The sequence below is a fragment of the Dipteris shenzhenensis genome, chromosome 12 (genome assembly GCF_047967505.1).
Source record: "Dipteris shenzhenensis isolate YYH24624 ecotype China chromosome 12, Dip_SZ_1.0, whole genome shotgun sequence".
Classification (NCBI taxonomy): domain Eukaryota; kingdom Viridiplantae; phylum Streptophyta; class Polypodiopsida; order Gleicheniales; family Dipteridaceae; genus Dipteris; species Dipteris shenzhenensis.
The window spans coordinates 15612163-15756341 of record NC_141607.1 but is presented as its reverse complement, the minus strand read 5'-3'; the positions used below and the strand labels follow the sequence as shown (position 1 = coordinate 15756341).

Sequence of the window (144179 nt, the reverse complement as noted above, 5' to 3'; positions counted from 1 at the left end):
GCTGCAAAATAAAGTAAAGGAACAATTAGAGTGACTTGAACACATATGGTAAATGTATTAGTGGTTTTTACCATCTATGTTTACTAGCTTTTGCAATAGTAAAATGCAAAATATATTGGTTACTATTGTGACATCCTCAAAATCAGTAACTTTTAGGTAATGTGTTTAGCATATTGTCCTTCAACATAGCTTGTGTGTATGGTGAATTGAATGGCTCTTGATGCAAATCTTTCTTTCTCTGTATGCAAAAGCTTGCGATGTCTACCACAGAAAACATTTGCAATTGAACTTTGAAATTTGGAATCGATATCACGCATGTGCTGCTAGTTCACCTTTTTCATACATGTTTCCTTTTCTTTTTACGACTTGAAAATTTTCAAATTGAAACACATATATCGGGTTTAATTAATTTCTCAATAAATTTGATTAAGTTACCATTAAGCTGCAATGTGATTGTTATTATTCCAAGTCTATCTGGCAAATCTGCACAAATATTTGAATATTTGGAGTCCCTCTTCCTATCATATGTACCATATCTATTTAGATCAAACCTTCAAATGCAACACCTTGTACATTCATCTCAAAATCTTTTATGTGTTTAACTTCAAGTTTTGAGTTCATTTTTGCAGAAGCAATGTGACAGAGACAGTGTTGAGTTTCTCTATGTTGGGTACATTGTTCTCCATAATAGTACTTTTTTAAGGAGCAAGTAAAATATTGTCTGTAAGTGGATGTCGAGATAACACCAGGAATATAAACGCCGAGGATAAGTCTCGCGAATGGATAAGAAGGTGGCATATTACTTGAATGTCCATAGTCATAATCATACTCGAACACCAAGAGACAATATCCGAAAAAGTTGCCAATGTGACCCTGAGAGGATCTGTGTGTGTCCTTGAGCGGGATGATTCCAACATTCTCAGATCGTTCAATAGACTCTTGACAGCACAAAAATACAACTATCATTTCCGAAGTAGAGCACGTAACATTCTCACTCTCCACTTAGCCAGCATTACATGCCTCTCCAATCTCGAGAAAATGGGATTTCGATCACTATAGTAAGTCGAGCTTTTAGGCTTGTGAGAGTAGAGCATAAGATTATTGTGAGGCTCTCCAAAACTTTACATGCCAATAAGCCCAAACTGGCAAATCAAAGTAGACCATCTCTTCAAATCAAATAGGTGTGAAACGTTTATATAGTCTTTTAATTGTGAAAAGCACCTACATGCTTTTAGCGCTTTAGTCAAAAGCCTATCTTTTACATCAAACGAAACCAAGGGCATAAAATGAAGGGCTTAGATTCATGACAAGTGGCTTGAGGGGGTATGAGAAAACCCAAACATCTCCCTAGGCTGCCTGCCGTAAAGATATTGAAACGCCCTTCAGAAGAGACGATAATTGTAGAATCGAGATGGCCTGCATGGAGAGGTAGCACATAGATTCCTATAGGTGGTACACTAGAACGCTTGCAAAACACTCATCAAGGGCGTTACCCTGCAATCGATGAGTCAAGCCAAAGATGAGAATCCCTTTGCTGGCTCCTTCTAAGGCTCATTAATATGAGTCAAGTGACAACGTCAATAGCTTGAGAAATTTAGCCTACTATACTACGCTAGAACCTCGCCCTCTCCAATGTTGATTTCAATGGACTTGACTTCAACACCATCTAGTTCCTTTTCCTCAATGCCCCTCCACCCCTTGCTCCCTCGAAAGCCTGACGTCCTTCAAAGTCGACAATAATTTTTTTACACAATCTCATCCCTCTAGCCTATAGCTTTGCTGAGGAGAGCTTTCGCTATAGACATAGATGTTTCAAAGTTTCTGAAAGACAGGTGTCATCATTCCAAAAACTGTAACCCTATAGAAGCATGCTGCAAAATCTTTCTACCTTATGTAGCTATTTTACAATGAATTTTCTTAGCTCCTTTACAATCACAAGAACATACATCACACACAATGATAGATCGGATAACAGACCTGGGATTGGATCAAGATGAACTTTCAACGATGGGATTAGACTTCGTATAAGCACTAGCAAATTGAAAACCGCTTGCTCCCAAACTTTGTGAATGAAATCTATTTGCGATTGCAAAGGAGGATGGCAATAATAAGAAACACGAATTCACACAGTAGATGAAGATAGCATCAAAAGAACACAAAGGAATTAGAATAGCAGCAACATGGGTAGGAGGAAGCATGAGTGAGTTGACAGATGGCGACAAGGTGAGGCAACAACGTGTCATAAAAATACTAAAGGGACACTTTTATGAAAAAGTGTCCAGAGAGCACTACTTGCAGAGTCATGCTAACAAAGTGGGAATTCCACTAGGGCCCTGCTAGTTTGCTATGTGGGATTGCCAAGTGTATAAGTTCTCCATGAGATGTTTGGTGGGTGTAAGTGCCTCACACAGCAAAGCCGGCTCTCAAAGCAAAACAAAATGTATAAGTATGTAATGGAATGATCGAGTATGTGAAGGAGGTCCTTGCATGTTTTTCGGTTTTTTTGAAGTTGCTCCTTCTGTTATCTAATTAAGAACCTTAATTTGTTGGCTCTTCAAATTCTAATTTGACATTAAAGTACTCCATCATAGTTTGTAGAATTGTTGATTATGGTGTTTTCAGCCATACTAAGGGTCTGAGGAGAGGATGGGTTTTTGGGCTCTTGGGTTGCAAAAATGGCCGTTTCATGTGTTTCGAGTTTGTTTGACCGAGTTAGTGGACTTCAATTGAGTTGGAGGTTAAGTTTATGCCACGTGCAATAGGGATACTTTGACTCCTTAGGGTTGAGTGTGTAGATGACTCCTTAGGTTCGACATTCCTTCTCTTCTACAACCCATATTCTTTGCTTCTGCTTCTCTGAAACCAAAAGGTATTTCTTTCACACACAAATTCACCACTTAATCAATTGGAGAAGAAGAACACAATCACACCACAAAAGCGACAGCAGACTGGGTACAATTCCCCCCCCAGATGACTAGCTCACGCTTCCTCATCTAGAGAATTTATGATATTTCATAAAAGCACCAAGGAGCCAAAATTCTCTCTCTCTTCCAAAATGGGGAATTTGCTTTACATATCCATCTTAGGGCCCAAAAATGAATTATGTCCATTACAAAATATATTGCTCAAAATTGCAACAATAAAGCAAATACAAAATTGGCCCATGGCCATATATAATGCGATGTGCGACACCTCGATCGGTACCTTCGCACTAACTCCAATCCTCACTATGAGTTCCATCACCTATACTCAAGCCGCCAATTACATTAGTTAACAATCGATTGAACGAATCACTGAATGAACCAATCCTAACATAACCGCGCTCAAAGCACAATAATCAAGCACAACACCAATAACACTAGCGACATCAGTATTAACATGGAATCACCCACAATACCGATCATCTAGCATGGCAAAACACAAGCTAGTCAGGCATCCCAAACTAACCACACAGAGTATCCACTAGGACCCCCACCGCGTCCGGCGCGCTCCTATGGAGTACTTTGCCATAGTCACACTTGAACTAAAATAATAATGTCCAAAGCAAGATATATCAGAAATATAATTTTCGTAACATCCCTCTTGCTTGGATTGCAACTGACCTCAGTTGCGTGTTTGATTATAGGAACTAATGAGGTCTAGAAAAGTTCAAAAGAACCACTTAGGCATCCACTGAGCATCATCTCTCGGACGATTCTTAAATTTGAGCAAGTATTTAATATAGACATTTCCTTTTCGGGTCGAGGTCTGTTGATGATCAACAATAATGCATTCAAGTTCTAGAATTTCTTCTTCATCAACAATCAATGGAGCCTCTTCATAGAGACAGGATGAATAGGTAAAGGTCCTTTGAAGGGCTTTAAGAGGCTGATATGGAAAGCATTATGTATTTTCCAATCATTAGGTAATTCAAGCCTATAAGCTAGATCATTGATTTTTTGAATTACCTTGAATGGTCCATAAAAATGTGGGGACGTCTTGATTACTGGCCATTTCTCAACACTCTTCAATCTTATTTTCTCAATCCGAAGAAGTACATAATCACCTTCTTTAAAAAGCATGTGTTTTCGTTTCTTATTAGCTTGTTTTGTGTGCTTCTCTTGAGCGATTGCAATGGCTTCTCGAACCTCTTTGAGAATATTTTGATAGTCATGGGTAAATGCATCTGCTGCCTCCACTCTATGGGTCAATTGTGTGATAGGAATAGGTAAAACCTTCCCATAGATAATCTCAAAGGGTGCTCTTCCAGTTGCAGAATGAGGAGTATTATTATAAGCAAACTGTAAGAGGTGAAAATATTTGTCCCAAGTCTTTGGTTGACTTCCCGCATAACCTCTTATCATATCCAGAATAGTACTATTTGTAACTTCAGTTTTGTCCATTTGATTCTGGATGAAAAGCTGATGAGAAATCTAACTTAGTGCCTAGATTTTGAAATAATGCAGTCTAGAAATTACTGCTGTAAAACTTTGAATCTTGATCAAACACTATAATCTTTGGCAAGCCATGATGAACAAAGATATGCTTGATGAATAATTAAAGTCTTCTTGCATGCGATGAAATAAGCTTGCTTACTAAAGCGATCTACTATCATCCAAATCATATCATTTTGATTCGCTATAGTAGGAAAACCTGTTATGAAATCCATAGATATTTGTTCCCAAGGTTGCGAAGGAATAGGCAAAGGCCTTAGCAATCCTAGGGTCTTTCCTTTGTAACTCTTGATCTTCTAACAAGTGATGCATTCGGCTACAAACTTAGCCACATCTTTTCTTATAGTAGGCCAATGAAATTCCTTCGCTATCACTTGTAAAGTGGCAGTCACTCCCCTATGTCCCATATATGGTGGTTGATGCATTTCTTCCATTACAATTTTTCTAAAGTGTCGAGTGATGCATAATTTCTTTTGGTAAAAGAGGTATCCATCATTGCATGAATAGTCCAACATAGGATTCCAATTCTTATTCTCTAATTTGTTCCATATATCGAAAAAGTCTAGTTCCCCTTGATAAGAATTCTTCATACCTTCGAAAGGTTGGGTCTCTACAGCAGTGATGTGATTAATGCTTGGCTTTCTGCTAAGAGCATCAGCAACTACATTTTCTTTTCCAGGTTGATACTAAATCATGGGCTGACCATTACTTGTAAATGTACTTGATTAATTATTCGCCACAGAATTTCAAAGTAGAGGAGCCAACATGAACATGGCATCATGTGGATACAAAATGCACCAATGTATGGTGTCCATGAAACTACCGATATTACATCTTTTGTTGACAAGCACATAACATGTGACAAAAATCTATTAACAATAAATATTAACAAACACACAAACACACATCTACATGCAATTTACAAAAAAGCAACCTCTGCAGATTTTACTACCCTAAACCTCCACTACATGAAACCATGATTCTAACACCCCTACAATGTAATAACGTGCACATTTACAAAGAATATTGACAACCATTACTACACATATAGACTATATAGAAGTCAAAACAAGTATGACATTCACTAAAAGGATCGACAATATTGGAATAGACATAACGAGATACATACTACCATTACAATCACAAATACCAAAACCAACCTTGTTCTTGAAAAGAGAACCAAAAGACATTTTCATGAATGCTTTTAATCAAAAGATGAGTTTCTTATGGCAATCAAATATGGATATACAGTACATTATGGACCCATACGGACCCATACTCAACCGCAATGTATTGCACCTCATACATTTCAAAAATGGATAAGACGATAACAAGCAATCTCCATGTATACAAGATAACAATAGTGCACACAATAGACAATGAAGAATGGGAGATCCGATTTTACATGCACAACAAATGAGTGCACAATCACCATCTTTAATGACTTTATCTTTGCCATTACATAGAACAATAAGGAACTTCTACTTTATAAACACAAATAAACAAGGAAACAAAGCCCTCATCCTTAAACAAAAACAATAACTACAACACCTTTCCACTGAATCCACAAACATAACATGCGAAACTATAAATAAATACACAAAAAGAAAAGATACAGACAACATTTGCCTTGCAATATTTGTAGCAGAATATAACTACGATGATGGCAGAATTAAGAAGAGATAAAGACCAAGAATTCTAAGAGTTGTGAAGTTGAACATGGCAAAAGACCCATAGATTACTATTGCAAACAATTGCTAATGTATTACCCCTTTAAAAATGATGAGAATCGTGAACTATCAATACATGGACCTTGGCAAGAAGCTTACAATTCTTGACATGAAATTATTCTACAAAATAGAGGTTTGTATACACACAATGACAACAATAAATGAACAACACAAGAAAATGACATCCAACACACGAATAATAATGACACTGAGACAAATGAAAACCATGACTTAAAACAAAATGACTTCCCTACATACGACATTGCATTCAACATGAAAAGCATAAATCGAAAACTAGTAAACAATAAATTCATCGTTCTTGTTAAAAAACAAATCCTCATGCATAACGACATATTTTAAGATGGTTTGATCTATGAACATTAAAGAAAGACAATTGTTTGATGATGTCATGATACAAAAAATAATTCATCCATTAAAAAAAATATACTCATTCCTCACGGGTGGAGATGGCACAGGCAAAACATACCTTCTTCTGCTTATAGTGCAAGACTTGCTATGGTTTTACAATCAAAATCTTTCATGTATAGGTTATGAATTACTATGTGTTAATGTTAGCTTACATATGAAAAGCATCTTACAACATAAACGGACTCATTATACAGGTTGCAAATCTTCCACGCTTATGTTATTTGATACTCTCTCAAAGTGTGGCCCTCCTATGTCCTTCATGCAATAACCAAGCATACCGTGATAGCTATGTAGGTTCTTCTGCCTAAGCGCCCTGCACGTAATCATCCCCCCTACCAGCCTCTTCTTGTCCCAGCCAATGAACTTGGCAATCCCTTTGTTCAAAGCTTGAACACTCTCAGTGGTCGGCGATTCAGCAAACCATTTGGAGGTGTAAGTGAAACAATGACCCTCCCCTCTCAACTGAACACAAGCTTGAAATACAAAACTCACACAAGAATTTCTCCATAGCTGTGAGCAAAGAAACATCAACGTCTGCCCCTCCTACACTAATCGTCACACTCACTTCCAAGATTTTTGGACTGTTGCAACTTTCTTTCGGATCACTGGCTTGCCTCTACCCTTGCTTACGACCTGTGACTCACACCTGCATCAACCATGCCACAAAACTCAGTTTAAGTGCGTCAAAACAAGCAACATCAAAGATATTGTGGTAAACACAAACTGGTCTACGTCTTCAGTGTCTCCCCTCTTCTCCCCTACACCAGCTTCATTGACACCCTACATATCTGCTTCGACACCTCTTGTGAGGCGTTTGAGCTTCATAACGACATCCCATCTTGCCTTCTGCCACCCATCTTGCCTCTCGCCACCCTGCCTGGCTATAAAACCTCATCGCGATGCTCTCATGCAATTGCTCCACTATGGACACCACTCCACCACTTAAAACACCACTTCTTACATCGACTATCCGACACGTGGTGCACATGTAGGCAATTCTAGACTTTTCTAGTCCACCCTCCTCATGCGCCGCTAAACCTTAGGGCGGTTACACATAGGCGCCCACCCATCATAGGGGAAGGGCGAATGCCACAAAAAACGGGCCGACCATCAAGATGGGGAAGCACAAAATCAAGATTAGAACCTTCGAGCACCCAGTAGGATCTCATGAAGCCTTGACCACCATGCTAATTTCAGCTATGTTGAAAGAAATGTGCACACTTTTTCTTATGAGTTGTCCAGCTGGCGTGTAAACACACCCTCCCCATCGCCCATCCTCACTTGGGTGGACGTGGGCGGTGTGTAACCAGCGTTAGTCTAATTGAAAATAATCTCTAATTAAAGGCACGCACACCTCATACTATCCCAAGCACCCTCACCCTCCACTAATACTAATGCACCAATTAAACTCATGGGGGGTCCGAGTGGGGTTTACCCGCCCATGGGCAAGTTCAAAAAAGACCCGCTTTTAATCTTCCTTGTCACATTCTCATTCCTTGAGCTAATGAAGTTTTGCACTTTGCAGCTTCCCGAAATTTTTTGGATTGGAATGCATCAGTACAGACATTGGATCGACAGCTTTCCATGACAAAATCAGTCACAACCATGCTTTCCAGTCCAATTCCGCATTTTCAAGGAGACAGCAATCCCGATCCTTCTGCCTTCTCCAGTGTTTCCTTCCTTCTTGCTGGCTTCGATCCAGAATCTGAATGCCAGGTTCCCTCCTTGCTTGATGCTTCTCCATTTGCGAAATTTCAAAAAGCTCACGTCTTCTTATGCTGTAGTACGCGCTGCTGATTCCGTCCAGGGACAAGGTATTGGCTCGAGATGCAACTCACCACCTGCTGTTCTTTTTGTTCAGGTGGAAGAGTTATTAGAACAAAATGGCGGAGTTAATGTCGGGAAATATGATGCGGCCTGCACGCACGTAATTGTTTCTCGATCGCTGCTATATGTAAGTGTCCGTTTAGGCCTTGGTCTTGTCCTGTTTGTCTGTACATGCACGGCACTCATCAATGGTTTATGAAGCGCATAATTTGTTGAAACCGTGACAAATATCTTCACTTGGAACTTTTATTCTGGCTTCCGATTCAAGAAATGTATCAATTTGGTTTATTTTACACTCTGCATGTGACGGAGCCCAAGGAAAGGAACAATTTTCAATCGTTGGAACTTTACACACTAGTTTCTCCATAATATGACTTTTAACCATGCATTTTGGCGCAGGATGATCCGGTGTGTGCTGCTGCAAGAAAAGACGGGAAGTCACTTGTCACAGAGCTTTGGGTTTCAGATTCCTTGGCTATAGGTATCGCCACAGATACAAACAATGTAAGCTCTTTGGTTGCCTTTGGAGCATGTATTGCGGCTGCCCATGCAGTCATAGATTTGTGTGTATACTCCTTGATTATGGTAGTAGGTGTAGTGTCTGTGCGTTGCGTATCCCTTGAATTGGACAAGATAGAACCTAGTTTAGTGTGGAGTTTTACAACGATACCTCTATGGAAACATGCTACAGTCGTGATAGCTTCATTACGCATTGAGATCAATCACATTTTAAACAAGAGAGCTTCTGGTTGGAGACCGCATAAGGTTCTCTAATGGTGTCGTCTTGTATTTGGGGTCGGTTGAAGCTGAAAGGATGCAACACAAGATCCAAGTTATTCTTGCTCATGGTATCTTCTACTGTAGGCTTGCCTACACATGCCTGCACATGTAATCTGTCTTGGAATAACTGCAATCCACCATGCAAAAAAACTTCAATGCCACAGCAAAAAGAGAGTTTGCATGCAGAAAAGAAAAGAATTACAGCAAGCTATCTTCGTAATGAAAAGAAGCATGCAAATGCTGTTATTTCTAGACTTAGGCAGGGGAGTTTCTCTGAGGCAGGTCCCTGAACAAATTGTTTCCGCATTCGGCAGCCATTTTTTCATCTTCAATCCCTATTCAATAGAGTTTCAGCTAGATTAATCATGCGCGCATCAAAATAAAGCTTGCGTCTGAAGTTGTGGCTTCCTCAGTGACTCATGATCAGCTGCAAAGGAAGATTTTGAAGTAGTCACATTTTCCCTTTTGTTTTTTTCTGTGGGGATGGGGGGGAGGAGGCAGTGTGCGTGGGATGCATATGAAGATCACTGCATGTACCTTGTATGGAATGATACGAAATGTTTACTATGTTGCCATGTTCTCACAATATATCACAGATTTTTTGTATTAATACTATAGATTTGATGAAGCGCTGGTCCTTGTTTTACATTTGCTGCCACAGATGTTGATAGTGAGAATGTTGCCAAAGTAATAAATGGAATATTGCAGCAAAATGAGTGAAGCACCCTACCGAGTTACTTCCTTGACAGTTGCATAGACATTAGAGAAATTAGGATTTGATGGTCAGCAGTCACCAGGCTTGCTAGAGGTAATGCTTAGCGAGTGGCACCAGCTGGCAGGTCCATGGAACTATGTACAAAGGCTCTGTAGGGTCTGGTAAAGGTTGCTAGAAATCTAACCAGGCTGGCTACTTTTTCCTGCTACTCTCCTTTCTACAAACTCATTCCACTTGTAGTTTTCCACAAACTCAAGCCCTAGGTATTTGTGTGATGCAACCTTCTAGAGGTCCCCCTGTGAATGTGAAGGACATATGCTTGTTTTGTGGCCCAATCACCATGACTTTTGTCTCGGCAATGTTTACTTACCTGTCCAAGTGTTTTGAAGAATTTACCCTATGCATTTATGTGCCCCTGCAAGTCCTTTTTGTCTTTTGCAAAGAGAACCACTTCATTTGCGTGGATGAGCAAGAGAAAGGCATAACCCGCAATTTTGACTCCCTCTCCACTATGTGCACTAATCCATTCTTCTAATTCATCAATGAATAAACTGAAGAGAGTTGGTGAGGGGAACAACCTCGTTTCTCCCCTATGTTGCTGCTTATGATTATCTACTCCTTAGAGCTTGACGTACAAGTGGCTTACTAGTTCGGCTAGTACTTTCTCGTACAATTTGCAGCTTTTCTAATCTTTCCCACGTTTTTGAATGGGGTGCTATATCAAAGGATTTCTTGGGGTCCATAAAACAACAGTAGATGGCTTTCCTTCTATTCTTGGCCAGATGGTGTACTATTGGGTATTTGGACCGGAATCCTTATTGGAATGGTGCGCTTATTTCTTGTTCCTCTGCAATTGCTGATTTTCTGCCCAAGGATGTTTCCATATAGTTTAGCCAACAAAATGCTTACCATGATTGACTGTAGCTTTTTGCTACCTTATCGTCTTCTTTGTGGATCGACACTATCTTGTTGAGTTACCAGTTTATGGGGAATCCCATTTTATTAGTATAGTGATACATCATTTGACATCCTCTTCCAGCCCCTACTTTTCTCTTTATCCTCATCCATCGACAATGGGTCTTTCCCTTCCACTATTATGATGGTTGGCCTTGAGCCTATTTGTAATCCCTTGCCCGTATGATTGCATGGGCTTTAGTTTAGAGTACATGGCTATATCCTCACCCAAATGCATGAAGGGGTCTCCTCGTGATATGCTCCTATTGTGTTTGTAGATGGGGAATTGGGGGGGGGGGGAGCAAAATAACACGTTTCCAAGCAGATATTTCTTTGATCTGCTGCTACCTCTAGCCACATGTATTGCTTATGTGGGTCTTCTTTTATGACCCTGATTGTGTTCTACCAAGCTTTGCTAATGTAGCATGCTATCCCCATTCTCCTATGGAGTTTTTGTGTGTTCCATATCGATTTTCTTAAAAATCCTTGTACAAAGTGTTTGAGGAGGGGTATGTCTCTTTTGGAGGTATTACTAGAGGCCAAAGGCCATTGGTGTGGCATGTAAGAGGCGTGTGGAACCACGATTATGGTGCAACCGGTCAAATAGAATGAAATAGAGTACGGCGCAAGTATGGTGCAATTAGAGATATTGAACAGTAAGAAGAGATGAATGGGAGCACAAAGAAGAATCCTTTTCTAATGCTTGCAAAAGCAAAGACAAACAAGAGCTAAACTTGTTATAGGACCGTTGCTTAGATGGTGTAAACATCGCCTCTCCAAGAATCTCAATACATTGGCAAGCTCTTAGCTCAATCCTTTCTCCTCTCCCACTTTCCTCTTTGTTCTCGTACAACGATTTTCTCCCCTCACCACTCTCCTTCCCTTATCCCGATCAAACTGGAAGTCTTTCTTTTGAAGCCATGATTCTCCTTCCCCTCCATTGGTAGATGTCCCTCACAGTTGAACTCTTATCTTAGAGCTGTTATCCACTGCCTGACTCCTTGATGCTGACTATGCCATTGCGTCAGGAGTCTTGACCATCTTTAGGTGATGTTTTGGTTTCTACACTTGCACTAGCTCTTGGCAGCGTCATAACTCCTCCATATTGAGGATAGCATCTATGTGCAGACTCTGTTTCATCATGGTGGGCGAGAGACTACCTATTTCTCTGTTTCTCCAGTGTTCTGCACAACCAAGATCTGTCGCCAAAGATCTGGGACTGAGACTACGCTGATCATCGGTTTGTACCACATATAAGACTGATCATCAGCTTAGGCCAAGTTTGGTCATCGGCTTGCACCAAGTCTGGTCATCAGTCTGGCCAGAGATTGGTCAACAGTTTCCCCACCTCTATCAATTCACTATCTCGGTGAATAGGGTGCAAGGATGGGTGTGGAATTTGTGTTGGTTTTTTGTAAAGTTTGTGTAGTAATACTCTAACATAAAATTTAAAAGAAAATAAAAACAATATGGCAGCAATGGCGAGTGGCATGATAAAGCTGAATATGCAAATAGAAGTGCCTAATCAGGCAGAATAACACAATTTGTTGGAAGCAACATATCTGAAACCAAAAGCTTGCCGGATGCAATTACAAATATCAAAATCTGAAAATCAGCCCATAGGAGGAATGGATGGATCATCTCCTAGATAACCCATAGAGGGAGGAGCTCTGTCATGGTAGTTAACACAAGTGGGGGTGATTGGTTCTCTGTATCCGTCTTGGCTTTGCTTTCTAGTGTGTGGAAACAATGCATGCGGAACCAAAAAGCTTGCCGAATGCAATTACAAATATCAAAATCTAAAATCAGCCCATAGGAGGAATGTATGGACCATCTCCTGGCAAACCCATAGACGGAGGAGCTTTGGTCACGGTAATGGACACCGGTGGGGGTGATCGGTCCTTTGTATCCATCTCGGCTACACTTGCCAGTGTCTTGAGGATGTGTTGAAGCTCCTTTTCTTCATATTTTGCACATCCTCGCTTATATGTGGTTGCCTTCTTCTTGTTTCTGTTACTAGTGACCTCAATGGTAGTGAAAGCTGGTGTTTGGTTATCCACAGTAACGTGTAAAGTGGTGCACTTTGCACGAAGATTGGTCATGTCGTGGAAGTATGCCTTATAGAGAGAGAGTCGTATTAATGTCTGGGGGAGGCCTCACGGGCCTATGGGACAAAGAAGCAAAATGACAAGATGACTTACATCATCTGGATAAATCAGAGAGTCGAGGAGTGCACGTGGCATCTCAGCTTGATTATTATAACACACATTTCCATACTAAATCTATAATAGTAAAAGTGCCTTCACAACATACTAAATCTCCATACTAAATCTAGAATAGTAAAAGTGGCCTTCACAACATCAGTTTAAGACTGAGAGTCTTGGGGTTGAGATTTGAATTCTCTAATTAAAGGGATTCCATCTCAGTACACAGCCCATTTTCCAGCTTCAGGTGCATCTTTAACTTTGGTAAGCTCAATATTTCCTTTGATATCCAAATCCTTGTGCCTTTTAACTTCTTTGTTCTTCCTGCCTTCTCATTAAAAAACACCTGTACCTGCATTCCATTTTGAGAGACATAGCTGATATCATTTTCATCGCACTCCACTTGTGGTATTTCATTCTTGAGGCATGCAATCTTATCGTCTTTTGTGTTCCCCTCTTTGTCACGAAGGCAGTCATTGGGCAGCCCTCTGATGTGTAGTATTTTCTTATTATGCATTCTGGCCTGTTGCTCTTTTACCTCTCTATAGAGGTGTGCTTTGTTGAGTTTGCTGTTGGCAACAATGATCATCTCTTCCTTGACTGAGCTAACCTTATTGTTGATCATGTCCTTGACCTTGGAAACGAGCATTGGTGCTGGTGGAGATGTGTTGCATTTCTCCATTACTTCTGCAATAATTTCCTGCTTGCCTTTGCTCTCCATCTCATTCACCTTTTTGCTAAGAGCTGCAACAAGCAGCCTGAGCTCTGTAACTTCATGTTCCAGATTATAAATGTGTTCCTGAGGGTTTGATCCGATCCTTCGCTTGTAGGTCAGAGCATAGGGGCTGGGTTTTGCTGCAATAGTGGAATACGAGGGCTTGTTGGCTGGGGTGGGGAATTTCATATTGGCCTTCCTAAACTTGGAGGTTCTGTGCTGGACCTAACCCTCAGAGCTGGGCAAGGGATCAGCCCAGCCCAGCCCGGGGTGGCCTAAAAAGCTACTTGTGCCTGCAAACCCTTCTTGCGAACTTGTTTGCTGCTGATGGCCCGTGATACGCTGCGTTGCTGCTGGCGCTTACACGTGTGCCCATTGTACGGGCGCACCTACTGTACGGGTGAACCCCCTCGTGGGGTGTTGCTTGTTGGGCTTGCCAAGGGGGTTTGCTTGCTGGGCTTGCATGTGATGTGCAATGGAGAGAGAGAGAGAGAGAGAGAGAGAGAGAGAGAGAGAGAGAGAGAGAGAGAGAGAGAGAGAGAGTTTATTAAAGTCTTCGGAAGACCGATGGGTCTATGAGACTGTGAGAATCCTGATACATACAAACTGTGAGGGTGGAGCTACTAAACGCGCATCCACACCAATGCAGAATGCAAAAAGCTAGTGCTAAGTACTACATAGTCATGTCAGAGTGATTGACTACACATATGTATCATCATAATCATCATCATAGGTCATCCAGGTGGATGAGACAACGGAAGCATGAAGTCGGCGATAGAGTGTTGTCGGCTGCTCGTGGGTATGGCCTTGTGTCGTCTCTTGGTCATAGCTCTGCGCCTAACAAGGGCTAGAGTGACCCTTGTCGGACGAGCCCCGACTCTAAACAGTGAGGGGATATCCCCTAGTGTAATCTGTGCGTCAACCCTTTGTCTAAGCTGTCGTGTCACTCGCTTTGGATCCTGATCATGTCGAGGCCTCGTGGTATAGGGGTTCACATGCTCTGGCTGGAAGAACTTCGTGATCGAGCTCTGAGAAGAGTCTACCAAGGAGGAGATCTGCTCTTGTCTCTGTGGCCAAAGTAGACGCTCGCCGTGCCTGACTGCCTAATGGATGAAAGACGCCAAGCATCTTTGGTCTAGATAGGAGAGAAATTGACACAACACCCCATAATTGTTTCTGAAGAGGCAGTAGAAGCGTCCTTGGATCTCATAGTATACTGGGTACCTGAAATGCTAGTGCGCCTTCATGACGTCAAGAAAATTTTCGATGAGAGCACGGGTCCGCACAAAATTCAAATATTCACCCAGAAGAAGCGCATCGCGTTGCGACCCCAAAATGGCTCCAAAAATAGTTTCGCGATTGTCTATACTCAAGCAAACGTTGACTCATTGGCTCTTGATTGATCACAAAACGCAAAGCGTAACAAATTCATTAGGTTAACTGTAAGCTAATTACGGCAGGCAGCCCTAGGGGGAAGTTTGAGTTTTTTGAGCTCTCCTTGAGCCACTTCTCACAATCGTGGGCATTGATTTCAAGCAAATCTAATAGTGTGAAAAGCAAGGTGCAAAAGCATAGTTAAGCTTTTTATCAAAAGGATGGGAGAAAAGAATAGAAGTGCTTTTGTCATAAATCTATATAATTCATAACAAGCACATGGTTGTTAGCATTTTTTGTGTCTTCAAGCAACAATGGAGAGGTCTAGTTGCTTGCACTGTCTTCAACTAAGATTCTGAGGTAAGATTCTCTCCCAGTCGATATGCATTTGGTATTTTTTGTTTATAGATTTGGGTTGTGAGACAATTGAATGATTAGAGCTCTATGGGAATGATGTTGATCAATCTATCTATTTGTCTATCACTCCGTTCTTCACGTTAGCTACAATGGAGACACCAGGATGAGGTTGTTGGAAGCCGGCCAACCTCTAGCATTTCATGTTAAGCATATACAAGCAACCAAGATGGATTTGTGTTTAAGCAAGTGCTAGCACATAAGCGCAGCAAGGGCCTTGAAGAGATAAAGCCTAGCGTGGCATAGCCTTGGCATGTGAAGCTTTGGAGAGCCTCGCGATGACCTTGTGCTCTACTCTCACAAGTCTAAAAGCTTGACCTACTACAGTGATGAAACTCCCATTTTCCCGAGGTTGGAGAGGCACGTAATGATGGCTAACTGGAGAGTGAGAATATTACGTGCTCTACTTCGGACTTCCTCGAATGATAGTTGTCTTTTTGTGCTGTCTAGAGTCTTCTGAACGATCTAAGAATGTTGGAATCATCTGGCTCAAGGACACACGTAGATCCTCTCAGGGTCACATTGGCAAGTTTTCAGGATATCGTCTCTTAGCGTTCGACTACGATTACGATTATTGACATTCAGGTAATATGCAAGTTTCTTATCCATTCGCGAGGCTTATCCTCGGCGCTAATATTCTCGACGTTTATATTCTCGGCGTTATCTCTACACCCAAGGAAGGGCCCGTTCTCTCGGATTATAACTCTTTGGGGAAGGAAGTGCGCTGCCTCCCCGCCCACACACTGTGTGGTTATAATAAGTATATATTATATATTATAATATAAATATTTTCAATTACTCGCCATTTAGAATTTCTAATTTTCAATCTGAATTCTTACAAGATTGCTCTCATTTATTGCATGTTATCGATGCGAGGCAACAAGAAAATCCAAGGTGGATGCAAGATTGAAGGATGACTACACCTTTATTCATATGGTTGTAGTCCATTTGACTATATTGTAAAAACTGCAACGAGGATCAATTATTGTATCGCCTTATTCATGTATTTGTTGAACTTTAGCTTCCAAAATATGGAAATCACAAAATAAAAAATAAATCACCACCCCTGACATTTGCAGGTAGGATCGGGTCCTAACGGACCTTGTGTCGTGTCTCAAGTCAACTATTTTACTCATTCTCTTTTTGCCTTAAACAATTGATAAAATAGTAGGATTCAGCTTCAATTTCGAGCTAGTAGTTACTTGCTCCACGATTAAAAGACTACTTACCGCAAATCTAGTTATAGTTTCTATAGGTGAAAATTCTCCAATTAGGGAGTAAGGAGAAAAACGCTTTCAATCTTCCCTATTTGGAGCTGGGTACGGAATATTTACCCTTGCTACTGAGGTGGTGGTTTTTAATCATAGAAATGCAAGCACGCATATTTTGGGTTTCATCCAACCCCCCTAAAGTCGGAGATGGGATACTATATATTTGACTCCCTCTATTTTGCCAAACCCTAATCTCCCTTGCTTTCCTCCTCGCTTTCTTGAGTTTTTTTGGCAGCTTTAAACAATACGACCTTAAGAGTGCCTTACCTGTTGCCTTTGCTTGATTCGAGTCATAGCTCTGCTGTAGCGGACGCCCAAGGGCGACTTGAAGGCTTCCTCTTCTCCTCTCTTCCTTGTGTGTGGCAATCAATTCTGCCAGTAAGGTCGAATCTTGTCAGTTTTCTATGCGTGTCTATTTATTCTCGTCACATTGCATCTTCTATCTGTGTAAGCCATTCATCCGACTTAGATCGAGTTTCAGAGATTTCTCTGATGCGTTTTTCGTAACTCGTGCTTTGTACGCCTTTTCCAATATCTATTGATTTTGCTTGACGTCTAGATACATCCATGGGTTTGTATTTTTTGGATAGTGGGTAGGTTACCATCGTCATGGATTCAAAGCTATTTACCAATAGTTTATTGGCGTATTTTGTATGTCATCTACCTAGCATCACGGATTTGAAGCTGTTACTTAGGTTGGTGTGAAATTTGTAGCTATTTGAGGCGTTGCCCTAGGCCGAGCGTTGGCTTCATGAGTATGAAGTGACGTGGTATTCCGCGAGAAAGGTTTTGCGCGGCACACTCTTGTGTGATGGGCATATATCAAGTGGGCAGCTTAGGCCGCTGTCTTGCAGAGCATTGCATATGACAGTGAAAGCGGTCCTACAGTTCCATAATATGTTTCTTTCAATATGAGGGTGAACCACATCTGTTCTTTTCATACAGTGTCAAAGAATTGTTTTGATTGAACATGATTATTTTATATCATTGGAGTTCTGATTTTATCTACTGAAACCCTATAGGACTTTGACAGTATTAGATAGTTTGAATTAAAAAATCTAGCTTTGGCACGCAAGACCCTTGATTGCAAATTTAAATTAGCACGGTCCATTTTGAAGGCCTGAATATGTTTTTGTTTTTTTGTTCCATTTTGATGGCCTGAATATGTTTTTGTTTTTTTGGCAAAGGGGTTGTGTTTTATTTTACGCAGAGTCTTGGAGGTCGAAAGATAACCTAGGGGAACCTGTTGGCAAGAGGCCTCTCTCACACCCCCCCCCCCCCCCCCCCCCCCCCCCCCACACACACACACACACACACATTGTATGAGTCTATGACCTCCAGGAGCTGTGAAATGTCTTGTTTGAGGGGCCTGCAGGCAAGAGCTGTCGGCGGATGGAGGGAGTTGTAGGCGGGAGCAGAGGTAGCACGGCGGCGGGGGTGCTGCACAGCAGCGTGAGTGGAGGGAGGTGCTAGAGAGGCCGAGGGAGCAGCAGATGGGCGGAGGGAGCTTCAGGCGGATGGGACGGGTGCAAAGGCGGAGCAGCAGGGAGGGGTGGGGCAGAGCAACAGGGAGGGGAGGCGGAGCAGTAGGGAGGGGAGGCGGAGCAGCAGAGAAGGCTGATACCAAGAAATACATGGAGAAGAGAGAGAGAGAGAGAGAGAGAGAGAGAGAGAGAGGTTTCAACTTATTTTTAATGTTGATTAGGTGATCTACAGACCAGTTAGTGACCATAAGGGTATTCCTGGTTGTGGAATGCTTGTTGTGTGCTTAACAGGATATCAGGGTCAAGCTCGGCGGGACATTATGGTAATTGTTTTATTGTCTTTATGATTTCATGTTGATTGTTCTCATGTCAATCCATGTATTGGCTTGGATATGGTACTTTGCGTCTCCCTTAAATGTGAAATTATGGCTAGTTCTATCTTTGGTTTCTTGGTCATAGCTACAACTAAAAATGTGATAGATCCAAACATTTGAGATGACAGAAAATTTGGTCTTGTCCTTGTCTGCATCCAAATGTCTGCCTAAAACCATTGGCCTCCACATGAAAACACCCTACTCGCCTTGTGGCGCTTTTTATATAGTGTGCTGCTAATTTGAGGTCCATGATATTCTAAAAATTTGCTGCAACAAAATGCAACAATGTTTAGTAGCGTCAATGAGAATTACAAAAAGTTATGATGTAATATAGAAAGTAGCTTGCTTTTTACTCGCCTATTGATAGTGGGCTTGAAAAATATTGTGATGTTATAATTGTGACAATTCTGGTTCTACTTTTCTTGCCTAGGCACTATGATTTTTGATGGGGAATCTGGCAATATGCTGTTCTTGCAATGTTCAGAAACCAAGCTCCCATAAACACTTATTTCTTTCTGTATTCTCTTTGATAATTCATTCTTATGGCTGTTGTGAAAGTAAGATGGTCCTTGTTAGGTTGGGATGTGTCATCTATTCTGATTTTCTGCTCTTTCTTGAGTGTTTGAGAGTGGTAGATCTCATTGCTCTTTATGTGAACTTTTTCTTGTTATGGGTCCTTGTTTGAACTTGGCGGTGCTATAAACTTCGTTTGCAAAAAGGTTGTTTGCAAGTGTCACAAAGTACTTAACAACTAGGTGGTTCCTTTGAAATATGCAAACTCGGTGATACCTTTTCAAAGGTGGAGAGAATGTTGGACATTGCCTACAGGGTGTAGTAGCATCTTGAATCTTTTCGGTACAAGGTGTTGCGTATAGGGTGTAGTAGCGTCTTGAATCTTTTGGCTAGAGGGCGTTGCCTACAGGGTGTAATAGCATCTTGACTCTTTGGGCTCATAATGGTCTCCTAGTCCACCAAGTAGGTGGGAGAGATGATCTCTATAGAGAAGGCATGTTGCCTAACTTTTGCTGACGTGGGTGCCTCTCTCAAAGATGACCCTACATAGCCAAAGCCTCCATCGGGTATACTCTTCCTTGAATGGTACGGGGACATTTGTCCAACAATTCCCTAGTCTCTCCATCAGTTTGATCAGTTTCTTTGCTCTATGGGTGAGTAATATCTGCTTCTACCATCTCAATGGATCTAGCCCTTGGTTGCTTGAAGGGTCAAGATGAAGAATCTTGCTCAACTTGGATTATAGAAGGTGAGTGAACGCATGTTGTGTAGGCTCCAATCCTCACACCATTAGTAGTGATAAGCCATAAAACAAAATTAGAGAGGGGATCCATTTTTGTAGAACTCCTCCATCCAAATACAGTTGTCCATCCACCCATCACAAGCTCTTTTGCTTGGCCTTTGGGATGGTTGCCTCTATCTCCCCATTTGACATTTTGCCCTTCTCATGTATGCCAAGCTCCAACATTGACATGTTCCATTGGTTGATGTGGATGGTAATTGCATGCCACATGGACCTGGCTGGGCCACCATCCCACTTGTTCAATGGATTCGTGTCAATGAAATATTTTTCCTATTCCAAAGATTAGAAAGCATTTCGAGATTGTTCCTTCCCTAGGTAGAAAAGATTCTTGAGATCCTTATCACCAAGAAAATTGGGAAGAATGGCTACCTTTATCTATCTGTAACCTTACTTATAGGTACATTGGGGAAAAAGAGATCGCTCTATGATTAAGTTTGGCATGCAATGTTTTGGCTTGATTTTCCAGGTACCAATGTTCGAAATATTGTTCATGAAAAAAATTAAGCAAACATCATTAATAATGCACAAGGAGAGGTTTTCATGCTAAACTAGGTGGCAATTTATAAAATGATGTGGCAATATGAGATTTGTAAATACCACATGAGTTGAAACTGCTAGTGTGCTGTGCCGACCTGGAAAGCATCCAAAGCTTCTACACATCTGGATCTCTGAATATGCCAGGCTCTATGCTCGCCAGAATCTGCCACAAAGTATCCACAGATGCATGGCAGGTTTGTACAGAGAGAACATGACTCAACCAAATGTCGTCGAATCGAAAGAGCCCAAGAAGAGTCTCTCATAAAACATTTGAAGCCCTCAAAGAGAAAGCCATGCTACCGAGCCCTAGGTCATGAAGAAAGGAAAACGTATATAGGTGTTCAAAGGTCTAGCGATCCCCTTCCAAATGATCCTTGCCTATCTGTAGTCTCAACGACAGTGTTGAATAGACTCTCAGCAGAGAGGCAATGAGGACAACTTGAATTTGCTCAAACCTCGACCTCCACTAGAATGCAATCCCTTCATGAATAGAGAGCCAAAAGAAAAGAGTGATTTTTGATTCTTGAGGGATTTCTAGAGCCTCTTCCAAAAGGATTTTTGCATATCAGCAGAAATCTGAATTCTTTTCCAATGAGGGGCTCCGGTGGGCTTCTAGCCTCTAAGGCTGAGCTAGAATCTCCTGGCATTACTAATTGTGTACCAAACGAAGGAGGCTCTTCTCTCGGTGCCTTGCATCAATCCATTCCCACTCCCCAGGGTCCCACTGCAAATATTTTATGGGCACACTTTAGTGACCTGGGTAAGGGTTTAAGCATCATTTTGACTCCAAAAAACAATGCTCCACATGACCTAGAACCCTGACAAGCTGAAATGCAATATGCATAAGGATATCATCCGTAGATCTAGATAGCTTGTCCCTCGAATGAACATCAAAGAGCAAGGCATCCCCATTTGATTCACGTAGTCCCACAACCTGACGAGGGATCTCTATTCTCGAAAAGGCTCCTAGCCATGTGTTCCTAGAGTGAAATTCGTCACCCAATAGAACCCAATCCAAGGGTATGAATACATCAATCTGTTGTATTCTCCTTGCATTCCTTCTGAGGTGGCTTACTAATTGGAATCCATGATCATCTGGAAGGAATCTAAAGATCCTCCAAGAACCTACAGAGAAAGCATGACCTCTCTCCCATAAGGACCATTGCATATAGTGATAGGTACCTAGTGTTCAGCCATGCTCGTCAAGTATACAATGATTTCACATGATGGGTTGCCGATCAATCTCTTCGCGAAAGGAAGGGGGGACTCTTTGAAGAATACTCTTGAAGTTGGCCCAAGCTTTTAGGATAGCAGCCATAAGAGGAGAGGAAAGTACTTTGAGATGGGCTGATGTAAAGATTGATCTGATACCCTCATTCCAATGTCCACCTGAAAAACGAGTGCAGGACTATATGCATTTAGTAAAGAAATCCTTCCAAGGTTCCTACCCTAGCAAGCTTCTTTTGACCACCGCCTTGCATAATAAATCTCTGCTTTGCAAGTCAGGATCTATTATATTGAGTCCACCTTCCCATTTGGGTAGGATCAGAGTGTCGCAAGCCACCCTAGCTTTGCCACCATATGGACCATTCCTATCGGTCTCTTGAGCTGGTGATGCAGTCCCTAGAATGGCACCAACAAGAACAAAAATACCAAGCTATGGCTAGCAATAACCACACCTTGGAAGTGTGGTCGAATTTGGCTGAGCTCCAAAAAAAGCGCTTTCTCTTGATACTCTCCAAAACAAGAGCAAATTGCTGCGATGGAGACATGCCCACGCCTACTTGTTAGCCCAAGCCCCCACAAGGTTCAGGTGCCACTATCAGCCTTAACCTTTGTTATTTTCTAGCTCTTTTACTACAGGAGCTTGACTTTATTGTTTTTTCATGCGTCGCATGATGTACTTCTCCCTTGAGTTTTGCTCTTGGAGTTTCATTCATACTTAATAGAAGTCTCTTTTTTGGAAAAAAGAGAAACTATCAGTGTGAAACGATAAGACCTCTAATCTCAACCTTTCTTCGAAATCAAGGGTGACGGGCACTGAGATGAACCACCGAGCTGTCATAATCCTCACACATATTCAAGCTCCTGCATGCTAATCCAAAAAGCCCACAAATCTTTAGATGGATCTAGTCTGCCACATGTCATCATTCTAGGGTACCTCTTAAACCCCTCTCTTGGGATCACATTTAATTCATTTGCCCCTAGGCACATTTACACATTTAATGCATTTAAGACCCATAGCCTTAGACCCATCTAGTTCGCGCCATGTCACCCTCATCAAGGACCTTGACATTGATTCCTTTGACCATTTACATGAAACACAATAAAATATAATACAAAGGTTGATCCTCTAAAGGAAGATGTCCACTGATCCTTCCAAGGTCATATTATCTCTACTTGAGTGTAACATTCCTTCCCTTTTCAGGTATCAGCGTCCTTGATGATAAAATCTAGAAATGCTCTCTACATCTGCTATACGGATTCCCAAGTAGCCTCAGATAGAGGTAGACCATGCCATGCAACAACACCGTGGGTATCTTCTGATTGCATACTTACATTGTTCCTCGGTCCAGGATTCTTGTTGGTTTGCACCTTGCATTATCCTCTATCTTCAGAAACAAAACAATACCCTCGATTAGTGAGTCACCTGGGTGGTGCAAAAACTACTTTAAACAAGAAACATGAAACACTGGGTGCACCTTACAACCCTGTGCTTAAGTTTTTCAAACTTTCATAACCAAAACTAATGTTCCATGAGGCAAATTCTTTTAGCTTGTAAAACATACATCACATCATTCATCTTGAACTGATAAATGTGCTTTTTCCAATCTATGGTTGGATTCTTCTTTGAATGCCGAGCCTTACCCAGAGCTATATCTGCGTGAGCAAGTCTTGTCATTTCGAAATCAAGCTTCTCTGCATAGTTCTGAATTCTAATTCTTTGGTCCCATACTTCCGTTGAACTTCCATCTGCCATCCTGACTGTATACACATAGTTAGATGGGCTAGTCTTTAATTTCAGCTCCAATGGTGATACTTGATTTAGAAGGAGTCTCACCTGGCTTCGCCTGCTTAGCTTGGCCGCTAGGCTGGGAGACACTCCCTTTGCTAACCCATTTCTTCTTAAACCTAGTTTTCTTCGGGTACTCATACCGAGTCCCAACCTGCACAAATCCACTTGGTCTGTTTCCTTTGGCATTCTCATAGTTCGAGGCTATGGCAATTGCTTCATCTAGCGTGTTCACATACTTAGCCTGAACTTCCATCTTAATCCAATCGTTCAGTCCAAATATAAAATCTTTTACCTGCACCGATTGAGGTAGAGGTTCATAAACCTTCATTACACTTTCTTTGAGTTTATCAGTGTATTCAGCCACTGATAAATTTATGTGATGAAGGTTCCTATACTGATTCCAAGCTCGTGATGCTTCATTAGGAGGCAAGAAGTGTTTTCTAAATTCTTTCTTGAACCCCTCCCAAGTAGTGGATGCCACTCCATACTTCTGTTGTTTTATCCACCATCTATCCGTTGCCTCATTAAACATGTGGGTGGCCTCGCGGATTTTCTTCATATCATTCCTGATTTCACAAATGGCGAAAACCTCATCCCATTTGTGTAACTAGGTCTCTATGATATCAGAACTACAGTTAGATATCCGACCAAAATACTTTTTTGGCCTATAATTGACAATATTAGGCACCTTAGCCCTCCTAGGCTCGACCGTATGAACATTGGTTTCAAGCTTTATTGGAGCTTTACCTTTCTCCTCATGAGATGGTCTAGTAGACATATTGTGAAGCAGTTTTCTAAGCTCGGATTGCCCTACATTTGCTTGCAGTTGTTGAGCCAGAATCTGTTACAAGGCATCCTCTAATAATGCAATTGTACCAGACAGTTTATGGCCCGTTGTGTGCGACACTTGCGGGGTCGGCCGGACTTTCAATTCTACGGGATCCATCCTAGAAGCTTCTTCTTTAACTTCCATTGCAATAGCTTTGTCTCTATCCATAAGTAGGTTTTTATTTTTTATATTTTTTTAAAATAAATGTTGTCTCAAACTGAAATCTTAAAATGCATGTTTCAATTCCAAAACCCCTTTCTATACATGCATAATCCCAAATATTTGCAACCAACCAAACTACCAGAACAACTTCTCAATTCATAGCTATACGAGCATATATCCCAGTCCTTGCAACTATTAAAACTTTTAGTTGTAAATCTGCAGAATAACTAGAACGCAATCATTCAACATAAAAGACATAAGATGCCCCTTGGTCTTTTGCTGCGTCAAGAAATCACATTGCTCTTGCAAACCACATCCAATATGTACTTGTGACTAGCCTCATGACCAGACCACTTCATTGGCACCCTTCTTGACATGTAACCTTTTGCAATTGAAAGAAGTTGTTGGCGACGTAAAACTCTACCAATTCTTCTGCGCTCAGCCCGAGCACCGCTACCGCCTGATCTTAATAGCACTCTACCACCGCAGCTCCACAAGCGAAAAGATTAGCCCCAACAAGATCAATACGTAACGACCCCAAGCCCTCGGCAGCATCTTGAACGATTGGACCGTTAGTGTGAGCCACTAGTGTCGTTTCTAAAATCCCACTGTCCAGGACTTCATTTCCTTTTGAGCTTTAACGATAAAACCTCTAATCTCAACCTTTCTTCCAAATCAGGGCGGGCTATGAGCATTGAGATGAACCACCCAGCCTATCTCTGTGTCAGCAAGCTCTCATCATCCTCACACACATTCAGGCTCGTGCATGCTAATCCACAAAGCCCACAAATCCCTAGATGGATCTAGTCTGCCACATGTCATCATTCTAGGGTACCTCTTAAATGCATCATTTACCCCTCCCTTGTGATCACATTTAATTCATTTGCCGCTAGGTACATTTACACATTTAATGCATTAAAGACCCATAGCTTTAGACCCATCTAGTCTGTGCCATGTCACCCTCATCAAGGACCTTGACATTGATTCCTCTGACCATTTACATGAAACACAATAGAATATAAGACAAAAGAAGGAAAATGTTCATTGATCCTTCCAAGGTCATATTATCTTGACTTGAGCGTAACAGTGTGCTGTACGATGTACAATATGTAGGCTCTTGTAACCCAAAAATTCAGGAACAGAGGGACTTTGCAACCAATCCAGAATGGTCTAGGATAGGATTAACTCTGCTGAAAATGGCCTACGTCAGAAAGAGGAAATGATATAGGACAGTTTCAACTATGCTAAATTTGAGAGTTCTTGGGGCTGCAGAACTTAGTTAGGACCTCACATGCCAAAGAATTGAGAGTTCATAATAAAACGAAAATTTTGGGTTAAAATGTGACATCTACATGTGAATTTGGTGTTACTGATAATGATCTGTAAACTAGAAACTTTTTTTTTTTTTTTTGCAAAAAGAGACTTCTATTAAGTATTAAAGAAAACCGTTAGAGCAAGCTCCATACGGGATACACCATGCAATGCATGAAAAGCTCAAGAGCCAAAAAGAAAGGATTGGGGCTGATAGTGCCATCTCAATCCGGTAGAAACCTCTGAGAAAAAGGGAGAACCCCTCCAAACTCAAAGAAATACAGTCCTCCTAGAAGAGGCTGCCCGTGAAGGGCCCTGCATGCTAGCCCATATGGTTATCAAAGTGTGAACCGTGTCAATCCAAATACCTGTGAACACCTGTGATGGGTGTATCTGGGTGTCATCCAAGGCCTCTGTACATTTGGCTCTCCAAATGTGCCAAGAGGAAATGCTAGCCAAAATCTCCCAAGAGGTGTCCACTGAAGCATGAAAAGCTCTGAAGGGAGTAAGTGGTAAATCTTGAAGAGAGCAGGGGTCTATCACCTGCCGACGGACCGAGAGTGCCCAAGAAGAAGGCTCACCCTCATAAAAGACCTGGGGCCCAGTAAGGGATAATCATGCGACCAAGCCCCAAGTCATGAAGAAAGGGGAAGTATGAAAAATGCTGAGTATCCGAGCAACCCCTTTCCAAACAGTCCTCGCTTGACTACAGTCCCAAAGGCAATGTCGCATTGACTCCTCTGCAGAATGATAGCGAGGGCAAGTGGGATCAGCCCCAAATCGTGATCTCCACAAGTTCACTGCAATCCCTCCATGAATAGAAAGCCAAATGAAAAGAGTGATCTTTCTATTTCTGAGGGATTTCCAGAGCCTCCAGAAATTCCTGTGCAAATCTGTGGTGATGAAGAAGCTGTCCCAGTGGGGGGCTCTGGAGGGAATCCAACCTCTACTGCTCAGCTGAAATCTCCTGGCATTACCAACCGTAAAACGAAAGAAGGGAATCCCTCTCTCGCGGTGCCCATGATCTATCCACTGCCACTCTCCTGGGTCCCACTGCAAGCACCGGATAGGTGCACCTCCATATAACCACAATCTCCAGGATCCCAGGGCCAAGAGCAGAGGATCGGGGTCTAAGTATCACTGCAAGCCCGCTCCATGGTCCACAAAACTAGCAATCTTGACAGGCTGAAAGGCAATCTCTAGAAGAATATCATCCGTGGATCTAAAGAGTATACCTCCATCCCCAACATCAAAGACCAGTACATCTTCCCCGAGACCTCGAAGAGCGATCACCTGTAGAGGAATTGTTGTCCTCGAAAAAGCTCCCATCCAAGTGGTGGATGTAATAGGCATCTCAACTGTCCATTCCATCGGGATGGCTGCATCTATTTGCTGAATCTTGCGTGCTACCCCTCTGAGGTGATTCACAGACCGTATTCTCTGATTCTCATGTAGCTTGATAAATGCTTGCCAAGTGCCTACTGTGTAGGTAGGGCCTCTCTCCCATCTAGACCACTGCATGTAATGGGAAGTGCCCAGTGGTCTGCCATGCTCATCAAGTATACTATCGTTCCAAATGATCAGCTGCCTATCAATCTCTTCAAGGGTAGAGAGCGGAACCCTTCGAAGAGTGTTTCTGAAGCTCCCCCAAGCTTTCAGGATGGCAGTCATGAGAGGAGAGGCAGGAGATCTGAGAGGGGCGGAAGTAAAAATCCAGCGAGGGCTATCGACCCAATCATCTCCTAAGGTAGGTGTGCAAGTTTGAATGCATCCAAAAAAGAAATCCTTCCAAGGTTCTTGCCCAGGCATGAGTCCCCTCACCACCACCTTACAAAGCAATGCCCTACACGGCAAGTCCGGGTCAATGATATTAAGGCTCCCTTCACATGTAGGGAGAATAATGGTCTCCCAGGCCACCCTCAATGCAACATCTGTCGTGCCATCAAGTCCACTCCATAAAAAGTTCCTAACTATCTAATGAGCTGAGTGATGCAATCCCTAGACCTGCACCAGCAAGAACACAAAAACCAGGCGGTGGCCAAAAGAACCTGGTTCACTACGACAACTCTAGATGCAAGGTCGAGTTTGGCTGAGCTCCAACAAATGAGCTTTTTCCTTATACTCTTCAGTACTGGGGCCAACTGCCGTGCTAGAGAGATGCCCAATCCTACCTGGCATCCCAAATATCTGACAAGAACTCCCCTCTAAATCCAGGAAAAGCCAATGTCAACTCCTCAGTCTGGAGTGTCCTCATCATTGATCCAAAAGCCAAAGGATTTATGCTAGTTAATGTGTGCCCTTGCAGCTGAGCCAAAGATATCCAAGGCTGTCCAGAAAGAATCAAGTGACTGCGAAGAGACCTCAATAAAAATAGCAGTGTCATTAGCCAACTCATAGTCAAGAAGCTCGTGCTCCTGTCTCAAGGGCGATCTCAGCCCATAAAGATCAGCCTGAGATCTAAGGAAGATACTCATAGCTTCTGCCACAAAGAGAAAGAGGAAGGGGGCTAAAGGGCATCCTTGACGAACTTGCCCCTCCAATTAAAACCTAGCTGTGGGCTGATCTGTAAAGGGAGGCCATCCCTCTAATCCATGCATCTGTAAATCCAAATTGTAGAAGAGTGCCCTGAAGAAAACCACAATCTACTCTGTCATAGGCTTTCTCAAAGTCCAAGAGTAGAACTACCAGCCTCTGCCTGCTCTCTGCATAGCCCACTCTGTGGCTTTCCAAAAGGAAAAGATATTATAAAATATGCTCTTGCCATGCACAAAGCCTGTCTGAGTATCATGGATGAGGTCTGGAAGAAGGGGCTGCAATCGGATGTTGATCGCCTTGGCAAGGATTTTGTATAGAGTGCCTAAAAGAGTGATGGGTCTCCAATGGGATACAAAATTCCTATTGCCACCTTTCGAGATAAGGTGTATGAGTCCCTTGGTCGATGAGTCAGGCATCTCACCCGAGTCCCAAATGCCCTGCAGGGTTGAAGTAATATGATCACCTATCATATTTCAAAAGGCTGTAAAAAAAGATGGAGTAAGACCATCGGAACCAGGGCACTTGCCCTTATGAAGGGCGGAGAGAGCAGTCCTGAACTCTGTGTTGGTAAAGCGTCCATCAAGTGAGCATATCATCTTTGGTGTGACCAACACAGGTAAACTTTGCCAAACTACATCTCTAGCCACATCTCTGGCCTGTGTGTCAGGATCTGCAGAAAGAAGGGAGGTATAAAAATCTGTCGCTAAGTGTATGACGATATCCGGATGAGACTGCAAAACGCCGTCAGAGTCAATAAGCTGTCTGACACTCTCTCTACTATGTCTAGGACCAAGTGCAGAGACAAAGTGTTTATTGACTCTCCCTCCCATCTATATCCAAAAGGACTCTTGTGCTTGAAAGGCATACTCTGCTCTCTGATCAAGTAATGTCTGTAAGTGAGCCCTTGTTGCAGCAAGGCACTCCTGTATCCAAGCATCTGATGGTCGTCTTTGCTCCTGCCTCTGCAAGGCTGCCAACTACCAGCGGATACCAATCTCCCGCTTGAGTACCTCACCTTGCCGAGCACTAGCGATAGAGTGATAAAAGTTGCTGATATTGGCAAGTGCAGTGGCCACATGTGAAGGATGGGCCACTCCCCGTGCAAGTGAGAAACCCAGATCTTCAAGTCTGCTTCTGTGAGAGTCTCATCTGTGTATAAGGCATCGGGGATCCTGATATTGTGAGACCGTCCTCTCAGATGGGGCTCTGAGATAGACAAAACTACCGGAAAATGGTCGGAGGTGGAAACACCAGGTGCAATGCAAACTGCCCCCCCTCTATTAAGAGCCCAATCATCCGTATAGAATCTTTCAATGCGAGCGTGGATAGGCATTTGCACCCTATGGTCCAAGTGGTGATCAGCTGTTCAACTACATCGTTTTATCTTACGCGGGTGCAGAAGCCCCAACAGCTAATCTTAGATTTTTGATCTTTAAAACAACAAAATTTCTAAATTTGTATGATTGGACTTATTCTAGTCTTACAAAGGTATATTTTTCTATCACCTTAGCGGACATGCAAATTCTTTGAATTTTCGTCCAAGTGGTGATCAGCTGTTCAACTACATCGTTTTATCTTACGCGGGTGCAGAAGCCCCAACAGCTAATCTTAGATTTTTGATCTTTAAAACAACAAAATTTCTAAATTTGTATGATTGGACTTATTCTAGTCTTACAAAGGTATATTTGCACCCTATGGTTCGACCACAAAAACAAAAGTGATTGAGCTGAATATGAAATGCATCATCTGACCAAACATCTCTGCCATTGAACCTGAACAAGAAGGCATCCCAAGCTGCTCTCTCGAGGGAATGAATACCATTTTCTCAGCCCCCTTGCTTATCGATGGTGCCAAGTCCTTTTGCAACTACTGCAGCTCGTCTTTTGAAAATGTGACGGTTCTCGCGGCCGGTGTGTGCAGTAATGGGTTGATTGAATGGGTGCCCATTCGTCAATCGAGGTGGGGAAGGCCGACTCAAAAACACAAAAAAAAAACTCCATCCACTTTCTTGATGCCCAGGAGACTCGCAAAAAAACGGGGGTACACCTGAAGGGAGAGGGTGAAGGAAGGAGGGAGAGAGGAGAGAGAGCAAGTCAGAAGAAGGGGGTAGGTTGAAGGAGGAGGGAGGTTGAAGAAGGAGGGAGCTGGAAGGGGGGAGAGGGAGGGCAGCAAGGGGGAGGGAGAGAATGGAAGGGGACAGCAGGAGGAGAGGGGGAGGTGTGAAGAGGAGAGAGGGAGGGGAGGAGAGAAGGAGGGGGGAAGAGGAGGAGAGGGAAGGGGGGAGCAGACAAGCAGGGGGGGGAGGTGTAAGCAGCAGCGGGGGGGGCAGCACAGGCAGCAGCGCGGGGAGGAGAGAGAGCAGCAGCAGCAGTGGGGGGGAGGGGCTACAACAGCAGCGCGGGGGGGAAGGGGAGGGGAGGAGAGGGGAAGGGAAGGGGCAGCAGGTAGGGAGGGAGGGGAGGGAGGAGGCAGCAAGGAGGGGAGTTGAAGGGAGGGCAGCAGGAGGAGCGGGGAGCAGCAGCGTCACCTAGAAACTGATTATGGAACATTGAAATGTCCAAATACTGCTGAATCTTTTAGAATTTCTGTTTGTCAGAAGGGAAAATACTATTTTAGCCTTGTCGTGCTAATGATTTATTTCAAAAGAGCTTCATTCTAACACGAATATTGTGGTTACAGAAAATGGTACAAATGATGGGTGCAGTTTTTTCAAAGCCTTTGATTGCCAACAGAGTTACTCATCTCATTTGCTACAAATTTGAAGGTATCCTGCTCAACATCATGATACTTTTATCTCTGTTTATTGTGATGCAGGCCTGCCCCCTTGCCCCTCCCCTTAACACAAAAAAGGGAAAAAAGAAAAAAAGAAAGAGGTAAGAAAATGTTGAAACAACTTCATACACTGCACACACATTAATATGATTGAGATATACACTGGGATCAAGAGATAAGAAACCTAACTAAAATTTATTATTGCATCTAATGAAACTGATGATAACAACCATCACGGATCCTCCTCATCCTTTCGAGGCTTGCTGGAGGATCATACAACTAGTGTTAGAAATTACCCAACAGAGGGTACGCACAGCGGAAGACTGATAGTAATGCCCAGGAGCTCACACAGTGTGGTGTGGGTGTGGAATCACAAACTTTTTTACTTATGTGCATTCAATAGATGTGTAGACTCATCAATAGACAATGAACGGGCCAGATAGAGAAACCACCAAAATATATATTTCTGTCCAAAACTATGGACACAATACAAGAGAGATAGATCCAGAGTCCCACCAATGGTGTGGTGCTTTGATCTTACCACAAGGTTTTTCTCCTATCTGCCAATTATCTCTAGACTTGAGCCTGCGTGCTCCACCTCGAGCTTATGTGGATTCTCCGTCCTTTGACCTCAGCTCCTTGCTGCCCTAGAAGACAGCCAAAGTCTCAGCCTCACACTTGAGCTAAGTCTGCAGCAACACTGGTACTCCTTCAGCTTCTGGATGTAGGCCCCAAGGGTTGTGCTCTGCTGCTCCTTTCTGCTCTGCTGGAAGCTGCACTGCTGGATGTGAAATGAGGCCTGTGGCTTCTGCTTTTATAGGCCCCCAAGGGCCCCTTGAAGTAACCGACCAGACAGCCCTAAATGGGCCGACTGGCTGGTCTGTTTGGGCCGACCAGTCTGCCCCAAAACCAGCCCTTTAAGGGCTCCAAAATCAGGGCCCTTTGGCCCACACTTTTAGGGCTTTTGGCCCTCCAATCTAGGCAAGGGCCCAGCCTATATAAGGCATGCCACTGCCCACTGTCAGCCCCATTTGCTGCTCCACCAGGCCTGCTGGTTCGGCCCTCTGCCAGGTTCTCTCCAGCCACGTGTGCAGCGCCGTACACTGCTGATGTCATCGCGCCCTGCCAGGTCAGATCTAGGGCTTGCTGTCCCCACCATCTGCACTGTAATTCACGCCATCTGTTGCAGCCTTGTTCTCTTGTGAGGTGCTCCATGTGGCAGCCCCCCCTCTCTCTCTTCTCTGGGCATCTTCTGCCCTAGGTCTCCCTCCCCCACGCTCTCCTCATTTGGGGGCTTACAGATGGGGAGGTGACCTTTCCAACAACTAGAACATGTTTTCTAAGTGCTTACAAGGAAGGTTTGAGTATAAGCAACACTCACTATCTGCACCTCGGCAACGATACATGTAATATAGCCATGATAGAGAAGAGACAGCCGAGCATCATGATAGATAGCCGAACATCACGATTCTGAGGTCACGGCAAGATGCTAGGAGTAAATTCGTCGACAAAACTAGGGGCAAATCTCCTTCAAACTCAGTGTCGTCGAAGCATAGTGGCCTCCCTGACATAAAGAGCTAGGCAATGCTGATCCTCGTAGTCCATCACTCGTGAGAGAGGTCCAAAGCCATCCGTGAAGAGACAGTGGAATCTACCTCTGAGCTCATAATATAGCGGGCATCTGCAAATGAAGTGCTCCTCTGACTCCACCTCTCCCATGGTGCAACAATGGCAGATCCTGGTCTCTCGGCCTGGTCGCCGTCCATCCTCCATGCGTCGCATCCTACCAGCCTCTATCTCGAGCTGATGCGAAGAGACTCTAAGCTGGCCAAGGGCAATCCTCAGTGAGTGGGACATGTGGATACCTGTATAGCCTGGTGGAATGACAAATCCATCCTCTGAGATCCGAAGGAAGTGGTCACGATATGTGGCCATCTTCGTCGGAAGCTGCGTGGGATAAATCCAAGTGCGATACGTATGAAGCTGCAGCAAGTTTGCTCTCGTGACCTGGCTAAGCTCGTGGCGAGTCAACTCGAGATGAGGGGCTTCTATGCTGTATCGGAAGGGAGGTAGTCTATCCATGTCTAGTCCAAGAGATGTGAGCCACCTAGTGAGTCTGAAGTACCAGCAGTATCGGGCCCCAGATCGTGCCAACTCCATAGAAGATGCAAGTGCTAACCATGGCAACCGAGCTCTGCCTGCTGCTGAGTCTCCAAACTCCCTAACCCTATGCAAATACATGACCGACTGAAACGCTGCATCCAATGCAAGGGGAGTAGCTCCAAACTCTGCTAGCATGATCTCGTGCGGAACTGTAGCCTTGGCCCTAATGAGCCGAGAGAACATGATGATCTGTAACCTCTCTACTCGTCTCCAATCTGCAGCGCTGAGGTCTCCTGCCCAGAAAGGAGCTGCATACATCGCAGCTGGTCTCACCAATGTATCAAAAAGCAAGGATTTCGTATCGGGATGCTGAAAGTGGGACTGAAAACACTGACGCTCAAGATGAGCCAACGAAGCATACCCTTTACTAATCCTATCTCGTGCTGCATATGTCATGGTGAAAACCGGTCCCCTGAAAACTGCCCCCAAATAAGTGTACTCTCTAACAAGCTCAATGGGCTGTCCGTCATATGTGAAGCAAAACTCATCCGTGCTATAAATATGATCAGAGGTGTTGAAAACCATAACCTTGGTCTTGCCAAGGTTTACGGTCAACCCCCTGTCCTGGCAAAATCTGTGGAGTGCCTCAATATGTGCCTGGAGGCCCTGAGCAGTAGAGGAAATGAGAACCACATCGTCCGCATACAGGAGGATAGGAATGGAGGATCCTGAGAGAGTAGAGCCCACACCGCCTGTCATCTGTATAAACATCTCTAGCTCATCAATATATAATCCAAAGAGAGTAGGAGAGAGCGGGCAACCCTGCTTCACCCCAATCGTGCTGCATACCTCCTCTGAGAGCCCCTCATGTGTCCGAACCCGACCAGTGACCCTCTCATACAAAGCCATGATAGCCCATTGTATCTCTCCACTGAAGCCCATCTGGCGAATCCTCTGAAACAATCTGAATCGCGGAACTGTGTCAAATGCCTTCCTGAAGTCCACGAAGCAACAATAAAGCCGTTGCCTTCGTGACTTCGCCTCCTCTACCAGTGCCCTGAGTGTGAGGATGTGGTCAAGTGTCGAATGATGCCCTGAGTGTGAGGATGGGGGGATGAGAGAGAGAGAGAGAGAGAGAGAGAGAGAGAGAGAGAGAGAGAGAGAGAGAGAGAGAGGGAGGGAGGGAGAGTTTATTAAAGTCTTCAGAAGACCGATGGGTTTATGAGACTATGAAAAAGACCTGATACAAATCTAGCCAGAGGGGTCAAGCTACTAATCGAGCATCCACAACCATGCAAAAGTAGAAAAACTATATCTTGCATAGTCATATCAAAATAGTAGTCATCACCATCCTCAATTGCCGTCATAATACTAAGTCAAGTGTGCTCCCAGGTCAATGTGGTCCCTTCCCTCGTCATTGCGAGGGAGCGATAGCATGAAATTAGATATCGAGTGCAGCCAGCTCCCTATGGATGCAATCCTATGTTGTCTCTTGGTCATGGCTTTATGCCTAACGAGGGCGACAGTCACACTTGTTGGTCTCGCTTCCACTTTGAACATGGAGGAAATGTTCCCGAGTGTAATTTGTGCATCAACCCTCTGCTTGAGCTGCCGTGTCATTGGCTCAGGGTCTGATCATGTCTAGGACCTATAGGGGGGGGTCTATGTGATCATCATGCTTTGAGAAGAGTCCACTAGGGTACACTCCTCCTGTCTCTGAGATCGGAGTAGGCGCTTACGATGCCTAACTGTAACTGTCTGAATGCAGACATTCATCTGTGATCTGGAAAAGAGAGAGATCGGGATAACAACCCAGAGCTATCTCTGAATAGACAATAGAATCGTCCTCTGATCTCATAGTAAACAGGGCATTTGAAGATGAAATGTTTCTGCGGCTCAACCTCTTGTAGGCTGCACAAAGCACATATGTGCCTCTCCTTGGGCAAACCCTCTGCCTGACCACTCATAATGTGGAGTCTATGTGAAGAGACCCGAAACTGCCCAATGGAGATCCTCAATGAATGGGGTAAATGAATCCGTGTATACCTTGGTGGGTCAATAAACCCCTCGTCCGAGATATGTAGACAGTGATCTCTGTAGAAGCTGGGCTTCAATGGGAGCCTGTTCGGTTCCAACCAGGTCCAAAATGTGTGTAGCTGTACAAGATCCTCACATATGACTTGGTTGATCTCATGATACTGGAGTGGGGAAAATGGCGCATCAATGCTGTATTGGAAGGGAGGAAGTCTATCCATATGTAACCCCAGTCACTCAAACCATCTCACTGTGTGCACAAACCAACATCTTTGGTCACTTGCTGCTGATAGCACCATTGCAATGTCTCTTAATCTTGACAAATCATCATCCTTTGTCTCTGATCATGGAGAATGTGAATATGTTCCTCCTCAAAAGGGGCTGATATAATAGGGGCACATTGTAATTCGTGGTTCCCGTCATAAACTCACTCTTGCAATGGTCTCCACCTACCTTTGTCTTCGCACACATCACAAACAGTCTCCCGAGCTAACTTTATTTCTCAAATTTGCATCTACAAGAGAAGAGGCCATAATTGCTATGAAATTATCCATAGTTTTGATAATGGAGTCTTTTTAGTTCTATATCGCTTTGTTGTATCTACCTTGCTCCCAACCTTGATATCGGCTTGCCTTGAACGCTTTGTTAACTCCTACCCCCTATGACTTCGCCCAGCTTTTCAATGATAATTTTTAGAGCACACTTGAAAGATGGCTATTCACATATATCACGGTGGCCCCCAGCTCACATACATGTTGGAACTTTGTATAGTGGAAAGCTTCACTTCATTCATTAAGTTGTTGCTGCCACTTCACAGCCTCTTCTCTCATGTCCCTTCCCATCCCCTCAATAGTCTCTTTTGCACCACTTGTGGCCCTTTCTTCCTTCACATCACTTTTTTTTCCTCCCTCTAGTGTTTCATCCATTCAGCCCTCCCTGTCTCTACTTCCTCCAAGTCCCTCCACCCCCTCTCAAATTTAGCATGTTGATCAATTTGGCTTTTACAATTTCAATGGACATCTGAGGGCACATGAAGGGCATAGCGTAGATGCCTCAAATGGGCTCATCTTGGCTCATCTCAATCTAGATAAATGCTTGACCAGTCAAGCCATTTAGCGTAATACCTCTTGGTGCCCTTCACTGCCTAAGTGCAATCTCACATTGGCCATTTGCCTGAGGGCGATATGCTGTATAGGCGATGTATTTGGTCTCGGAAATTGCATATAGGCCCCTCTTTGGTTCTCACATCCGAACATACATGATTTTGTAACCACCTCCACACATAAACCAGTCTTTTGGGAAAAATTGCTCGTCCTTCCAACAAAGTCTTGCATCTCTTTTGAGAGTGCATCACCAACGCTGCATAATCTGTTGCTACTGAAGTAGGCAGTGTAGGAAAAGGACAGACCTCTATGACCACTTCAAAAGTAGCTCCAATGGTGGGAAGAAGTTAGTGATAGATTTGAGGAAGTCCAAGAAAACAAATGAAAAGAGAGGTAACCTTCTTGTGTTCTTTTGCTGGGTCAAATCCCAAGGGGAAAGGATGGAGAAAATCTTTTAAGGACGGCTACCCTCTGCCAAAAAATTGGATGTCTGATAGGTGCATCGAGAGGTCTTTTTTTTTCGCAAGAAAAGTGTATCGAGAGGCTAGGATGAAGGGATGCAAACATCTGATCCTTGGGAGATGACACTCTCTACTTCGACATCCTTTCTGAGCTGCTGCAAGTCGTAAATGTATTTTCTCATGGCTGATGAAGTAGGTGGGACAAGATAGGCTGAAGATGAGGCCATTGCCAATCAAACCATGAAGAAGAACTTGTAGCCTTGTTGCATTGCATTTGTGATACATTATTGCTTGCACGTGAGCGACAAGAGCTATGTGTGGTATCTAGTAGCAATTTTGGGTACCAACCATCATCTCCAAAAGGAAACGATAGAGCATAATGGAGGGCCATGTGTGAAGGGTGTAAGTTTAACACAGGATGCAAATCATTTTCATGTGTACGAAGAAGAGCAAACATCTTCAACACTTACTACCTTTGTGTCTCTTTTCTTTTTAGAACCCATCATTGTTCCCAATCATAAAAACAGCTATTCAGTGCTTGTTGGAAGGTTATTGATGATTACCTCTTTTTGCAACCAGTACGAGCTGCAAGGATTCATTTGTCTCTCAAAACGTACTGAAGGACCTTAGGAGAAGGGCAAAGGCTACAGAAAGGGGAAGGCGAGGCAGGGATGAGGCGGGAAGGGAACAGAGAGTTAGGGATGCGGCAGGAATAGAAAGGAGAGAAATAGGCGAGGGCTAGGCAGGCGGAGGACTTGAAAGAGATGGTGGAGGACCTGGTTTGCTTTACAGGGTTGTTGTATGGCCTGCTGTACAGGTTCACACAGCAGGTATGAGGCGGAAGGGATGGGTAGGGCAGGAATTGGAGGCAAAATGAAGGCAAGAGGAAAAGAATGAGGCGATGGGAGGTGTGTAAAGCAGTAGGAGGGCAGAGTGGAGCCTGGTGTATGGGCTTCCGTACAGGTCCTTACAGCATCTTAGGAGTGAAGTGAAGGGTGAGGAAGGTGGGTGGAGGCAGAAGGAAGGCAAGGGGGGAGGCTACGGGTAATCAGGGAAGCAGCTCTCATCTTCCACGAAGATAGAGAGACATTCCTTGAGAGCAGCTCTTATTTTTCTGTACTTTCAGCCTGGCTAAGTGGAATATAATGCATTTGATAAGTTCGTCCTTGAACATTGTGCTTTACAAAACAAGAGGCTTTCTCTATTTTGCAATGAACCTGTTCTCTTGATGAATTCATGGGTGTGTGTGTTTACATGTGTTTATGTGTGTGTTTTCAATTTCAATCTTTCGTAAGTTTGCGAGTCATGTCGAATTCTCACTATGAGGTTGACTGCAGGGGAGAAATACCGCCTGGCTAAACAACTTGGGCTTAAATTGGTGAATCATCGTTGGCTTGAAGATTGGTAAGAGAAGCTTTAGAAATAATAAGAAAAGTGTTTTTGGAACAAGCTCGATTCTAAATCGTTCCTTGCTTTATTGTCTTGTGTGTTATATGTGCAGCTTGAAGGAATGGGCTTTACTACCAGAAGATAATTACTTGAAGAGGTCAACTTCATCGGTCCCATCTACCATGTTCTTTAACTGTCAATAAGGGAAGTAATGCTGCCCAATTTAAAAAATATCAACAATGGGGGAGAACCCAGTTATTTTGATAAACCAGAAATGCAACATTTTATAAGGACAGTTCATTTTCCTCTGCCATTGAGCTTACTTTGTTTGAAGATATTTTTGTGAGTAATTTTATGTCTTTATATTTAGTTTTTGCATTGAATTTGGTTTTAACCTTTTTCAGTAGCTTTGAACTGGAGCTGTTAGAAGCTGAGGCAGAGGATTCAGAAGAGGATGGTGGAAGTACTAAAGTCAGTTCCAGTTTTCCTGAAGGGCTGGGTGCTGCATGCCATGAAGCTGCTAGGCAGAAGGCAGCTGTCGTAGGTTCACCTGCTTGTAATGAAGCTCCTGGGAAAAAGGTAGTCGTCACAGATATACCTTCTTTTTCCAATTTCTATGAGGAAAGGTTGCCCTGTATGACTGGGGCAGTCAATGAATCTGGAAAGATATGTGGATTTGATAACATGCGTTCAGATCCAAGGGCTTTGAAAGCAAAATCTGACATTATCGCAGGGGAAGTTGAGCAAACCTCAATAATGGAGAAAGAAACCTTGATGAAACCTCAGATTTCTGTTTCTGAAACTTTGCCTTGTATGACTGGGGCAGCCAATACATCTGGGAAGATAAGTGGATTTAACAACATGCCTTCAGATCCTAAGGCTTTGAAAGAAAAATCTGACATTATCTCAGGCGAAGTTCAGCAAACCTCAATAATGGGGAAAGAAACCTTGATGAAACCTGAGTTTTCTGTTTCTGAAATTGTGGTGACAGCCACTACAGTAGCAGAAGATGCTAACGGAGCCTCAGGAAGAGCAAGTAAAGATCAGAGTGTGGTAAAGATTGAGGATGACGTTTTAAATGTAAACAGAAGTTCAGAGACCACAGGAGGCATTTCCCCCAGCTCTAATGGCAGAGACAAGAAGTGGACCAATTGTAGTCCTAAGTGTAAAAAAGTAAGCCCTTTAAAGCCCATAGAGCAAGACTTGCAACAATCTTCTGAGGAACACATGAACTGTGAGGGGGCAAGAGATTCAAGGAGTGTGAGCTCATTGGAAGTAGGAGATAAGAAACAGGATGGGGGAAACTCCTGTAACAAGGTTTCACAAAAAAAAAGAAACTCCTGTAACAAGGACAAAGGATTCTTTGAAAAAGCCGCTGAAGCAAATACATTTAAACATCACCAACGGGGAGTTTCGGACCAGAAAGATGATTGTAAAGGGCCAGACAACACAGAGGAACTGGGCACTGTGATTTCCAATTTGCCAGGTGCTGATCTAGAGAGTGCAACCTTTGATAAGCTTGCTGCTGTGGATAAAGGTCAGAACACTACACTGATGGACCATTTGGATTCATCTAATCTAAAAGAAGGAAAGCAATTAAATCAAGACAGAGATGAGAGGCATGCTCCTTCTCCTGGTGGTGTTCTGCTAGCCAAGAATGCAGTTGAACATAAGGTGAATGCTTTGTCTAAAGTGCTTCAAAAGAGATCAAACAACATGTGGTTTGCAATAAGTGGGCGTCAAGAAGAAAGGAAGTCTCTTCAAGCTATTATAAAGAGGCTTGGAGGGAGGCTTTGTCGGGATTCTCATCAGTGGTCTCATCAAACAACTCACTTTATAGTAGCTGGTCCTCTCCGTCGTACTGAAAAATTCTTTGCAGCAGCTGCAGCTGGAAGGTGAAATCTTTCTTCCATTTTTTGAAATGGTTGGAAATTTAGTCATTTTCATGGCTGCATGTGTACCCACTCCAGCTGCATATGTTGATATGCTTTGTTCAGGTGGATACTTAAAGCAGATTATTTGAAAGCAAGCGATGATGCCAAGGATTTCCTAGATGAAGAGGACTATGAGTGGCATGGTCCTGGAATGAATGATGATTGTTCCATCAGCTTTGAAGCTCCAAGAAAGTGGCGGACATTGCACGAAAGCACAGGACATCGTGCTCTTGAAGGCTTGCGCATCCTTATCTATGGAGAGTGTATTATACCTTCCCTGGTAATCTTATTTCTATATCATGAAGAGGAGGGCATTGGAAACAAGACTAGTGTCTTCATTTTGTTTATATTACTTCCGGAACCTGCATATCTTATGGCAATGGATGTTTTTCTAATTTCTTTTTTGCACCTTTCTAGAATGGTCGTCTTTCCGTCGTGATCTTATATCTGTTTCCCAAAGAGTAGGGCATTGGAAACAACTAACAGTAATGGCTTCACTAGGTTCATAGATCTCCACAGCTTACATGTTATTTTACAGCAGAAATTTTTGTTTCCAATATCTTTTTGCATGTGTCTCGCATGCTGTGATTTAACACATTATGTTGATATATATGCACCTAAATTTCCTGAATCATAATGGCACACTGCAGGACACTTTGAAACGTGCCATAAAGGCTGGTGGGGGCGATGTTTTGGCAACCTCTCCACCTTACACTCGTTTCATTGCTTCTAGGGTTGACCTCGTGATCATAAATCCTGAAACTCCTAAGGAGGACCACTGGGTCCAAGAGTTTGTAAAGCATGGACTGGCTTGTGTGACAGCAGATTTCTTGGTTGAGTTTGTATGCAAACCAAGTTCGCCTATTGAGAGGTATGCTTTATATGATACGAGCTTTGCTGTTAGTGGTGTTTTGCAGCGGCTCCAATCCAGGATTCAGAATACAACAGGTGAATTCAGTGTAATAACTAACACAGTAAAAGTAGAAAAGCCATGTAAGGGACCTCTTGCAAAGGCAGTTGAAGTGATACCTGTTGACTTCTGCTCAAGTGAAGAGATTACCTGTTCAGTATGTGGTAAAATGGACAGAGAGGATGTCATGCTTTTGTGTGGTGATGATAATGGACGAGGGTGTGGAGTCGCTATGCATATAGATTGTTGCACACCTCCCCTTGAAGAAGTTCCTGCTGAAGATTGGTTTTGTGTGCAATGCACAAAACCGCAATCCCGACGCGGAAATGGAAAGCGGAAAAAAGCTTTGTGAATGTAGGAAGTTTTTGACATGGCAGATGTGAAAAAGTTACTTATTCTCATGGCTTTTCAAAGCCAGCATTGCTTGGGCTAGAGGTAATGCAAAAGCCGGTTATCTCAGTTTCAGGCAGACCTCACACAATGTTCAATCTGTTAGCAACCCTTCAATGCCATTATTTTCTGCTGCAAGTGAGGTTCTGGGTTGATTCGTGAAGGAAATCTTTTCCTTGGCAATTGAGAGAGCATGCCTAGCAAATAATCATAAAGGAAAACGTCTCCTTTGAGAGTTGAACAAAGCTTATGTGATCTGTACGTAAAAACTGTTAACATAGTCTACCATGGTCTGTCAAGTGATTGGAGGAGACATGATGTCAGAGCACACATTTGTGCTCCTGTTTCATTAAAAGAGAATGTAATGGATGAGCCATAGAGCAACCTTTTTAGCACTACCTTCCCAAATTTCTTTGAAATTATTTTATGGGATTCTTCAGGTTTTTGTCATTCTTTCATCTTTGTTTGTATTTTTTGGTCAAGATGATGTGTTGTTTTCCAAAATGCACTTTGCTTGATGGTGTTGTCAGTATGCTCATCGAGAGTTCATTTAGGGTTAATATAAGGACTTAGTAAACATTTAGGTCACATTTAGCCTTGGTGGGCATGATCAAATTTATGACAGGACGTATTTCAAATGTATGACAAGAGGCTCCCTTAACGCTAATTGCCCCTCTCTTTTCATCATTCTCCTCTTCCCTTTTGATCTTTGTTCTTTCCACTTAACATGAAATGGAGGATCTTGTTTGAAGACTTTTGGACATTATAGGCTATAAGAACTCATGTAAACATTAAAGATGAAAATATTTAGTAAAGCATAAAATGCAATCACTTTACTAGTCACAGATAGTAGGATATGGTATCACCACCTTGCTTTTTTTCGTTACCAGCTTGTAGTACACACACACACTCTCTCTCTCTCTCATCCCCTCCAACATGGCTTATCTTTCTCCTCCCTCAATAGGGGCAGGTTGGTTAGCTTGTGGGTTCAAATTCCCTTGGCTATGCCTACGGTGTCATGAATACTATTAAAGGTTTAATTAGCGTCAAGGTAATTTTGTGTAAATGTTGCCATTTGTGTTTTCAATACCTTGTTCACCTGTGGTTCTTGGCATCTTGATGATGGAGGTATGTTTGTGGGTATTATTTGTCCTCATGTGTGCTTATATGTAGTTGGCCAATGGGGTTTCTCTTCCAAAGTTGTCGTGCCCCCATCTTCTTGAGTTGCAATAGTTTATTCTCCATGTTGTGCACCTCCTAAAGGTGTTCTAAATTAGTGCTTAGTGCTCTTGCAAATTGTCTTTGGAACTTGCAATTAGTTATTGGAGATGGTTGACGGTAACTTTCCACTTCCTTAAAAAGTTACTCCTCATCGTCCCTTGCAATTGTGTAAGAAGCTTTTGCGCACTCTTGAGATGCCTCCCTTTCATTTCCCCTCCAAATGTAGTATGAGTGAGCCCTTGACATGAGTCACCTTACATTGAGCTTTGTGATAGCAAGTGATGCTATTGTAAGAGCATCCCTTAGGAGAGGAGAATTTATATGCTTGAATTCTCTTCTACATTAGACTACGGAATCTCAACTACTCTACATTGCTAAGTCCAAAGCCCCTTTAGAGTAGTCAAGGGCCCTTACACCACATCACTTCAATACTCTTTACCCAAAACCCCAAATCGAAGGCTTTCTAAAAATTTTGTGAGCCACCTGTCATCTCCTTTAGCCTCCTTGCCTAGTGTGTTTGGGGAGGTGCATCCTAATGACATTTGTTGCTTGTATTTAAGGGAGGACTTGCATGAAGTGTAGAGCTCCACTTGTATAAACTATGTTTGAAGAGGAGTCATGCATTCTTGAGTGGTGCTTCAAGATGCACAAGGTTGTTCATGGGGTACTTTTGCAAAGGTTGAAATTGAAAGTGGATGAGCTCTTGGGGACGTTATAGGAAGAGGGATTCCAAATGGACCTCTCATGTGGTTGAAGAATCGGTTTTTTTCCAATGATAATGATTTTTTGTTATATGGCATTGCTTTATGCTACTTCCATTAATCAACAAATGTTGTTACATTGACATGATAATGAACAAAAAATTTCACCACTAGTAATGGCCCATTTATTTTTAAAAATATTTATTGTTTTCCACCATTAGTGATAAAAACATGTGTAGTGTAAAGCCTCTCACCAATGGTAATACTAGATTTATTGAAAATATGTGATGTGTGAATGGTGATATTTTAAAAAACATCCTTGCCAATTCTTTGCTTTACATGATTTGCCAGGGAAACTATTGTGACACATTTGTTTCTTTTAATAGGGTGTTGTAGATTTTGATATATGATACTCAGGTTTAATCAAGTCTTATCCCAAGAGGCATTTACATGGAGACTTGTTGTGAATCTATTAAAAATTCTACTTCATTCATGAAGTGGGATTGGATTCAATCCCAAGAAGCTAGAGCCTCTGTTTTAGAGTTGCAACGTATCAACCAAGATAGGGAATTTCAAATACTACTCAAATTGGGACAAGTATCTAATATTTAATGTTAGTGTTATGTCAAGCCTTAGGATGCTTATACTAAGAGCACTATTGGTGCTCATGTCAACTATTGCTAGACGTTAGTGTTATGTCAACTCTTGTTAGACAGAGGATGCTTATACCAAGAGCATTATTGGTGGATGTCAAGTATTCTTGATTTGATCTAAGAGGCACTATAGTACAAAATTCTTGTTCCAAACTCCTTGAGGGTGTTGTTGGAGGCATTATAAGTTTGGTTTAGAAGTGATGCGTGTCGATCCATCCTTTAGGCAACAATCATTTACATATGAGGAGAGTCAGTTCAAAGAAGCAATTCTTGTGGGGGTTTAAACTTCATGCTCCTTGTGTGTAGGAAATAATGGTGGGAAAAAGAGAGCAACATAAACTTAAGCAGGTGGAACCGGACAGGAATGCAAGGGTTTATAGATTGGAAGTGGATAGTTTGAGAAATTGCCACCAACTAGTGTATCATGTATAATTATTGCATTATTGATGACAAATAAACCACTACTTATAATGCAAAATTTGTAGCACAAGTTATTGGCATTATGCTTCATTTTATTGATAGTGAAAAATAGGTGAACAAAAACCCTAGAATGCTATTTTTTATAGCAATTTTCCTCATGTTCATCTCTTTTACATTGCATAATAACGCAAAACTCCATGTGATTATGCAATGTATAAATCCCATGCCATCCATCTCACCGAAATTTTTTGAAGAGCTTCCATGGCAATTTACATTTCCTCTAGATTATGCATCACTATGTCTTGAGCAACCTATGGAATGCAGATGAGATAGGAGGGCACGAGTTTGAAGGCAAGGGGATGCAACCTGGCCCAGGAGACTCGAAGTATGCATGCAAACTCATGACACATAAAATGGAAAAGGGTTTTCTCTTGTGAGCTATTAAAATTTCAAGGGAAAAAAATGTAGTGCATGAGTGTGAAAAAGTGCGATGCAATGCAATCACATCCATGCAAAGGAAGGCATGGATGACTGGCTAATTGTCGGAGGCATGGTTGGATCATTTTAAATGTTGTTGAACACGCTCTTGAACAAAAACTAGATAGCCATTGAGGCTTGACTGGCTGTGAAAGCAAGGGAATGGGGCATTACTTGGACTACCATTGTACAAAGGCTTCCATTCATGTTCTTGAATCATGACGGTATTCTCTTTGCCCAAGGCACATGCATCCACAATAATTTTTGCACCGACAACTGAAGAGGTGATTTTTCTGTAAAATTTTTTCCATTTCTTATTTGCATTTGATACACTCAATTGCATTAGACTATTGGTTTCACTTCCACTACCCATTTGATGATCTTTTAGAGAATCACCCCACACTGTACATTGTTGCACACTCTACATTGTCTTTATCCAATGCACATGCATCAACGATACTTTTTGTATCCACAACAACCTCTAATAAAGTGATTTTGCTAGATATTTTTCCCAATTTCTTGCTTACAGTTGATTTGTTCACTTGCATTTGATCAGTAGTTTCGTCATCAGGTGCTTTGGACAAAGGCTTCCCTTCATGTTCCCAAATCACGATAATATTCTCTTTACACAAAGCATATGTATCCACATTAAGAACCTGATGATCAAATGAAAGTGAACACATTGACTGTAAGCAAGAAGTGAGGAAAAGTTTCTAGGAAAATCATCTCCTTAGATGGTGTTGTAGAGGTGAAAAGTATCGTTGATGGAGATGCCTTGGATCAAAGAATGTAGGTTCGCATTAGTACACAATGTAGTTAATTCTTTCAAAGATCATCAATTGGCTAGTGGAAGTGAAACCAATAATCAAATACAATTGAGCATATCAAATGTGAATAAGAAATGTAATTTTTTTCTAGAAAAACCACCTCATCAGGTGTTGATGCAGAAAGTATTGTGGATGCATGTGCCTTGGGTAAAGAGAATACTATCTTGATTCAAGAACATGAAGGGAAGATGATCAAATGCAAGTGAACACATCAACTATAACCAGGAAGCAGGGAGAAGTTTCATGAAAATCACTTTGTTAAAGGGTGTTGTAGATGCAAAAATTATCGTTGATGTACGTGCCTTGGATAAAGAGAATGCAAGGTGTGCAATAGTACACAGTGTGGTTGATTTTCTCAAAGACCATCGAATGGCTACTAGTGGACGTGAAACCAATATTGGGATCAAATGCAATTGAGCATATGAAATGTAAATAAGAAATGGGAAAAACTTTATAGTTATATCACCTCATTAGGCGTTGATGTAAAAAGTATTGTTGATGCATGTGCCTGCCTTGGGTAGAGATAATATTTTCTTGATTATCCATTGGTCCTTCAACATGTCAATCTTCAAATTACTCCTTTAATAGAAAAAGAATCAAAACTAGCTAGCATACATTGATGGGTTGGGCTACGTTGTGTAATGTATCCAACATTCCAGATGATTCTGTAGCATGGAGATTTGGATATTTAATCCTCATGAGGTGCAATAGGTAGGAGTTGTGAGGTTCCCATGCACTAGAAGCAGCTGTGAATGATAATGCTTAGGAGAAGATTAGAATTCAAGGGTGTTGGAGATCCTCAAAGTTCCAAGACAAGGATGAATAATCAAGCAAGTGGTTAGAAACCTATATTGATTATGTGGACTCTACTATTCTAGATTTGAAACCTATGTCGACTAATACATTGAAAGTTATGTGGGCTGAGAATGCAAAGGAGTAGGGGTTGGCAGGGTAGAAGAAGAGCAGAGATTGAATGAAAGATTAAATCCTAAACACCAACTTATCCGAAGGAGGAGGATGAAAATAGAACCACTAAGCCTGGGAATGACAACAAAGCAAAGGTTGAGGCACACCCTGTGGGAAGCGGCAGAACAATAAAGTGCACCTTTGCATGTATCATCATAAGTAGCCGAAATTGTTTTGCGATGATTGATGGCAGGAAATAGGTTTGAGTGTAAAGAATGATTTGTAGCCCTACATAATGTCCATACTTCCAATTTATGTGTATTGTATGATTCATTGAATCCCATTAGAAATAGCAAATATTTGTGTATTGCATGTTAGCATGCACCTTATCGATAAGTTACTTTATTTGCATGTGATGTATGCATCAAGGATGTCTTTATGGATCGATAAATTACAAGATGTGCATATACAGAGCATGAAACCTAAAGAGAGAATTGCATCATGTATTGTAGGGGTTGAATAATCTTTGATTACCATAGGATTACATGGAGGAGATGTGAAGTTTTGTAAAGGCATAGAACTCGAAAAAAAATCAGGAAGTCCTTCTAGTAAAATGTCCATGGGGAGTTCAAAGGCACGAAGGATTTCTTTCAATCATGGTAAAAATCAATTAAATATGCATTGGAGGTTTTGGAAAGTGTGATATGAATACCATAAAGTTGGAAGTTGACCCCATGATGTGAGAAAATTAAGAGTACATGTTTGGAAAGCATTAGATAACTCAACAATGATCTTGAGAAATCCTTTCATAGACAATGAGGAAGTAGATCTGTATAATGTAGCTATGAAAGAGTTTACTAAATCCATGGTGGATGGAGTGGGTGAATTACACATTACTTATTACATGGTATGATCAATATTTTTCTACATTTTGCCATTTCTTTTTTTAAATTGCCATTCACTTTTTCTTTTGTGTCATCTCATGTACTTTTCTTATGGGTGCAACACATTACTTATGCTCATGGTCATGGTTCATTCAATGATATAATTAATTGAATGTTTTAATTTCACATGACCCACATGATTCTCCTTTTCTTCCTTGCCAAACATCTTGGAGCAAAAGAGGTATCGTAGGCACATCTTAATTGAACATTTATGTTCACAAAAGTAATCATGTCTTTCAATAGGTGAACCTTCACTCTGAGTTCCACCATTGCGATATTCTCTTCTTCTTCATCTCCAAATCATCTTGGTGAGGTTCTTGATTGTTCAATTCTTCACTCTAGAGACATAAATGTATTTTTCATGCGAGGTCTATTCTTCATATTTAGAATATTATAAAGTTTCTCAAAGAGAACTTCACTATTTCTTCAAAAAGGAAAAACTAATACAAAGAAAGAAAGAGAAGATCTAAAAGTAAGCCAACTGTGTTGTCATGTAATGCCAAGTTGTTTCCAAGATTGGTCATCCTGCAACTCTAGCCTCTCTGCTCGAAGCTCGCACAACCTTGTTAAATACTCTACACATGAGGCTGCCAATCTTCAACTAGCCTTTATTGTGTATAACATGTTGCTCTCTCCACCCCAAGTCTGCCATGATGATTTGAATCATTTAATATGCAACCATGATCCACGACTATAATTAACAAATAGGCCTCATTACCTTCTAGAACTCCTTCTAGATATCATTATAGTTAGGATTGATCATCCTAACCTCTTGACTCGCCCAGCACCAAGAGACCATGGGTACTAGATAACTTTGTTTAGCTATGGATGTAACATGGCACCATTTTCCATTGTTGAAACACAAGTTCCACATATAACTACAATGTGTCCCTATGTGGGATTCCTTTTTGCTAACTTGGCCTTCTTTATTACCACTTGTCGACGAAAGGGCTGGTGCATGGGGCCCTTTGTAAAGCTCCTTGCACAAGTTCTATTAAGTCTTTTTACACCAATAGGAGGGAATCGAGGCCCCAACCTATTATGCCACAATCATGGAACCAACAGGCCAACACCACATTGTTAACCCCAATGGTGAAGGAGTATGTTATATTGTCATGTACCAATATTATGATGTGCATTATTCCAAGGAGAGTGTCTTCTCCAAATGGGCTTTTCCACTTCAAGCTTGCTTCTAAGCTTCTTGTTGTCTTTGATTGGTGCTATTTCTCTAAGCTGTCTTGGACCTCCATACATAGCACCAATGCTTGAGTGTGTCATCTATGTCCTCTAAGATTTCTTTCGAGTCATGGCTTGTTCCGAATGCCAATGTAGGTTATTTCTAGGACACTTGCTTCAAGCTCTTCAAGCAAACTTGATTACCACATTTCACTCAATCTCTTGCCATAATTGCTCATCTATGAGCTCTTGAAATATTCTTTTTTCTATCTTCCCTTCACTCTTCTAGACCTTTTTTGGTGCTTGTCATGGGTTCTTCGCTGATTGAGTTTCTTCACCATGCTTTGTTTAGCTATCCATAGCCATGCTTCCTCTAATTGTTGCTTGGATATTTTACCAACTCTTGTGTGAGATTTTTCTTTCCTCTCTTTTAATATCAATGACTATCGATTGGCCCTCAATAGCCCTCATACTCTCTTATGGAGTTTCATGCCAACCCTTGTTGTTTTAAATCTTTTCTACAAGTTATGACTGGCCTTTCACATCCTTGATGCAAATCTCAAGTCCTCTGTGGAGCTTCTATATGTCATTGAAGATACCCACACCTTCCTTTTCTAGACTTTGTTCGTGTGTGAAGCTCACTATCCTGAGGCTGAAACTACTACTTCATGTGGCATCAGTGTAGGATACAAGGTACATCACCTCTCTGTCTCACACACAAATTAAGAATCTCATCTTTCTGGAGCTAATTTTATGCAATATTGACACAAAATTTCTAAGAAAACTAAGCAAGGAAGATAATTTGAGACAAACTATTAGAATAACAAAAACTTGAAATTGTAGGATTGGATTTATTATAGTCTTACAAAGATATTCTAACTCAGGCTGTCCAAACCCTTGAAGATATTCAGCCCACTTGATTTGCTAAGGTGAAACTATTGGTTGGGAAAAAAAATGCATAATACTTTGATGATCTATCTTTACCTTGAAGTCGAATCCATAAAGATAATTTCTCCATAACATCAAAGCATGAACGATGGCTAATAGTTTCTTCTCAATGTGTTATACTTGAGTTGAGCACTCAAATTTTCAATGCTCAAAGGCTATGGGATGTCCCTGTTGCATTAGTATAGCTCTAATGGATGTACCACTAGCATCTTTACATATGACAAAGAAAGCTTATCAAAATCCAGCAAGACTAACACAGGGCTAGATATTAAAGCAACCTTGAGATTCTCAAAGGCATTTGAATGTCTGTCACCCCAATGCATTGATTGCTTCTTAAGAAGATCTGTAAGTGGTGATGCAATATTATAGAAATTCAAGATGAACGTCTTATAATAGCTACATAAACCAAGGAAAGATCTTAGTTCATGTACATTCGTAGGTTATAGGCCATTCCTTTATAACTTTCACCTTGGTTGGATCAACCTGAATTCCATGTTTGTTGATGAGGCCTAAATATTCTATTTCCTTCTTAAAGAACTCACTCTTTTTTATATTAAAAAATAGCTGGTTCTTGCGAAGCAATTCCATCACTTGTGCAAGATGTTGCTTGTGTTCTTCTTCATTTTGGCTATAAACTAAAATATAATCAAAGAATACAACTACAAACTTGCCTATGTATGGTTGAAGAACTCTTTTCATTAGCCTATAAAAGGTAGCAGGTGCATTAGTCAACCCAAAGGACATAACTACAAATTCATGATGTCCTTTTTGTGTTCTAAAGGTAGTCTTATGCACATCTTCTTCCTTCATCCTAACTTGACAAACCAATTTACTGAATACCCTAGCAACTTTCAAGGAGTCTAACAAGTCCTCAACTTTCAAGGAGTCTAACAAGTCCTCAACAATGATATCTTGACAAACCAATTTACTGAATACCCTAGCAACTTTCAAGGAGTCTAACAAGTCCTCAACAATAGGTATAGGAACCTATTCTTAATTTTCAACTTGTTAAGTGCTCTATAATCAATACGCATCCTAAAGGTTCCATCCTTCTTTTTCACTAAAAGGATTGGAGCCCCAAAAGGCAAATTACTTGGTCTAATTAGACCTTTCTCTACCAACTTCGCAACTTGCTTTTCTACCTCCTCTAGTTCCACCTTATTCATTCAATAGGGAGCTACATGGAGGCAAGGACCTTGGAATCGACTCCATAGTATGATATTTAGGTTTGGAGATAGGCAACTCATGCCGATCTTCACTAGCAAATCAATCATCAAATTGCTTAAGGAACTCTAAATGTCGACGTTCATCATCACTATGCTCGGGCTTCGCTTCCCTAACACATATCACACTACTACTCACTCCCTTATGGTGTTTCTCTTTTAGCTGCTGACATGGCATGCAAATCTTTTAGTGAAGCTAGCATTCTGAACAAGCGTCCTTCCTTGACTGCTTTTCCTACTAGTTGATATCCTCTGAATTTGTCTTGACAGTGCATTCATCTCCATCAAAGATGACTCGATAGTTGTGTTCCACATTTACCCAACTGACAAGAGGTTCTTGTTGAGCTTCAGAACTGAAACGTGAATAGCAATTCTAACACATATATAATAGCACAAAAAATCAAATATGCAACTCATGAAAGGACAAGAGGCAATCACTGGGTCCAATCTCCCCCCTCGAGGTGTGTGGCTCGTGATCCCATACCAAGAGTATTTATAGTATTTCAATAAGAGCATGAGCCATTGATACAAAGTCACGTATTCATCTCTGGAACATTCCTTTTCCATACTTTTCTCTTGAGCCTCTTTTTACCATGCTTTTCTCTTTGTCACTCCTTTACTCACGAACTCATCTAAAATTACATGCCAAAAGTGGAAGGCTTTTAAGCACTCTCCCTTATCCAAAAATGTAATGACCCTTGGCCATTTAATATAGTACATAGCATTAGTATAAAACCATTGCATTTAGACTTTATTCCCTTGAGCTTGTTTACACCCATCCGTCCATGTCATTTCCTGTACTCAATAAACCAATCCACCATTAGTCAAATACTTAGCGCAATGATATACATCATATGATTAGCCAATCATGCCAAGTAATGGTCTTTACAAACGACTATCCATTAATGTAAGTATATCTAAATGGCATCACCCATGATAATTTATTAATGGCACACGTTTAGTTAGGCGTCCATGACTAAACCAAAGTATTAAATAGAACCCCCGCCAAGTATTAAATAGAATCCCCGCCACGTTTGATGCGATCCTATAAATACTTTAAAGTTTACATCATTTTGAACAAGAGATTTGAGAAATACTCTCATAATAGGAACATAGAGAACATCTTTCACCAATCCTTTCGTACCAGTGAAATTGTTCATAGGGACAATGCCTTTTCCTTGAATTGGATTCGGTGTGTTATATGCCGTGTAGATGACATTCTTTTGTTCTTCTAATGATTTCATCTCTATGAACCATTCCTAATGTTTTGTCATATAAGATGATGCATCGATGTTGATGTAGCAAGGATCATGATCTGCTTTATCGATTAATAATTGCATTCCCCTTTTGTATTGCAATCTATGTAAGGATACACTATTTAAAACTTCTACATATCCTTACTCGCAAGAAACATATTCTCAGGTTCATTGGCATAAATGAATGTCCACCGTGATGATTTCCTCTTTCGCAGAAATTCCCTCGATTGCTGCTGGATTGACCGCCTTGGTCATACTGCTTCTTGTGGCAATCTCTTTCATAGTGTCCAAACTTGTGACAATAGTTGCACTGAATGCTTGACACATTGGTGGATACATTCCCTCGCCCTTGGAATCTTCCTCAATCAGAATGATTTCTTCTTGACTTGCTGATGGTAATGCTGATGTTGCTGAGGATGATGTTGATGCTAATTTTGTTTATGACTTTGTTGCTGAAGATGGCCACTTCACTGAAAATGATATACATCTGCCCTTACCTTTGCCTCTACTTCTATCTGAAGTTGTGAATACTTGATCATTGGAATGACCTTTGCGTGCGTGAATGGCTTGCATCTCGAGTTCTTCACCAAGTAACGCCGACTGTAGTTCTTCCAGTGTTGGAATTTGTCGTTGAATGGAAATATTTGGGACTAGATTCTCGTATCTGCGAGATTCATGGTCTCTCCTATTGTTGTGAGTTACTTGTTGTAATCCTTGATTCTGAGTATGTAAGCATGCCTAGTTTCACTACTATTGGAGAAACTCTGGTTGATTTGGTTTCTCAGTGTGAGAATCTTGGATGTGTTCTTGGACTCGTAAAGAGCTGCGAACATATCCCATGCTTCTTTTGATGTCTTCACAATGTTGAGCTGTCCTGGCATGACATCTTGCACATTCTGCTTGATCAAATGATATGCATATTTGTCTTTCTTGTCCCATTCTTCATGTGCTTGGGCAATGGCAGGATCTATGTAGGTGTGGACACTGGTGGTGCAGCTGTAGATCCCACTGCTGGTGCTGTGTCAATAGTGGGAGTGGAGCTACTACTGATTGGATCATCCAATGGTCTAGGTGTAGACCCATCTACATAATCCCATTTGTATTGAAGTATGATAATGGTCTCCATTCAGTATTTCCATGTGGTGTAATTGGAGTTGTCTAGCTTAGCAGATGCCTCCAAATTGAGGTTGCTAGTGGTAGACATGGTAGAAGAAATGTACTCAAAGTGCCTGTGAAATCACTGTTTGAGTCAACTGCAATACACTGATTATATCAAGTGCAATCTGAACAGTCAGTGAAGATAGAACTGCAATATATAATCTAATCTATTACAAGGCTTGTGGCAATTGATGGCAGGAATTACCAAGAGGCTTTACAAGGCTAATATGATGTGCACAATGTCGGAAAATAGCCAAATAGGCTTTACAATGATGGCATGTGTGTGTAAAATCAAATCATGTGCAATCTGCCCTCTGATCAATCGATCAACACCTCTATACACTTTGAAGTCTGCTCACTGAGCTGTGGAACGTTGAGTTTTAGGAAATGTGATGATGTGAAACCACATCTGAGTGAAGGGACTAACTCTAAGTAGGTACTATATAGAAATTTTCAGGCATGGCTTCGATTGGCTGCTTTGGAGTTCTCTCCACTATGGAGGACAAACTAATCTACTCTGAACTAGATCTAGACCAACTGTCGAGCAATGAAAAAGTAACAAATATTCCTTTTCTTTGTTCATTTTAGTGCCGGGTTAGATGTGTTAATGTAGAGTCGAATGTGTTCTCTTTTGGGAGTGCTGCAGTCACTTGGAGCAGCAAGAAACAACCTACAGTTGCCTTGTCGAGCACAGAGGCTGAGTACAGGGGTGCAGGAATGGCTGCATGTGAGGTAGCTTGGTTGCATAAGCTACTTTATGATATGTATCAGTCTACAGATGGGCCAGTTGTCATTTATTGTGATAACATGAGCAGTATACACTTAGCAAATAACCCAGTCTATCATGCTAGAACAAAGCACATTGAGGTGCATTATCACTATGTGCGGGAGAAGGTTCTAGTAGGTCTTATTGATCTAGTTTATGTCAGCACAGAGGATTAGGTAGCTAACATATTCATGAAGGCAAAAGTATGTGATACTTGAGCCGAAATATGCCCGTTATGTGACAAGCACGTAGAGTGCAAAAACTTGAGTTGTAGCACCCTCAAATTCTTCCTGGATCAAGAGATATCGCTTGATCAAGGTGGAGGGGCAAAAAAGGTGAGAAATGATGATGTGGTAGTGATGTGGCCATTGTGTTCACATGCAGATGTGTGCCTACCAAGGGATGTGCCAGTGGAGCATGGTGTGATGTGGCACATATGTATAGCCTTCTTACAATGAGGAAAATATGTAAGATACCATGTATCATTATGCTTGATCGAATCATATTCAATTTGTTCCTGCCCCTTTTGCATAGAACCGTGAGGTTGAGATATGTGTACTTCCTCATGCAAACCTTTATATAAGAAAGTTGTCTTTATGTATAACTAATGTATATTTCAACCATGATGAGCATATAATAGAAGTCATCCTTGAAGAAGTGGGAGAAAAGGTCTCCTCCAAGTCAATACCCTTCTATTGTGCATAACCCTTAGCAATAAGCCTTGCCATAAAGTTGTCCATAGTGCCATTTCCTTTCCATTTAAGATTCTAAACCCACTAAATGCTAGTTATCTTCTTTTGAATAGTTAAAATTATCAATAGAATGTATGAGCATGCACGATGGAGTAATATTCACTTTGCATGGCAGCCATCAAATCTTATTGCCCTCTATGTCTTCAAAGGATAGTGGCTCCTCCTCACTACATGTGCTGTCAAAAGTATAATCTGTATGTAATCTGGATGCATGACGGATGCTGAGTGTGTCCTATAAGGTAATTATTTGACCATCCCACTGTCACATATCATATCTAACATCCATTTGGGAATCTATTTGGATGTTTGAATTGCAATCATTTTCTCATTCACTACATCCTCCACAGTTGTCATCTATGGGCTCATATGTGGGCATATTAGTAGGCTGATTTTCTACTAAAATGCACTCTAATGTGAATTTAAAATCTACATATCTTGATGACTCATATTGTACAGGGGCATCAAGGAAGTAAACACATCTTGTGGATAGATTTCGTGTAGTTTTGTGCATGACAGCAAAGGCTAAGTTGAGTTCTCCACAAACAAACATCTCTACTTATAATAATCCACCTATTGGCCAAATGGTAGATTTTGTATCCACAAGATGCATTTTACATGCTTGTTATCAATCTTGGTTCTATTTTTCTTTGGCACTAATGCATTTGCAAAGCATCCAAACATTTAGAAGATTCAATCAAAGTATTGTTTGTAAGGCTTCTATGGGTCATCTATTTAGCAGGTATGTTGCTCACATTATAGCCTCTAACCAAAGCCTATTGAGCAAAATTTGACCCTTCAACATGCATCTTGCCATCTCCATGAGAGATCTATTTCTTCTCTCAGCCACACCGTCCTGCTAAAGGTGTGTATGGCATCGTGCATTGATGAATTTGACACTTCAACATGCATCTTGCCATCTCCATGAGATTTCTATTTTTTCTCTCAGCCACAGGGTTCTACTAAGATGTGTGTGGCACAATGCATTGATGAATAATGCCCTTATCTGCCAAATAAACATGAACTTTGCCCCTCTAATCTATACGAAGAGTACCAACCTTGCACCTTTATAGATTTTCAATCATAGAGATAAAATGTCTAGAGTCCATAAATACCTCTGATTTTTAGATCAATAGATAAACCCATGTGAATATGGAATAGTCATCAATAAAGTCACAAAATGATGCTTGATGCATTTCCCCATCTATATACCCCTCACAAGATACACCCCAAGATACACCCCTCGCGAACATGACATTAAAAGAATGATAGTAGAAAAAGGTGCAATCAATATATACATTCTTGATAGTCTAGTCAATGGTGCTGACCGTATATTTCAACATGCCACAAAACATTCGACCTCATGAACTAACATACAGAGCTCTTTCTCTGGTTGCATCCACAAACAATCTATTCTTGCTTAATAAACCATAAAAGAAACACATCAATGTTCATAACATTGTTCTTAAAGATATATCATGCCTATAAACAATAACAAGATGGGAGTGCTTTCACAAGAACATACGAACATACAAGAAATCCCATATTAGTCATTGAGTCTTTAAACCGTGTCTCATTCAATGCACACCAAGAAGACACATTAGAAGATTGTAATCTCATGGCTATCAACATTTTATGTCTCTAAGAAACAAGGAACAAATGATCACCAAAGCTCTCCTACCTAGTTTCAATGAACTATCTTGCTTTAACAACTACATACATACAAAGAAACATAATGTCTAATCACAAGCACAACCGTAGCAAAAAAAGGTATAGAATTAATAACTGCCACCTTCAAAAACCAAACATTCAACAAATGCATGTAATTGGAACATACAAATCACCTAAAACAAACATGAAGGACTTCATATTAGTTCTAAAAGACATTCTAGAAAGACTAGACAATAGCAAGCTAATCATCATAATCGGGGACTTCAACATTAACCGAAAGGATACAACACATGCTTCCAACACTCTCTCTAGCACTCTTCAAGGAATGTCACAGCATTCAAACAATCAACGAACCAACAACAAGTTAGCGATCAACAATGAAGCAGATCCTGGACAAACATTAACAAACATTAACAAAGAAAAAAGCATGTGAATAACTATTGGCATGATCACTCAAGCACTTACATTTTAATACTGAAGCACATAATTTCACTACTAAGAACTAGGACATCTACTTAAGATTCCGGTGGGCAGGCCAAGTGAACTTTCTCACCTTGTATATTCTCCACAAAGAACTATGTGCTGTTAATCGATTGTGGGTTTTGTTCCGAAGAATTCTTTTCATCAATTTGCTTCTTTGATTGACAACTAGATTTGAGAACGTTTTCGGAATGGGTAGAAACTCCTCGAATTGGGCGCATTACTAGGTACAAAACGTGCTCTTTCTGTTTGCCTATAAGCTCTTCCAGATCACTTTGCTTGCTCGAACCATCTTTGACAGCGCAAAATATTTAAGGAACGCTCATTCGGTGAATTGGGTCATTGTTTTTGTTCCTAATATTTTCTCAGCTCAATGGACAGAGTTTCACTCTTCATGCTTTTGATTCTTCCAACAAATCCCCGATGCCTTTGCTTTGAAACCGGGACATCGTACCGGACTCAATCCTTGCATCTGTTTTGGCTGTTAGAACCGTATCATGAATAGGTGTGCTGCGTTAATGTCATTCGAAGCATCATTTCAAGCGCGCATTAGCAACTGCGTGTTGATAGAAGCACCTTGGAATCGATGCGACATCCCAAATTTGGAAGGAGCTGTTACTCTTATTGAACAACTTTGGCAACAAAGCGCATTTGATTCACCTATTTTTGCTTTTGCCACTGTAAAGGACTGAGCTAGACGTTCGATTTGTTGACCTGTTTTGATCCTTAACACATTGGCAACGTCCTTGCCTAGCACGTGCTAGGCGACTTGGTTTCGAGATACTGCCGTTGCCATCTATGTTGCTTGGTTCATATTACGTTTGAAATATCTTCTAGGTAAATGGAACATATTGGAAAGTGAAATACGGAAAAAGATAATCTTACCAACAGCTCTTTTCAGTCAACTCCGTTATTCCTTACAAAGAGCAACAACGGCATCTTTGTGATGATTTGGACGTGCTAATCAGGAATGGGGCAAGGATACAAATTACTCGGTAGGATAATTTTGTGCTCACTAGAAGCTCAATAGGGTTAGGGTTGAGGAAGCTCACAGGGCATTGTGTTGGGAATCTCAATCCGTGACAGCTGGAAAATGCTTATAGTTTGGATTGTCTGTGGCTTATAGAGGGGTGCGTGAAGCGCAATGCACTGGAATTAATACAAATACAACTTGGACCGTTTATAGCTTTAAGAGTAGTATAGGTGGAGGTTTGATCGATAACGTCTGAGACGATTGTAAAAGATTGCTTAGAAAGAAATCAGACTTGTATATGTTGAGATAATTTACATCAATTATTGTGATCATGCCATCCTTCCTGACTACTATATATTGTTTGTTATTTTCATCCCAAGGTATATTTGATTGCGCGCGTGCACACACACAGAAGGAACGCATGATTTTAAGATCGCACCTTTCTCTAAAACCGATAGTGGAGTTTTCACTTTAAAATTGCAAGAGCAGCAATGCAAATGTATCACACGTTGTCTCTTTAATGACTTTTGAAGAGGAAGCATGCGGACTCTCCCCTACACATTTGTCTGGTTATGGATATGCTTATCTACAAACATCTATGTATACATATGCATATGCATATATCTATATATACATATCAAGATTGCATAATTGATGTAGGAGAGTTCCTTCAAAGCAAAACCGATTTCAAGTTCCAAAATGCAATGGCAGCAATGCAAACAGAGAGGAAGCATTCTAAAATTTGTCTAGTTATTTATATGTAGATACATACATATACGTATACATATATGTGTGTGTGTGTGTGTGGCTCTTCCCTCCATATTCTAGTTATTTACCTGTTTACATATATCTATATATTCATATGCATATACTCCTTAGAGGCTTGTAATGCTCTCTGTTGATTGCTCCATCGTTCTTGTGCGTCCGCATGCACATACTCACATATCCTTGCTACTTATAGTAAATGGTTGGAAAAACCTCAGATTCTGCAAGGATGTGAAAGACGTCAATTTTTAATTACAAGATGTAGGTAAAGGACTCTTTTACCTTTTGCTTTCTCTAACATTTGCACCTGTTACAATCGTCCAATGTTATACTAATATAAACACAAACGTCAGTGCTCAAATTGACTTCACAAGCAGTTGTAGCTTGAATGAAGAGATTTTGGACTACCTTTTGATTAGCCTTCTCCTTTAGTGCTAGCTTTCATCATGGCTGAGTCTGCCCTTCACCTCCGGAGTGCCGACAGAAACTCAGTATGAAGACTTTGTATAAATGGATGCTCAAGTATGTGTGGGTGTGTGGATTTGTATGTGTGAGAGCATATTTTTATACTATGGTCTACACCCACTGTTGGGCGCTGATGACGTCAGTGGGGATGTCATAGTAGCTAGTCCCTGCTATGCATGATGGAGTTTATGGTTTTCAACCTTGTGAGTGACTATCATGAGATTGAAACTGCACTATGTTGTGTTTTTAGAGGATGAGTTCCTGGATTCATCTAGGTATATAATAAGGTTGGGTTTTTCAAAATGTTGTAACATTAAACAAGAAAAAGAGATTTACATGCTAAAGTAATCACCTTTGGTAACAGCATATACGTTCACACAAACACCACTAAGCCATCCACTGAGGGCACACAGAATTTAGGCAAGAAGGCATCTATAGCATGATTTAAGAGCTAATGTTAACTTTTGAGTACTAATACACTGCTGCACCCGCCTGCTCATTTACCTGCTTGTTCATCCTCGTCCAGTCCCTGCAAACATTCACTGCAGGCTGCTGTTCACCACCTCTGTGTTCTGCCTCTGCCACCCTGCCATCTGCGCTTCCATATGGCACCCCTTTGTGGCTGTGTCTGTCGCTGTCGTGCCCCAGTCCATTTGCAATTAACCATAGTCCCATGGCTGCCATACAGAAGGCTATATTACAGCGCATCTGTTAGCCCTAGATCCAGGGTATGTGACAGCCATGTGGCAGCCTGCAGTGCAGTCCGCATGCTTGCCTTGTGGATGATCCCCTCCATCTAGATCTACCTACGTGGTATCAAAGCCTGATGCTCACACAGTGGCCTTTCATGCCCTCCAATCCTATATTGGTACCATGTCACTGTGCTCTCCTCATATGGGGGCTTACAAGTGGGTCAACGAAACCTTAATTTCCAACATGACCCTCGTTGATAGTCATTTAAGAGGTGGAGCAGCCCGATGTAGTGGACGAGGTAGAGGTGGTTGAGCCAGAGCAGCTCTTGCTCCACGTTCAAGAAGTGTAATAGCAACAGCCAGCACTTGTATGTGGTTGTGTTCAAGCATGGAGGAGAATATTTTGTCTAACTATCTGCACCTACTTTAGGTATTCATTGTTCTTTAGTGTGTTTCAGCTTCAGCAAATGGGGATGTCAAGGGCATGCTAGCAGCTTATGGCCCTCTTGCAGGCTGATTAGCTCAGTCAGGCCAGCAAACAATGCCAGCAGCAGAAACAGCTATACATTTGGGCTGATTTCAGCAGCCATTTGGGACATTTGGCAGCCAGACAGCCTGTCCACGTCAGCAGAGTCCACACAGGCAGGTCCCAGCAAGCAGTACAGGCCCAGACAGCAGGAGCGTCGTTGGCAGTTTGTCTAGTGTTTGCAATTCTCCACTCCATCTTCACAAATAGATCTCAGTCCTCATCTACAGTTGTAAAATATTGGCACCTATACGGAGATAGTATGATGGGAGGACCAGGTGCACTGGGTGTTGGTCTCTTGCACCCTCACACGTGTATGCAAGCACTTACGTACAACTCTATTTTAGTTCAGTGCGCATCTGCACTCAGATAACCTAAGCAAATTTGTAAGAGAGGAAGTGATTTGATGTATGATGGAAGCTGTTTCCAACACAACCGCTCATTGCAATAGTTGGCAACGATTCCACTCTCTTGTCTTCCACATTTTGAATACCTTTTAACTGATCTATTAGTTGGGATCATATCAGCAGTTTTGGTGAATAGGGTACACATTTGGTAGGTGGTGGTTTGCAAGTTGTGGCTGGCTTAGGTTAGTCAGTCTTGGTTGTAGTCTTGAATCCACCGGCATGGACTGCCTGAATGCTTACCACTGCACCTGGAAAATCCATGAGTATTGAATCTCACTTCTTTTAGTTGTCGCTGTCTGAGGTTAACCAGCATGTTACATCTGTCATCTTGTCTGAGTTCTGTAACCAGATTGGAGATATAACCTGTGGCTGGACCATATGAGGAAAATTATAACTGTCAGAAGGGTTTTGTTCAGCTAACCAGGATCAGTTTACATTGAATTAGTTTCTTCTATGAAGCGTGTCTGTCTTTTTTATATGAGATTGTAACTAAAAGGTAAAAGGCTCTGAGAGCCAACAAAATCAACTATCCTTAGAGAACCTTGTTGTTGGTAAAGGATTCCAAAGCTTTGTTGATGCTAATTTAGGATATTTTAAGTCACAATTGATAGTTCAATTTTGGTTTCTAGTAACTTAAGAGACCTTTTCATAGAAGAAAGTTTAGGAGTTCAAAATATCTTTTTGGATGATTTTTGAAGAAAACTGCTTTGAAAATAGAAGAGGCCTTTCAGTTAATTTCTCAAAGCAAAGTAATCCACTTCTAGAAAAGATAATTTTTTTTTCAAAAATTGTATAGGAAGTTTGTCATATCTTATATGGACAGTTGTTCCAATACTTCTATTTTTATTTGCAAAAAGCTTTACCTAGAATGTCTTTTGAGAGAAGTGAACTCGTTTGCCAAAACTTACGCCCCTACCTTAGTTTCTCAAACAGATTTGATAACACTAGTGTTTCGTAAGTCTTCGGGTTTGTTTGCAATCCAAGTATTCCTTTTCTTTGTGCTGGTTGAAAGTTCACAAAATTCCAAAAAAGCGAAGATCTATGGCGGCAGCTGCTTGTAAGACTACTTTGACAGATGTCTCTAAATGGCTAAGCTACTCCTTTGAATATGTTGCCTAGTGTCCATGAACTTTGGAGGGACTTATTAAAGGAGGCAGATGTTCCGTTACAATCAAGGTGGATTTTAAATGACTCCATAGGAGTGATTCCTATTGTAAAATTTGTTAATTCCTCTTGAAGCACTCAAGAAAAAGAGTCTCCTATTCTTCTTCAAACCTACAATGTTACTATGCTTTGTACAAAGATCGAGCTGGAAGATTTGAAGTTGAGAAAACAGCTTTATGTCTTGACTTTTTGTGGCTAAATAATAAACATCATGATGTCGATTCTAAAAAGAAAAGATACACAAAGGTCATAAGGGTTGAAGATGTTTGCTCTTGGATAAATTTTCTTTTAGTTAATCTTTACATCACAAAAGGCGATTCTTTGTTTCAACAAATTATAGGAATCCCTATGGGCACTAATTGTGCTGTCTTCGTAGCAAACTTTCATCTCTTCACTTATGAATTTGGGTTTATGCAACGTCTTATCTCTATCAACACTTTCCTTATCATTTTACATAAGCTTAGCCAAGTTAGTGTTTCATTTTTATAATGTGTAAACCACTATATTCAAGTTGTTAATGTTTATCATATATTTCAACCTCTAATTCTACAGCAAATTGACAGAGTAAAATGTTGGAGATATCATAGCCAAAGAGTGTGGTGATGTGATGTGTTGGTGTGTAGTACTAGGTGATCTAGTACTAGTCTATGTGTGTGAGTCATGTGTGAGTGCCACGTATCATCATGGGACTTATCCCATATGCACTAGGTGCTAGTGCGTGACTGAGTAGCCTATATAAGGCTTGTACTTCACTTGTTTTGTTACACTTTGATGAATGAATGAAAGCCTTTGTCATGTCTTCATTTGAGCATTATTTCCTCACACCCTAACTCTCTCTCTCTCTCTCTCTCTCTCTCTCTCTCTCCCTTCACCATGTTTCTAACATGGTTTCAGAGGCACCTTCCATAGCTGCCCTATCACCCTAGCCCTAACCCTAATTCTGCTTAAGCCCTTCTTCCTGCAGCCGCCTCAGCCCTGCTCCCTTTTGCCTCTATTCACCTCCTCCTTGCACCCGTTTGCAGCAGCTATTTGCTTCAGCTGTTGCCTCCATAGCAAGACGCCTTGATTCGAGACCTTTTGGAGCTCTAGGCGCCCTTCACAAGCCTCCTTCCTTGCTGGTGGGATTATTCCGCCTGCACGTGTGGACTGTCAAGCCTGTTTCAGAGCATTTCGTCGCCACAATCTGCATCCCTTGTGCTCTTGCTGCATAGCTGCCATCAACAGAGCAGTTTCGTAAGTTTTAAACCCCAAAAACAGCTCTCTATTGCTGCTGCGGTGTAGTCGGCCACCTGACAACACTCTCTACAGCATTTCGAGTCATTTGAGGGCCTTTTCGAGCAGTCTCTTGACTTCCAGCACATCTACTACAGCCGATTTTCAGAGTCGTGTCCTACTACACATTTCAGAGCTGTTCTAGGGAGCCGCCCTGCACATTGATGACCAGCCTTTGCACTTCGGGGTGCCCTAGTGAGCCGCTTTGCAGATTTCGGACCTGCTGCAGCATTTCAAGCAGTCAAAATGCCCACAAGAGCTCCTTCTCTGGTTCGGTTCTGCATTTTGGAGCATATTCTTGCTGTGTTTTGATTAAGGTTTGGATTTGGAGCATCACCAGCGACCTATATCTGCCCTCTTGCATACGTGAAGGCTCCTATTGTGTTTTGATGTCCTAGACCAGCCGCCATACCTGCTGGTTCTTCAATTGGTGCTGCGAGTTTGTTACCTCAGTTTGCACACATGGAGCCTCGCCCTCATGGTGAAGATCAATCCGCACAAGTCTCAGCTTGGGATGAGAAGAATGACAAGGCACTAGCGCTTATTGGTTTAAGGCTGGCTAACAATCTACTTCGTCATCTTGACCTCACTACTTCAGCCAAAGAGACACTAGACAAGATCGAGAATATATACATCACATCTACTGGACTTGAGGAGCAAGCTTTATATGCTATATTACATGCTCTATCGAGTCAAATAAAGGTTCTCAGCCTTGAGTTGTCCTTTTAAATTGCATGTATTTGGAGTCAATAAGAGATACTCTGCCCTGGGTTGTTCCCCAAAAATGATTATATTGTGTTTCACTTTGGTTGATGGTATTGACCACCCAGTTCAGAGTAAGGGGGGATGACGAGTGATGGTTGGCCCTTGCCGGTCGCAAGCTGTCTAAGAAGTCACTATCCCACGGGAGGTGTTGGATAGTTGGACTTGCTCTTTGCAGTATTGCGGTGGAGGGGGGATCGGTTTACTCTTGCGTGTTGGGTCCAACACTCTTTGCTGTGAAGGGGGGTGTTGGAGATATCATAGCCAAAGAGTGTGGTGATGTGATGTGTTGGTGTGTAGTATTAGGTGATCTAGTACTAGTCTATGTGTGTGAGTCATGTGTGAGTGCCACGTGTCATCATGGGACTTATCCCATATGCACTAGGTGCTAGTGTGTGAGTGAGTAGCTTATATAAGGCTTGTACTTCACTTGTCTTGTTACACTTGATGAATGAATGAAAGCCTTTGTCATGTCTTTATTTGAGCATTATTTCCTCACACCCTGACTCTCTCTCTCTCTCTCTCTCTCTCTCTCTCTCTCTCTCTCTCTCCCTTCACCATGTTTCTAACATAAAACACAAGAATCTCCTCTTGAAGTGCAGTTAAGTTCACAAGAGTCACGAAGATAGATTCTTCGTACATAAAGTCTTGAAAGTCAGGAACCTCTGGTGATTTGGCAAAGTATCGAGTCATTTCTTCCCAATTCCATAGAATCTCTTGCCTTTGTATAACTAAGGAATCTTTTATCACTCAATGTAATAATTTGATCGCTTTGCTAATACACAAGGGGTATAATCCAATAAAAATAATGGAAAAAATACACACAATCTTACATATGAAATCTTTTATCTATGGTGTATCGGCCCTAGGCATGTTTAGAATGATTGAAAATAAGGTGAAAACAAAAAGTGGGTAGCTGAACAGCCCGATTTTCTTTAGTTTTGAAAAAAGACTTAAAGTGACTATGCATGTGCTTTTTAAGTTAGGAATTTTATATTGCATCATTGTAGGAAGCGGTACATAAGTGTAAGTGTTTTCTTTTAGTTTTTTATGTTTTAAATAAATCATTCATTCTGTCATTCTTTCTTTCATTCAAATATGAGAGAGAGAGAGAGAGAGAGAGATTTGCTCTCTCTCTCTCTCTCTCTCTCTCTCTCTCTCTCTCTCTTCTTGGCATTGTTGCTACGAAGTAAAAAACTCCTCTCTCTCGTGTATAAGCCATCCTTCCCCATCAAGTTTAGTAAAACCCGCGTGGGTCTTGGTGGTTGAGGCTCTGGTTCATGTCGTGGTGTGTGTGTGTTCGATCCTTGTGATCGCTTCGGATAAGCCTGTTAAGGCTTCTTGGCATTGTTGCTACGAAGTAAAAAACTCCTCTCTCTCTCTCTCTCTCTCTCTCTCCCCACAGTACTTTCCCCTCGTATCACCTCTACCTCTCAGTCAGCCACCCTTCATCACCTCGTTCGGCCTCGCTACTCCTACATATCACTCCCCCGCCCAGATCATGCTGTCCCCACCCTCCGTACAACCTCAGCAGCCCACCTTCATTCCAACCCCTTTCGAGATCCAGTTCCCACCTGGACCAGGACATCTGAGGCCCCCGTCAGATGCTTGGGACTCCCTATTGGCTGAGATACACAGCATTTGGGCCCGTCAGGCAGAGCTGACACATTACACCCAGGAACAGGCCCGCATTATACAGGAGCAGGGCATCCTTATCTAGGGACTCAGACACGACATCACACAGCTTCGAGAGGACTCGGGACCCTCAGAGCAACACCTGGAGCAACCCCAGTCACAGAGATGGAGGCATAGATAGCCACGATATAGTCTGCTATAGCAGAGACGACTAGATGGGTGGACGTGGCGAAATGGGAGCTTGCAAAGGCAACCGTTTCAGCCGCCATATAGGAGCAGCAGTAGAGGGCTTCGAAGGCCCTCAACATCTAGGTACGAGGGATCACACGAGACAGCACCAACACCACTACGATGCCCATGGAGGAGGCGATCACCTTTGTGACCACCACCGTGGGAGTCCCCGACCATGGCATAGAGGGAGCATGGTGTGTTGGGAGAGGTCCCAACCGAGAGCAGCCCCTAGTCATTCGCTTCAGCGATTCACATGCTCGACTAGCGACACTCCAACGCCGAGCTTCTCTACGAGAGCATCCCACCTTGTCCATGGACGAGGATTTGACACCACTATAGATTGAGGAGCGACGAGTTCTTCTGCAGCAGCGGGATGTTGCCCGCAAGGAGGGAAAATGGGCCGTGGTCCGAGATGGTAGGTTGTTGACCGGCACCCGTCGGGCTCCCACCCGTACCTCCTAGGGAGACGGGGCCTATGAGACTCAGGTTTTCAAGACCCTAGATTGCACCATTTGGAACTATAATGGTACCTTATGGTCAGACCCAGGGAACTTCTCGGAGTCTTATACAGGACGAGACATAGTCTTTTACACGGAGACACACCAAAGCCCAGAGCGTCCACTACCGATAGTCAGTGGCTACACATGGGAGTCAGCCTTCAGGGATGAGACGAGGGATACAGGAGGAGTGTGAGGATCAGGCGGGGTCGCAGTATCGTACAGGTCTTCCCTCGTTGGAGCCATCTCAATTGAGAGGAAGGACACACTCCCGATTCATGTGGATCCGGATCCGACGCACAGACACCCGTGACCTTTTCATAGCAATATGCTACTTCCCACCAGACACATCCCACTTCGCCAGAGTGGCACGAGAGGAGGGTGAGACATCGCCATATGCACCCTTACATCAAGATATCCCAGACCTTTCAGCGCGTGGGGAAGTCTCCTCGTTGGGGACTTCAACGCTAGGACGAGCACGCGCCAGGCACCACTCCTGGACTTCCGAGGCGACTCTATCACGCTACCAGACATGGACCTAGACGGAGCAGGTATGACCAGGACCTCATCGGACCGACACGGGCATGTTACACCATATGGACACGCGCTCCTTGATCTGGGCAGGATGCATGATCTCATCATCTACAACGGGCTCGACCTATGGCTCTCCTTAGGTGGTTTTACTTGCTTCCCACATGGGGGGGTACTAGTGTAGTAGATTACATCATGGGATCCCCTACCTTCACTTCATGTATCACCGACTTCACCGTAGCACCACTCCCTCCAGGAGCTGATCACACATACCTATTCTTCACTATCGCCACCCCACGCTTAGCCACACCACACACACCACATAGGAAGCACGACACCTACCACGACATACACTTTGATCACAGCCTCTCACCGGCCTACTCTGGATGCCTAAACAGACTCCTAATCTACATCGATCACATACCACTCATAGAGGACCGTGCTGCCCTAATTAATCGCACACTCCACGAGGCTGCCCTCCAAATATTTCCCCACACCAAACGGTCCACTAGACCACTACTGTTATGCTCTAGCCGAGATAGCATGACCTCGGAAAGATCGGTGGGCATTTTCTCTTAGATGACCAACTTTTGTAATAGTTAATGTGCGTAATTGAAATGGTCAAGAGAAGTAACTGCCAAGGTCCTAGGTGAGGGTGAAATGGCATTGACTAGGTAGTTCTGAGTGCTAAGGCCTAGGTGCACCTAAATGTGCAATAATGCCAAGGGGCAAGTGGTTTTAAATGTGCCCCAAGAGAGGGGTAAAAAGATGCACCAAGTGGAGAGGCTAAAATGATGACATTTGGCAAGGGGAACTATCTAGGGAATTGAGGGTCTCGTGGATAAGCATGAAAAAAAACAAAGGAACGTAAAAAAATCTGAAGATCTGCGATCCACGAGAGTGAGGCTGGGTGGAAAAATTGAATGCCATGGCCCGTGATCTGTGTCAACGTAGACTTTAGAGATCCAAGAGAAGAAGAAATAGAGTCTTTGATAGTGGACCAAGTGATGAAGTGTTTGACAGTCGGTATCAGAGCTGCGTTGAGAGAGCAAGGGACAAGAGACGGAAGCTGTGCGTGAAGGGACCAGGTGGACGGCCAAATTTTTGTTGGTGTTCTGCGATGACGGAGCTGCTGGCGACGCTTGATCGATGGCGTTCCGGACTGTCAACGTAGAAGGCTAGCGGGGTGACCTGGGGGTCCCGTAACGGGCTGACGCGCAATTGGCCTATGAATCGTGGGCGCTGGACTACTGCGATGGAGGTCGTCAAGGTTGACGATGTTTTCTCAATCGGGGCTTGAGCGCAGAGGACGCAAAGGTTGGAATAACTTGGGACGGATGTTCGCTGAAAAAAAAAACGTAGGCGCAGATTTAAGTTCCAGATCGTGCGCGGTCTTACAGGATTAGGCCGTCGCTTGTGAGTTGACGTAAGTTTTGGTTGAACGGCGTATACTTGACTGTAAGCTGTAAAAACAAAAGGGGATACGTGTTGACGCCTTTGAAAAAAAGTAATTTGGAGAAAAGATTATAGACATCACGACCTGCATATGAACATCAAAATTGAGTACGCTGTGAACGATTGACGCTGAGCGGCCGGGATCGTTGCGAACATCCTTCGAAGACAACCAGGGAGCATCTTTTCTCTTATATATACATATGTTTCAGGTTTTCAGTTTGCAATAGTTGTTCCTGTACAGAAAGGGATTTTGAAGTGCTGTACTTTTGGAGTTTTCGCGTGAGAAAAGAAGAAAGAAAAGATTAAAAAAAAAAAAACCATTTTCCATTGTGAAACTATGGAGGCAGAAGGGCAGAATTCTAGGGTGAATCCTAGTGAGTCTAGAGTGCAGTCTACACAACAGATGTCACATCATGCAGCACCTACTTTGATTGGTAGGATTTCGATATTAGAAGATGCTTTACAGCAGATTATGAACCAGCAGCTTCAAGTGAATGCTGGTCAAAATGAGATTAGGGAGATGGTACAAGCCTTGTCGGCTAGACCGTCTAGAATTGACAAGGGCAAAGCTCCAGCAGAGCCAGAGCCCAGTATCCATTCATTAGAGTGCGCAAGGGTCAAAGTGCCTAATATTGCTAATTATAGACCGGAGAAGTACGCTGGTCGGATGACCGAGCGCAGCTCTGGTGATCGAGGTTTGGTTACACAAGTGGGAAGAAGCCTTTGCCATTTGTGAAATTAGATCCAATCTAAAGAAAATCCGCGAGGCCACACACCTGTTTATTGAGGCAGCGGACAGATGGTGGATAAAGCAACAGAAGGATCAAGTTGCTCCAACCACCTGGGAAGGGTTTAAAGCTGAATTTAAGAAACACTTTCTCCCACCTGATGAAGAGTCCCGAGCTTGGGATGCTTATAGAAATCTTCGTCAGAGGAGTCTGTCGGTGGCAGAGTACACTGACAAATTCAGGGAATGTGTCATGAAAATAACAGACCCTCTCCCTATGTCGGTTCAGTTAAAAGACTATATCAATGGACTGAACGACAAAATCAAAATGGAAGTTCGGGCTAAGTATGTGACTACATTAGATGAATCTATTGCAGTAGCCCTGAACTATGAGGATGCCAGAGGCAGATCTGGTGGATTTGTGCAGGCAGGGACTCAGTATGAGTACCCGAAAAAAGGGGGATCTCAGAGGAAATGGGTTTCAAAGACAAGTGTCTCGCAGCCAAGTGGCCAAACCAAACAGGTGAAGCCGGTTGAGGGAACAATAAAAACAAGTACCACTGTTGGGGTGAAAAGGAAAATAACTCCAATGGCAGCCCGGGCTTGGTCAAAGTCCTCGTTGACCCCTAAACAAAAAGAGAAAGCTAGAAAAGAAGGATTGTGCTTCGGCTGCCTTCAGCGACATCAGTGGAAGGATTGTCCACTGAATAAAGACCGTCGCACGGCTAATATGATAATATCTGAATGCGACGTGGAAATGCAGGAGAGTCCCAATGCGGAACATATGCAGATGCAACTGGCGGGACCTTCTCAGAGGTTAGTACCTTGTTTGTTATGTATATCTGTTGCTAAGTTAGTGACGAGTGCACCTGATAACATCCTATCTAAGCACGCAGCAACGGGGTATACGGCCTTTAATGATACGGAGTTAATTAAAATGAAAGGGCAAGTGGCCAGTCATGATGTCATTGTGTTGTTTGACTCGGCGTCAACTCACAATGTGATTAACTCCAAGCTCGTGAAGAGGCTGAAATTAAAAACAAGTCCATCTGACTATGCGTATACAGTCAGGATGGTAGATGGAAGTTCAACTGAAGTATGGGACCAAAGGGTTACCCAGTTGGAGCTTCGGATTCAGGACTATGCTGAGAAGCTTGATTTTGAAATGACCAAGCTTGCTCATGCAGATATAGCCCTGGGTATGGCGTGGCATTCTAGGAAGAATCCAGCCATTGATTGGAAAAAGCATGTATATCAATTCAAGATGAATGATGTGCTTTATGTGTTACGAGGTGAAAAAGATATACCTCAGGGACCGTTGGTTTCCGTGATGGAAATCAGAAAAGCTCAAGTAGAGTTTTTATTCCTTTGCACAGCATCGGTAGAGCCAGTGGATGATTCTTCGGCTAGCACTGATGTTATGCAAAGTGGTGAGATGGCCAAGCTGACTAATCTTATAACAGAGGAGTTCTCTGAATGTTTTAGGGATGAACTACCTTATGGGTTACCTCCAGAGCGGAAAGTTCAACATAAGATTGAACTGATCCCGGGGGCAGAACCTGTAAATAGACCTCCCTATAGAATGAGTTTTGATGAAGAAGCGGAGGAGCGTAGACAACTGGAAGAATACCTCAAGTTGGGGCAGATTCAACCAAGTTTCTCACCTTTTGCTTCGCCAGTGATATTAAAGAAGAAAAAGGATGATACATTTCGCCTCTGTATAGATTACAGAGCATTGAATAATATCACTGTTAAGCACAGGTATCCGATGGCTCGGATTGATGATTTGCTAGATGCATTACATGGAGCCGTGATTTTCAGCAAGATAGATCTTAAGTGCGGCTACCATCAAATCCGGATTAGAGCCGAGGATGTGCATAAAACCGCTTTTAGAAGTAGGTTTGGTCATTATGAGTTTTTGGTAATGCCCTTCGGACTTACCAATGCTCCAGCGACCTTCGTCATGCTTATGAACGATTTGCTACGTCCGTATATCGGAAAGTTCGTAGTACATTTTATTGACGATATCTTGATATTCAGTAAAAGTGTTACTGAGCATCGTGAACACTTAAGAATAGTGTTCAGTACTTTGAGGAAAGCCAGTCTTTATGTGAATAAAAATAAAACTATACTGTGTATGGTTAGGCTTGAGTATTTAGGGTTCATAATTACTCCACGGGGTAGAAATGGATCCGAAGGAAGTGGCTGCGATACTAACTTGGCCAATCCCTCAGAGTCTGACCGCGTTGCGATCATTCTTGGGATTTGTCCAGTTTTATAGAAGGCATATCAAAGGATATTCCGGAATAGTATCGCCATTGACTGATCTGACCTCAGATAAAGTACCTTTTATTTGGGGACAGAATCAACAAGAAAGTTTTAACACCATAAAACAAGCTGTGGTCTCAGGACCGGTGTTAAAAATAGTTGATCCCCAGAAACCGTTGTTCCTAGAAACCGATGCAAGTGGTATTGCGGTAGGAGCAGTCCTCCTTCAAGAGGGAAGGCCAGTAGCCTTTAAAAGCAAGAAGCTTTCTCCCTCTCAAAGGAATTGGCCAACTCATGAATTAGAGTTGTATGCTGTCATTCATGCTTTGAAAACATGGAGGCATTATCTGTATGGTTCAGAGTTTTATGTGGATGTAGATCATGATACTCTGAAACATTTTTGTAAACAACCTGACTTGAGGGGCCGCCAAGCTAGGTGGGCAGAGCTCATGCAGGAGTTTAATCTAACGATTCGGTACCGAAGAGGAAAAGACAATAAGGTTGCTGATGCGTGGTCTCGCATTATGCACAACCTGAGTTTCACGGTATTAGAGAGTGCTCTAATGACCGAGATAAGAGAAACTCAAAAGGTGGACGAGTTTGTCCAGAGCTCGCGGCCTAAAGCTCATGTGTTAAAACCCGGGGAAAATGAAAAGGATGACTAGGCATCCAGAAAAGGCCAAACTTATGCAAGATATACCATAAGGGATGGTATGCTAGTTAGAAATGGCAAGGTTGTAGTACCTAGTCAGAATGATCTCAGGCAGAGAGTCATTTGACAATGCCATGATAGCTCGTGTGTGGGACATCCAGGAGTCGAGAAGACATATGATCTCGTGAAGCGAGATTTCTTTTGGCCAAAGATGAAAAGGCATATTCATGAATATGTGACACGGTGTTTCTCGTGTCAGGTAAGCAAGGCCGAGCGGGTGAAGCCACCCGGACTTTTACAGCCCTTGGAGATACCACTAAGTAAGTGGGAGAGCATTTCCATGGACTTTATAGTGGGACTGCCTACGACACAAGGAGGATATGATTCTATCCTTGTGGTGGTTGATCGTCTAACCAAGATGGCTCACTTCATTCCGACTAGAGAGTCTGTTAGTGCCCCGCAAGTGGCGGATTTATTTATTAGACATATATTTCGTCTGCATGGATTGAGGCAGTGTAGCCTAAAAATTAGAATTGCCACAGGGGTGTAAGGTGCACCCGGTTTTTCATGTTTCGCGGTTAAAGAAATTTTGCATACAGGTGACTCACTAATCGAAGGTGTGGTTTTGTTTCAGGAGATAGAGGATATTGCAAGGCGCATGCCAACAAGAATCCTGGACCGAGGAACAATGCAAATACGAAATCGGAAGATATCCACGGTGTTGGTTGCATGGCATGGTTAGCCTCTATCGGAAGCTACCTGGGAATCCGTATACCAGTTACGGAGAGTGTTCCCAGATTTCATCATCGAGGACGCTGATGCTTGAAGAGGGAAGGAATGTTATGCTCTAGCCGAGATAGCATGACCTCGGAAAGATCGGTGGGCATTTTCTCTTAGATGACCAACTTTTGTAATAGTTAATGTGCGTAATTGAAATGGTCAAGAGAAGTAACTGCCAAGGTCCTAGGTGAGGGTGAAATGGCATTGACTAGGTAGTTCTGAGTGCTAAGGCCTAGGTGCACCTAAATGTGCAATAATGCCAAGGGGCAAGTGGTTTTAAATGTGCCCCAAGAGAGGGGTAAAAAGGTGCACCAAGTGGAGAGGCTAAAATGATGACATTTGGCAAGGGGAACTATCTAGGGAATTGAGGGTCTCGTGGATAAGCATGAAAAAAAACAAAGGAACGTAAAAAAATCTGAAGATCTGCGATCCACGAGAGTGAGGCTGGGTGGAAAAATTGAATGCCATGGCCCGTGATCTGTGTCAACGTAGACTTTAGAGATCCAAGAGAAGAAGAAATAGAGTCTTTGATAGTGGACCAAGTGATGAAGTGTTTGACAACTACCTCTTGGTTCTGTACCCTGCAACAATTGGTACGATGCGGAGTGCAAGGCTTATCGTCGACAGCTCCGATTTGAAACCAGATGTCACCTCCCGAACACACCAGACATGGTATGCAAGTACCGACGTCTCGTACGTCGGAAGAAGCAGGCATTTCTTCGTCGAAATGAGGAGCTGCTGCTACACATCTTGTACAGCAGCAACAAGGATTTTTGGGGGAGATTCCTTGAGCGTAGGTCCCCATCACCCCTCACCGACACGAGAGTCTGGCACATGTATGTACACCATCTTTATGATGTCCCACACCAGCCCACTCCAGATCTCATACACACCTCGCCCCACCACTTGCACGTTGTTCACCAGAGGGGGAGTCAAGGATGCGACATTGAAACTTCACAATGGCGGAGCGAAGGATCACGAGGGGCTATGCACTGAGTTTACTGCATATGGGATCGACACGTTAGCCCCGATCCTAGCAAAGCTATTCAATGGTACACTGAGCTTCATATGCCTCACTCACTACGGATCTCCATCGGACAGTTTCGGGTATCATCAGACTGCCTCCGCATAGAGAGCAGCAGAGCAGAGGGGATTCCTAGGGAGCATCGCTTATGCATATTGTGCGACTGTCAGGAGGTTGAGTCGGAGGAGCATTTTATTTTTAGGTGCCCAGTGTACTACAAGATCCGAGGTCACTACCACTGCCTCTTCAGAGACGGCTCCGGGCTCCTTTCCAGATTCCTCGCTTACCCAGATCTTAGATGCCTCACGGCCTTCATTCACGAGGGGGTCCGACACAGAGAGTACTTACTTAGGCGGCGAGGCTTGGCCACATCATCAGACACCTCTCAGAGCAGGATCACAGAGTTCTTCCCATCGAGTGACATTGATCATCCAGTCTCTAGCCGCAGACGTGACAGAGACCCCGACCTGACGACCGCAGCACGACACACAAGAGATCGAGGGGGGACACAGAGCACTTTGGGGGACCTCCCGTCATTGTTTAGACTCGGGATATGTCCCATGGAAGTCACGGTGGCTCTAGTCTTGTGTCGAGCCTCATCTAGGAGACTGAGACGCACGGCACACCTTGACGGGCGCCATCGTCCCATCAGCGGCTATGCACCAATCAGGGCGACATGACATACGGAGGATTCCGATCCGCTCCAGTCCTTTTCTTTTCTTTTCATTGTTACATCCAGATGTATTTGATTATGTATGATCAGACTTAGGATTCAGCACGGGTGATGATGCTCATTTCAGTAGCTCCACCCTTACTGTGATTTGTATCAGGTTTTCTGTGAGTCTCATAGACCCTTCGGTCTTCCGAAGACTCTAATAAAATTTCTTTCTTTCTTTCTTTTCTCTCTCTTTTGGTTCTTGATATGTTTGTTTATTTTTGTTCAGTCGCCTTCTTCCTTTCTTCTTTGGTTCTTGTTATGTTTCCCTTTTGTTTAATTGACGCATTTTAGTAAGCACTGCGTTTGCCCAAGAGACACTGAGGGTCTTTAGAAACCCAGTATAGCTGCTTTTGCTTGGGCACTGATGACGACATGATCGTTGTTTTGCTTGCTAGGTATGTCTACCTCTTTTTTTTCAAAAAAAATTGTTAGCTCATTTTTCTTCTCTTTTATTTTGATTGTAGGAATTTGGACCCTAGAACAAAATAAATTTGAATTTGTACGATTGGATATATTCTAGTCTTACAAAGGTATGTTGTTTGTAAGTTGGACTTGAAATTTGTTTCAACCCCCTTTTTTGTGCTGGCATGAACTGTTTCTGATCAAGATGTATTGGTTCTTCAGGACCAGGTTCATGAATGTGATTTTATGAATTGCAGGTTGGCAAAGAGCAAATGGCCAGTTTCCCAACCTTATTGAAGATATAGAAACCCTTGCATGTCAGTTGAAAAATAAAAGATATTAAGTGTGATATCACATGCAAGAGAGCCAGACATTTTTCGCGCATGAACTTGAAACGGTTATCTGGTTAGCAAATCTAAGACTATGTATTCAGGTGATTCCAAGGACATGAAGCCATTGTGGAGCACATCCAGCGGGACAAGTATAACTTCATTGACAACAGAAGGACAACTTGATGACTTACAACTCTCAGACAGGCCAATTCTGTGTAGTTCTAAGTCTCATGGCATTTGTGGTTCAGGGATTGACATGAGTCCCATGGCATCCAGGGTATTTGTCTGGGATCTTGATGAAACTCTGATAATATTCCAGACGTTGTCAAATGGAAGATATGCAGAACATTTCAAGGGATTGAAGGATTCAAGGCATGGTATTAAACTAGGCCGCCGATGGGAGAAGTTGATCATTCAAGTATGCGACGATTATTTTTTTTATGAAGAAGTAAGTCAATGCTAAGAAATGTTGCCTATGTAGTTAATGTGGGTAGCCATGCTATTTGAAGATTATTTGTTAAAACAACAGCATTAAAGTCTTTTCACCTTCTCTCATGTTAACATAAAGGATTTCTTTTACCCCTTGTGAAGGTGTGTGACCATTGAGAAAGTGTGTATGCCATATAAGTATATTTAGACGTTGACTCTATGAAAGAGTCTCTCTTTCCATAGGTGTGTTAGCACAACCAAGCTCAGCAAGTTGCTAGAGATCACACTATTGCTCAAGATCACACTGACTGTTTACGCACATAAGTAAAAAAGAACACAGATTTGGAGAATTGTGTAGCGAAAGAGACATGCGAGATAGATGGATGTATCATGCTTCAAAGAGGACTATTCGAAGAGATAGTCAGAGATGGACGTATCATGCTTCAAAGAGGACTTATCAAAGTACAAAACCAGGCTCTTCAACCTAAGCACCAAAGGGGGTTCATTACACATACCGTACCAAACATCATAAGTGGATTGTGGACTATTCACTCTACTACAATTTAGCTTATAAGTAATATCAGCTTTCATGTTTGTGTACTATTCAATATCAACATTCATGTATGTACATGAATGTTTGTGTACTATTCAATATCAACATTCATGTCAGATACTAGATAGTTGGCTGATGATTAATCATATCATCATTGTACTATCTAGTCTGTAGACTGTAGTCACTAGTGCATCATCCCTTAGTCTTTCCATCTGTCTCCCCCCCTTTTTTACACTGGGAGAGCTCATCTTTAGTCAGAGATCAGAGGGTCTACATATTGGGTCCACTGTCACAATGTGTGGGAGGTATCTACTGGACATGTGCACCACACATGTGCAATGAAGGGGGAGGGGCAGAATTTGTGAAGGGCCAGAGGTGGTAGAAAAGGGGGAAGAGGATAGGGGAGAGTAAGAAGGGGAGAGAGAGATAGGAGGGAAAGGGGTAGAAAGAAAGAAAGAAAGAAAGATATATTAATGTCCACAGGACACCTCACGGGTCTATGGGACAAAATGCACACCAAAATCATCAACATCAGTTAGAGACTGAGAGTCTATGGGGGAGTATAGCAGCTCAGCCCCAAATTATTATAGCATAACTACATTCAAGTACTATATTAAAGGTGGTCTGAATAGCATTAGTTTAAGAGGGAGAGGAAGAGAGAGAAATGGGGTGAGGGAAGAGAGATAGATTGGGAGAGAGGGTGTAGGCAGCACGTAGAAGGAAGGAGGTGGGAGTAGATAGGATTAGATGTCACATCAAAAAGTGTACAAATAGGGGTGGATGGGGACTTATATAGTCCCTTCACATTTCCCACCTAAGAGGCCTCTAAAGGTCCTCCAAATTGCCCCTTTTTCCCCCTTCATTACAGCCATCCCTTCCCATGGCATTTTCCCCTCAAAAAGGCTGTCCAAAAAAAGTGCAGCAAACAGCAACTGCTAACAGCCCGGTAGGGGATAGGGGGTGGTCCTGGACTATGTTTTCTGGCTGCCATTAACTTTCATCCTTAGGGAGTCCTTGCCACTTGATAAGATACTCTATGTAGACCTTGTTGCGGAGTACATGGTCTCTGAAACCCATGATGTGCTATGGAACATAGAGGATGTGGCCCTTCTCATCCATAGGTGGCATTTCAGGAAGAAATGGACATGCTGTCCCACATGTGGTTTCAGCAAAGACACATGGAAAACATAATGGGTTTTGGAGGTACTGGGTAGCTCCAGCTGATATGCTACCTCTCCAACCTTGCGGATGATCCTGTAAGGACCGTAATAGCTATGAGCAAGCTTTGTGTTGGTATTACCTTTCAGCGAGGCATAACGGTTCTTATGGAGACATAAATGCACATAATCTCCCTCTTTGAAAGACAAATATCTCCTGCGTCCATTTGCATATTTCTTTTGCTTGGCTTGGGTATCCTGCATATTCATTTTTGCCAATTGCAGAAGGGTATCCATCCTCTCCATTCCGTGCTTGCTGATTTTTCATAGCCATGTCAGCAATTGAAGAAGGCATGCCGCCGACCTTGCATCCGTACATTGCCTACCACGGGCTGATGTCAATGGAGAGATGCTTGGTACTGTTGTAGCCAATTCAGCAAGTGCCAACCATTTATCCCAAGACTTGTAAGTATCTTGACAAAAGTGCTCAAATATTTATCCACCCATTTGTTCACCCTTTCTGACTGTCCATCAGTCTCAGGATAGTAAGCAGTGCTAGGTGTGAGTAAATGTACCCACTATTGTAAATAACTCTTGCCAAAAGTGACCCATAAAGTTTGCATCTCTGTCATTGACAATTCCCTGGGAAACCATGATGCTTAATGAGCACCCTGTGATGCTGAATACTGAGTCTTAGTGGGTATGAAATAGGCTTCTTTTGTCATTCTATCCACCACAACAAAGATGCTGTCCCATCCCCTCTCTATAGAAGGCAATCCTGTGACGAAATCCATTGCTATGTGCGTCCATTTGCCCTTTGGAATGGGTAATGGCTGCATGCGACCTATGGCTAATTTGCTGTCCACTTTATTCTGTTGGCAAGGCAAGCATTCAAAATTCAGCCACGTATTTAACCACTCCCTCCACATGCCTTCCCAGGTAAAGCTTTGCTTGATTCTTTCATATGTTTCAGTGACACCCGCATGTCCAGCCATGGGAGAGGAGTGCATTTCTTGCAAAACCAGCTGTCTATATTTTGAGTCTAGCACTAAATAAATCCTATCCAGGCACCACAACAACCCATTGTGCAATTTGAATTCTGGATGACCTTGCTGGAAGGCTTATGCAAATCTGAAAATATGGAAGTGGAGATAGCAGACAAATGGCAAGCCCACATCCTGGACAAGGCATCTGCAACCACATTTTACTTCCCTTTTTTGTACTCAATGTCAAAATCATAGGATTGGATTGCAACCAACCACCTCTTATGTTTATATGACAAATGTGGCTGGGTGAGGAAGAATTGGAGTGTCCTATGATCTGTTTTCACCTTAATTTTACTCCCGTACAGATAGGGGTGCCATTTCTTGAAAGCATGCAAGATAGCCAACATCTCCTGATCATAAACATGGTAATGAGTTCTTTGGCATCAAACTTCGTGTTTTCAAAGACTATTACCCCGTGTTCCTGCCTTAGAAAAGCCCCCAATCCTTTGCTACTTGCATCTACCTCCACAGTGAAAGGACGCGAAAAATCAGGGCATACCAAGACAGATGCATGAATGAGAGCAAATTTTAGGTCTTCAAGGCTGCATTGTGCTTCCTTTGACCACCGAAAAGAATCCTTCTTCAAAAGAGGAGCTGCCCTCTTGGTAAATTTGCGAATAAAGCGCCTATAGAAGGAAGCAAGACCTAGACATCTTCTCAACTGGGTGGGATTTTGTGGCTGAGGCCAATTTTTGATCCATTTCACCTTTGCTGGATCCATCCGAATGCCACGTCTACTCACAATATGCCCCAGGTACTCAACCTTCTCTGCCATAAAAGTGCATTTGCTGGCTTTTGCATAAAGTTAATGCATCCTCAAAATTTCCAGCACCTGCTTCACAAGCTTAATGGGCTCCTACCTATCCTTGCTATAAGAGAAGTAGTTGGAGTTTGCTTACAATAATACAATTCATAGATCCACAGGGAAAGCCCCCTTTGAGGTCATCTATGGGAAGGTGATTCTGCCACCTATCGTGAGGACCAAAGATGAAATATTTGCAGCTCGATCAGTTTGTTAGAGACCTCCAGACAGCTTTTAGACAAGTCTGGACAGCAATTGAAAGGTCTCAAGAAAAGCATAAAAGAGCTGCAGATAAGCATAGGAGACAGTTAGATTTCAAGGAAGGGGATTGGGTGCTTTTGAAGTTCGAGAAAGCTAGGCTTTGCAAGCTAAAGGGCAAGCAAAAGGTGTATGCAAAGTTATCTCTCAGATACTATGTCCCTTTCAGGGTTACATAGGAGATTAATGAGGTTGCATACAGGTTGGCACTGCCAGTATTGGAGGATTCACAATGCTTTTCATGTGAGTCTTCTAAAGAAATTTCAGGGACCAGAGCCTACAGAGCCAGTAATAGAGGATCCATTAGAAGTGGATGAGCTGGAGGAGGTCCTTCAGCCAGAGTAGATTGTGTACCATACTGTACACAAAGGCCCTCAGGGCAAGGAATTTTACAGATACCGTATAAAGTTCAAGAATTATTCGGCATTGGATGCCAAGTGGATGGATGAAGACATGTTGTATGATCATCCACATGTTGGAAATAGGGGATAGAATCACTCACACCTCACACTTCTGATCTAGCTCGTACAACACTTAGAGAGATGGAGAGAGAGATAGTAATAACTCACATATATTCCTCCACAATAGTGCGCAGACAATACCTCAAAAGATGAGCGTATACAACAGCCAACAAAAGGTCAAAAGATGAGCGTATACAACAGCCAACAAAAGCTGTCCAAGATGCTTAGCCTCCTCCTCTCCCTGTGTGCTTGCCTGTGCAAGGCTTGTCTGTGCAAGTGATGAGAAATGAGGGGGGGAGAGGGGGCCTTTTATAGGCCCATTGCTAGGCGGAAGAAACCGACTAGCAGGGGGTCGGCCCCCTGCTTGCAGCACCGACTTTATGAGCCCCTCCACTGACCAAGCTGGTCGGCCTGGAGGCTGAACTGGCCGGCTTGGGCCAGGCCTATATATAGGCCCATGTGCCCAGAACATGGGCTGCTAATGCAGTCCGTAGGCCTCGCCAATATCTGCTCCATGAGTTGCCTAGAATGCCGCGCCATTCTTCCTTGCTGCGCGGGTTCCAGCCAGGTGGGTTCTTTGCCGTTTTCTTCCCCTACCCCCCTATAGTCTCCTGGCCCCTTGTCCCCTCAAATCAAGGGCTCAGAGGTGGGGCAGTGACTTTTCTAACAGCCCCTCTCAATGACACAACTATGGGCCGATCCCCATGCGTTGAATGAGGTGTTCCATCTACTCATTGGAAAGTGCCTTCGTGAAGACATCTGAGATGTTGTCGTTGGTCGGGCAGTACATCAACTCTATGACTTCTTCGTCGATGAGTTCTCGAACAAAGTGGTAGTGGACCTCGATGTGCTTCGTCCGTGTGTGAAACACGGGGTTGTTGGCGATCGCTATGCAGCTCTGGTTGTCACACATAACCACCGTCGCATCTTCTTGGGCCACATTCATGTACTCCAAGATCCACTTGAGCCACAATGCTTCACATGCCGCTATACGTTACTCAGCCATGAAACAGCTCCTGATGAGAGTAAGAAACAATATCCAGAGGTCGATCTTCAGGTATTAATATCACCTGTCTAATCACTATCACAGAAACCTCCCAACTCATTGCCTCTCGTATAAGTGATGCCGTAGGTGCAAGTACCCTTCAAGTACCTTAGCACCCTCATACCTGTGTCCCAATGGGCCTTCTTGGGTGTGGCGGAGAGCTGACAGAGCAATCCAGCTGCGTAGGAAATATCCTGTCGGGTATTGGTGAGGTAAAGCAAACTCCCCACCAAGTGTCGATACAATGATGAATCAACCGGTTGAGATGGATCGCACACACTCAGCTACAGACTAGTTTCCATGGGAGTCACTGCTACTTTGCAATTTTCCATCTGAAAGCGTTTGAGTTGTTCCCTGTAATATTTTTCCTGTGAAATAAAGATACTGCTCTTTCCCTGCTTCACCTCAATCCCAAGAAAGTAGTGAAGTATGCCTAAGTCAGTCATCTCGAACTCCTCCATGAGAAGTCTCTTGACGCGAGCAATCTTCTTTGTATGATCCCCAGTAATCATGAGGTCATCTACATATAGAATCAATACCAGCCACAAATCCCCCTCTGTGTCGAGATAAAGATTTGCCTCTGATGGGCTCCGCTGAAGCCCAATCTTTTGAAAGATAACATCTATCTGCTGGTACCAAGCTCTCGGGGCCTGTTTCAGCCCGTATAAGGCCTTCTTTAGTTTGTAGACTTTTGATGGGGATCCTGGAATCTGAAATCCGGGTGGCTGTGCCACATATACCTCCTCCTCCAGGGTACCATTCAAAAATGCAGACTTGACGTCCATTTGAAAAATAGACCAACTCTGATGAGCAGCCAAGGCAATGACTGTTTGAATAGTCACCATTCTAGTTGTGGGTGCGAAGGTCTCGTCGAAGTCAAGTCCTTCTGACTGTGCATAGCCTTTCACCACCAATCTTGCTTTGTACTTGTCCAAGCTCCCATCTAACTTGAACTTAAGCTTGTACACCCATTTAGTCCCAATGACCTTCCGCTTGGTTGGTTTGGGCAGGTGTCATTTTTCAAAATGGCATCCATCTCTGCCTGCATGGCTTCCTGCCATTCTGGAATATCCTTCGCTTCTTGGAAGAAGCGAGACTCCGCAGGCTGAGCCTGCTATAAATATTCCAAAGTCAAAGCATAAGTTGAGCATTTATTGATCATAATTAATGAGTTCTTTATTTATTTAATTATGTTCAAAGAACTACTTTCATTTGGTCAAAGTCTCGACTCGGTCAAAGATACTTAACCTCGGTTAAGTAAGCCTAATCTCAGTTAGGGAGACTTGGCTTCGGTCAAGATGGTTAACCACAGTCAGCCAAAGAACTAAGGCACTGACTCCGGTCAGTGAGTGTTGACTTCGGTCAATGAGACTTGGCTTTCGCCAAGAGGGTTAACTTCGTTAACCAAGGTGCGCCAACTTCGGTTGGAGAGACTTGGCCATAATTAAGGCACTTTGACTGATGGTCACGCCCCTTAATTACGACCAAGAGGGTTGACCGCGATCGACCAAGAATTGTGTTCTATGTTTCGTTCAAATGTTTGCTTGGTGGGGACGCCCACAGTGAGTACTACGGATCATTATTTGCATGCAAGGCGCTAACCTTTAATGGGTGCCATGGTTGTGCTTTAGTTTATAATTGCAAGTACCAAGTAGGGATTGAGAACCCAAGCACTTTGGAGCTCTATGCGCAGCCAGGAGGTGCTCGTGTGACCAAGGGGCTACGAAGACCCTAGGGTTTTACCCTTTGTGGCATGTAACGAGAATCTAGTTAATTATTTTGACAAGTGGCATGTTGGCAAATGAATGAGCCATGAGCTCTTGTAAAAGAATTCACGTTTTGAATTTCTCTAAGACAGATCTACGCTGAATTCTGTGTATTCACAATCTTTCAAGTAATAAATTCCTTCGGGGGGGTCCAGCCCGACAAGTTGTCCTAGGCCCTATTGTGCTGTGAGAGAGAGAGAGATAGAGAGAGAGAGCTGTTTGCTGTAAATGATGGCTGAAGAATTTGGTTCGAGGTTTTACACATAGCTCGTCTTTTTCTGAGATGGTAGTATCCCATGTGTGGCATGCCCTGTATCATTGTATCCGACAGGGATTCCAAATTCACGAGTCACTTTTGGAGAGCCCTGTTCGACAACTTTGGTACCAAACTTAGTTTCTCCAGCAGCTTTCAGTGGTGAGTCAGAAGTCTACAACCAGCTATTGTTCAACATTTTGCAGTGCTATGTTGCAGATGCTCAGTCCCACTACTTAACACTAGTTAAAGTGATCTTGAACGATACCCATTCTTCTAGTGTGGGTCGTACTCCCTATGAAGCAGCTTTCGGCAAGAAATTGAAGTCTCTTCTTACCAAACATCTGAGAAAGTATACGAGGCCGATTGTATCACAGAGCTCTATGAGCAGATGATCATGGAGTCAGTGAACGACCGCATTGCCAAAAACCAAGAGATCGACCAAACTTCAGCCAACAAGCACAGGCGTGGCGTGAGTTACAATGAAGGGCAGTGGGTCTATCTTCGGATCATGAAGAAATGCCTTAAGCAGATTGGGAAGAAGTGCCCAAAGCTCTCTCATCGAAGCTTTGGCCCCTTTCCATTAGTCAAAGTAGTGAATGATGTGGCCATGAAGTTGCAATTACCTTCGCCATGGACCATGCATCTCGTTTTTGATGTGTCATGGCTCAAGCCATATGTGGGTCGGGCACTAACAAGAGTGCTAGATGTGGAGCAGCCTGAAATTGTTGATGAGCCGAGGTCGTTGAGCCTGAGCAAATCTTACTTCATCAGTTCAAAAGGGGGACAGGCAATTGACAACGCTTATATGCAGTCAAGTGCAAGCACAGGGGCTCCCATGAGGCACCATGGGTGGAAGAGGGTTTTTCCACAGATTATCAGACCTCCTTGTAGCATACAAGGAGACCTTTTCCATACCATAGTTCGAGTTTCAACAGAAGGGGATGTCATGGGCATCTATAGCCGTGGACATGCTGAGTTGCCATGCAGGCAACCAGTGCAACAGCCACATGTCCACATAGGCAGCCAGCGTAACAACCACGTCAGCAGCCATGCAGGGCTGCCACGCAAGTAGGACTGTAGAAGGACATAGAGACGGACAGAAGGTCGTGCCACGTCAAGGATGACGTCAGCAGTTGGTGCGATGACATCAGGAGCAATGTGGTAACTGCCACGTGGTAGGTCGGGCAGCAGTCTGTACCAGTTGGTGGTAGCAGCATACTCCAGTCGGCTATTTCAGGGTCCAAAGGGCCCTATAAAAGGGCAGCCTTTGGCCCTTATTCCTCATCTTCCTCAGTGAGCTCTAACCCTCAGCCAGCGGCAGTACTCGAGTCCAGGATCAGGGCAACAGAAGACTGCAGCAGACCAACAGCCCCTTTAGCCCTTTAGTTAGTCCACAGTAGTTTTCTAGTTCATACTTTTGTAGTGAGGGATTCCCCTCCGTACAGTACTTATCTATTTACAGTTGTATTTATCCCTCTGGGCCAAACATTGTTCATTATTCATTTTGCCTCTCCGGAGGCCCGCTAAATTCCCTCTGATTCTCACACTCACTCCACAGTTCCACTCGTGTTTTGAGTGCAACATTCTCTCAGTTCAGATAGTAGTGACCCCGAGAGAGAGTGAGTTAGGCCATCTCTCTGTTACATAAATTAACCCTTTTGGCATCCCTCAATTATTGGCCATCCCAATGATCTGGAGATAAAACACTTTGACTTCATGTTTCAGCTGTCTCCTTGATTTCTATAGAAGATTTCATATAGGATGACATGTCTTCTGATATAATATTCAGTTCTTAGCTTTGTCTGAAGGGGAAGGTTTGTAGGCAAATTTTGATGTCCATCAATAAAAATTTTCCATTGTCATAGATATAAGGGTTGGCTATAATAGGATCTGATTTTTGAGCAGGTTGAGGACTTTAACGAACCTACTCTTGAGGCTTGGAGAAAGTATGATGATCAAGCAGGTCTTTCCAATTATAAATTTAAATCTGATGGCTTTTGTAAAACTGCGGATGAGCACAACAATCGGAAATTAGCATATCGGCATCGTTGGATATCTCATCTCTACAAACAGGTACAGACTTTGCATATCCATCTTTGGATTATGAGTAAAATTTTTGTTTATTGGGTGCTGAGGCACTTTGTGTAGCAATATATTCCAGCATCATGGATAGGTTCATTGCCCAGTTGTGCCATCCTTAACACTCTAAAAGGAACAAAGCATACAAAACTATGTTCTCAGTGCCAAACTTGTTTGGATCCACTCTCTAACCCTAGCTCTGCGTGGGCGTGGGGTTTACAATGTGGCCCATCACTTCTCGGTAATGCAGGGTCTATACGGCTATTTGCACCTGCTGCTTGTCCTCTTGGGAGAGGGAAATCCGATGGCTGTGGTCGAGGGACTGCCCCTCTAGCCAGACCAGAAAATGGTGGCACCACCAAGATTACTATCTCGTTCGTAGGAGCTGCTCCTACGAACGAGAAAGGAAAAAGATGGGGGGAAGGTGGAAGGAGGGAAGGAAGGCTTGGCTGTTAAGGCAGAATGGCAAGTGGAAGGAATGAAGGGAGGGAAGGAAAAGACAAGGTAAGGATGGATGGAAAGAGGAAAGAAGGGGACGGGGGTGTGTAAAAGGGAGGGAAAGAAAAGACGAGGGAAGGAGGCATGGAAAGAGGGTTGGGGGGTTCTGCAGAATATAGACACCTCAAGAAGACCCTCGTGGGCTGTCAAAAGCAGCTTGAAAGGGAGAAGCACAGGGGCGGAGGCGGCAGCTAACTGCCACTATCCTGACCCCAAGCCTTGTTTCAGCCCAGCAAGCCAGCAAATGCTGGTGCAAAGCTGGCTCGAACTAGCTGGGGGGGGGACCCATGGCCAGCAGCGGCTGTGAGCATAAGCAGGGGCCGGGGAAAAAGCCCATGGGCTGGCTGCAAACATCCGCCAGCAGGCTAGAAAGAGGCAAGGAGGGGGAGGCACGATGGCACGAAAGGAGGTGGGGAGCAGGGAACGGTGAGGAGGGGGGTGCGGAGGGAGGCAGGGCAGGAGGCGGCGTGATGGAAGGCGGGGGGGGGAGGGGGAGACTAGCAGGAGGGGAGCTCAAGCAAGGAGAGCCAGCAGTCTTATGGTTTTAACATTAGTAACGAATGGACCTGAATTAACATATGCCTGACGACATACAAATATTGTTATAGCCTATAATGAAGATCTTTACATGATGGATGTTCCGGCCAGCCGATCCTGACATATGGACTCAAAAGATATGATATGCATAATCATAGTTTGTAAAAGGGTTTCTAATTCCTGGTCAAAAGCTCTTCCCTATGCCTGCAATGCTTCATGCAAGAAGATGACATGTCGTGCAAACGGATGCTTTGAGGCTCCCTTGGAAGAGGTATCAAACTTGAGACATTGGACGATCGGTCGGAAGAAGGAAGGTACTTTTTTTTTTTTTGAAAAAACAGTGCTGATTATATTACTTCGAAAACAAGATACAAGAGGTCAGTTTTGCAACTGACGGGGTTGCGTTCACAAATCGGACGCAGCCCAAAAAGGAAACAGAAAGCTCTCTCTCACGGAGGGATGAGGCGAGTGTGAATGAATAGCCAGAGAGGTGGTGAATAGCGCCACTGAAGGCCCTGAGAAGTATGCGCGAAGAAGAGGCCCTGCGTATCCCAATCACGGAGGAATCGTCTCCGCTTCTCCCGGCCAGCCCGGGAATCTCCCTGTATCTGGTCCCACTGGCCTCTGAGTGTGTGTATAATCTCACTCCAGATGTCGGTCATGACCTGGGCAGTCGAAAGAGAGGTGCCATCGAGTATCTGCGTGCAGCGCGAGGTCCAAATGTGCCATCCAGCGATGCTGCTAATAATCTCCCAGACTGGCTGCCTCTCCTGAGATCCTGTGTCAGCCTCTGCCAGGTGCGGCGGAATGCCCTCTAGCGGCCCCCAAGTCCCCTGTGTGATAAGGAACATGGGGTCCTGCGGGCTTGCCTCGAACAACTGATGAAAGCCAAGTGTGGTGCTGCTCCAGCAGAACGTGCCCCAAGTGATCAAACCTAGCTCCGGTGCTGCGCGAGTAAGGATCCCGAAGGTCCACCTCCACACTTCCTGGGCGCGAGTGCAGCTCCACAGGTAGTGTTTTGGTGACTCCTCGTCCTCCTGACAGATCTGACAAAGTCCCATCCTGACCAACCTGCCGCAACCAGCTCCCCACTGGAAGACCCTTGTGGGCGAGTAGCCAAAGGAAGTAGGAAATCTTCCGTGGCCGCCAGCTCTCCCACAAGGCCTAACTGGGCCGCTGGGTGGGCGGGCGGCTCTGCATCCTCCCGAGAACTCTCCTGCCCAATGTTGTGCTGTAAGCGAAGAAATGGGTCGGCCCCTGGCCTGCCGCAAGCTCTGGCCATCTCCACTCACCTGGGTCCCAATCAAGCTCTGACAAGGCCCGCCCCTCCCAAAGCCAGAGTCGCCATAACTGCAGCTGATTCTGCTCTATACTAGGATCGGTCCGCAAACCTTCCCCATGAGGCCTACAACCCGAACCCTCTGCCACGGGAGAAGGGGGTCGATGAGCACACCCTCTCTCCTGAGTCGGCCATCCCCCAAAACCGCGAAGAAGGAAACAGAGGTGTCGTCCAACCGGCCTGCAACCACCAATGGGATGCCACGGGGGGTGAACTGTCCGAGCCAACGGTCATCACCAGGCATGAGGATCTGAATCTCGGGTGGAGCCAGCCAACCGGCAGGAATCGCTCCGTCTATCTCTGTGCGTCTCGCCTGAGCTCTACGGACACCTCCAGCTGCGGCCGCTAGAGCAGCGGTCTCCAAGTGTCTGTAAGTGTCCCTCCAAACTCGAAGGGACCGGGCTGGCCCCCGCATCCAACTGTCCCACATGATATGTGACCTCTCCCCCAGCTGAAGGCCCAAGACATCTCTGACCTGATCGTTCGAGATGAGCGGCTAGCGGTCGATCTCCTCCTGACAGCTAGGAGGGGACTGGATGAGACTGAGACAGAGTCGCCTCCAAACCATGAGCAGGCTACGAATGAGCGGGGAGCGGGGGTGAGTGAGCGGTGCAGAGGTGAAGATCCATCGAAGGGACGGTAGCCACTCTCCACCTGGGCGCGGGACGCAAGAACCGATCCCCTGCTGAAGTAACATCTTCCACGTCTGCCCCCCCGGGGTCAAACCGCGGATAACTAACTTGCCCAGCAGGACCTGACTCTGAAGCTCAGGATCAATGACCCCCAAGCCACCCCCAGCCTGCGGAAGAATGACTGTCTGCCAGGCTACCCTGGCTCTGGTATCTTTGAGGCCATCCCCCCCAGACCACAGGAAATTCCGGACCAACCTCCTGAGCTGTGCCACACTGGATCTCGAGAAGCACCAACAGGAGGCCACATACCAGGCCGTGGCCAGGAGAACCTGGTTGACTACAAGAGCACGTCCTGCAAGAGAGAGCTTAGCAGTGCTCCAGAAAGCCAGCTTCCCTTGAATGGAATCTAGCACCGGGAGAAACTGCTGAGCTGGCGTGATGTCCAGGCCGACCTGAAAGCCGAGATATCTGGCTGTCTGTCCCCGCGGGATCCATCTGAAACCCAAAAACCTCCCCAGGCACGTGAGAGATTGATAAAGCACTTCCAGAGCGTGATCAATGCCAGGAGAATAGCAGATCTTCACAACCAAGCATGCCCCAGGGTTTGTGAGAAAACCAACTGATTTGTTCCAGTTGATTTTCGCACCGGCTGCCGAGCAGAAGACCTCTAAGGCTAGCCTCACCCTCTCCAGCATCATCTCATCATCCTGAACATACAGCGCTGTGTCATCTGCATACTCCGAGTCCAGGAGCTCCGTGTCCTCCCTGATGGGAAGGCGAACACCCCGGATCCCGGTCGACCTCGCCCGAAGGTAGTATGTCATCGCCTCGGCGAAGAAGAGAAACAGGTAAGGAGCGAGGGGGCAACCCTGACGCACTGATCTCTCCAACCGAAATCGCTCTCCCATCCTGCCGCCGATCATGACCCTGCTGGAAGCTGTCCTGTATAGCGCTGAGATACCCTGAATCCATCCTACTGGGAATCCTAGTCTCTCCAAAGTACCTTCCAAGAATGACCAGTCCACTTGATCGTAGGCCTTCTCAAAGTCGAGAAGTAGGATGGCTAAGTGCGACCCACTGTGCTGAGCCCACTCCGCCGCCTCTGAGAAGGTGAAGACATTATCCAGGATACTGCGATCCTGGACAAAGCCTGTTTGAGTGTCATGAATGAGGTTAGGAAGTAGAGGCCGAACTCTGGCGCTGATCATCTTGGCAAGGATTTTGTAGGTAGTGGTGAGGAGAGTGATCGGGCGCCACTGACGGATCTCCTGTCGGTCTCCTCCCTTTGGGATGAGGCAAATCAATCCCGAAGAGAGGCTCTCTGGCATATGTCCGCTGCTGAAGATCCTCTGTAGGGCTGCTAGGAGGGGCTGATGGATCTGATCCCAGAAAGAGGTGAAGAAAGCGCGAGAGAGCCCATCCTCGCCAAGGCATTTCTGCCCATCGATGGCCATCAAGGCCTCTTGCATCTCGACAGTAGTGAACGGTGCCATCAACGTCGCCTGCATGCTGGGCTGAACAAGGGGGGGAATATGCCTCCACACCTCGCGGGAACGTCTAGTACGAGGGGCAAGCTGCTCTTGCTGGAAAAGAATCCTGTAGAAGTCGGTAGCCAAACCCAAGACCTCTTTCGGATCAGTAACGATGTGCCCCTCCGCTGTCCTAAGACCCCGGAGCTGATCACCTTGCTGCCCTCTGGCCATGCGTCCTGAAGAACTCTCTGCTCATCCGGTCACCCTTCCGAGCCCAGTAGGAGAGGGAGGCGTGATAAGAAAACTCTGAGCGGCGCTGGAGGGTCTCCTCAAGAAGGGCTCTAGCACGAAGGGCCTGGATCCGAAGCTCCTGTCATCCTGCTTCAACATGTATCCACTTGCTTGGTACTATTTCTCTTTGTTTTTCAATAGTATGCTTATTAAGAAATGAAATGTTTTCCTTCTGTTCAGTTACGGACAATGGGGACTAGGTCTAGCATTTGAGGGTGGACCCCCTTGCTTGGGGTTATGGGCATTAGTGACCCACAAGAGTGATGGCCTCTCTTTGAGAGGGACATCTAGAAACCACACCCCACCTGAGTACCCAAGCATGGGACCAATCAAATGCACAGATTGCATACCGACCTAGGAACCATTCAAGAGAATGTTCCCTGAGCTTTGGGTGTGGGCCTAGCAGCATGCCAAGAGTAATGGAGATACAAGATAAGACGACAAACAAATGAGCTCAGTATGGCTCAATTATGACCTTAGAGTACGTCAATAGATAGTCTAAGCTGTTAGGAACCCGTGTGTGCGATCAGAATTAAATTCTGACAACTTTGAAATTTTAGGGTTTTTGGGAGTGACGTGGCAGCTGACACGTGGCAGATTGCCACTTGGAATCTGAGCTGGCAGGTCAGTCCACCTGTCCCTACACATGTGGCAGCATGCATGGCAAGTGGCAGGGCATGCAGGCCAAGTGTTTGGCCCCAAATCTGGTAGATTTAGGGCAAGTGGTGGGCTGTCCTCTTTGGGACTGCAGCCCACCAAAAATCTAGGACAAGTGTCCACCTTCCACTCTAGGCCTAGGAGGGGGGCTGAGCCTATAAAAGAAGACCTCTCCCCTTCATTCCACACATGAAAATTTCGTCACTTTTCTTCTCCCTCCTTTTAGATGATGCAGCAGAACCTCTCCAGCTCCTTGGGTGCAGCCAGCTTCTCCCCAGGCCATTCTCTCACCTCAGCAGCACTTTCTCTCTCTACAACAGCACATTCTCTCTCTACAGTTCCAGCCCCTACTCTCCAGAAATCTGCCCCCTCTCAGCTCTTCTGGAACAGCAGCAGCATCCTCTCTCCTTCACCTAGCCTGGAGCAGCCACAGCCCCTTTCTCTCTCCTGCTGCAGTCTTTCTCTCTCTACTGCAGAATTTCTCTCTCTACTGTTCCAGCCCATTTCCCTTGCAGAAATCTGCCTTTCTGTGCACCTCTGGAACAGCAGCAGCTCCTCTCTTACATCTCCTCCCTTGGGATCAGCATAGGCACTCTCTCTCTACAGCTATCACTCCATAAAAGCTTTCTCTCTCTAGCCTACAGGCTGTCTTTCTAAGCTGTTCTCATTCCAGCCCCATTTCCATACTCTCCTCACCCAAGGTAGCTTCAGAAGCATCAAGGACTTCATCTACAAAAGGGCCAAGTCACGAAGGGAGCCTGTACTGTCAAGTTTATCTCATTTACAGCACTATTTCATGTTGTTTCTACTATCTTTCTAGAAACTAGTGTTTGTCTCTAATGTTGGATGTAAGTGGTGATTGTTGCAGGCTTTTTCCTTGTGGATTGGGCAAGCCAAGAGCTGAAACCTGAGCTTGGAGTCCTCCTTTTTGTTGTCTACCTTGTACATATGCTCTTGAGTCTTGTATCTAGGTCCTAGGTTTTCACTGAGTTCATCAGTTTGGAAGGTGCATTGCACCTTGGTCTTGTATCTCCATTTTCAAGAATAAAGTGAGCCTGGATAAGGGGGGGGGCCCGTCTTGGCCCCTCAATCATATTGCATTCTCCAATGATGTCACTTTGTGTTTAAGCTGTATAAGTCTTAATTCCAGCTTAATTGCAAACTCTTAAGTTCAAGTATATGTGTTTGGCAACTCGCAATCAACTCATTCAAATGCCTCTGCAAAAGCCGTTGTTTGAATTGATAGAAAGCACCGAGTAGTTTACAGCTCCTCCGAACCCGGAGCTGCCTGCTGGAGTCGCTGAATGGAGGCGAGGTCCCTACGAAGAGCTCTCTCTCTGTCCCACCACTCCTGGCGAACCTGAAGGGCTGCGAGTTGGCATATCTGGTTGGACTCCTGCAAAGCCCGAGCCACCGACTCTACCAGATCCACGCACTCGCCCCAATCTCTGTCCCAAAGGCTATCGATACTACTGCGCACCTCCTCCCTAGAGAAAATGGAATCGGGGATCCTGCACGAACGGGGAGGAAGGGACTGAGCTACCGAGTCTAGTAATAAGAGCACAGGCGCGTGGTCGGAGAGTGTCGTCCTTGGCACTATACCCACCTGACCACCTCTGTTGATGGCCCAATCACTGACATAAAATCTGTCCAGTCTCTCTAGGAGTCTGCCTCCTTCCCTGCGGAAGCCCCACGAGAAGTCATATCTCCCGTGCCATAGGCGGAAGGACGGGTCTCTCCAGCTGTCCCTACCTCCTGTCGCGAAGATAAAGGAGTCTCAAGCGGACTGCTCTGCCTGAGCTATACCTGTAAACTCTGGTCCTCTGCCCTGCTGGTCCTCCAAAGTCTCCAGATTGTTGAAGTCACCTCCAACAATCCATGAATCCATGTCTGGGAGAATCTCTGTGAGTGTCCTCCAGAAAGTGGCTCTGCATCGGAGGTCTGTGGGTGCATCGATGTTGAGGATTCCTATTTTGGAGCCCTCCAACTCTAGGCCAACCCAAAGTGCACGGCCTGGGATCAACGTACCATGACCAAAAACTCCCTGGGCAATCGACTCGCAAATGGAAGTACAGACACTGCCACTCCTCCCCTGTGCACCGATCGAGGGCTCCCAATAAGTGTGAGAGCGCCCAGGGAGGATCTTCCCGCAGCTACGGGAATGGGCCACTGAAAGCTTATGCTCCTGGAGCAAGAGTAAATCCAAGCGACCAATCACTGCTGGCTAAAGTTCCTGTCTCAAGATGAGCTTCCTAGGACCACGGGTGCCAGAAGAATGAAACTCGTTCACGTTTCAGGAGACAAGGTGTAAGCTCATGGTGAGGACTGGTAGGCTGCGAACAACTGTCTGCTTGCGGCTGATGTCGATGAAGAAGCTGGCATTTCAGAATGAAGGCGCTGACGCTTTTGAGAGGGTTTGGAGGGGGAGGCGGGGTCGTCCTGCCCGTTCTTCAAAACTTTTAGCAAAGGCGTGAGGCCTTTAGTGCCATGGACAAACGCTTTCTCGAGCCAACTCGAGATCTCTGAGGTAGTCATCCCGTAGAAGGCTCGAAGTTTCTGAGGAGTCCAGGCTCTGACATCCTGGGGAAGGGGCCACGACAGAGGGGGCCTGAGGATTGCAATCAATCTGAAGTACTTGGCGGCGCAATGCCACCGCAGGCGCATGTCACCCTCGGACCACTGAGTCTCGAGAAGCTGTCCACTTGACGGGCCTATCCAGGAGCAAATCTGAGCGTGCGTCTGCTCTCTGAGAGCCTCCCAGACCGAGTCGTCTGTCCAAGTCTCGGTGCCGTCGCTGAGAAAGGTGAAAGCAAAGCTAGGGCCATCCCTCGGGGCCAAGGCTGCGATCTTCCCATCCGCCCCTTTACGGATCAGGAAGATACTGATGTCGAGGCAAGCAGGGAAGGTCCCGAGGTCGGCCACATCCAAGTAATCCCAAGGACCAGATTTGTAGAAGTCACGAGGAAGCTCTCTCTTGAAGCTGAGGCCCCCGCCAGAGTCTGCAACTGAGGGGGTCGGGCTAGCAGACAGGGAAGACTGTTCCAGGGGTGGTGTAGACTCGGGGTGCCCTGCCTGGGGTGGGGAAGGGGAAGGAGGTTGAGGGGTCGACAACCCAGACTCCACGGAGGCGACTAGCGGTGGGGGCGGAGGAGGGGGAGTGGGGGCTGCCCGCGGCTGAGGAGCCATCGGTGCAGCTGACACTGCAGGAGAGCTGAGAGGGGCGGGGGAGGGGGGCTGGGGCTGGGGCTGAAACTGGGACTGGGGCTGAGTAGGAAGAGGAGGGAGCTGAAGAGGAAGAGGCGGGGGCTGATGCTACGGGTCGGGAAGAGGGGGCTGCGGCTGAGAGGAAGGGGGTTGGGGAGCGGAAGAGAGGGGGACCTGAGGCTGCGGAGGGCGGGCTAGAGTCGAAGAAAAAGCTCTCCCAGGACCCTAGGGCGGCTGCCTGTCAGGTCTCAGAGGCTTTGCTGCAGGTTGGGTAACCTCTGCCTCCTTGCCTTTGTCAGAAATCTTCTTATTCTTTCCTCTTTTCCTTCTAACCTCGGTCCAGCCGCCAGCCACCTCTGGACCGGACTCCGGCTGCCTCTGCTCCTCCTGACGTGGCGGCCCGGAGGGGGGGGGAGGGGGCGGAGGGGGGGGCCGAGAGGGGTTGGAGAATCGTGGACAAGCAGCAGCTAGGTGCCCAAAGCCATGACACCTCAGGCACTGGCCTGGCTGTCCTGTGACTACCATGCTCTGAGTAATGCTGCCAGCATCTGTCACGATCTCAATAACTGCAGGAAGAGTCGCAGGGTCTGCCACAGCCACACGGACTCGGGGAGCTCCTGCCGCAGTAACCACGTCGACGAAAGTGTCTTGCATCACCCAGCCAAAGTGGGAACCCAGGTCCCTGACTATCGGCCGCAACTCAGCAGCAAGGCCTGGAAAAACTAGCGTCACTGGGTGGCGAGGTATGCGGAAACGAGCATCAAAGTCCGCTGCGCTGAATCCACGGTACCAAGGGACTATCATGATGATCTTTCTGTCCACAGATGTGGGGGAACCAGCAATCAGGTTGCTCGCAGCTTTCGCGAGGGGCGGGGGCGAGGCGGAGGGGTGAGGCGTGGGGCGGGCGGAGGGGTGAGGCGAGGGGCGGGCGGAGGGGCAAGGTGAGGGCGAGGCGAGGGGTGGGGTGGTGAGGGCGAGGGGCGATGCGGGAGGTGAGGCGAGGGGTGAGGGGCGGCGGGACGGAGGGGCGAGGTGAGGGCGAGGAGGCGGGATGAGGCGAGGGGTGGGGGGGTGCGGCGAGGGCGAGGGGGTACGGCGAGGGTGAGGGGGGGCGAGGGCGAGGGGGAGAGGCGGAGGAGGGTAGGGAGGTAGAGGCTGCGGGAGGGAGGGAGGGGGGCTCGCAGGAGCTTCTCACACATGCATACAGTTTTCTCTGAAGGAAGGTACTTTTGGAGTTAACCGTTTGCTTTTGTGTTTGCGGTGAAGAGTCTTATGTAATATTTATGTCAATATAGGTACTGTAGTTGATGATCATAACATACGTTAGAAACTGAGAGAGCCATTGCAAAGATTGGTACTTTGTGGATGATTGTCCTGCAAGTTGACTAGAGATGGGTGGAGAGAATGATTTGCCTGTTGCCTTCTAACCATAGCGAGAATGCATTGTATCAACTTTTTTTTCTAGATACTCGAGTCATTACATTAAATTGTAGAGGTTCAAGTGAAATTCAAGGTTCTCAGTCTTGTCCAACAATATATTCTGCTCACAAGGCATCCTTACTTCTGTAGCTTTTTGATATATCATTTTACAGGGTCTTGAAACCCTGCTTCACGAGGAACAGTTGAAGGAATGGAGGGAACTTTATGAATTAACAGATCGTTACACGGATGGATGGCTCACAGCAGGTAGGCCTGTAATACAGCTATTGTATGTGTGCTGTTTCCTTTTTCTTGGTTCTTTTGCAACTGTAACCATGTTTTCTTCTGCCTGTCTCGACTTCTATCTGACAGCAATTCATGTGAGTGTTTATCTAATATTTTGAATACTGTTTCAAGTAGATGCTATACTGGACAGTGTTGGTATATGTTTGGATATCTTATCTTGGGTACACCGACTGTGGTATTTTTATCATGAAGAAGCACACTCTAACAGGAACTAATTCCCAGCATCCATCCTGGGCTGCAGCTGGGAGTAGGGGGTTTTCTCATTTGTCCCTTTGCCGGATGAAGCATGTGATGCTTTTCATACCCTTTTTCCCTGGTTGGCATTCTCATATTGGTTCTCCAACATGTCCCACACCAGAGTCCCACTTCTTTTCCAATATGTTGACTATTTTCTCTTACTTTTCAGAGTTTTGACTTGATGTACAATACATTTATGTTTATAGATTCTATATCAGCCCTTATGTCTACCTATGACTACACAAAAGTGTAGACAAGTCAATAAGGTTTTTGTAGGAAAATATGATTGTTGATATTTTTGTACCGTTGCTGTAGGTTATATGGCTCGTGATCAAGTCGATGATGGATGAAAGAGACTGACTGAAACTGATTTCATTGCTTAGTTAGAAAAAGTTCAGTCTACAAATCATATGAGGGCAGGTGCTTATCATTACTTAAAGACAGCCATGAATAGAAAGTTCTTGGGAAATATCGGCCTTATGAGTCTTGGTGTGGTCCAAACCCCCTTGGTGGTGCCTAACGAATGATGTGTGGATATAAAATAAAGGGGGCTGAAAGGCCATGGTACGCGCAGCTGACACGTGCAAGATGAAGGGATAAGAAATCCCATATGCAATAGTGACATTACATATTGTTTTCCCGGGATGGGTCCGGATAGGTTCCCTTATACAGGGGTGGGGGTGCGAGGCCTTTGTCCTGAACTGGCTTGTTTACATCCGGGTATGGAGGTACACCCGGGTCAACCTGGGAGGGAGTCCGTCCGGAGGTAGAGGAGGTGGCGAGGTGGCTGTCTCCTCATTGGAACCGTCTTGAATGAGCACCTGGTCGGCTCCCTCGCGTACCCATATGGCCTTCTTGGACCGGGTTTGTGGTGGTTGAGACACCTCAGGATTTTGTGGTAGGGGCTCTTTATCCTTCCTTGCCTGTTTCTTCATTGCCCTGCCTATGGCTTTGGCCTGCATCCTTGTGATGACCTTCAAGGGTACCGCTGTCACCTGACCCTGTTCAATACTTAGCAAGTTACTGCTGGTGCTCTTAGGCGGGGTGACTGAGTTGCTGGTCTTCTCAAGGGACAATCCTTGAATAAATATTCTATTCCGCACCCAACACACAAGGGTGTAGGGCCTGTCATGGGTGGAACTGCATTCAATATTCTATTCCGCACCCAACACACAAGGGTGTAGGGCCTGTCATGGGTGGAACTGCTGGGGTAAGATCCCTGTAAGGGACCCTTGGATATATGAAGGTGGTGAGACCCTCTCCAATGATCCCGCCAGCTTTTTGTTGGATGTGGGAGAGGCTTTGCGTGGCTATGGGGCGGGGTTGGGATTGGGACACCCGCACTCGGTGCATTCCCAAGGTGACAAAGTAGCCATGGCAAGGGCTTCCCCTAAAAGGGGCAAAGATTTCATATGCACTATTCCAAGAGGTCTAGCAATCTATTACACAGATTTGGTAGGTGGAGGTCGCCCCTTGCAGGATTGGTGGGCCAATGGATATTGATGCCGTTTAGGATGGTAGCACAAAGATAGTGCTCCTCGCGCTGCAGTGCATGTAGACCCTGCAAGGGAGAGAGAGGATACTTGGGAGGGACCTAGCCTCCATTGAGTGACCTAGGGAGCATGAGCCACCCTCTTGGTGGCCTATGACTAGTTGCCTTGAAGTGTGACAGTGCATGAAGTCACTCCTCAAATTGCTCTAGAAGCTAGCTCAAAGCTCCCAAAGAGTGGGCAGGTCCTTGACTAGCTGATGTTACTGTGGTCACCAAGCATGAGCCTTTGGGTGCTAGATCAAAGGCTGACGCTTGTACTTCTCTTGCTGGTCTGGATGAGGCCCGTCGATACGCTCACACCCCCTCATCAGGATGCTCACCAAGGGTGACCCTTTCCCATTAAGGGAGCCTTGGTGAAAATCAATGGTGCGACTATTGCCATTGGTCTCCTCTACAAGGAGTGCTCTCTAGGAGCCCCTACTAAGTAAGATCTAGTGGGGGGGGGCTTTGCTCTGCATCTCTTGGTCGATGATGCCAAAACTTCCCTTTGCCTGTAGCATGATCATAGTCCCCCAAGCCAGTCTTGCTTTGAGTATTACTTGTACCATTTGAGCTTGCGCAAAGAAAGCTATGCACTTGTCTCTTGAGCTGTCTCTTCCAACTTCCGGAAACAGTAACTGATTTCATGTACCAGGCCATGCCCAAATGAACATAGTTCACCACTATAGCTCTCCTTGCCAAGGATAGCTTGGATGAGATCCAATAGAGTAGCTTCTGACGCAGACTCTAGGAAGGATCAATTAGAAAAAGTTTGTTTAGATTGCAAGGATGACAATCATTAGGACGCTTCTTGCACGCGTTCCACATCACAAATGGTTTTATTTCAATTTAACATAGTCAACTTTCTTAAATGAAGACCTTAAGGAGGAGGTATGTGTGGAAGGACCTCTAGGATGCAAGGTATATTTTAATACGACAAAAATTTGAAATTGTATGATTGGATATATTCTAGTCTTACAATGGTATATATATATATTCAAGGTGACAAGATGTGCACACTTCAAAATGCATGCTATGAGCTGAAATGGACCCCAGGGGCTGGTACACACGCATTGATGAGTACTTTAGTTAGATTGAATTGTTGAGAAGTCTTTTAGGTGCCAATCTCTCCCTTTTGGAAAAGCAGGTTTTGATCACTGTTGAAGAAGAAAAATCCACCTTGGGCTATTGCATTACTTTCTTGGGATGGATATGCATCAAGATAAGAGGGGATCTTCATTTCACAAGGAAAGTACCCATGGGAGATTATTGAGCTTTAAGATGGAGGAATGCAAACCAATTACACTCCAATGGTGATCAATGCTAGGCTATTTAAGGAGGGCGCATTTCCACCGGTAGGTGATATGGATAAGACGAGACTCGAGATAAGCATTGCAATGAGATTACTCAGTTCCCCATCATGCCTAGGATGGACCATTGGTGGGCAATGGTACTAGTATTGGGTTACATTAGAGTTAAGTAGGAGTACTACATCAGATATGGTTAGGAGCGACATTTGGTGGTTGGTGTGACTCCATATTGGGTAGGAGACAGGTAGACCCACAGGTCTACCTTAGGCTAGTAGTTTACGCATAAGCAATTAGGTTCCTTCGCTTAGCAACAAGCCCCAAGGTGCTTGCTCTTTCTTCTACACTGGAGTATTTGGTCGCTTCTTGCATCATGACGTGCGGTATAGTATGATTGAAACAGACCTTGCATGACATGGATTCTTTTCAAGATGATTCGGCCATCTTGAATTGTGACAATCAAAGTTTTATTGCAAGTTCAAAGAATCTAGTGTTTCATGCTTGGAGAAATCCTATCAAAGTTGAGTACCAATATGTTTGAGGAAAGATACTCAGCAAAGACGTTAGCCTTGTCTATTGTCCAACAAGTATCTTCACTAAGGTGCTTAGTGTGGGCTACAAGTACCTTATGAAGCTTCTTGGTTTTGGACCTCTACCATAGTCCAAAGATCGGACATTGAGGGGGGTCTTAGAAATCAATGATCTAGTCTCGCGACACAAATCTAGGTTAAGACGCTAAGCTTCAAGGCTCTTGTAATGAAGGGGGGAAAATGGCTATTTTAGTGGCCCTTTAGGTAGGAAATGTGGATAAATTATTAAGTCCCCATCCACCACTCATTGTGTACTTTTTGATGTGACATCTAATCTATTGCCTTTCCCTCCTTCCTCCTACTCGCAGCTTACTCTCTCTCTCTCTCTCATACCCCTTCTCCTTCCTGCTCTCCCTTCCTCTCCTCAATCCCCCTTTCTCTAATCTGTCCCCTACCCCTTTTCTACATTGGTATCAGAGCTCCAACTCTGGCACCATTTCTTCCCCCTTTTCACCTTTATCCTAGGCCTTCCTTAACGCAAGGACCACACAAGCTCAGAGAACGCAGAAGACTGACAGTAGACCAAGAGCTTGTCACACCGACATATTTTTTGAGCGACTGTCGCCTGATTCATTTGAAGTACTCCATCGCTAACCGTGGCCTAGTCGAGCCAGCCGTCTAAACCGTTGGGAATGGGAGGTGATTGAGATGCTCAGCTCTTGCATTTGGGCAAGGGACCATGCACTAGATTGTTCTCTATCAGAAAATATTTAAGCAATGCTGGAAGTGGATGAGTGGGACTGTTTTGTCTGAGCGCTAAGAATCCACAAATTGCTAAAGTTTGTTGGACCTTCCGCATCGACAGATTTGAGCTGAAGTCTACCTTTTGCAAGGACATTTGAGACTGCCAATCCACTGAGAGCGCCACCATTTACGGACTTGATCTCCACCTATGACGCTACCTCCCCAAACAACATACAAGGGCAGTTATGAGCAGCAGGAAGAAGGCAAATTTTTAGTTTAAGTATGGTGAGAAGTGTACCCCATAGCATCGAGATGTTTGCAAGATGCACAACACTGGTGCAACCAAACTCAGCATGATCAGTGTGCTATCTGATGAGGAGGAATTGGTAGATGCTACAGACTCCTTGGATGCCTCTCATGATGAGATGGAGGGAGCACATGGTCTAGAAGAAGCTCCAGACACTAGAGTCACGAAGAAGCTCCAGACACTGGTGAATAAGAGATGGAGGGAGCACATGATCCAAAAGAAGCTCCAGACACTGGTGAATAAGCAATATAGATCGTACCGCATGTGCATTGATTACATGGATCTCAACAAGGCTACTATCAAGAAAAGGTTTCGAATATCGAGGATTGATGATCTTAATGGTGCTTAGTTTTTCACAAAGATACAAATAAGGGTGAAAGAAGGAGATGAGCACAAGCCAGCCTTCCGCACAGAACGGGGCTTGTATGAATTTAAGGTGATGCCTTTTGGATTGACTAATGCACGGTCACCTTCCAGGCGTTGATGAACAAGATAATGCAGCCACTTCTTTTCAGATGCGTGTTGGTTTTCTTTGATGATATCCTCATTTACAGCAAGGATAGGTAGGAGCACATTAAGCTTGTGAACCAGGTGCTGGAAACTCTGAGGATGCATCAGCTTTATGCAAAGGCCAGCAAATGCACTTTTATGGCAGAGAAGGTTGAGTACCTGGGGCATATTGTGAGTAGACATGGCATTTGGGTGGATCCTGCAAAGATGAAATGCATTAAAGATTGGCCACATCCAAAAGACCCCGAGTTGAGAGGATTTTTAGGTCTTGCTTTCTTCTATAGGTGCTTTATTTGCAAATTTGCCAAGAGGGCAGTTCCTCTTACTGACCTCTTGGAGAAGGATGCTTTTATGTGGTCAAAGGAAGCACAACATAGTATTTTCTCTCACTCATGCTCCTGTCTTGGTATGCCCTGATTTTTCATGTCCTTTCTTGTGGAGGCAGATGCTAGTGGCAAAGGATTGGGAGCCATTTTGAGGCAGGAACACGGGATAATAGACTTTGAAAGTAGGAGTTTGATGCCAAGGAACTCCAAAGTATATGTAGAATTCAGGAAGTGGATTCATGGCATTCAGGAAGAGTATATGCAGAATTCCAAAGCAGCTCCCATAGTTTCAGATTTGCAGAAGCCTCCTAACCAGGGTCATTCGGAATTCAAATTGCATAATGGGCTATGCGGGTGTCACTAAGACATGAGAGAATCAAACAGAACTTTATCTGGGAAGGCATGTGGCGTGATGTGGCTAAGTACGTCGCCAAATACAGTGTTGCAAGAAACGTTTCTAGAATTTAACAGGTGTTTCGTCTAGAAACGCCTATAAATTTGTATTTTCTATAAAATATATTATATATACATATATTACATAAACACAGTGCACACATACCTCAGATACATACACAGTGGGCACTCTGAAAATTCAAGAGACAATAGGCTAACAGCCAGGAGCTGTGAGCATACAGCCTACAGGTGACAATTTACCTAGTTACTAGCAGCAGCCTACAGGTGACAAGTCGGTGGCCACGACTCACATGCCTACAGCCTACACCCTACACAAGTAGTAACTTGTAAGTACAGCCTTCAAATATATTACATAAATACAGAGCACACTTACCTCAGATACACACATACACAGTGGGCACTCTGAAAATTCAAGAGACAACAGGCTAACAGCCAGGAGCTGTGAGCATACAGCCTACATGTGACAATTCACCTAGTTCCTAATAGCAGCCTATAGGTGACAAGTCGGTGGTCACGACTCACAAGCCTACAGCCTACACCCTGCACAAGTAGTAACTTGTAAGTACATCCTTCAAATTTAATCATCATGCATTCAACTTAAAAGTTAAAGTTTAAAGTTTAAACTTTAAATTTCAAATTTCAAAATTTAAGGCATATTTAAAGTTTAAGCTTTGAAGAAGCATTGTGAAAGATGGTCCATGCCAATGGCACTGGCCACATGGATCAGATTTATCATTTCATTGCTCAAGACTCACGTGTCAATTATCGTCAATCGATACAAAAGATAACAAAATGTAATACATGTAATATGTTTGATGTCATAATGTCAAATGATAAACAAATAACTGTATACATAATCCATCATCATGAAACCATGGTCCTAGCATTGAAGGCCTACAGACGGTAGGCTACAAGCTAGCTATACAACCTACACGTCTGAGGTAACAGTCTACACTCTACTATCTGCCCTTCACCTCTAGAGTGCTGACAGAAACTCAGTACGAAGACTTTGTATAAATGGATGCTCAAGTATGTGTGGGTGTGTGGATTTGTATGTGTGAGAGCATATTTTTATACTATGGTCTACACCCACTGTTGGGCGCTGATGACGTCAGTGGGGATTTCATAGTAGCTAGTCCCCGCTATGCATGATGGAGTTTATGGTTTTCAACCTTGTGAGTGACTATCATGAGATTGAAACTGCACTATGTTGTGTTTTTAAAGATGAGTTTGGGAATGTTCTCGGATTCATCTAGGTATATGCTTCTGCCGTATTAGCGGACATGCAAATTTCACCTTGTGAAGTTTTCGTCCAAGTTGCAGCCTGCTGGTATTGTGATAATTCTTTCTATCTTAAATGGTGCGTTGCCCTATCAGCTAGATTTAGATTTAGATGCTCGTTGGGGAGAGACTAAAATGAAAACGTTTAGACTTCACAAGCAGTTGTAGCTTGATTGAAGAGATTTTGGACTACCTTTTGATTAGCCTTCTCCTTTAGTGCTAGCCTTCGTCATGGCTGAGTCTGCCCTTCACCTCCGGAGTGCTGACAGAAACTCAGTACGAAGACTTTGTATAACTGGATGCTCAAGTATGTGTGGGTCTGTGGATTTGTATGTGTGAGAGCATATTTTTATACTATGGTCTACACCCACTGTTGGGCACTGATGACGTTAGTGGGGATGTCATAGTAGCTAGTCCCTGCTATGCATGATGGAGTTTATGGTTTTCAACCTTGTGAGTGACTATCATGAGATTGAAACTGCACTATGTTGTGTTTTTAAAGGATGAGTTTGGGAATGTTCTCGGATTCATCTAGGTATATACACTCTACTATCTAGTCTCTAGGGGAGCCTAGGGCCTTGGCTCCTCTCCAAGATCTGCTGCCTTCTCACTGTCCTCTGAAGATGAATCTGCATCCTCGGAGAGGAAGATGAAGTATCACCCTCGAACCAACGTGTGGCTTGCAACTGAGCTGACCTCTGAGTCTGTGGTGTCTACCAAGGTCTCCTCCTCCTGCTGTGTCTCATCTTTGCCTCGACGTCCTCGGGATGAGGATGTAGAAACAGGTACATGTGATCCTCCTCGTGAGGCTCGTGCTCGACGTTGATAACCGTGAATCTTAGGAGGAGCCTATGATGATCCTGAGGCTATGGTAGGTGTCTCTGTATCCTCTCTAGTAGCTACAGCTAGTACTCGTGGTGCACGAGCTCAAGCCTGTGAACGTGTCTGACGCCGAAATCGAAGTGTATCCTGACAGAGGACGTCGTAGACATCATCGTTCTCTTGACTTCGCTGGATGATAGACATATCAACAGGTTTCAGCTTTATCTTGTTGGGATTAACTTGCTTCGGCTTCCACTCAAGGCTACTAGTACAATCTCCAGACGTGTACGTCTCAAGTAGACATATGTTGGTATTTACATACACCAATCTGTTGAGCTGCTCCACGCTCAACCTGACATAATTTATAAAGGACAGAGAAGTCAATTGAAGGCTGAAGTTATTTTTAAAAATATGAGGTATTGTAGGAACAAAGTGGAGACAGGTTGTGAACACAAGTGAGCAAGAGTGTACACACAAGAAAGCTCCAATAGAAATGTTCAAATGAAACAATACAAGTACTTGGTATACATAGTACCTAAGTACTACCGGTCAACCATAGGGTTGACTTTATGCCTGCAACACCATATCTTTGTAATCTCTTACAAATCCCCCCTCAAAGATATGGCTGAAAGTACCCTGGAAACATCTCAGGTATACTTTGCTGTACCTAAAGTACCATGGTTGCACAAATTCATCCAGATGGATATGCAACCTATGGGAGTACATGAAAACAATGTCATTGTGAATCACTTCACAACCCACCCCCCTTGACATTGTGAGAATGTCTTTGACCCCCAAGCCATGTCGATGTCGTAAGAAAAGATATGTTGATAGGGCTTTGGTGAAGATATCCGCCACATTGTCCTCAGATGGACAATAGATGAGATCAATGAAGCCATCAGAAATACAATCCCGTACATAATGATAATGATTTTCAATGTGTTTCATGCGAGCATGAAAGACAGGATTGTTGGCTATGGCAATGCAACTCTGGCTGTCACAGAAGATAGAGTTTACTTCGCCATTCTGTGCATGATGCAAGTCATGCAAAAGCTTCCTTAACCACATTAATTCCGTAGTGGCTGAATTTGCAGCTTTGTACTCTGCTTCACTGGAGGAAAGAGAGACTCGCTCTTGCTTCTTACTGAGCCATGAGATACGGGCTGAACCCAATGAGAAGCAATAGCCAGTAGTGGACTGTTTGTCGTCAATGTCCCCTGACCAATCTGAGTCGGTGAAACCACTCAGCTTTAGATCACAATCTAAAGCATAATGCAAGCCAAGAGAGAGAGTGCCATGGACATATCTGAGAACCCTCTTTGCTGCATTCCAATGTGTGATCGTGGGACAATGCATGAACTGGCTCAAAAGCCCTGTGGCATAGGCAATATCAGGCCGTGTGGAGCATAGATATATGAAACTGCCAACCAACTGCTTGTACAAAGTGCCATCAAACTTTTCAGCAGTATCATGCTTACTCAACTTGAGTCCCTTTTCCAATGGAGTAGCCACAGGCTTACAATTCTCCATTTAAAATTTCTTCAACAACCCCTTCGAATGCTTTGTCTATGACATAGAAATCCCATCATGGGTCTGCCAAAACTCAATGCGAAGACAATAATGCAATAGGCCCAAATCTGTCATGTCAAAGTTGTGACATAAAGCGGACTGCACTGTTGTAATTTGCTGCAAATCACTGCCAGTGAGTATGATGTCATCCACATATAGTACCAACATGACCAATTCTGATTTTTGCTGCGGAACATACAGATTTGCTCTGTATGAGTGTTTACGAAGCCCTGGGACAGCAAAAACTGATGTATCTTCTGATACCATGCACAAGGTGCTTGCTTCAGTCCATATAGAGCCTTCCTGAGCTTGCATACTTTATGCTCTTGTCTCTTCACCTCAAAACCTTGGGGCTGATGTACATAGACCTCCTCTTTAAGATCTCCATTGAGGAAAGCGGTCTTGACATCCATCTGGTACACTGACCAACCATAAAACGCAGCAAGAGAGATGACGGAACGAATGGTGGTCATCTTGGCCACTGGAGCAAATGTCTCCTCATAATCTATCCCCTCCTCTTGTGCATACCCCTTGGCAACCAAACGGGCTTTGTATTTCTCAACTGTGCCACTTGAATGGTATTTCACCTCATAAATCCATTTCGTGCCAACCACATATTTCCCAATGGGCGCATCAACCAAGTCCCATGTGGCATTCTTCTTAATAGATTTAATCTAAGTTTCCATAGCTTTCTGCCATGCCAGATTATGTTGAGCATCCTTGAAGCTCTGAGGCTCATTTTCAGCTTCCATCATTGAGGTCATCAAAGCAAAATTGACCTTTTTCTGATGTGATTTTTCATAGTGCTAGCCCTGGTTTTCCCCAAAGTAGGCTGATCCTTAGCATCTTGAATGGTCAACCTTGCCCAACGTGGAATAGATTTCTCTGCTGTACCACTTGGAGCTGCATCAACATCTTTACTGGCCTCATGATGTTGATAATGCCTCCAAACATGAGGCTGTCTATTCTCATTAATTGGCTGCAAATCTGAAACATTTGAGGGAGAGCCATCCTCAACATGTGGCAAGCCATCTGAACTATGAGAAGTAGAAGGGGAGCATCAGGAGACTCCGTCTTATCATCCTCAAATTGGATAATGTCCAAAGAGGTGTCATCGTATGGTGGCAAGTCTGCACTAGCGGGCTGCATGCACTTATTCTCAACAAAGAGAACATCTCTGCTGATTATTACCTTCCTGGTAGCGGGATTATAAAGCTTAAATCCTCTGCTTTTAGTGCTATACCCCACGAAAATGCATTTGACACTCTTGTCATCAAGCTTTGTCCGATGTGCATATGGAACCAAAGCATATGCCACTGAGCCAAAAATTCTGAAATGACTAATCTTTGCCTTAAAGCCATACAAAGCCTCAAATGGAATCACATTAACCAAAGCTTTGGTAGGGCATCTGTTCTGAATATAAGTGGCTGTCACAATTGCTTCTCCCCAAAAAGCCTTTGAGACTCTCTTGAATTTCAGCATGCATCTCGTCATTTCCATGAGAGTACGATTCTTCCTCTCAGGGAGTGGATTCTGCTGTGGTGTGTAAGGGCAAGTGATGTTTAATCCCATGCTGCTTCAAAAATCCCTGAATGCAGGTGACATGTACTCTTCCCCTCTATCTGAGTTGAGTGTTCCAATTCTAGAATTGGTTTGGTTCTCAGCCATAGCTTTGAACTCTTGAAACCAATAGAACACCTCAGATTTTTCCTTCATGAGAAAAAGCCATGTGAACCTGGAGAAGCCATCTATAAAGGTTACAAAGTACCTTGCTCCTCTATGCGTGGGAACAGTCATGGGGCCACATACATCACTGTGCACTATTTGCAACACTCTGGTTGCCTTGACCCAAGTCTTGCCTTGTTTACTGAATGCCAAGCGATGCAATTTGCCAAGTGCACACCCCTCACACACTTCATTTGCTGGTTGCTGTAATTTTGGCATTCCCTGAGTCATATTATTGTTGTACAAGTAGGACAATGCCCTATGATGGACATGTCCAAACCTGGCATGCCATAAATCAGCCTGGGAAGTGTTTGCTACAGCCAATACCTTCTGATCATAAGGCTGAGCATCAAGTTTGTACAAGCCTCTGTCATATGTGCCTGTTGCTACAACCTCATACCCTTTCTTTGGATCCTTGATCTTGCATTGGTTATCCTAAAATTCGACCAACATATGTTGATCATGGGCAGTGTTTGAAACTGAAATCAGATTTTGCCTCAAACCAAACATCTCGGATATACTTAACTTTCCCATTATCAAGCTGAATGGGAATGTGCCCAACTCCGATGATGTCTTGAGAAGCATCATTGGCACATGTAACTTCTCTGCCATGAATAGGTGTGATGCTCTCAAACCACTCTTGGCGAGGAGTCATGTGCTTAGTAGCACCGCTGTCGATATACCATGTATCACTTGCAACAAGGGAAGGATCCCCTGATTGATTTTCAACATTCAAATCCCCGCTGGCATCCATCTTCTCATTAAATGCAGCAAACACAAAATCTCTATCACCTTGGGCAAGATGAGCGTCACCATGTGCATCTGAAGCACGAGTTTCAGTGGGGGCAACAAAATTACGGCTAGAGCTGTCCCTTTGCCTCTTCTTTTCATTGGCAATCCTTTTCAGACACTTTGCGATGTAATGCCTTGGCTTCTTGCAATAATTGCATTTGCCCTTTTTTGATTTTTGCTTGAACTGCTTGCATTTCCCTCCTTGGGCGGCTGAGTTGTATGGTTGTGTTTTGGCTCAAACTTTTTCTGAAATATGCCTTTTCCACCCATGGCAAGCGCTTGCTCACCCTGAGGAGAGGCTTTGGCAAAATTTGAGCATCTCTCCTCTTTTTGCAACAAAAGCCCAACTAACTCATCGAACGAGAGTGGGGCTGCCCTGAGAACAATGGTCAATGAAGTGACGAATGTGCCATATGAGGGTGCTAAGCTATTGAGAGTAATAGAAACGAGCTTCTTGTCTTCTATTTCCTCATCAATACTTGCGAGCTGATGACGTAGATCAGTGATCCTGGCAATATGATCAGTGATGGCCTGGCCTTTCTGCATCTCGAGATCCTTGAGCTGATTTGTCAAGGCAATGGTCCTTGCCTCATTCTTAACATGATACATGTTTGCCAATCTTTCCCATGCTGTCTTTGCATCCTTGCACGACTTGATAGTCGTCATAATGTGCCTCTTCACATTTGTGGCAATCAAAAACATTGCTTAGGCACTGCGGCGGTCAAATTTCTTATGCTCCTTCGTCGATGCTATGGGACTAGCAGGAGGGACTGTAGTAGGCTGCTGTCTGTCTGTAGTCTAACCAGAAGAAGCTGTGCTGGATGTAAATGATCCTGCTGGCCTCACCTCATCCCCACTAACAATATCCCACAAGCCCTTACCAACCAAGATGTTCTTAAGCATGAATGACCACAAGGCATAGTTTGGTCCATCTAGCTTGTCACTCTCGGACAAATTGCCAAAACTGTTTGAAAGAGTCGACATGATGCAAAATGGGATACCCACAAGCTGCAAATGTACCTGCAAAAAGAACTGCAAGTCCCAAAAGTGCAACTGGCTACAAATGTGCCTGCAAATCCCAAACTAATACCGGCTGCAAATGCAAAGTATGACTGGTTGCTCTGAAATGCCACTGATTGCACAATGCAATCACTGCAAAAATGGCATCAACCAATCACTGCACTCTGCTGCAATCTGAAGTGCAATACCAAACTGAAAATGCACAACCCAAATCTGAAAGAGCGTACCCATGAGTGCTCAAATGCATCCAACGGAGCTCAAAAGCATCCATAACTGTAAAGTAACTGCAAATGCGTCCAACAATGCAGAGTATCTGCAAATGCACCTGAGAGTGCAAGAGTATGGGCTGCAAAAACAGTCCCGAAGCGAAATACACAGCTCAAAACACTTAATGAAAGTGCACCTTGGCCCGAAACAACTGCAAAACAGTCCACTGACTGTGTGGGTAAGCTGGAGATGACAAAGGAGCAGAAGTGAGCTGTTTGGAGCTGAATGAAGCTGTCTGGAGTACACTTCTGAACACAATACACGTGTAGAGAAGAGCTTGGAGAAGTGTGGAGACGCATGGAGCTGCTGGAACACACCCGGGAGAGACTGGAGCTGTAAAAGGTCCAGATCTGAGTAGAAACGCCCAAAAACAGCCGAAAATTGCTCGAATCTCGCCGCACTGTGGCGCAATTGTACGGACAGATCTGTACGGACGAAAAAACAGTTTTTTTTTCCCCTGCCTGAAATGGCGCGGGACAGATTTGTTTGTATGCGGGCAGCTCCGAAATTTTGCAAAACGTCGAAATCGGACCTCAAAAGGTCAAAAAACGGCTGCTAAACTGTTGGAGCTACCTCAAACGAAAGCTGGAGAGCTGAATGTGAGAACCAGGAACGCGCACTGGAGCACCAAGCTTGCGGGAGTCTGGAAGCAAGTGCAGGAATGGGCTCTAGAGACGGAAGCGCTTTGATACCAAATGTAGGAATAAAGTGGAGACAGGTTGTGAACAGAAGTGAGCAAGAGTACACACACAAGAAAGCTCCAATAGAGATGTTCAAATGAAACAATACAAGTACTTGGTATATATAGTACCCAAGTACTTGGTATATATAGTACCCAAGTACTATCAGTCAACCATAGGGTTGACTTTATGCCTACAACACCATATCTTTGTAATCTCTTATAGGTATAACTTACAATCTACTAAGCACTTAAGAACTTACTTGTTTCTCTTCTTGGTGTGTATGTCTGTACATATACTCCATATCCTCTCAATTGGACCCGATGTGCAATCTTTAGAGAGGATGCAAATAGCTAGGGTTTGCAATGAGGGATTTAGAATCCCAAATTTCTCCCACCAAGTAAGAGCCAACAGGCTGAAGTTATTTGTTAAAATATAAGGGATAACTTGCAATCTACTAAGCACTTAAGAACTTACTTGTTTCTCTTCGTGGTGTGTATGTTTGCACATATACTCCATATCCTCTCAGTTGGACCTGATGTGCAATCTTTAGAGATTGCAAATAGCTAGGGTCTGCAATAAGGGATTTAGAATCCCAAATTTCTCCCACCAAGTAAGAGCCAACAGCCTATTGTCTCTTTCCTTGGAAATTGCATGGGAGAAATGACCCATGTCATACGGAACTCCACTATATCCTCTTCAATTCTATTGCAATCTGCAATGCAAAAATAATTGGATAAATCATCATATATTTTTAAAACTTACAAGCCATGTGGCATGCTGACAGCTAGTACCTAAATTGCCAATCTTAAATCTAGATTTTGAAATCATCTCAAGGCTCACCTATTCTGGACCGATGGCTCGCATACTTTGTCCAAGTACTGGGCCATCAGCTCACAAGCACATGATCATTCCATTTAGCAGGCTCCTTCCACAAGGGATGGAGTATATGTGCGACAATGTGGATTGGCCTATGAAACCAATCCCATCTCTTCCTCCAAATCGCTAATATATCATCTTTTCTGAAAATTTGGTGTTTACCAAAAGAAATCAAGTTAGAACTTAGAGCTTAGAGATTAGAGAAATCAGGACCTAGGAGTTAGTATCAAGGCCAAGTTACAAGACTTGTGTTTTTAGTATTTACCTCCTCTGCTCGAGGATAGGGCAATCCTCTGTGGCTTTTAAGCATAAACATAAACTCATAAAGCAGGCCCATAGTACAACTCTCATGTTCGAAGAGTCGAAGCATGAAGTACAAGGGCTCTATGGACATTTGAATGGAAAGGGCTTCCTGCCAAAACTGATTGTTGGTGATGACTTGCACCACATTGTCCTCACCAACCTCCTTGATGGCTGCCTCACTCCGGTGATGTGCAGGCTGGAATGTGAAGCATCAACCACCCTCAAGAAGATGTTGCGCACACAATAGGTGACCAAAATATTAATCATGTGTCTCCTCTTTGTGTCATTCCCATCTGTTGGAGAGAATGGTGCATCCATACCGACTCCAAGGTTCCTTGAGTCCCTCCATGTCTTTTTGAATTAATCCCACGTGCTTCTTCAACATGGTGGTAGAGATATGGAAGGCCAATTATGAGTGGTCAGCTCCGAGTGGGTGGGGTGGTATGGTGAAGTTGTGTATCCATGAGACAAAGTCTAGTGGGCCTAGTAGATAGTCCCCTGTACTAGACCCATGGGAAGGAAGTAAGTTTGTAACCCAAACTAGATGAAAGTTGCAATTCACATCGGTACCGTGGAACAATTTGCAAATGACGCGGGACACCTCCAGAGCAAAATCGTGGTACTTGGGATAGGATACCTGGCATTGGAAATTTCGTACACTACTAGAGAAACGTGCTGAAGCTGTGGAAATTGAATTGCCAATAAGATAGAGTGGTGGGAGAGAAGGGTAAGGAGAAAAACACAGCACCAGGTCCCAAAAGTAAGTGTTGGACCTCCCCGAAGGTCTTTATTGCAATAGAATAAGGCTTTGTACAAGTGGCTCTCACAAGAGCATAGAATGAGTACAATCTTGAATGAATTTGGGAGGCTAGAGGCCTTTCTTTTATCGACTAGGCCTAGCAAAAAGCTAGGGCCTGCTTTCTAAAAGCTACTTTTACAAAAAGCCAAGCTTTTACTTTTTTTCCTTCTCAATCTGGTGCTCTGGAGCTTTTAGGTGCCCTTTTAATCTTGTGGGCCCTCCTTTTAATGAGACGCCCCCTTGTTTTTACTTTTTGAGCCTTGTGGGACCTGCTTTTTACACTTTTCTCCACACTCTTGGGTCCTTTTTGCATTCTCTTAGGTCCTACACATGGTACAAACAAAGTCCATCACTTTAACCCATTAATGGTTAGCGAAATGCATGCATTCCTAGTTCTTGGACTAATCCTAGTTCCTTGTGGGTGTCCCCACAGTTCTCTTTTTACCCATGCAAGACAAAAGTAAAAACAATAAAACTTATTCTTGGTTAACCAACTTCACCATTCTTTGACCGAAGTCAATTCGAATAAAGATTACTCTTTATTTTCTTATGAGAAGTCCCAAATGGTGATAGAGTCTCCCGGAAGATGGACGTGGATTGCCCCCAGCTCAAGCAGATGTCGTCCATACCATGTCACATGTGGGGCATTTCTGGAGGAAAGTAGCACACTGCAATGAAGATAGGCCGAGCATTTGGAAGCTGAACTCGTATCCACGTGTTGTGCATGCTCCTCTCTCCGAACCACAGATATGAGTGGTCTCAATTGTGATCTGAAAAGGACAGCCACCCCCTTGGAGCCTCGTACTCCGCTCTCTCCTCAACTCGCTTTTGTGAGCTGACTCCCATGTGTATCCAGTTACTGTAGGCAGCCCTTGCTCCGGACTGTCGTGTGTTTCGGTGTAAAAGATCATATCTCTATCATTATATGTCTCCAAGAAACCTCCTTGGTCAGACCATAATGTGCCATTACAATTCCATACTGTTATTTTCAGTCTAGTATGTGCACACATCCCATGAGCTCGACACCCTCACAATTCTCCCTCTTCCTGCTCTTCGTTATTCTCCTTATCTCCTCTTTCTCGGATGATCAACCTCATTGGAGACTACCGTTTTCGGTGGGCCTTTAGGTGGGAAATGTGGAGAGATATAAGTCCCATCCACCACTCATTGTGTACTTTTTGCTGTGACATCTAATCTATTGACCTCCCTCCTCCTTCCTCCTACTTGCAGCTCTCTCCCTCTCTCTCTCTCTCTCCCCCCCTTCCCACCTCTCTCTCTCTCTCTCTCTCTCTCTCTCTCTCTCTCTCTCACCCCTTCTCCTTCCTCTCTCTCCCTTCTTCTCCTCAATCTCCCTTTCTAATCTGTCCCTACCCCTTTTTCTACAGCTCCCATATGAGAAGCCAGTGACCAATAGGTTATTCAGCCATCTAAGGCTGATGTCATGGAGGCCATGCAGCCAAGTAGAGGTTGACTGCTGCACTCCAAGTCTCTATGGATGCAAAGTCTCTCTTGAGTGCCCCTCCATCTACCAGAGTGCCCTACAATGGCTTTGCACTTGCTCATGGAAAGTCATGCTGCTCCTTTGCATGGCTTTTGATATCCTCAAAGCCCATTAATCTTAAGAGTGTTTCTTTCAGGTACAAATTTGTGTGATGACCTCGGTGACCTCCTTCCCTTTGTAAAGCGAGTCTAGATCCATACACCTTCTAAAGAAATCTCCAGCATGGCTACTGCATGCAAACGACTATGGGTAAGTGATTAGACATAGTTGTCCCTGCAAGGACGCTCTAGGAACCTCCTGCTGCATGCTCCTTTCTCCCACAGAATCAGTCTAGTTGCTCCAAAAGGCCATCATGTGTCTCTGAAATCCAAGGTATCTGAAGAGGCATCTGATGTGCTGAACTTTGAGTGGGTTTGGAGCCGAGGAGATGGAACAGAGTGTCCAGAGCAGGAATGTCAGCTTTGCAGAACTCACCCATCTACATTTTTCCTCTTGTCAAGAATCTTGTACCCCTCAAACTTTGTTACCTTTGAGACTTTTTTGGCCGTTTGCTTCCTGCCCATTTGTTCCCTTCAACGACAATCTTTCATCTCTTCTGTTCTTCTTTTGCAGCTTTCCATGTTGATTGCTTTCACTCATCTTGCCTCCTCATTAGCAAAGCAGCTTTGTTCGTCTAGTTTTAGCTGACTCAATAGCAAAAGTTGTTCATCTTAGCTGCTCATTTAGCAAAATCTTCATCTCAATTGCTCATAAGCAACTTTCATCGACGGAATACATCGTCTGAGTTTGCTCATCCACAAACTTTCATACACTAAATCCTTACTCATCTTTGATTGCTTTTCTCTCTCTCGATAGACTCCCAAAGTTTCATCTTTGCTCGATCCAATCACCACACAAGACGTCAGTTTGGATCAGCACCTCATTACTGTGGCTTGCGCCCATGGATACGGTTATATCCGGTCATGTCTCCTAATCCAAGTGCCAGACTCTGGCCTTCCCAAGGCACCCATGGGTCCAGTCAGCCATTCTAAACAGAATCACAAGGATGCCTGATCCATCTGTGGTATGTTGCTCCTCTCATTACTGAGGGTCTTAGATTGCATCAAATGGCTACCAAGCAATCTGTATTGATTGATTGATTTCAGAATCATACCAGCTCTGAACATGAATTTATCATGTACAAATTGATGGATTGAGAATCTGTCATGTGCATGGTGTACCTAGGGTTGGATATTAGGTGAACATGGGTTACGGGATAGAATAGGGCTGGATGGCTATTTTTAGCCGAGATTGCTATATATAGAGATTGATTCATATATAGTGCTCGCTTTATATGGAGGGAGCTATTCATAGCATTGTGCTATCTATAGCGGGCTTCCTTCTATATAGAGGGAGGGCCAGTGCTATTGTGTAGATCAGTTGAGCGCTCCTCAACTGATGGATGGGGCTTGGACCCAGGCCGCGGGACTCTGGCCATCTACATGGCGGATCATAGGTGGTGTATCAAAGGTCCTCTGGACGGGCTCAGGTGGTATGGGACGCTTGGGTTAGATACGGGCCTATGGATGAGTCGAGCTATAGCTCACGTGCTCGGGGGTGGTCGGGAGGATCAAGGCGCATGCGCTATGATTCTGGTTGGATTGAGGACGAGATTCTAGGTTAGTGATAGGGTCAGATCCTGCGGGGTTGTATCAGAATCATACCAGCTCTGAACATAAATTTATCATGTATATTCTTGAAATTACAGCTAGAGATGTTTTGCAGTTGATATTTGTACCCAGATGTAAGGCCAGGTCTCACAGTTATGGGAGCCTTCTAGGCCTTGTAGCAAGATGAGGCCATCCTGAAGTGCTGGAGCGAGAATGGTATGTGGCTCCCAAGGGGAGCTGCCACTTGAAGTGGTAGACTATGCACTTAGAGACCAGCCTGGTTGAAGACTTCACCTAGAAACAAAGCCACCAAGTATTAGGGCTTCAGTCAAACAAAGCATCTGCTAATGAAGAGCTTTAGTAGCTAATGGCTCCCTCTGCAGGTTGGCTTACTGAGTCGTGGTTACTACCTTAATCCTTGTGGGACCATTCATGCGAGTATCATTGACCTTTAATCAGATAGTAGTATTTTTATGCCATGGATTTCTTTACCGCTTGATTCAAATGCTGCCATATGATCCCCACAAAGTATCTGAAATGAACTGTGTGAATTGTTTTGATGTCTTCTTTTGCCCCTTTCAAGCATAGACCTGATGCTGTCATGCAAGTTGACTATTTTTACATATTCGTAAAAGGACAGGTTTGAGAAAATAAATTCTGACCTGATGCTGCTTGCTTCTTGATCATCAGGCAGGACTATTCTGCAATCCTGTTTGGAACCACATCAAAGGACCACTTTGCGAAATGACGAGGATGACATTAGTGTTAATGTTCTGGTGACATCAGGGAGTTTGGTTCCAAGCCTTGCAAAGTGCTTACTTTTTAAATTAGATACGTTCATCTCGGATGAAAATGGTGAGTCTGCCCCCTTAAATGATTAGTAGTGTATTTGGGATCTTTGCATCTTTAAAATGCTCTTTTTACTCAATGTCATCCACAAATGTTGTATTTTGTTCTGTGTATTTGCATCTTTAAAGTGCTGTTTTACTCAATGTCATCCACAAATGTTGCATTTTGTTTAAGACATTTTTTTGTATCAATTGATTTAACAGAAGCAAGTGGTTGCATGTATTATTTGTGTATTGCTTACTGTGCTAGATTGTGATATAAACAACATTGCTCAATCCCACTTCCCCCATCTGTTTATCAAGTGAACTAGTTATCTCTGCTTGAACAGGCTTTGCAGAACTCCTGAAGTTAACAACTTCAGCAACATATGAAAATAAATTTACAGATATTCCTATGAAAACATATTTGGTATAAAGTAAATTTCAAAGTTTTTTGTTCCATATTAAGATATTCTAACTAAAATGTCTTTCATTACTTTGAAGTGTGCCGCTTCATAGTTTTGTTACTACTTTTTGATGCTATAGTTATTTTCACTCTCAAAGGGGAAACGTCATCTTAATAATGAAGGCACATCAGAATAAGTCATAGTTTCATCCGTGTTGTATCTGAATTGATTATGTTATTGCTTGTATCATTTCGGGTTTTGTGATGATTATATCAACACTTTCTTATAAATTCTCTCCTGTTCGATTTCTAAAATTTCATGTAGCAGTAGTTCTCTTACCATAAAAACAACGTTTTTGGATCAGTTAGTTTGCTACAATCAAATTAATCAGACACTTTTTGCAAATTTATTCTAATAGCTAATGCTTTGTTACTCACACAGTTTACAGCTCTGCGGAGGTGGGGAAAATTAAATGTTTTAACTGGATTCAGCAGCGTTACAACAATCCAGGGATCAGGTTTTGTGTGATTGGAGATGGTGTAGATGAGCGCGATGCCGCACAGGCTCTAAGTTGGCCTTTTCTTAAGATTGATATAAAGCCTGATGGCCCCCATCGTTTACCTTCACTCTCTGTACCAATGATTGAGACTTATATGAGAGTCATATATGGGGGTGGTGAAGATGACCCGTAAAATACAAACAGTTGGAATGCACCCCCTATTGGATAAATGCTTTAATATGAGTACTTGATATGTATGCCATTTATGGCTTGCTCAGTGAAGCCAACAACTGGAACTTGGGAAAGGGTGGAAAATGGGTTGAAATAGCCTGGGTTGGTTCCACACTTAGGTAAGGAAAAAGGGTCAAGCTGTTCTAACTCCTGAAGCAAACAAATACCACTTTTAAGAAGCACATTCTTTGTCCTCTTTCTATTGGAGTTAATGTATAGAGTTACTCGATAGATGATGGGTCCATTGGCTCATTAATTTGATTTATCAGTCGTACATATGCCTTCGTGGCCAATTAAGGGCTTTGGGAAGAAGGATCATGAGTGGCGTTGGTTTCAAATTTTGATAATCAATGCAGCACTAGAGATATGTGCTGAATCTCTTCTTATTTTGTTTGAAAGTTTGGGCTACACGCTTTTCGGCAATGAGGCTCATCGCTCAAAATTTATGTAGGAATTAAAATAAAAACACCTCTTTTGTTAATAGAACTATAAAAAGAGATGCATATTTATTTAAGATGCAATTGGGAGCTCGTATAATCTTCAATGCAATGCCGCATAAGGCCTTTTGAATGATTCTAGAAAAGTTCAAAGCTCGTTTGGTGATGAAGATCAGTAAGCAGTTTCTTTGGAAGTATGCATACGAGATGATACGTATGGTAAAATTTTTATGATGAGAGAAAAAGGAGTCTTTGTTTTGGATCTTACCGTATGTTATAAAAAAAACTACCGTTCTCATTTAAGCTAGTGCTTGCCGTAGCACGTCCTTCTTGGCACCCATAATTTGTGCTTTTGGAAGTGGACGATGATCTTCACGCAATTCTTCGTCTATTCTTTTGATTTCATGAAGAGATACGTCTGAAGTTAGGATAAGGTATCACGTTTGTGTTGCATCCATTGAATGTTCAATTGTTTTCTTTCCATGGTTGGATGAAAAATTTTGTGCCTTTGTACCACCCATGGAGGCTTTGTTTGGAAGATTTCTAGATTGTCCTAAAAGTTGTACATTTTTGTGGAGCTTGGTATTAGCTCCATGCAATTCCATACTTGATAATAGATATTCCATCTTTGCAGCACACCATGGAGTGTTCTCATCCTTCATGGTCAAAACAAAGACAATGTGTAAAAGTAAATGCTTTGTAGGTGTACTTTTGCATTAACACGCAAAAATAAACACTTTCAAATGGATTGTTCAGAACCTTTTGAGCATTTCATTTTGGGTTGTTAATGTCATAAATAGGGACGTTTCTTCTCTCTCTTGTCCTCACCATCTTCTCCAAGTGTACAACTCTTCGTTTGTTTGGGCATCTATTCATTAGATCACTTGCAAGGTCTTTCATCCATGATCCGAATGAATGCAGATAAACCCATCTTGTTTATTGCATTTTTATAGCACTCTTTATAGCATAACACTTGTTGGATGCCTCTTTACCTATAACCTCCTACATAAAGTTGTTGGAGGCCTCTTTATAGCATAACACTTGTTGGAGGCCTCTTTATCTATAACCTCCTACATAAAGTTTCTATTACACAAAAACATGGCGGACAAAAACTATAAGAGAGAAGAATCATCTGCAAGGGAAGAGAAATTTTGATGGTGCACACCATGTGGTGTGCTTTCTTGCTCAACAACCAATTGCCAAGCACTCTATAGGTTGCACATACCAATGCCTAGATTGTACCCAAGTGGTCTCTTCTTCTTGATTTGGGTCATTTGTGTACACGAAGTAGCAAGATCATATTTAAGAAGAAGATCGTTTCAACAAATCTACAAGTTCTCATTGCTTGCCCTCTAATGTTCATATTGATGATGGAAAAGATTTCTACAAAGACGTAAATTTTAAGATTCTTCTTGCACAAGTATCTCGTTCAAATTTTGTATACCCACTTTAAGCTTTCTTATTTCTTTTTGCATGTGAAACCTTGTAATATCGTCTAATGGGTTAGGTTAGAATTCAATTTATAAAGAGATAAATATGCCTTTGCAAGCTCTCAGACATTCGCTTGCTGTCCAAATTGGCTAAACTTTAAAGAAAGTAGCCTACATTAGCCACCATAGTCTTTGGAAGTCGCTAGATATCAATTATTCATCTTAATTGTAATTGTATGTTAAACTCAAGGACTGCCAGACTTGTCCATTATCTATGCATGTGTTGCTAAATGGCCTCTCATATGAAACATTAAGTTGCATGTATGCAGCTAATGAGCTTGAGGACAATTGAGCTTGTGCATTAGTCGTGCCTATTTTGCTCGGTGGCCTCTCATATAAATTACCAAGCTACATGCAATCCATGTGGAATATCCAAGAAAAACATTATTATCATCATAGTGTGATGGATATCCTATTATATTTATGCATGGTGCAATTTGAAACAACCCAATGGCCAAAATCAATCATGGAATTCAATTGTCCATGTTGATCATCACCATGTCTTTAATTAATCATATTGATGCCAATGTAGTGGTGGCCTGATTGGCTCAAGTAGCCATACACTAGATAGAACTGTCCATCTTAAACATGATCACATTTTGAGCTAACAATGTTGATCTGGACATCCCTATCTTTGGTTGGAATTTAATTAATCATCACATTCATGCCATCATGTAATTCCAACCATTATGGTGGCCCACATCTTCCAACATAGTGGTTGGACAATGTTGATGATACGATATTTAGAGCCATCAAATTAAACCAAACCAGCCCAATGGCTGGCATCATCCACTATGGTGGCTAGAATTAGATTCTAATCTTGATCATATCCATAATTTTAAGCAATAATCCTATGGCCCACATCAACCATAATGTGGGCTAGGTCATCCAATTTGGATCATAATAATACTAAGAGCCACAAATCTAGTCATGCATGCCAACCTGGTGGCCATCACTCTTTTCACACTCTTATTGTGTCAAGCTTATTTCCTATGCTTTTTCTTTACACTTCTACACTTGTTGCTCTCAATATCACTTCATGAAACCCCTTGCACCTCGATCATCTTCCTTGCAAGCTATGCACCTCAATCTTCTTCCTTACAAGCCCTACAAGCCTTATAATTGGGGCATCTTCCTTGTAAGGCTTTTTACTCTCGAGCCCCCGTCTTGCTCCTAGCAAGTGCTTGCACCTTAGTCTTCTTTCTTATAAGCCAACCTTGCAAGAAACCCTAATGAGCTTACTCCTTGGTACTTCTGTTCATTGTATCTAGGATTTCTCAGAACAACAAAACCTCCAAAATTCTCCATCCACCAGTCTTTAAATCATGCAATTCAATGTCTCCACTACTCTTTGCCGTATCGACCTTATCCAAGCTCTAAAAGAATTAAACACGAAGGAGGGATACATTACCTATTAGCAAAGGAAATTTCAAATAAGTGAAAGCATGATTGAGTAACTACTTGGCATTCCTAGCGGTAGCTTACAGACGAGTTACTTAGAGAATCCATGTAGAAAACATGACCTTTTTGAGGAACTCCCCCATGCATAGGTTGGCAATGATGGAAAAGTCCACCTCTGAGCTTGCTATTAGTAGTTTAGGCTATTTAAAAGGAAACAAGACATTCCTTTCCTAACACTTAAGGAATGTGAAGTACAAGGCAGGTTCAAGCAATAGTAGAGCACTTGCAGGGAGGTCAAGTCTCTTATTCAAAGATGATGTCCAAGAGTATGCTAAACTTGTGAGAGTAGATCCAAATTATTAACTCAATTCACAAACATTAGATAGGAACTAGCCTCAAATCAATAATGCAAAGATGGAAAGAGGAGATGAGGAGGATAGAGATGAAAGCCAACAATTGCAGAATTGACTATAGAATATGAGGGAGAGCTCAGGGAGTGTGCAAAAGACAAGGTAAGAAAGAACAAATCGAGTAGTGCAAGGACACATTAAGGTAGTGTAGGCATGAGAATAAGCTAAAGTCATCCAAGAGAAGTTCAAAAGTTTGTCAAGGAGGAGAGGTAAATAAGATAAGAAATGCATTAGGTACCTAAATCAACAACTAAAGTGCACTGAAATAGATGTAGAGTATGCAAAGGTTAAGCTGAAATCCATGGCATAATATCTTGAGTCTTAAAGGGTACAAAAGGATTCCCTTTATTAATGGCTTCACAACATGTAAAATGCATTGACTATTCAAAAGGATGACATTATAGGCTAGCTTTGAAAGGATAATGAGCAAATCAAAGTAGGGATACAAGAGCTATATGATGGCTTGAGAGCCAAGCATGATTTAGATCAAGAGCAACCATAGACAAGGATTTAGATCAAGTAAAGAGAAACTATAGTGGATCATGTCATGAAGATGCACAATATTGGTGGGATACAAATGAGTATGTACTACTAGAATATATAGTTCCATTGTGCAAGAGCATACTAAGGCTCTTGATAATTTGGAAAAGGCAGTCCTCTAAACTTTGTGAAGCGAGAATAAGTGATTCTCTTATAGGATACCTATAGTGAGGTTGCTAAATATTCCAAGTAGCCTAAAAAATATCTCTTTGGATGGACAATATGGGCTATAGAGGTTATGAAGGACGTCCTTGAATTAGCTTTTTGTAGATGAAAATTCTTTGTAATCAGCACTCCGATAAAATTATTTTGCAGGAATTCTAGGCCAAAGTAGGAACGTGGCCTTTGATTTGTAATTCCTTACGACAACCAATGAATGGAAATTAAAGAATCTACATGCTGATTGTCAAATTTGATATTTAGATAAGGATCAGTGATCCTTATGGGTTTATGTGTCCTCTTATCTAATGCAAATTATTTTTTATTTTAGCTTGAAACTAGTAAATTTATTGCTTGAGGTTGCAAATTTCTTATTTGATTGCTTGAAAATGATGGAATCTTGCTATTGTGATGGCATCTAAATGAAAACGATGGCGAATGTATGATGACTCTGATTCATCCATCAAATGCTCCATATTTGGATTGATTTTTTCTAAAAATTTTAGAAGGTTCGGTTAGTGTCTTTTAATGATGAGAATGTGACAAAGAATGTAGGAGGTCCAAGTTGTCATATCATTGCAAACACATTCTTCTTTCCATTTTTCTTTGTATTTCTCCTAATGTTCGCTAAGCTTCAAAGTCCTACATCCTATCCTTGAATTTAGCAATTGATCAATGTTTGTATCCTCTCAAACATGTTGTGCCGGCCTAAGTTCCCTTCCATGCAATGCTTGTGTAGGGCATTGATTTTGAATATATGTGGCCACTGCTCCCTGGCTAAGCTTGCTGCCCCTTGCTATCTCTTCCTCTTCGACCTCCCTCCCCGTCCTCCCCCTTCGCCTCTCCCCGTCTTCTCCTCCCCTCGGACATCGCCTCCCCCCCCATCTCTTTCACCCCCCACCATCTCTTCCACCCCTCGCCTTCTCTTTGACTTCCCCCCTGCCTTCTCCTCCCGCCTCCTACTTCCTCCCCTCCGCTGGTCTTCCACCCCCCGCCATCTCTGCAGCCCCCCTACCATCTCTTTTGCCCCCTCGCCTTCTCTTCGGCTTCCCCTCGCCTTCTCCACCTCCCATCGCCCCTCGCGTTCCTCCTTCTGTTGCCCCACGCCTCCTCTTCACCTTCCCTGCCTCCTCCTCCCCGCCTTCTCCACCTCCTTTCCCCCGCCACCTTGCCCCACCTCCTTGCCACTCCCTGTCGCCCCATTTCCCCTTTACCGCCTCCTTCCATGCCTTCTCTCTCCTTCCCTTAGCTTGTCCTCTTCTGCTCCCCTCCTCGCCTCTTCTCTGCCTCCTCCTTTGACATCTCTTGGCCTCACCTCGCCCCTCCTTTTTATCCTTTCTCTTCATGTAGCGGGAGCCTTTGTGTTTGTTTGGTGAAAGAAAATCTTGGTGGTGACCCTTGGTCTCTTGCCAGAGGGGCTCTATGGCAGCACCCTCGAATCCCACATCAGTTAAGGTCCTTCTCTCTCCAATTGATACGCAACAGGTACAACAAGCAATTCAGTCCCTCCAACACAAGGCGATTGTTGGCAGAATTGTGGGCCTCACACCCATAAGGAGATGTGCGAGAATGGATCCAAGCAAGCTTGGCACTAGAGGGTGACCACATTCAAGAGATCACGATCTATGGAAGAGGAGTCTTCCTCATCCACTTGAGCTCCCCCAATACTACCTCAACACTTGTGGAGTAGAGCCCCATCCTCCTTGGCCCACATTTGGTGTACCACTTCCCTTGGTACCATGGCTTTATAGTGGAGGACATGGAACACGACACCATGTTCCCCGTTTTTCGATTATGCTCCGCTTCCCAGGGCTCCCAAAGGAATATAGAGCCATCCTCCCCTCCATTGGTCGCATCAAATGGTAGCAGATGATGGGGTCCCCAGGAGCCTAGAGTCCCTCCTAGAGTTGATCCTCCTAGAGACCCTTGAAGGGGGTACACTTCACCACATCGAGTGGAGAATTTTGGGTTACCAGGCTAGTGTCTTCATTGCAGATAGATGGGTCACCTAGCCAAAGATTGCCCCCGCGGTAGCAGCTAAGGCCGGAGCTCCTCCCCCCTAGCCCGATAGAGCAGGCAAAGTCAGTAGGCCAAAGCCCAGCATCCCCTAGATAGGAGGAGCAGGAGTATCAGACCCCTTGGGTGACCCCTTTAGAAGGGGACTGGACCTAGGTTAAAAAGAAAAAGAAACCAAGCAAACAAGCTCGAAAGCGTCGCAGGCAGAGTGCTAGACGCAGAGAGAGTATTTCGAGAGGCACTTGAGGAGGAGCAGTAGTACAAGCCCATACGTAAAGACCCACCCCCCAGCGGCAAGGGCCACTGCTCAGCCAAGTGATCCTCTCGTGATGGAGGTCGAGTATTTGCATTCACCCTTGTATCATTAGCCACCAGCAGCACAGCCCAGGAGCTCCTAATGCTACGATGGTGAAAGTTGTGGGACATTAGCCCATCTAGCAACGGTTGAGGAGGAGCAGATTCAGAGACCTGGTGAGCCTGATTAATGAGGGGGGCCTGTGGTCGCCCCTACTCCCACTCACCCCCCTCCCTTCCCATATCCCTCTCCCTCTCCACTCCCCCCTTCCTCCTGGGTTCCCGCTGCCCCCTCCCCCCCCTCGCCTCTCTTGCTATGGTTATCCTCACCAGCCATCCCCCTCCCTCTGCCTCCCTCCCCCCCCTCCCCTCAGCCCCCCCCACATTAGTAGCTTCTTCAGCCCCTCCCCCTCTCCTGCCAGCGCGGGTAAGGGTAAGACAACACCACTTGGAGGTAATGCTTGTGATCTTGTAGCCTCGAAAAGGGGGTTCGATCAGTGTACTGGGCTCCTAGACACATTAGAAAAAAAGGGAGCTCATTTTGGAGCCTTTTAGGGTTTAGAAAAATAGGCTCTCGATCAATCAAAAGAGTGCCCACATAACATTGGAAAAATACCAAAAACCATGTAAAAAGATAAAATAATTCATATTCAAAATCTTTTTCTTTTATTATGTTTGATCTTCAAAAGATGATTTTCGGTGCAGAATTTGATGATTTTGACATCTCTAGCACGTTTGGAGCAGGCCAAAACCCCCAATTGACCCTGGAGACACCGAAAACTGATGTCGAAGGCCTGAAAAAGGGCAAAAATGCTCGAAATGGGGGATCTGCACTAATACGCGATTTGGCCAGTTGGCCAGTCTATTTTTGGTGTCTCCAGGGTCAATTTGTGGGTTTTGGCCCACTCCAAACGCATTGGTGATGTCAAAATCATCAAGTTTAGCACAAAAAATCAAGGATCTTATATATACATTTAATGTGAAGCCTGAGTACTAGACTGACATTTTTGCAGTAAGTATTCATATTACATAAGAGTTTCATCCCATTTTGGCTCATATGGCCCAACCGGCAATGCCATAAAGAAGTGCTTGTGGCTGCTCGGTTATTGCAACAACGTGATCAAACACCCCTGATACATGTAAGGGATACAAAGTCCCACACTTGGCACCCCTGGCCAAAAGCATAGAGCCCTTTTGAATTTTCCAACTCCCAGAACCAAAGATGGTCTGAAAACCAACATCATCTAAATAACCCGTTGAAATGAGACTCTTGGTCAGCTTAGGCACATGTCTCACATTTTTCAAAATAAATGCAGACCCATTTGCAAAATAAAACTTTATGTCAGCTACTCCTAGTATGTCACATGCATAGTCATTTCCAAGATGCACACAACCTGTCTTTCCATTGTCATAAGTGGAGAACCATTCCCTATGGGGAGTAACATGGAATGAAGCACCAGAATCCAAAATTTAATCCTGGGAATATGCATCATTTGAAGTGGTAAGCAACTCTACAGATAAACTAGACATGAAGAGAATGTCATTGTCACTATCATGTGTGACTGTATTGATCTCCTCGATCTTCACTTTTCCTTTGTCCTCCCTTGGACTCTCTTCCTTCTGATTCGCACCCCAATTTGCATTCTTTTTCTTATCCTTTTGCTCTATTTTAAGCTTTAGCAATCCTTTTTCATGTGGCCCTTCTTGCCATAATAGTGACACTCAATCTTCCATGCCTTGGACTTGCTACGGGACTTCCCTCTTTCTTGAAACTTCCCCCTGGACTTGCTACGGGACTTCCCTCTTTCTTGAAACTTCCCCCTGGACTGTGATCTGCTCCTTTGCACATTTAAGGCTGCATCTTGCTTGTTGCCTTCCATTGACTTCCATCTAATCTCCTCGGCCAACAAGCTACCAACCACATCATCAAAGTTCAATACTCCACTAGGTGCAGAGTTACTGATAGCAGTACGGAAAGTATCCCATGAGGATGGTAATGAGCATAAGAGAAATATTGCCCGTATTGCCGCATCGAAATTCAGCTTTTGAGCTTGAAGTTGACTGAAAATGATATTAAATTCATTCAAGTGCAAAGTTATGGATACTCCCTCTATGTGCAGCTCAAACAATCTCTTCATGAGATAGACTTTGTTTGAGGCAGTCTGTTTCTCACGTAGCGCACAGCTTTTTCCATAAAGCTTCGGTAGTCTTTTCCGTGACTAATGTGAAATAAACTTTCTCCCCAAGATGAAGTGTAATGGTAGACTTTGCCAATGCATCCAACTCATTCCATTCATCTGTGGACATAGTTGCAGGCTTAGCTGCAATTCCTTGCAAGGGTTTTATCTGCTTCTTTTGAATAAGCACGTCCCTTATCTGCTCTTTCCACAAAGAAAAGTTTGTCCCATCAAACTTTTTAATGCTGGAAAACTCCTTTTCAGACATGGAAGAGGATGCCATGATGCAAATAAAGCAAAATCCCAAATGCTAGTGCCTGCAAGAGAGAATCACACCAAATACCAGGTGCACCCAAATGTGTATGCCACAATAGAGTGAAATATCACCAAAATTGAAAGCTTAAAGCATCAAAAGATATAGCTAACTCATGTGCATGTACTATGCATCCATATGAGCAAATCTGGCCCAAAAGAAAATGCCAACTGCAATGGCAATCCAAAATGCCAATAAGTGCCAGATAGCTCAAGCATAAACACTGTCCATGGGCATATGCATCAACAATATCTCATCCAAGAGAGCATAACACTATCAGTGCATCATTTGCAATGTGTCAAAGCTGTCCCTCAGCATAAAATAACATCCATGTGCAAAGTGTCCATAAAAAATAGCATCCCACAAGGGCTTATGATAGGGTGGAGTGGTCTTTCCTCGAGGGTACTATGTGGAGATTGGGTTTCTCAGACAAATGGATTAAAGGAGTTTTTGCACTTTATGCAGGGAGCTCTAGTCAGATGCTTATTGGTGTACACACGGGCGAGGCCTTTCCTCTCTCTCTCGCTCGGTCTGCTAGGGTTGTCCCCTCGCTCCTTTCCTCTTCTTGTTTGTGGCAGAGGCTTGGGGCTACTACTTGAGATCACAGGTGGCAGGCCTCACAGGGTTGAGGCTCCCAATCAAACATGAGGAGGAGCTATTAGACTCTAAGTTTGCAGATCACACGACCTTGTATGCAGAGGGCACCACAGCAAGCTTGGAGAGAGTCAGGGGAGCACTTGCTATCTACTGTGAGGCCTTGGGTGTGTAGGTATTCTTCACACGCTCTGAGGAGACACAAGAGATTTGGGAGTGGGGGAGCAACTTTGGCTTCCGTTGGATACTGCGGGGCCAAACAACGAGATACCTCAGATTCAAGGTGAGGCTCGGGAGCTCCTCTTACAGTGATGGCTTCTCAGGAACACCCCATGCACGGGGGGGCATTGGCAACATTCACATAGATGGATCTTCTTAGAGGCCCCCCTTATGGGGAAGGGTTCCCCCTTGATGAGGAGCCTCCATAGGTCTAGTAGAGATTAGCAGGGGGCCTCATTCATGCTGATCAGCCTCTATGAGAAGAGTTCAAGCGTCAGCCGTTTGTTTGGCACTCGGAGATTAGGGATCAGGATGGGCGTATTCTCGAGTAGTGGACTCACATTGTTTGAGCACAATGGGACAGTGGATCATGACCGACTCCTTTGGTAGATGGAGCAGATTACCCATGGAGGCAGAGATGAGGCTTGGCACCTTAGCGCATTTGCGAGGGACAAGGTAGCGGATGAGAGAGATTGACCTAGCCATCCTTGAGTCCTGGTGGGATGGACTTTGTGTGTGAATAAATAACAGATGGTTGGGTTAGTTTTCTTGGATTGGTGCCCCCTTGAGGATGATGATGCAATAAGGCAACACACAGCTTGGTTTTTTTCATGTAGGACCTGGAGGCCTACTCCAACAGGCATTCACTGAGAGAGACCTAGAGATGGATGGGAGTCTCGATGGGTTTCATTGGTAGATGACAAAGTGGTGGGACGTTTGGGGAAGTAGTGGCACATTGATCCTCCCAGTATCCCAGAGCAAGATGTCCCAGATGGCGCCTATGGCTTTGGGAGGGTAAGTCCTTGAGGGAGGTTCCGTTGGATCCGGGAGAGTGGTTCTGGCCCTCTAGGGGTAGTCTTGCTGAGTAGGTGGGCGAGGTGCCCTTCTTTTCCTACATCACACAGGATTGGTAGAAAGCTTCAGATGGACTCTTTAATTTGCACCCCTTCGAGGGAGAGGCATTGGGTGGCTTAGAGAGTGCCCTAGGAGGTCCGTTCTAGGTTTTGGATGTGGTTCCTCATTCTCCTTTGAAGGACAGCGTATGGGAGGTAGTAGCCAGTATCACGGCATGAAACATTTTGGTTGCTCGCAATGGGTTTGCATTCGGCTCCACCCTCAGCTACCTTGGTCACCATATGGCAGGGTATCATCTACACCCTCCACTCCACTTGGAGCATGGGACCCTAGGCTCTAGGGCTACTATTGCGAAGTGTGCTTGATTATGCAAGGCTTGGCGTGCATGAGTTTTTTACATATTCACTCCGTGAGGGATTCACTAGTTGTATAGTCCCACCACCTAGTTGTTAGCCCTAGTACAAGAGATCCCCTAGGCAGTGAGCTGGGTTTCTTTGGAACAGACCAGTTTTTTCTTCTTTAGCCTTTTTCTAGTTTTTTCCATACTCAACACCTTCGGGGCTGCTGTTTTGTATGAAGTCTTTCAAGCATTAATAGAAGGTTCCTTTCTTTGCCAAAAAAAAGAAAATCCTTTCCATGCAATTGTGATTTTCTTAGATACACCCAAGTGGATTTCTTTCCATGCAATTGTGCTTGTCATAGGCACACCCAAGTGGATGATAAAATCTTCAAGATCTTTATATTCTAGCTTTCGAGTACTAGTTGCTTCCTTTTAGGGCAGCTACAAATGTACATTTCTTTCATAATGAAATAATGACCCCGCAACAATGATATGGTTTCTTGCTTCCCTTCTTGTCGATGGAGAACAATACCTCTTTTTCCATGCCATAAAGGTTATGTTTGGTCTCCGGGAGGATGAAGCTCTTGGTGTCCCGCGTGGATACGAGGTGGACACAAATATGCAAGAACTTGGGTTTTTGGGAGTAGATGATTTAATAGAAGAGGTTCTTGCTTTAACACTAACCCAAATCAAAGATGCAGATGCATCAATCTACTCCGACCTACCTGATGTTGTTTCATAAGAAACGTCCACATCTCACTCCAGACAGTAGGAGGCCTCTGGATCCATCCTCATTAACAAAGAGGAAGGAATTGGGCATGACGAATCCATAGTGGTAAGAAACTATAAGCTTTGAATTTCTTCTCTCTTGGTATACTTTTGCTTTAATGGAATTCTAATGTAATGTTGGACTGTTGTAGGAGGCATTTGAGGTTGACCTATTCTCATCTCGACAACGCCTTGTTCGTAGTAGCTTCGGCCGAGATCACTCACTGGCACATTACCTTGGCCAAGCAAAAGGGCGCTTTGTGGTTATCTACAAAAAGTTTTCTCCACATGGTACTGATGACCTCCTGAAGTGCAAGGCCTTGTCATGAGTGATTGGTCATGCTGACAAGGTCATTTTGGTGAACCGCATGATTGCCCTCAATGCCTTTGGAACCAATTTTCAAGGTATGGCATTGACGGTAGCAGCCATGTCCCTGGCCAGCAATGACAATAGTGTTAACTCTCTATCGACTAGGTTTAGAGCTAGGAGTGTATTTGGCAATTCAAAGCCCAATGTTCTCAGTGTTTTAGAGAAGAGAGAAAGGCTCTGAAGCCTTATTGTATAGAAATTTTATTTTATATGAATACAGATATACTTTTTATACAGTGCTCCATTTTGTGTTCTTTTACAAAATTTATTTTATACTATCATTGTATTTTGTGACTTTAATTGTTGTTGGGATTAATATTTTCATTCACTATTCTGTTCAAAAGCATGCTATCAAATAAATATTTGTGCTATAATGGTCATTTTTTAGCAATCCAGTAAGAATCTCACTGTGCGGCAGAAGGCAAATGTGTTCAGCATCGCCCCATACACGCCATAGTGGGTTTTTGCTTTTTTGGGCTCCCCAAGTCAAACAGGCCCCATACGTGCCATAGTGGGTTTTTGCTTTTCTGGGCTCCCTGCGCGATGCTGAACACATTTGCCTTCTGCCACATGGTGCCAAGTCAAACAAGCCCCATACGCGCCATAGTAGGTTTTTGCTTTTCTAGGCTCCTTGCGCGATGCCGAACACATTTGCCTTCTGTCGCACGGTGAAAAAACATCATTTGACCACTCAAATTCACACTAAACTTGCATAAACTGATGGAAAGCATCATGTAACATGTATAATAACATGGGAATAGTAATAGAACATAAAAATATATTTTATTCATTGGCCTCAAAGGGTAGAGATTTACAAAATGATTCAAGTTACATCAAATGAACCTGAACAACATCTAGGGCCTAAGGGAGGGATCGGCGGATGCGCTTGGCGAGGGCAAGGTCCTTGTCCATCACTGATACTCTTTTGGCATGGATAGCACATAAGTTCGTGTCTTCAAAAAGACCTATTGTCATCTGCTCCATTGCCTCATGAATTGCTCCCATAGCACCTGAATTGAAACACACATCATCCTTGTAATGTTGTGCTATTTCACATACAACATGCTGGAAGGGTGCACGAGGAATGAGGTTGTCCACAGTGGTTTGGAACTCGCAGATCTCTTGAAGGGCATTCACGCCTGATTTTTTGTGCCTTTTAATCTTTGGGGGACCCAGCACTGGCCTTTGGACATGGCTCCATGGGCACTTGTCTGCTTTGAACTTCTTTCACCTCTCCTCCCTTGCAACCACCTCTTCAGACTCCTCTTCCTATGTCTGGTGGGTCCTTCGAGGTGGCTTATCGCGCCTAGTGGTCTGCTTTGTCCTTGGTCTCTTTGCCTTTTCATGAGGCTGTGAGATAGCAAGCTGAGGCTCTTGCTCAGCTCATACTAGAGGCTCCTCATATCTGATAATTTCGAGGCATAGAGGGTTTATGGTGCTCTTTCGTGCAGTTTGCTTGGTTGGAGGATTGGGGCCAAGGTTCATTATATCTGTGAGCCTGCAAAATACTTCCTCTTGTTATGGCCCCTGTAATCTCTCCATCTCCCCTCTTTGCCTTTCTTGCTCCCCTTGTTGCTCTAGATGCTCCATGCCAGGACCCCACGGAGGAGGGAGGGACAGTTGATCAGGATTGACTGGACTATTTTGTTCCTCTTGGGAGACCTCTCTACTTCCACGGCTAGTTGTGTGGAAGGACTGAGAGGACCCTTGATCGTGCTTGGATCCTTCCTCATGCTGGGATTCCTCATGGTGTTGAGATCCCTGGGATCCCACATGTGAATCGGATGGTGGGGACTCGCGTTGCTTGGATCCTGATGATGAGAACTGCCTTCAGATCTCTGCTGATCATTGCCCTCTTGGCCCCTGGGGCTTGCAGTGTGTGTTAAGAAACTAAATGAGAGCGCCACTAAGCCTAGGGCTACATGAGATTAGTGTAACAATCATGGAGGATTGAACCATACAAGAAAATCCATAATGGAGAAACAACAACGTAGGCAACACTCAACCAATCTATTCCAATGCTTGATAAACAATACAATGATAGACCTCTTATATAGAGAGTCTCAAGGCATAAGCCTACTGTGTGGCATCCTCTGATCCACATCCAACTTGTGGTGACCAATGTCCCACATCCATTCATGTAGTCCACATCTTCTTGTGTGGCTACCATAATTCCCACAAACATACCCCTCTAGGGTACCAACACAATATCCCATCAATTGGACATTGCACATTTCAACACCCCTCCTCAATGTACAATCATATGTGATCATCTCACCTCTCACCCCCAATGATTTGGCATTGCCAAACTCACTCTCTCAACACTCCCCCTCAATGACAAATTGGAGTGTTCAACAAATGTGTGTGCATGTGTCTAGCAACCTAGACACCTTATCATCCACTTTACACACCATGTTGTGTGGGCGGGACACCCAAGTGCTTTTTAGACACCCCATGTGTCAGGGAGAAGGAACCAACCCAAGTAGTGCATCATCAATGTACACTACTACTGCACACCACAATCAAATATCTTTTTGAGCACCCGTGGGCTCGGGCAGAGGACCCTCATAAACATGGGTGAGAGAAAATTACATCCATTTTATGCCAATGCAAGGGCAGGGTACCCACAAATCATATGGTCACAATTAAATATATATCCACGGCTTTCCATACAAGCCAATGCTGCGCCATTTTTTCAAGGCGTAAGAAAAATTTTCATGTACAATAGGTATTTTCATATGCACCATATCTTCATAAGGGTTTTCCATCCACAAATAATAGGGTTAAAAAAAAAAAAAAAAAAAAACCTTAGGTTTTCATCACAATGAAGATAACTTCTTCTTCTCCACAAAAATATTGGCCGCCACATTCGAGCTTCACTCTAGCAGCAGATTTTTGTTGACAGGGCCAACTTCAAGCTTTCTCCTTCTCTGAATATCGCTTGCAAGGCAACAACCTCGTCGAACTGCCCCTGTTAATTCCGTTCTTGATCTAGCTTTGGCATATCATGTTCAGAGCCTAAGAGCTCGAGTTCCAGGGGCCGCTTCATGATCACTTCTTCTTTCTCTGTCTCTTCTTTCTCGTCGTCAGACACTTCTTTTGTGAGAAAGGATTTTTGGAGCTTGGGGAATATCTTGACACTGCCAAGACTCTGAAGCGATACGAAATGCAGGTGTTGTTCTTCTTGCGCTTCCTGTCCTCAATTGACAATAAGAAACTGAAGCGTAATGCTTATGAGAGTATCCCACACGACTTGTCCCGGAGATGCAGTTTCCGAATGCCGTTTTTGTTACGATAAAGCACGGTAGATTCAGAACAGTCTGTTCTGAAATTGACAGATCAAATCTCTCCTCAAGCTTGTCTCTTTCATTCTCCAAGAGATCTCTCTGCGCTTTCCACTTCAAGTCCATAAATATATCATTCCACCTGCGATGCTCATTGTGAAAAGTATCTTCGAAATCTTCTGACGCCTTGCGATCTTGCTTTGCTTTCTCTTCAGCTAAGCAAAGCATCTCCCAAAGGGCTGCAAGCATGCTTTCGCCAGACTCATCAAACAGCTCCTGTCGTCTTGTTCTCACAATAGCCAGTACCTTGCCAGTGCTTTTCAAGCTTAAGCTCGTTCTGGGAACGCTCCTCTGCTGTTACAGTGTCGACGTCTGGGCATCTCCCAAACTGTTGATCTTCCACGACATCTTCTTCTCTTCGGCAGCATCTTCCATAGCAATAGCTTGCTTCTTTTCTGCAGCAACAAGTCTTTGGCTTTCTTGAGAAGTAACTGAGCAGCCACAACATCACAACAACCATCCTCTTGAGCAGCAACTTGAACTCTTTCTCGGGCAGCAGCTTGATTCTCTGTTCTTGCACAAGGTCTCACATAATCTTTCCGAAATCAAATGATAAAGAGTGTTGCCATTATTTTTCTCTATGCAAAAGACATGAAAGAAAACACACTAATCTACCTAAGCTTGTGGACAACCTGGCTCTGATACCATGTTCAGAAACTAAATGAGAGCGCCACTAAGCCTAGGGCTACATGAGATTAGTGTAACAATCATGGAGGATTGAACCATACAAGAAAATCCATAATGGAGAAACAACAACGTAGGCAACACTCAACCAATCTATTCCAATGCTTGATAAACAATACAATGATAGACCTCTTATATAGAGAGTCTCAAGGCATAAGCCTACTGTGTGGCATCCTCTGATCCACATCCAACTTGTGGTGACCAATGTCCCACATCCATTCATGTAGTCCACATCTTCTTGTGTGGCTACCATAATTCCCACAAACATACCCCTCTAGGGTACCAACACAATATCCCATCAATTGGACATTGCACATTTCAACAGTGTGTTCGGAGGCCATGGAGTTGTGAGGAGGACAACGGGTAGGGTCTAAACAGCATCCAGTGGGTCTAGCAATTTGTTTAACTTGTGCCATAAAAATGAGGGATTTTAGGGTTTTGAATTGCTTTATATAGTCTTTTTTAAAGCACTTTAGTGTTTTTCTTTTAAATTAGGGTTTTTGGAGTGCACCCCCTCCCCCCCAGTCTTTTGTCTCGCCAGTTTGGTAATACTTAATCTTCACCACCCTCTCTCCCAACCCACTCACCCCTCTGCCCTGCCATGTCGCACATGCAATTTTGCAATTTCCAAACAAATTTGTGAATTTTGGAATTTATAATTGACTCAAAATAGTTTTAACTTTATTCATCAAACATTTTACATTTGGGGCTCTCTTAGGACCCCACCCCTCCCCTGTCTAACTCTATGTTGCAACCAAAGTGCAACCCCTTGGCTCCCTATTGAGGACTTCCAAGTAGCACATTTCCTTGTCTTCTTAACATGTTGAACCGCTTTTGCGAGACTTGAGACCTCTACCTTATCGCGCTTGAGTGTCCTGGCCTCGAGACATTTATAAAACCAATCAAACATTTTGTGTAGTGCATTGCTTCGCGTGATACCAACCCCATGCCTGGTATTCTTGAAGTATGCTGCCTTTGCTCTATAGTGTGATTTCTCCATTCCTTGAGTATTCCAAATGGACAGAGGGCCCCATTGCTCCACAAACCATGGTGCATGTGTATAAAGAATATGCTGTAAAGAAAAACATTGTATTAGAAACATAAATTGACTCAAGTTTAAAGCACAAAATTTCAACCTAAGGAGGATTACCATGTAATGTGTAATATGTGACTCCCCCCATGCTTCTACCATCAATGATATGAATTCTCCCAATGTTGTCCAGAATCTCTCATAATAAAGCTCATCAATTTGACCTTGTCTAAGCAACTTTATAAATGCATCAACCTTTGTTCACAGTTTTGCTCTCAAAGTAGCAATTTGCGGATGTGAAGCTTGATTTGTAGTGCACTCACACAAAGCTTTCTAGTACTCATGGCACATGGTATCAGCACCCATGTATCTCAGCTAGTGAAGATCCATCTTCACTTTTCATACCCCTTGGCCATCCTTTGGTGCCTTCAAGGTATTTTGTTTAAGGGAACAATGGTCCTTGGTACCTTGGAATGGTAGGCTACCTTTTTCATTCCAATCCTCTTGAGTGTGTCTATGGTTGCAAGGAAAATGCATCCAATTTTGTGAGAACTCAGGCTCTAGTAATGATGCATACTAGTGTTCATCCCAATCCTCTCTAATGTCCTTCTCATTATATGCTTGGAACACATTTTATGGAATTGGTCCTTTGTGTGGTATCCGACTCGGCTATGAATAAGTGGCCTATCATTGGGTGGGCTTTCCATCTCTAGAGCTCAACCCACACTATTTGTTTGTCCTTACATAGATAGATTCTATTAGAGGCCTCGTGAATTAGACCTGCTACACACATAAAGGGTCTCCCAAGAAATACATCATAGCCATCTAGCTAACCATGGAAATCCATTACGACAAACCAAATGTGGTAGGTGAGACCAAAGGTCTTTATATTTATGTCTCTCAGAACCCCTACCGATTGTGCTATCACTCCATTGGCTAGCTTGACAACCATATTGGTGCTTTCAGTCTCACGATTCCCCCTCTTGATCTAGCACTACTTGGTGTCAATGGTAACTCCCACCCCTCCATCCAATACTGATGTAGCACTCTTGTTTTGGCAGGTGATTGGGAGCATAGCATTTGTATCGTCACTCTCAAAGTATTGGCCTAGTTTATTCATAGGTATCTTTAGTATATCTCACTCTTCTGTGGGGGATTTGACTACCTCGGTGGCTACTTCCTCAAGGGTGACTATTTGTCCACATTTTGTGTCATAAGAGCGATCGTCTTACCAATGTGCCATCTGACAGTTCCTCATCCACCTTTTCCAGTGTAGGCAAAAGTTTGGGGGCTCTTTTTAGTGATTGGTGGCTTGGACGAACAATGTCCATGCCCTTGTTGGTCCAAAGCCTATGAAAAAATATCTCCTTACACTCATGGACTAGATGTTGTGCCTCTACGCTCAGGGTATTCATTATGGCTGACTGGAATTAAGTCCCATATGTGTGACAACACCACTCTTGCATTACCCTTTTCCTCGGGCCAAGAGGCGATAGGATTTAGGGTCAATTGGGTGGGTCCTAAAGATGTGGAGGTAGAAACCTTGGTAGTGTCCTCATCAAAACCGCTCTGAGTGATGACTCGATTCGATCCCTTCCCCACTTTGATTGCACTTGCATGGCCCTTGCCTTTGGATTGAGATCTAGTCACTTTTTCTTTATTGGCCTATTTATGGAGGTCTTTACTCATAGCCCTAGCGTGGGTCCTTGTGATCACATTTAGCAATACTGAGGACCCTTGGCCTCTCTCAATACTCAGCAAAAATTGATACTGGTCTTAGAATTAGGGGACGTTCTAGGTACCCTTCTCATGGGACAGCCCTTGTATAGATGGTCCACACCAGAGCTTGAACATAATGGAGCATTCAAGTTAGTAGAAGATGTTCTAGGCAAGGGGTGGCCATCCTTATATTAGGGAGAGTCTTTCAGGAGGTGAGTTCCTTGGCACCTTGTAAGGGCAATTGAATGGCAAGCCTGTGCTTTGCCACGTTCATATCCCTCACTCATTGTGTAGTGGGGGTGGTTTGATACATCGGAGTATATTATTTGTCCTACATAATATATGGCTTATCTGGCTAGACTAGTACATAAGACTCTCATATGCTAAGGAATCGAGTGCTGAGACAGTATAGTTGGGATCTTCCCATGCTCCTCATTAATCACCTGATTTATGGGTGTAATCTGTGAAGTGGGGGTTGCGGGTTCAAAATGGGTGGTGGCAATGGTAGGTTTTGATCCCTAGGTGGTCCTTTGTTGGATGAGGGGGCTCCATATATATCTAGTTGTCCTGATTGTACTAGTTTGGTGGTGCTGGTGGAAAGGCCAAGGGTTGCCTCTATTGATACATCGGTGGGGAAATAGCCTTGAGGTACCGACATCAGAAAGTCTCATGATTTTCCCATCTTGCACAGTGGGCACAATAAAGTGCTAGCATAGCCCTAAGGGGAGGGCACTCATTTGTAGGGTGGTTACCCATGTAGAGGCCACACTGCACATTGTCCCATCTCTGAAACAAGTCAAGATTCCTAGGGCCTTCTCTTAACAACCCACCCTTGAGTTGTTGGGCCACTCAGTTCAATAGGTTAGTAGCCACTTCATCTATGTTCGCACTCTTGGCCAGTGGAATTGCCTCCTTGGCTTCACCATTGCTAATAATTTTGCTTGTATGTGACAACTCAGATGGAGCTACCGGTGGCTTTTCTAGATGCACCTTATCCTTCATATTATCATCCAAGAGTAGACTCATTTGTAGGGTGGTTACCTATGTAGAGGCCATAACGCACATTGTCCTATCTCCAAAACAAGTCAGGATTACGAGGGCCTTCTCTTAACAACCCACCATTGATTTGTTGGGCCACTTAGTTTGATAGGTTAGTAGCCACTTCATCTATGTTCGCACTCTTGGCCAGCGGAACTTCACCAGTGCTAATCATTTTGCTTGTATGTGACACTTCAAATGGAGCTACCGGTGGCTTTACTAGATGCACCTTATCCCTCATATTCCAAGAGTATAGTCATCTTGTTGCACAACTCAAATGATGAGGGTTTCAAGGTAGATAGATGATCTTGCAACTTTGCATCCCTTGACCTGATGAGGAAGCACGGCAATAGTTGCTCGTCGCTCATCCTCTCTGAGACTCCCAATGAGAAATTCAAGTGTTTAATCCTTGAAATATACTCTTGTAATGTCTCATGTTCCTTCGGCTTAACCTCATAAAACTGGTTGATAGGGCTCCATCTGGGACCAGTAGGGGAGAACCCCACTATAAATGGTTTTGTCAGCGTCTCCTAGCTAATTTTCTCTTTGTGCCTAAAGCTCCTCCTGGGTGACTGATAGCGAAGTAGTACCATGAGGGAAAGGTGAAAAGAACTACCATTGGCATGCCTTACCATCTAGGATCATCCCAAATGCATTCACTTTGTCTAAAGTCACCAATGTCCCCGAAGTTCTCACAAATATTCTCATACCCTTCAACATGGGATACTAGGCTAAGAATTTAGTTATGAGCTTGTAGATGGTAAGTAGATAGCTTCTTGATGCACTAGCATCTCTCCCCACAAAAGCTTTTGATGCAGCCCCACTTCTGAGTGCTTGCACTAGGATCCTTATAGCCCCACCTGTCAGTTTCGTATGTGGTGCAAGCGAGATACTTGAGGGGATAGCATGGTGCCATAGTTGGGTGGTCTTTGGGGTGGATTATAAAAGGTTGTAGGTCATGCTGGTATTGTGTTAGCTGGCCCTAAGCTAATGGGACCTACATCTGGCATTTGTGGAGGGCTTGGCCATGCTGGCCACACTAGATTAGGCCTCTGCATAGACCGGTATGTTCACATTGGGCACTGGCCTATAGGCAACCATAGGGAAAGGAGTGTGTTCTCAGGCTCCTACACAAGTTGAGTACGGATTGGGAGGAGACATTATGTGAGGAGGAGTATTTACCCCAAGTCCATCTGCTCATTTTCCTATCTTTCAGGACTCGGTGGTAAAAAATTGGGCACCTAGGGCTCAGAGGTTCTGGTGAAGGATGGCTCACCTTCATAGGATTGAACATGAGGCTCCGTAGATCTCCAGTCAAAATGCGCATTGGGTTACTTGGAGCACTATCTATATTGTAGAGCTTGGAGGAGTGTCTTGCTACTCCTCTGCCCCTCTTGCCTACCTTGCAAAGGGGTTGAGGAAATCTGGGTCAGCCAGGCCAAACCTCCCCATGAAATATTGAGAATGAATCCCTCAATTGCAAGCATGTGGTCAAAGGTGTGGGAAATTGGGGCCTAATTGAACTAGAATTAGGAGCCATAGTGGCCCGAAGGTTTGGTTTTCCCCCATTTTGGCATTGAAGCTCATCGCATCCTCCGAACTCGAGGATTCCATGTGTACGGGACTGTGCGCTGAATAAGAACTTAAGGTCAAGATCCAGGATAGAACTAAAAATGCAGTGTGATGGGCCAGCTAGAATGTTATTTGAAGAGTTGTCTTATGGCTCTGGGTCAATCCCTATCACCCTACTAGACCTCAAGTGCATGCATTGCTCACTCAGCCTAGCTGTTCCAGTCAAAATCACTCACTGTGTCTCTCTCGCCTTAAAGCAGCAGTCATTGATTTGGCCTTAAAGGAGCAAATTCTCAAGTCACTGTGTTATCAGGTCACTGTGTTAACCTTAAAGCTGAAACTTCTTAATGTGACATGTTCTTAAAGGAGCAACTATTTATGAAGCACCGGTACTTAAAGCAATGACTCTTGATGCAGTGGATCAAAGATCAAGCAATTGGTAAAGCAAAGACCTTGTAATGCAATGGGTACATAATGTAGCGGTTGAATATAGCAGTGATCCTTAACACAACGACCTTAGAGTTACCACGGTAGCCTTAAAGTAGGGGTTGACTTTTGATGTGATAGTTATGAGTTATTTAATGCCACATATCAGCTAGGTGAGGTGGTTGAGAGTGGTTGACCAGCTATCAAATAATGCGTCAGTCGTCGATATGTTATAACGCAGAAACTCAGGTAGTCATTGCATTAAGCTTAATGCATTGACACATAGTTTAGCTATGTCACCGACTGCTTTTTGGTGCTCCTTGTGAATTTTTTGAGTTTTGTGTAGGTTTTTTGAGAACTAGGGGATGATACCTTACCTAATCTACCTACTCAAATAAAAAAGCCACAAAAAACAACAACTTAAAAGCAATGAATTGAAGGGGGTGGCTAGGAACACACTTACACCTCAACCAAATCTAAGTCAAACTCCATTTTTTAGTGTTTTTAGTAAGATTTGACACCGCACACACCTTACCAATCAGAAAACTAATTTCTCCTATGATTTGACAATGAAAAATATTCCAAAACAAGCTCAAATGCATCAAAATAACTATATGGATAGAAATAACAGTTTTCACTTTTTCCACTCCAAACACACACTTTTTCCTCTAAAACCAAGCCTATTCTCCACTAACAACATTCTTAGTTAAGCTAGAAAGCATTGTGCAATGGGTGGTTGAAGGTAGAAAGCTTATTCATAGCAAAGGCATACCTCAAACTCACTGGCAATGGTACCAAAAATGTGTAGCACGCAGTGACTCCACATGTTGTAGGGCTCTTGGAGGGATGCTGACGGAGAATCTACTCCCAAGAAACTCCTTGTGAGAGATTTTCATGCATGATGCTAACACTTGTGTCACTTAAGTGTCTAATAGATTGAGTCAATGTAATTCCACAAGAATGTAGAGGGAAAGAGGGAAGGAGAGAAGGGGGAAGAGAGGAGGAGATATGGAAGAGGGGAGAGGGAACAATGAAGGAAGGAGAGTGGAAATCACTATGCAACACACAATGGAATGCAAGAAGTCTCACTCACAAGAGAATAAAGAGAATGAGAGAGCTTGTATGCCAAAAATTTGCAAATATACAATGAAGACCAAAGTCAAACTTCTTGTCTTTTATACAATCCACCTTTTGAAGGGAGGGCTAACCCTTCTACTCTCTTTCACCTCTCTCACTCTCTTTTTACAAGCACTTGGGCCCATACGGCTACAAGATGGATAGCATATAATCTTCCTCATACCCTCTCCTACTTCTTTGCTTTATTATTACAGTCACCTGGCACTTGCATGAACTATTATAACTACCATTGAGGTTATTAGTGAAGAATCCACAAACTGTGTAGGTTCAATGTCTTTACCAATTTTTACCACACCAGGTGGTTTATTTTGAAATGGTATGCACTACAAAAGAGTAAATGTGGTAGATATTGAAATAAAACTAGATTGGTTAGTGGAGATAGCACAAAATCAAAGATGTAAAAGATTATGTGCAAAACTTTGCCCAAGGGGAAGGGAAATTCCAATGTGGATTGACCAGTATCAGTAATGTTGTATGTACAAGGCTCTTTTGACCTGCCCTTTCAGACCATTCTTGTAATGTGACCACTAACATGCGAATTTTTGGGGAAAATTCATTCATTTAAAAAAAGAAAACATCCTTGACCATGATTTATCTATCCATCATGTCAAAATTGTTGGCATGAAAATTATGTACACTATTGTTACACCATCCTTTTTGTCCTTGTTTTGGAATCAGCAACCAAGATAAAAAATTTACTCTAAATTTGGCTTTGAATTGGGAATCATAAAGGTGAAAATTATGCTTGAAAAATATCCCAAGTTTTATTTGATATGTAAAGATTATGATCCAAAAAAATGAATGCAAAATATATCCTTAACATATTAACAAAATTATATGAATTTGCTTAGTTAATTAAGCAAAACTATGTAGGTAACAAACCTGTGTGGGTAACGATATTTTTTGTATTTGTTACCAAGTCATTGCGTTATCAAGTCACGATGTTAACCTTAAAGCAACGACTTCTTAATGTGACATGTTCTTAAAGCAGTGACTCTTTATGTAGCACTGATACTTAAAGCAGTGACTCTTAATGTAGTGGGTCAAATATCGTGGCCATTAGTAAAGCAACTGGTATATAATGCAGCGGTTTAATATATCAACAACTCCTTAACACAACAACCTCGCAGTTCCTACGATAGATTTAAAGCAAGTGTTGACTTCTGATGTGACAGTGATGACTTTATCTAATGCCACATGTCAACTAGGTGAGGTGTCTGGGTGTGGTTGACTAGCTATCAAATAACGCATCAGTAGTCATCGCTATGTTATAACACAGAAACTCAGACAGTTGTTGCATTAAACTTAACTTAGTGACATAGTCTAGCTATGTCACCGACTGCTTTTTGGTGCTCCTTGTAAATTCTTTGAATTTTTGTGTAGGTTTTGTGAGCACTAGAGGATGCTATCTTACCTAATCTACCTACTTAAATAAAAAAGCCACAAAAAACGACAACTCAAAAGCAATGAATGGGAGGGTGTGGCTAGGAACACACTCACACCTCAACCAAATCTGATTCAAACTCCATTTTTTAGTGTTTTTAGTGAGATTTGACACCACACATACCTTAGCAATCACTTAAACTAACTTCTCCTATGATTTGACAACAAAAAAATTTCAAAACAAGCTCAAATGCATCAAAATCACTATAAGGATAAAAATGACAACACTCTTAGTTAAGCTAGAAAGCATTGTGCAATGGGTGATTGATGGTAGAAAGCTTATGCATAGAAAAGGCATACCTCGAACTCCCTAGCAGTAGCCCCAAAAATCTATAGTTGATAGTGACTCCATGTGTTGTAGGGCTCTTGGAGGGATGTTGACAGAGAATCCACTGCTGAGAAACTCCTTGTGAGAGATTTTCATGCACGAGCCTAACACTTGTGTCACTCAAGTGTCTAATGGATTGAGTCGATGTAATTCCACAAGAATATAGAGGGAAAGAGGGAAGGAGAGAAGGGGGAAGAGACGAGGAGATATCGAAGAGGAGGGGAGAGGGAGCAATGAAGGAAGGAGAGTGGAAATCAAAAGGCAACACAAAATGGAAAGCAAGAAGTATCACACACAAGAGAATACTCGAACTTGTGTTCGACTTGAACATCGAACCACTATTTCCTCAAATTATGTAGCTTTACATACATGTTCGAAATCGTCATGGTCACCACATACAAACCTTCAAAGATATGTTTGAGACACACTTTTGGAACCCTCGCCATCATGGATGATGTTTTCAAGTTAGTTTCATTAAGAAACTAAAATTTAATATTGGCATCAAAAGTTTGTATGCCCTAATAAAAATAAACATATGAAACATTTGCCAGGATTTGAAATGTTTATGCAAAAAAATTAAAGTTTCGCCAAGATTTCCATTTTTTCCTTCGATAAAAACATCCGTGCTCTCCATCCGTTATGCCAAATCTCCCATAGATTGTTTGGCAGGCATTGCATCATGAATAATTCCCTCAAATCATATATCATGCACCGAATACAATCCAGGGTCAGATTGTGAACGAGAAGGGGGACATGTTAACCCCGTAACGGCTAATATTTCATGCAAGTGCCAGGTGATTATAATGATAAAGTAGAGAAATAGGAGAGGGTGTGAGGAAGGTTATATGCTATATTGTGCCAACCCACGCACTTGCGAGAAGTTGTAATAGCCATGTGGGCAATGTTTTATGAGCATCCTTTCAATGACAACTGTGTTTTTCCGCTTTTGAAATCTAAAGCTTAGAACTCTTTTTGTATATTTTACGGAATGTTATGAGATACATTTGCTACATTAATGTTCATCTTCCTTAATGCCCAACTCCCTTAATGTCCACCTTCTATAATCTATAATTTTTCCAATGTGCAAATACATTTGGTAATGTATATCTTCCTTAATGTTTTATGATATGTCATTACATTCATGTCCAACTTCGTCAACATAATAATTACACGATGTGTAAGTGTGGAAACAAATAATTTAGGACTTGCAAGCATGAGTAATATCAGTTTGATGTAGTATATCCTTTAAAAGTTTAGAACATCGTGCTACAAGTGATGGCAAGTTGTTTTGGCTTGCACAGGTGGAGTATGCTTCTGGATGTTGATGAGCTTGAAGACATCTATAAGAAGAACAATGGACCTATTACACTATGACACAAAATTCTAGTTCAATGACAAAAAATGCATAAGATGAATTTGAACAATATAGAATTATCCTACTGCTCTGTTCTGTTGATGTTTTCATCGATAAGGTTTCTAAAAAAATACAAGAATCACTATTTCCCTCGATAAAACATCGATGAAAGCATCAAATAGTAGCTTTCATGTTTGCACTCTAAAATCTTGCACTACTAATCGAACATATTTCAAATTACCTCATAAAGCTATGGGGAAACATAGCATGCACTCACAAAGTTTGATGTAGATCAAAATTTGTGAGTGGAACCTCCTCTGCAAAGATGCAAAGAGTAGTGAGAACTTGCTTATGCATGGCTGCTCTTTTTTTGAAAATATCCCTTGGGCTGAAACTTTGCTTTTTCATGAGTGGTAAGCGCTTGTGGACTATGAATAATGTTTGTGAATTGGATCCATTAATAGTTCTACTTACAAAAATTGATGTGGCTATTTAGCATACTAACTTAGAGTACTTCATATAAGCTTGTTGGACCTCAAGAGAGAGAATTCATCCAAATGTCTTGACCTCTCCTGATGTAATCCGATGGTTATGAACATGGTGATCTACCAAAATATGCATGGGATGGTATATCTCCTTTTCCCACGTTTCTCTCCCTCCTGAGTAAGCATCTATCTACACCATGATCATTTGCAACATTATGCTCTATTGAGACAAATGTCAGTATTTCACATACACCAGACTTTCTTAGTTTGATTCCCTTGATATATTTTTTCTACATACATGTGAATTCTATTGTCTAACATGGGCTACAAATTCTAACATATGCAACATTCTCATCTCAGGCTTTTTCCACTTAATAGTAGTATATATAAACAATCATACACCTATGTATACTATAACCTTTCTGCACACAAACCCCATAATTTTGTGAGTTGCTATGAGCTGGCAATTGCTATCTCCATAACTGGCTAGACTTCGAGTGATATGCAAACAGT

The 144179-nt window shown here is 43.6% G+C and overlaps 2 protein-coding genes across 5 annotated transcripts; both read left to right on the top strand.

Moving 5' to 3' along the window:
- The first annotated feature begins 8082 nt into the window (after nucleotides 1-8082).
- On the top strand, nucleotides 8083-41901 carry LOC147895877 (transcription coactivator). Its single transcript, XM_087382761.1, has 10 exons — nucleotides 8083-8308; nucleotides 8454-8546; nucleotides 8819-8923; nucleotides 18552-18653; nucleotides 31089-31173; nucleotides 38220-38286; nucleotides 38384-38428; nucleotides 38676-40166; nucleotides 40269-40485; nucleotides 40856-41901. The coding sequence occupies exons 1-10, from the start codon at nucleotides 8177-8179 to the stop codon at nucleotides 41465-41467; spliced, it is 2949 nt and encodes a 982-aa protein (XP_087238887.1). The 5' UTR covers nucleotides 8083-8176; the 3' UTR covers nucleotides 41468-41901.
- Nucleotides 41902-57123: 15222 nt separating this feature from the next.
- EYA (eyes absent-like protein) lies at nucleotides 57124-117116 on the top strand. 4 transcript variants are annotated; one of them, XM_087383010.1, is made up of 7 exons: nucleotides 57124-57308; nucleotides 75090-75155; nucleotides 75285-75807; nucleotides 85038-85205; nucleotides 95434-95527; nucleotides 115450-115614; nucleotides 116435-117116. In XM_087383010.1, exons 3-7 carry the CDS (start codon nucleotides 75451-75453, stop codon nucleotides 116683-116685), a joined length of 1035 nt encoding a protein of 344 aa, XP_087239136.1. In that variant the 5' UTR covers nucleotides 57124-57308; nucleotides 75090-75155; nucleotides 75285-75450; the 3' UTR covers nucleotides 116686-117116. The 4 variants fall into 4 exon arrangements, with proteins under 4 accessions (XP_087239136.1, XP_087239137.1, XP_087239138.1 ...); XM_087383011.1 differs by lacking the exon at nucleotides 75090-75155; XM_087383012.1 differs by lacking the exon at nucleotides 75090-75155 and having other exon boundaries at nucleotides 75250-75807.
- Nucleotides 117117-144179: the final 27063 nt, after the last annotated feature.

What these genes read in the sequence shown, in the direction of transcription:
- LOC147895877 (XM_087382761.1), top strand. Translation starts at nt 8,177, where the DNA reads ATGACAAAATCAGTCACAACCATGCTTTCCAGTCCAATTCCGCATTTT. An exon ending in TTTCTCGATCGCTGCTATAT is followed by an intron (nt 8,547 to 8,818) that starts GTAAGTGTCCGT and finishes ATTTTGGCGCAG; the next exon opens with GATGATCCGGTGTGTGCTGC. An exon ending in GAAGATAATTACTTGAAGAG is followed by an intron (nt 38,429 to 38,675) that starts GTCAACTTCATC and finishes AACCTTTTTCAG; the next exon opens with TAGCTTTGAACTGGAGCTGT.
- EYA (XM_087383011.1), top strand. Translation starts at nt 75,451, where the DNA reads ATGTATTCAGGTGATTCCAAGGACATGAAGCCATTGTGGAGCACATCC. An exon ending in ATTATTTTTTTTATGAAGAA is followed by an intron (nt 75,808 to 85,037) that starts GTAAGTCAATGC and finishes ATTTTTGAGCAG; the next exon opens with GTTGAGGACTTTAACGAACC. An exon ending in GGATGGATGGCTCACAGCAG is followed by an intron (nt 95,528 to 115,449) that starts GTAGGCCTGTAA and finishes CTTGATCATCAG; the next exon opens with GCAGGACTATTCTGCAATCC.